Source organism: Suricata suricatta, chromosome 6 (assembly GCF_006229205.1).
Source record: "Suricata suricatta isolate VVHF042 chromosome 6, meerkat_22Aug2017_6uvM2_HiC, whole genome shotgun sequence".
NCBI lineage: Eukaryota > Metazoa > Chordata > Mammalia > Carnivora > Herpestidae > Suricata > Suricata suricatta.
In genome coordinates this window covers 120,017,914-120,162,092 of record NC_043705.1, presented here as the reverse complement: position 1 = coordinate 120,162,092, position 144,179 = coordinate 120,017,914, and the positions used below count along the sequence as shown (strand labels likewise).

Here is a 144,179-nt window from a genome sequence, read left to right as displayed (position 1 = left end):
TGTCTCAGATAGGAGATGCTCTAGTTTGAATTTCCCCCCAAAGCAGACTATAGTACAAGTAATTGTATACAGGTGGTTTAACTAGAAAATGATCTCAGGAAGCACAAAGGAGACAACTGGGATTTGAGAAAAGGGAAAGAAAAAGGACCAACAAAGGAGGAGATGGTATTGATCAGGTTACTGCTTTAGGCAATTGAGGCTTAAACATTTGGGACTTCCTGAGAAATAGTGTTGAATGAATGCACCTCAGAATTGTCCCACTGGAGAACAAGAAGACGAGGGCATCAAGGGTATCAATTCCCCTCAACGCCCCCACAGTAGTAGGTGAACTGGGGCGGTCAAAGGGATACAGGGAATGCTATTAGCAGTATCTGCCAGTCAGGCTTAGCAGTTCCCACACCTGCTCATGCCCCACCCTGATTCCACTCTTTTAATGATGCTTAGGGGTAAAAGTTGAAATCCCTGCCTCTGTAGCTAAGACGGTTAATGGGAAACCTGAAGTTCTTTTGGCTTCAGCCAGACCCAAAGCAACGGATTTTATTTTCTCCATCCCCTTGCATCCATTCTAGTTTCATCTCACACTGTCAGAACTTTTGCCATCCTAGCTCACTTTTCCTGGAGACAATGCAGACTTGCATCTTTGATATGTCTGAATTGCTGGTATCCTTGACCTCATCAATCTTTAGAGGTTGCTGAAACTACCCTTCCCTCAGGCACAGAATTATCAGAGGATCCCCAATGGATCTACTGAATTTCAGACCATGCCCACTGTTACAACAAAAACGTTAGATTCTCATGATTATCAGTATTGATTACCACCACCAGCTTGTTAACAATTTTTAGCCTGTTGCTGTATTGACATGAGAGCAACAGTCATAACTTTAGATTCAGTGGATCCCTAATGGTGTCCCCTAGTGGAAGTGCTATTTCCTTGAAGACCTAACCCTAAAGTTGTAGAATAGGAAATAAAAACTCCCTAGTTGGGACAGAGATGGTGAGAGTGAGGGGAGTCAGTTCAACTTCCACTCCTTGGTTCCACCCTTGTATTTAAGCTACCAAAGACAAAGCACCATATGATAGCCTACTGGGGACAAAGAACCATGTAACATACTTTGACCCTTAAAAGTGTTATACTCTAAGCTGGAACCTCATCTGTGTCTTTAAGAGGACATTCTAATTTTTTATCATGGCGGCAGCTTCCAGGTGGTGCAATATATGGTAGGACCAATGGATTCCATGGTTATGCCCACTGTCCCACCACTTTATGGCAAAGCAAATGTCTGGGTCCCTTGAGCCAAGGCAATATTAGGCAGGATCCTACATCAGTAAATCAGAAATTTTACCTTCAGTTAGTGGTGCTGGCTAAGATCTTGTGGGCAGAGATGACAAAACTGTACCTGGAATACTTATCAATCTCAAGTAGAAAGAATTACTTTTCTTCTAGGGTGAAAGGGGTCCAATGTAAACAACTTGCCACCAACTTGCTAATTAGTGTCCTTGAACGACAGTATCAGATCAAGTGCTCAACATTATTTTCTGTGCTAACATGTTGGACATTGAACAATGGTAACTACTAGGTGAGCCTTAGTGTGAGAGAGCCCAACAACAGTTGGACCCATACAGAGTATCTACACTTGACATCCTTGCTAACTTCTTCACGGGCCCATTGTGTAAGCAGTATGGTGGCAGAGGACAACTGGCTGATCTCTAATGACTGAGTTATCATGTCCACTTGTTCAGTATGTTTCTTGTGATTGATACTCTCGATGACCAGTTATTCATTGACTCCCATACCCTATCAGTTAAGTTTCCCCTAGAAGTCAAATTCCACCCACACTTCTGGAGTGTGCTTGTACACAATCAAGCAAACTCCCATGTTATCAAAGAAGACCTTCAGGCAGTAAAGAGAAGATAGGTAGGTGCTTGAGAAGAGAAGCTGTCAGCCTGCCAGGAACTGTCTGCAGTGGCAGGTAACTCAGATGAGAGAAGGCGATGTGGAGTGGGATGTTAAAAGCATCTTCTGTAAATGAAATATGTGTCAAGTCCCAGGCTATATTATAGATAATAGACATTTGGACAAAAACTTCCCAGGCCCAAATAAGATTAAAAGAAATGAAGTAGAAATTATATAGAGATACAACAAAAAGAAGATAAAGAAATATTAAAAAAAAAAGTGCCAAAAAACAAATGAATTACTAAAAGTGGGATAGAGTTCAATAAATAGAAGCAGATTCTCTTAGAATGTATACTATAGAAGAATTTAATAAGAGTATTGCTTCAGTAAAATAAGAGTGCAAAGACGAGTTGATACATGTCATGGCATGGAAAAGGAGATGAAGAATGATTAAAGCATATTAAAAATACTCAAAAAACCCTCACTATTTATATCAGATAAATAACCTAGAACCAGCAAAGGATGGAATAGATATGCCTGAATTTTAAATTAACGATAGGAAGGAACATCTTAAGATAAAAAGAGTGAATATATAAGAAAAAGAAAAGAAATGAAATGAATTAAGACAATATGATAGAAAGGACATATATGTTCATGTCCTTGAAGAAAAAAGAAACAATATATGTATTGTTCAGAGAACAATGTAAAATGCATTCGGAGATGTATAATCATAAAAAATTTCCCTAAAATGAGGAAAGAACAGAATCAGTAAACTTGAAAGAGTCTACTAAATACCAGGTAAAATTGATACTATATGACATCATGACATACTTTGGTTAAACTATTAAATTTCAGGAATAAATGTATTTCTGTGACTGTATACCATATTTTGTAATAAAATATATAAATTGAAAAATAAAGGAAGACTACCAGACAGGAAAAAAATATCACAATAAGGGCAAACATTGAGGATGCTCAGACTTTACCTGGAAAGTTTAATTCCAGAAGACATTGGAATAATGTGTACCAAGTTCACAGGTACACTCAGACAAAAAACACAGATAGGAATTTTCAAACATGTAAAATCTTAGATTTATTTAAAACACCTCTTCCAAAAACCTACATGATGAAATCTAGTCATGCAAGTAAGAGATCAAGACAATTAAGAGCTTAGGAATCTGAAATGGCAAAAATAAATGTAAAAAAGATTAGTGATATGCTTCAAATCTATTTAAAGTAGCTCTAAGCAACCAGATAAATACATTTGTTTCAGAGAAAAGCATAAATATTGATTGAGCAATTAAACAAAAGTCAGTAAGGACACAATGGAGCTTAAAACACTACAAACCAACTAGACCTAATATTTATAGAACACTATACTCTATAATTTCAGAATATGTACTCTTTTCAGCCCATATGGAATGTTTATGATGACCACATATGAGGCTATAAAATAAATTTCAATAAAGTGAAATGTACTAAGATCATACAGAGTAATAATCTGTGACCATAATGGAAATAAACACCATTAAAAGATATCTGAAAAATACTCAAACGTTTGGAATTAACAATACATTTCTAAACCCAAAGGTAAAAGAATAAATCACAAAAGAAATTAGAAAATATTTTTAGCTGAATTAAAATGAAGAATACCACAAAATTTATTAGTTGAAGCTAAAACAGTGTTACAAGATAATTTAAACAATATTAGTTATTTAAATAATTATTTTTTTTAAAAAGCTTCTAAAGTCAAAGAGCAAAGCTTTAACTAAGGTAAGAAAAAGAAGAAGAAATTAAATCCAAAGTAGAAGGAAAGGAATATTAAAGTTAAAAGCAGAAATTAGTGACACTGCCAATAGAAAAATAACAGGAAAAAAAAAAACCAATAAAAACAAAGTCTGTTTCTTTGAAAGAGTAAAGTTGATAACCCTCTAGTTAGAGACATTACAGCCATTGAAAAGTTAAGAAGAAAATATTATAAATATTTTGGATTTCATCAATTTGACAGGTTAAATGAACAAATTCATTGAAATACACAAGTCTTAGTAATTATTAATAATTATTAAGTACTAAGTAGTTACTAATTACTAAGATTTAGTCAAGAAAAAGTACAGGAATGTAAATTGGTATGGCCACATGGCAAATAGTATAGAATTTCCTCAAAAAATTAAAAATAGAACTACCTTATGATCCAACATTCACTTCTGGCTATTTATCTGAAGGAAATGAAAACACCAACCGGAAAAGGTATCTGTACTTCCATGTTTATTGCAGCATCATTTACAATAGCCAAACTTGGAAACGACCTAAATGTCCAATGATAGATGAATAAAGAAAATGTGGCATAGACATACATACATATACACAATGGAATATTATTTAGTAATTTAAAAAAAGGAAATCTTGTCCTTTGTGACAACATGAGTGTAACTTGAGGGCATTATGCTAAGTGAAATAAGTCAGAAGAGAAAGACAAATACTATGATCTTTATATGTGGGATCTAAAAAAAAACCTAACTCGTAGACACAGAGAATGGATTGTTGGTCGCCAGAGGCAGAGGATAGTGGGGTGGACAAACTGGGTAGAGGTGGTCAAAAGCTACAAATTTCCAGCTATAAAATAAATAAGTCCTGGGGATGTAATGTATAGCATTACATAGTTAGTAGTACTGTAGTATATATTTGAAAGTTGCTATATTGTATTACATATTTGAAAGATTCAATCTTAAAAGTTCTCATCACAAGAAAAAAATTATTAACTATATGTGGTGATGGATGTTAATGAGACTTACTGGGCTGATTATTTCTCAATATGTACAAATATCAAATCACCATGTTGTACATTTGAAACTAGTAAAACATTATACCTCAGTTATACTTTGATATTAAATAAATAAACAAATACAAGAATAGATATCATGCAAGGTATCTTCTCTGACCACAACAGGATGAAGTCAGAAATAAAGGAATAGTAGAAGGAAAACTGGCAAATTCACAAATTTATGAAAATTAAAGAGCACTCTCTTAACCAATAGATCAAAGAAAACATCATGAGAGAAATTAGGAAATGCTTAGAAATGAATGAAAACAAATATACAATACACCAAAATTTATGAGACACAGGAAGAGCACTGCTAAGGTGAAATGTATAGCTATAACTACTTGTATTAAAAAACAAGAGGGGTGCCTGGGTGGCTGAGTATGTTAAGCAGCTGACTTCAGCTCAGGTCATGATCTCACAGTCCATGGGTTCAAGCCCCACATTAGGCTCTGTGCCTCCTTCGAATTCTGTGTCTCCCTCTCTCTCTGACCCTCCCCCACTCACACTGTGTGTGTCTCTCTCTCAAATATAAACACACATTTTTAAAATTTTTTAAAAATAATAAAAAATTAAGAAAGTAAAAAACAAGATCTCAAATCAACAACCTAACTTTATAATTCAAGGAAATAGAAAATAACAAATGTAGAGCAAAAGCTCCACAACATTAGATTTGACAATATCAAGGCACAGATAACAGAAGAAAAAATAAACAAATTGGATTTCATGAAATTAAAAACATTTTACATTAAAAGATATTATCAACAGAGTAAAAAGACAACCCACAGACTGGAAGAAAATATTTATAAATCAAATCTAACAAGGGTAATATCCAGAATATATAGAGAACTTACAAACCTTAACACAAACCAAGCATCTTGATTCAAAGACAGGCAAAGGACTTGACTAGTAAGCACATGGAAAGAAATTCAATATCACTCACCATCAAGCAAATGCAAATCAAAACCACAATGAGATATGACCTTATGCCTGTCAGAATAAATAGAATGAAAAAGACAAGAAACAACAAGTGCTGGTGAGGATGTGAGAAAAAGGAACCCTTGAGCACTGTTGGTAGGAATGCAAACTGGTGCAACCACTGTGGAAAACAGTATGGAGGCTCCTCAAAAAGTTAAAGAAAGAACTACCCTGTGATCCAGTAATCACACTGTTGAGTATTTACTCAGAGAATACAAAAACGCTAATTCAAAGGGATACATGCACCCCTCTGTTTATTGCAGCATTATTTACAATAGCCAAATTACGGAAGCAGCTCAGGTGTCCATCGACAGACGAATGGATAAAGAAGATGTCATCTATATACAATGAAATATTATTCAGTCATAAAACAAATGAAATCTTGCCATAAGCAACAACATCAAAGGAGCTAGAGAGTATAATGCTAGGTGAAATAAGTCATTTAGAGAAAGACAAATGCCACATGATTTCCCTCATATGTGAAATTTAAGAAACAAAACAAACGAACAAAGGAAAACAAAGAGATGAACTAAAAACTGACTCTCAAGTATAGAAAACAAACAGATGGTTACCAGAGAGGAGGTGGGAAGGGAGATGAGTGAATAGGTGAAGGGGATTAAGAATGCACTTGTCTTGATGAGCACTGAATAATGTACAGATTGTTGAATCACTATATTGTATGCCTGAAACTAATATAACTATCTATGGGTTTAAAGGTTTTTTTTAATCTTTATTTTTGAGAGAGAGTCAGGGTGCATGTGGGGGAGAAGCAGAGAGGGAGGGAGACACAGAATCTGAAGAAGGCTCCAGGCTCCGAGTTATTAGCACAGAGACCGATGTGGGTTTGAACTCACAAACTGTGAGATCATGACCTGAGTCAAAGTTGGAAGCTTAACTGACTGAGCCACCCAGACACCCTAACACTGTATGTTAATTCTATTGTGTTTAAATAAATAAATAAATAAATAAATAAAGTGTTGAAGAGTTCATTTCTCCTTTTTCATTCTTTCCACCTTTTCCTTTAAGCCCTTTTCCAATAATAACTTGGATATAACTACTCCTAGATATTTCACGTGACACTGTTAGTGCTTGGCATGTTTTTTCCTCCAGGTGCTAAATGAGTGACGTCTTGCAAGCTAGACAACCTGGTGCCTGCCTAAAATAAGCACAGACCTAGAGAAACCCGTGTGTGCCCTCAAAAGTTAAATTCTGGAATAAGGACACCTTTTTTATGACTTGAGTCATGCAGTTTTTTCTGCTTACCTAGAAATATGAAGCAAATATTGTGTAATGTGGCATGAACATAAAAAGGTTTTTGGAAGAATTACAGCTTCTGTTGGCAGATACCTGAAATCCCAGTATCTGATTAAAAGCTCCTCGGTTTCTTCCAGGTTGCATGTCTCTGTTTCTCGTCTGTGAAATCACTAGAAGTTTCTGTTTCTTTATTAGTTATGTCAAAATAAGAACTATACTTTTTAGCATCTCTGTACCCTGAGCATAGATAGCTTCTTCTCATAGCTTTCTTCTCTCAACTTTTTCTTTTTTTATGTTCATTCATTTTTGAGAGAGATTGAGAGAGAGAGAGAGCATGAACAGGGAAGGGGCAGAGAGAGGGGGACAGATGATCAGAGGTGGGCTCTGCGCTGACAGCAGAGAGCCCAACATGGGGCTTGAACTCACAGACTGTGAAATCATGACCTTAACTGAAGCTGGACACTTAGCCGACTGAGCCACCCAGGTGCTTCTCTTGACTTTTTCTTTTTTTGTTTTTGATTGAAGGAAATTTCCAATATAGATGTGCATAAAGACTTTTTTTTTTTAATATTTATTTTTGAGCGATAGAGAGAGAGGCAGAGCACAAGCAGGGGAGGGACAGAGAGAAAAGAAGACACAGAATCAAAAGCAGGCTCCAGGCTCTGAGCTGTCAGCACAGAGCATGACGCGGGGCTTGAACCCACAGACTGCGAGATCATGACCTGAGCCAAAGTAAGACATTCAACTGACTAAGCCGCTCGGTGCCCCAAGATGTGCAAAAAGACTCTTAACGAGGTAGAAGATTCTCCTCCTCACAAGGCTGGGCCAACCTTTGACAATTCTTATTACCCTTGTCAAAGAAAAGTGGTAGATTTTCTAAGGATTCGAAGAAAGAAAATGAAAGTGCCATGACATGCTAACACCTCAGTGCTCAGCACTATTTGGAAATAAACTAGTTCACGTAAGGAAACTTCCTGGATAACTGACCATTGTCACGTGTCTGTGCAATTATTATGCCTTAGTATAACATAGAGATGATCTCCATGCTTGTGAAGTGTGCAGAGGGGAGTCCCCTTCAATCAGTAGCCTCACACTCCACTCTGCTAAAATTAGGCCTGCTTTTTATGGTCTGCTCCCTCCTTTTCTATTAGAGTCACCTCTCTCTAGCAGTACCTACCTCCCTATTCCAATCTGCTTCTATTTCTACTGTAGCCTCAAATGAAAGCCCAGTGAAATTCTGGGACACGTTCCTTAGTTGTCCCCCAGTTACTGCTTTATGAGGTCTAAGGCCTCTTAAAATATTTTTATCCTTGGGAGGGCTGCATAGGCAAAACACATCAGTTTTTCATTCATTCATTCAACAAACAATTCTCATGTGTCTCCACGCTCCATTTACTATTCCAGCTCCTGGCCATACAGTAGCATACAAAGCAGACACCAGTCTTTGGCATGCATGGAGTTTAAAATCTAGTCAGGCAAAGGGAGACTGTGAAGAAAGCTTCAAAAAACACTGTGAGACCATGAAACAGGGTAATTAATCTATTACACATAACTCAGAATTCAAATTTCAAAAAGAAAAAAAAATCCTACATTTTGAAAGGACAACTTTACAGCCAGGAAACCATAATAGTCCTATTAGAGGCATGAGTCAGAGGCTCTTCAGGGAATGAGTTGTTTCTGGCAGCAGGGGCCTGTTCTGGAAGAAGGTCTGGTCCCATGCACAGCTTGCTCTCTAGAGACCTGCCCCCTGCCCCTCCCACCCCTCCCAGCCTCCCCCTCAGCTGTTAGTCACACAATCTGCACAAGCCATGGAGTTATGGGGGAAGGATGTGAACAACTGAGGATTTGCACCCACAGCTGGCAGGAGAAAGGTGCTCTGATGGGTGGCTTCTCCTCCAAGGAGTTATGGGAGTCGGCCAAAGAGCCTTTTTTTTTTCAAAAATAAATAACATAGGGGAATATAAAGCCCCCTCAGAACAGTTTCAAATTTGAAGAGACATTTAAGAAAGAGAAGTGTGGACATTTCCATGAGATGAGCATTATGATCGCTGGTAGAAACATCAAGTTCGCAATTTAGGAAAATCTGAACTGGAACTTCTATTCTTTCTCTACAGTTCTAAATTTTGTGCCAGCAAAGTAAAAAGCTCCATTCTCCCCACCCTGCACCTCCCCAAACCTCCCACTTTGTGTGTGTTTGTGAAAAGAATATAAGCAGTTGGCTGTCTTTAATGACTCTTGACAATAAGCAGGGCAATGGGCTAGATTATTTAAAAATGAAAAAAAAATCTGGAAAAACATTTAACAAGCTAACGGGTGGTTTCTGTTGTGTTCCAAAATGAGAGGCACTAGAAAGAAAGGCCTCTCTGCTTCCCATTCAAGCAGGAACTCAAGATATCAAGTCCCAAACAAGGGAGCCTGAAGCAGTAAGATGAGGTCACAGCTGACCACATGAGTGGATTTATCCAAGAAAACTCTTTGAAGGTATCCCTTATGGTGACTGAATAGATTGTCCCCTGAGGCTGAAGCAAACACGGATTAAAAAACAACACTTGGAAAAGCCACTGCACATGGCATAGGGCTGATAAATGCCTGCTAGTTTCAGCTACTGACTGCAGGCTTTGGGCTAGTTTTCCTCAACTCATTCCTAAACGTATCCAAAACTCCAGAACCTTCCATTGTGAAGAAGAGTCTGATGGGTATCAAATGAGTTTGCTTACCAGGAAAATGGTATGAAGTCTTCTCACTTCATAAGAACCCAGGAGTTGAAAATGTACATATAATCAGAGACTCCCAGCTCTCCATCCATCAGAATAATCTCCCCGAGAGGTTTAGTCCACTACCCAATGATAAGAAGCCTGCAATGTTTCCCTACCTCTCACATCAGATGTAAGAACTTTATAAAGAGCCTTACTGACTACTGACATGAGCCTTGTTCCGGACATAATACTGTGCTCACTGGAGGCCAGTTTCACACACTCCTTCAACATGTATATTGTTGACCTCCATGGCCTATCTACTCTGCTAGGTGGACCCTTTCATCCTATTTCCACCTCAAGGTGAACTTGAATCCTGTCTTTTTCATACAGCCCTCTCTCCCAGAATTGATAAATATTTGATTTCTAACTTTTTCATAGATATCTTTACTGCAGGGAGCTAAGAACCTTTGAGTCCCAAATAACACCAAGGTCATGATGTCTGACCTAACAACCTGTAGAAAACTAGTTGCCTGAGACCTTGCCTATGCTCCAAGGTAAAGAGAAGGGAAGAGTATCCTCCACCAACTTGTCACTCATGGCCAATCTTCTCACCCCTCCTAGGATCTGTGGACATAAGAGATCATTTAAAAATCTAGAATACAGTGTCAGTAATCCGGCTGATTCTTCCACTGAAAGAGGTGGTCTCTGGGTCCCCTCCCTCACCTATCCTGCCTTTGAAAAGTTTCCACAGCGTAGTCGTAATATGGCCGCCTTTCCACATGGGTGTCCTTCCATGAGGGTCTCTACCCTAGGTAATACCTTTGATCCAAACTATATCCACCCCCATATACAGCTATACGTCCCAGGTTTGCCCTCATTCTTCCTGGGGCCTAGAACTCCCTTGCCCTCCTCTCCAATCTGGTAGACCTTTCTCCAGCAAGTTTTGATTCAAATATAACTCCTTTCTTCATTTTCCTTTCCTGAACTCTTAGACAACATTAACTACTTTCTCTTCCCTTATTGCTCTATTTTAGAACTTAGCAGTTGTATATAGTCAACTGTTTATACATAGGTCACTTTTAGCCCATGGAGGGGAAGGAATGTCTTATTTAATTGTTATATCCCCAGTTCCTAACCTTGTTCCAATCACATAGATGTTCCATTAATATGTGAGATCAAATGCAAATGCCTAGAGGTTCTTGAAATGGACCCAGGTGCTACACTTCACCCAGGGAGAAGCCCAGCCTAGGGCATTATTCTGCTGCTTCTAATGCTAGCTAGTGACCCCTCCAATTCTCCCATACCAGCATACTATTTCTTCTTATTGCAGCTCTGACACTCACGTCTGGTTATTCTTCCTCTGCAGACCTACAGCAGGCCCACTTCTCTGGCTTTATTTTTGTGAACTCTCTGCACAAGCCAAGCACTTGCCTGCCACCTCTGAGTCACAGTTTCCTTATCTGATAAACCTACCTGTAGCTCTGTAGCATAGAGGAAAATAAAATGTATATATAAAAGTGCTCTGGGGGCACCTGGGTAGCTCAGTTGGTTAAGCATTCAACTTTGGTTCAGGTCATGATCTCAGGATTCATGGGTTTGAGCCCCTCATGAAGCTCTGTGCTGACAGCTCGGAGCCTGCTTGGGATTCTGTGCCTCCCTCTCTCTGCAACCCCCCCACTTGGTCTCTCTCTCTCTCTCTCTCAAAAATAAATAAAAATCATTTAAAAAAGTGATTTGAACTGAAATATCAAATAATACAAAAAAAAGAAACTTTAAGTGCATATTTCATTGTAAAATATAGTTCTAATAAAAAATAGCCATCATACAGAACTAACTCACAGAATATAAATGCAAAGGAGCCAGGAATATATCTATGAGTGGCCCCCCAAAAAAAAGAATCAAGAAAATTACAATACAAGTATGATTCAAAAAATACACTAGACTGAAAAGTTACTGAATATTACAAAATGTCAGAACAAAGAACAAAAACTTTTCTCCTTTATTTGATGCTTATAATCTATTATTATCTCCCCATAGATACCTCAAATCCAATGTGTTCAAAACTAAACTAGAATCTCTTACCCAAACACCCCCTGAGTAATTTGTTTCTATTCTTACATTCCTTCTCTTGGCCAGTGCCACTCCTATCCATCAGTCTTTCAAGCTGGGGAGACCTCATCCTAACTCCTCCCAAGCCGTATTCCATCTGCCTACCTTCCATCCAAGCCAGTCCCAAGTCCTGTGGAGTCTAAGTTCTAAAATGGCTACTGTATTTCTCTCCTCTTAAACAAATTCATTGCCCCCACTTTCAGGCCCTTACAATTTGCTTCAGTTGTGTCCCATTAGATCTTCTGTCTACAATTCATCCTCCACAAAGCTACTAGAGAGAGCTTTCAAAGACATGAACCTTCTGTGCCACTTAAAAATACTCTATGGCTCTTCATAATTCACATTAAAGATTGAATTCCTTAACACGTCATTCAAATTATTTTATGACTTAGCTCCTATTTGTCTTTCAAATTATACTGCTGTTCTCTTTTACATGCCTTCTAATATAGAAAAGCTTCTCAGACCTTCTCAAGGCGAGCTTCCTCCTGTACGTACCACAAGAGCATGTGCTCACCTTAATTAGAGCATCAGGCTCACACATTGTCATCTCTATTTAGGCATCTTCCCTGTCAGACTGTACACTCTTTGCTTGTCACCGAAAACTTTTACAAGAAGATAGTGGAATTCTTCCCTTGCTTCCTCATGCAGGAAGGCAGCCCATGAATGGAGTGTTAAACAGAGAACAAGAATGGGGATGGAGGAATGAAGAGGTTAGTCCTGACTTTGGAGGGAGAAAAGGAGAGAGCCTTGCAGCCTCTATTAGTAGGTAAAGAAAGTAAAATACCATACCCACCGTAAGTTTGACAACATGACCCCAACAAGGATCAAGGAATTTAACCCTTGAAATGAGTCATTATAAACAATATAGACAGCAAGCAAGTCTCCCCATCAGGACCTTTGGGAAAGGCAACTGACCAAGCAAGCTTTTGCCTGATGGATATGGACTAATCCCACAACACAAATGTTTTACCGTGAATTACATCTTGACCATATGCCAACAGGTGATTACATTTAATGAACTACAGAATTTTTCAAAGAGTTCTTAAAATGTTCTCATCATTGAAATCTCCAAGGGCTGATAAACATTTCAAAATCAATACAATGGTCCAAACAGAGTAAAAACAGATCACAAAAATAATGCTTGGTAAATTAAACCACTTAAATTTAGTTCTCTGTATTTCTCTCTCCACACAAACATCCTCATCACTGGTCTCAATATCTAACCTGGCCCAAATTTATACCAAAAAATAGGACATTGTAAAATTCTGCTTCTTTAGGAAAAAGATTTATACAAATAAAATGAGGATTTTGTCCACTTAAAGCATTCTCAACCAAACTTTCTGCCCTAAAAGTACCAATATTTATAAAGAACATAACACAGACTATAGTTCTAGTGTTATTGTTGACTCTGCTGTCTGCAGTTTTAGATGTACCTCTTTGATTATATGTTTTTGTGACTGATATGCCCCTTTTCTCAAATATGGGATATAAAATAAGGCTGCCTTTTTTTAACATTCAAATTAAATAACTGTGCATTCCACTCCTCTATTGTGAAAAAGTATGCCTGCTTCTTCAGCTTGTCTCACCTCCCACTCCAAAGAAAAAACCCAAGGAGTCTTACTTGGCCCAGTCGTTACTATCTTCATGACTGAAGAAAACTGGAAACCATGAGGAGTCCATCCACTGACAGGTGCCATGATCTGCCACAGTTGCTGCTGCTGAAGTGTCTATAGAAAGCAGGTGATTTGATAGTGAGATACAATACTCGGTTATTGCTGCAAGAACAGTGTTGGGTCATGGTATCTGTGTTGGCCATCCATCCTCTGAAGAAAGAGACCTTCATTCCAATACACATCTATGCCACTAGTCTGGAAATAGTTTGTCAAGGTAGAATATAGAAAAATAGATGGGTTAAGGTCAGCAGTATTCACTACACGACAAGGGTACGCTTACTCGTTACCTAGCTGTTTCTCAGAGGTATGTCCACAGTGCCAAGAAGAATGACGTGTGTATCAGCATTCCTCATGTGTTTTACAGACTTGTGCCAATCTGTGAATATTTGTGGCTGAACCACCATGAGACAAGGACATATTGGAGTATGCATTTAGAAAGCTTGAGAGCAATTTGATGCAACCATAACACTCAAGTACATAATTGTAGACTCAGTTCATTAAATAGCAAATGGAGCAGTGCAGGGGCTGTTGACTCAGGTGAACTGCAAAGTGGCATGAGCTGCATTCTAGTGATGATTTAATAGGCTCAGGTTAACACAGCAGATATTTTAAGGTTAAGTTTGCCAAGTGCAACCCAAATATTTATACAAGGCTTTTTAAATCTTTTATAAAGTTTATTATAACTTAACTGTCCTATTTCAATTGTTATATATATTTATATGACATATATAACATTATATTTATATATTTATATTTTTCCTTTACTAGGTGAATTAGGGAATAATTGTATTACTACCTTCATATCTAATATTGGCAAAGTAGCTTGTGTTTTCTGCAGATAATTCTGAAAAAAATATTTAAAAACAACCATTTGAAGGCTCTGGAGATCAATCAAAAGCACTAGAAACTGGATGGTAGTCAATCTCTAAAAGAGAACTGAATTCAATAAAATGTATGTTTATACAGTGTTTGCCTGAGACTGCTCCCCAGTCCACACAAGCCTAAAGCAGTCACAGCATAAGCAGAAAATCCCAGTCAGACTGGTTTGAGGAGTCAGGGTATGAAGTTTGAAGAAAGGGTTACTGAATTTAACAATGGGTCAATAGAAATTATCCAACATAAAAAGAGGGGGAAAAGGATTGAAAGAAGATGAACAAAACATCAGGGACCTACAGACTATGTCAGTCAGACTAGTATACCTGTAATTACAGTGCCTAGAAAAATAAAAAGAAAGGTAAAGAAAAAAAAAACTATTTGAAGAAATAACAGCCAAAAGTTTCCCAAGTTATTTTGAAAAACAGCAAAAAAATCCAAAAAGGTCAGCAACCTCCCAAGGATAAATACAGACACACTCAGACACATCCTAATCAAACAACTGAAAACCAAAGATAAAAAGAAAATCTTGACAGTATTGAGAGAGAAGAGATACTACTAAAAGGAGAACAATTATATGGATAGCAATAGGCTACTCATCAGAAACAACAGAGGTAATAAAAGCGATCTTACACAAATTCAATAAAAGACTATGTGATCATCTAGCCACTGCAATATAGCCAGTATAAGTTGGTGGGGCAGGGGCAAAAGGATTCAAAAAGAAGTAAAATTATTCCCAATCACAGACATCATACATGTTAAGTTGAAAGTTGTTAGGAAGCTACAAAACTATAAAACTAGTAAGTGATTTTATAAGGATAAAAAGTCAATATTTAAAAATCTATTATATAGAATTTCTACTATTAACAGCAAACAATTGAAAAAGAAAATTTAAGAAAACTCAATTTACAGTTGCATCAAAAACCATAAAATACTTAGGAATATATTTAACAAGAATGTGTAAAACCTCTATACTCACAACCACAAAATACTCTGAGATAAAAATTAAAGACCTTAAAAAAAAGGAGAGATGTGCTATGTTCATGGATGGGAAAACTCAATACTGTTAAAATGTCAATTCTCTACAAGTTGATCGATAGATTCACAGCAATCACAATTACAATTCCTGCAGGTATTTTTACAGACATTGACAAGATAATTCTAACTGTATATGGCAAATGAGAAAAACAACTAGTATAATTAAATTAACCTTTTTAAGAAAGCACAAAGTTGGAGTACTCACACTGCCTTATTTTAAGACTTAAGTATAAAACTACAATAATCAAGACAGTGTGATAATAGCATATAGATAAATTTCAATAGGAAACAAAGAGTCCAGAAACACACTTAAACATTCACTTGATTATCAACATGGACACCAAAGCAATGCAATGACAAAAGGAAAGCCTTTTCAACACATGCACTAAAATAACTAGATACACGTATGAGGGAGAAATGACGCTTAACTCCTTTCTATCTTATCATCCACAAAAATTAATTTGATACAGACCATAGACCTGACAATAAAAGCTAAGACTGTTAAGCTTCCAGGAGAATCTAGTATCTAAGTATCTTCATGACCTTGCGTATGAAGTTCTAAAGCAGGTAAAACTAAATTCAGGTAAAACTAAAAATCAGAAAGGAAGAAAAAAATCACCTTTGAATATATGTATTACAGGAAGGACTTATATTCTATGAGGGGCAAGAAGAAACTCACTGGAGTGACAGAAATGTTCTTTATCTTGGTAAGGATTGTGTTACACATATATATCCATTTGAAAAATCTCATCACATTGTACACTTGAGATTCTATACTTCAAAGTATGTATTTTTACCTAATATAACTAATTATATGTTAAATTCTAGCTAGTCAGTTTTCTTTTCACAGTACTATGGTTGAGCAATTCTAAATCTATTTTCTGTATATTCTAGGCATAAACAAATGAGTACTTGGATATTATAGATATAGAGAAGGGGGAAGACTAGAATGTATTCTGTGGCGTTGGATTGAATTGGAAGTATCAGCATAAATTCATGGATCTACACCCATACATACAGAAAGAGAGAGAGAGAAGTTCATATATGTACATGTCAGTGTATACGTGTCTGTGTGTGTGTATCAGCACTACCACTGAGAGGGCTTATAAGCAATGACTCACACGTAACAAGAAGCACAACTAGTTGTCAGATATTGGTTTATAAATACCACTCTTTACTAAAAAGCCAGGGATTCTTGGAGAAAAGGCTGATTCCAGGCCCGATGCAATAAGAATACAGGATGATCCTGTAACACCTCATGCTGAAAATTAAGGAAATGCTTAAGAATAAGAAATCATCCCAAAAGAATAAGGAGTCAGCTAGCTTGAAGGAGTCCCACTAGTCAAATCTAGGATAATTAATAAAATTAACTGATGTTAAATATAATGGGTAAAAATTTTATTTGTATGACCCCCAATTACTTCTTACAAAATATATCTATGCGTTCAGGGGAGAGATCTGCTAGACACCAACTCATCCAAATGATCTAAGTCAGCATCACTAATATTGGGACAAATGGACACCATGTGCCTTCAGATGTGATGCACTGAGGACATATCACATTATCCCTGCCAAAAATGCATGGCCTGAAATTAATCATACCCAAACTGAGGGACAGTCTACAAAACAGCTGCTTGTTCTCTTAAAATATGTCAAGGTTAATTAAGTAAGGCAAAGAAAAACCGAGGAACTATTTCAGATTTAAGGGTACCAAAAAGACCTGACAATGCTGCTGTATGTGGTAACTGGGCTGGATTCTGGGTGGGAAGAAAAGAGCTACAAGGGACATTACTAAGATAAGAGAAGAACTTTGGATATAAACTTTAGATTATACTGTTATAGTGATGTTAAGTTTCCTGAATTCAATATCCTTACTTTCAGTAAAAACCACATGAAGTGAATATGTGGAAAAGGGGCAGGGTATCTTAAACTTGCACTCAAATGGTTCAGAAAAAAATTTTATGTATATAAACACATTGATAGAGAGAAAGAAAAAAGGGAAATGTTAAAGTGAACGGAACACAATGGAAACAGGAAGGAATACTAGAGCTCCTTGTAATGTTATTGCAACTTTTCTGTAAGTTTCAAATTATATTCAAATAAAAACTTAAGACAAATAACTAAAATTACTTAACATTTTAGAATATTAAGTGACCAACAAACTGGTGTTCTTTTGTTGGAGAACTTATAAATTATTTTATTAAAAATTATTCTCAGGGCACCTGGATGACTCAATTGGTTGAGTGTCTGACTTTGGCCCAGGTCATGATCTCGTGGTCACGGGAGTTCAAGCCTTGTGACATGTCAGCTGTGCTGACAGCTCAGAGTCTGGAGCCTTCTTCTGATTCTGTGTCTCCCTCTCTCTCTGCTCCCTCCCTGGTTTGTGCTCTGTCTCTCTCTCACAAATAAATAAACATTAAAAATTATCAAAAATAAAAAAAAATTTTAATGTTTTTTATTTATTTTTGAGAGAAGAAAGAGACAGCGTGAGCAGGGTAGGGTCAGAGAGAGAGGGAGACATAATCCGAAGTGGGCTCCAGGCTCTGAGCTGTCAGCACAGAGCCTGACGTGGGGCTCAAACCCACGAACCATGAGATCATGACCTGAGCCGAAGTCGGATGGTCAACCGACTGAGCCACCCAGGCATCCCCAAAATAAAATTTTCTTAAAATATTAAAATTAGCATATTTAAGTATATTAGGATAAAGGTTAAGTCTTTATGTTAATTATCTGAACATTAAAAATAATAAGTGTGAAATAATCATCCTTGGTACACTTTCATGTTTTTAATAAATCTTTTAGCTTTATCTGTCTTTAAGACCCTGTCACTAGTATTTTTGTAAAGAACATTTAATACAGATTTTTAATTTTCTCATAAATTTGTCTTCAGTATTATTTGCAGTTGAATTTCATGATTAATAAATTCGAAATTCATGACAGCCTTGGTTGACCTCTTTCTTCTGGCCATATTTTTATCAAAGAAACTACTCCTTATACAGGTGCCAAGCACTCTACAGGCAACTCTGAACAAAGTCTGCTAAATAGAGCCTATTCTCAGATTTTAATTTATAAACATTTTAAAAAATTTATTTATTTTGAGAGAGACAGAGACAGCACAAGTGGGGGAGGGGCAGAGAGGGGGAGAGAGAGAGAGAGAATCCCAAACAGGCTCTGCACAGTCAGCTCAGAGCCAGATGTGAGACTCAAACACATCAACGGTGAGATCATGACTTGAGCTGAAACCAAGAGTCAAATGCTTAAGTGACTGAGCCACCCAGGTGCCCCTCAGATTTTAATGCTTATATTAAGACCTGTTCATATTTGAATCCAAATATTTTTATAGGTATTTGTTGTTTGTTTTTTTTACCCAGAGTACCTTCTTTAACAAATATTTTTATAAGATAAAGTTCATTTTAAAAGGTGTTTTTTAAAGATTTTTCTAAATAATTACTCAAACTTAGATTATATAAAATCACAGATCTTCTCAATTCCAATCCATTCCAGAATAGAACATAAACTTACCAAATTAGAAATCAAATCTTGATCAAAAGATTTTATTCTGTTCTTTCCTCATTGGAGTTTTCATTAATTAGTGTGTTTGCTTCTTCCCCTGCTTTTGTATGGATAAATATCAATATCTCCTTGTTTGCAAGCTTTGATTTTTATAATTACAATTACAATTTACTATAAAGTTTAAGAGCTACAGATCTTGGTTGTTCCTTTATTGAATAATTTGATTAATTATTTCCAACTGATTTTGGATAGAATGAAACAAAAATTTAGAGAAATTCTTCCCCATGGTTAACATTTAGTTGATTTTCCAAGTAGTTTTTCAAAAAGCTCAAACATTTATAAGATTCAATTGATGATGCATGACTAAGAAAATACACACTGCTCTGAAGTTGTTGTTTTTTAATGTCAACTTCACTGCACATACACACAAAAATTATAATCCATTACTCTGCGTATACATAAAAATATTTGTAAAATTTAACCATTATCAGTTTCTATTTCAGTTGGTAAAATATTAAAATTTTTTGAATGCAGTTAGGATTTGTGTATGGACCAAAATCAATTCCAATTCTATTTCTGCTCCCCAGATATAATAATTAGAACATAATTTTTATGGTGCTATGCTCTGCCAAAACAGCTATTCATTAATATCACCATAGCAAAAATAATTTAATCTTCAATGTTAACTTTTTTACTAAATTTGTCACAGTATTCACCATTACATCAGATGTTTTGCCTTCAACAGAAAATCTTCTGAAACCTTTGACTTCATGAGTTGTCAGATGGAAAAAGAATTGAATCATTAATAGGAATTAACTTGACTGATTTCCTATTTGAAGTTTCTGATGACCCTTGACAGAAAACTAGAATTATTTAACTGGTTGCAAAATTCTCCCTTTGCTAATTGAGCCAACACTTTAACATTGCTTTGTAAATACATAAGAAATCTTGAAATTGAAAATCATGATTGAAATTAATGTAGAGGAACAGACATTCGATCTAAACGAAAAGTCACACTTCAAAGAGTGAGGTATAAACATACCTTTCCACAACTGCACATCTTAAATTGTTTTCTTTGGACACAATCTTCTTAAAATAACTTCTAACTTTGAAGTAGGTGCTGTTACTTCATCAGCAGATGTGTGTCTTTGCTTTTCATGTGTTTAATTATATCACTAAACCCCTGATGTCAACAAACATTTTTTGCAAGTTTTATATTCATCATCCAAAAACCTTAAAAATGAACATTCAGGACATATTTTTTCCTTAAATATACTCTTTCAGGCTTTGGGGTTTTGTTCTGTTTTGTTGTCACTTTTGTTTTTTAGCTCATTTCTGTTGAAAGTACTTATTGCAAAATTTTTAAATAGAGTTATCAAGTAACAAACGGCAAAATCATGATAGCAAGAGAGTTTATACTATTTTCTGTATATCTGTGTCAGGACAGTTCAGCCTTTATTTACAGCAAGTATTTTGCATGTACCTAACTTGTAATTTTCTATGTTTCCCACTGATGGACAATTTCATGGCTTTGTGAATCTCCCTGGCCAGGACACATTATCTGAAAACACCTGGCTGCTAGACCCTGGCCAGCAGAGGCAGAAGCTTGTCAAAGAATAAAGGAGTTAGCTCACGTGTGGAAGTGTTTCCTTTTAACAGCTAGACCCTCTTATGCTATTCTTGAAAAGGAAGGGTTAATTACATTACATCTGGAAACAGTTGGGAAAGGAGATATGAGTTGTCATTAGTCCTCTGTCAGGTTTAACCATATATTAACGTAAAAATTCTGTCACTTCACTTGCATCTTGCATGTGACCATGGCAGAAGCTAAAAGCACAAGGTGGGAGGAGAAGAAAAAGCACAAGGTACCTGGGGGTGTGGGAGGGAGGGAGGCACAAGGTAGAGAATTACGCCATTAGTTTTCTGTGCTGCGTAACAAATTTTCCTTATCCATAAACTGAAATAATAGATCCACTCACGACATTGTTGTAAGGTATAAAAGAGTTAACACGTAAATATGCCTGACTCAAGGAACCTGTTTTATCAGAATTAGATATTATTATAATAATTATTACTGCTTTCTAGAAAACTACAACAACACTAGGATTCCTTCAACAATTCCTTGTTGTTGACGTTGTTAGAAACATACTTTCCAAACCTTTCATGGACACGAATGCTCTCTCGGTGTTCCATTTGCCCTTTCCTCCCTGTGATGGTTGTGTTTCTGCAGCTGATAAGTCTATTGCTGTTACCACAGCAATTAGCTTTTATGGGCAGCCATGTTATATATTTGTTGGCTCATATTAAAATTAAATCTAAAAATAAAAAGAAAGAGGGGCACCTGGGTGGCTTTGTCAATTAATCATTAAACTCTTGATTTCAGTTCAGGTCATGATCTCATGGTTTGTGGGTTCGAGCCACACACTGGGTTCTGCGCTGACAGTGCGGAGCCTGCTTGGGATTTTCTCTCTCCCTGCCTCTCCTCCAATCTGTCTCTCTCAAAATAAATAAACAAACCTTAAAAAAAGAAAAGAAAAAAGAAAGAAAACCTAAGTGTATATCACATGATCTGTAATTAAGCCATAGTTTCTCCATTTTAAACTCAAACAGCTGGTTTTATGAAGGTACATTCAGAACTTTCCATCTATCCCTGTTTTATCTAGTCTTATTAGTTTTAGTCCATAGCTCTATTTCTGTTGAGATTGTTTTGATCATCTAAATTATTACCTTTGGATTCTTTGTCATTAAGAATATAGATTTGAAGTCAAATGGTTCTAGGTTCTAGGTTTAAATGTCAGCTCTACCCTTCACTAACTATGTGGACTTGACCAATTTCAACCTTCTTATCTGTCAAATGGGAGTAATAATAAATATTTTGAATCACAGGATCCTTCAGATGACATAATAACTGGTATTCTCTCAATATTTTATTATAGAAGAAAAATGTTGCTATAAATATACTTATAACAACGTAACATTAACTATTTTATTATTTATTGTAATAATAAGGTATTATTATGGAAAATGATTCACCAGGATAAGAATGATTTCTGCAATATCCCAATGGAGACCTCCTTACATGTAGCCATATGATTATTTAACAGCTACAAATTGACCTATCAACCTATTTTATCTCATTTCATTTTATTTCATTTTATTTGAGAGAGAAAGGGTGCAATTGAGTGAGAGGCAGGGAGAAAGAGAAAGAGAGAGAGAGAGAGAGAGAGAGAGAGAGAGAGAAGTGGGGCTTGAGCTCAATCAATGTGGGACTCCAGTTCACCCGATGCAGGACTTGAACTCACAAACTACAAGATCATGACCTAAACCAATATCAGATGCCTCGCCAACTGAGTCACCCAGGTGCCTCAACCTATCAACCAATTTAAAAACCCTACCAATCAGAAATGAGATTGTTCTGTTAAGATAGTAAACACAAATTTTGGTTGGCTTTTTATGCTCACATCTTTATTTAATTTATTTATTTGTTTGCTTGTTTATTTATTTATTTATTTATTTATTTAATGGGGGTGGGGGGGGTAGGAGCAGAAGAGAGAAAGGGAGAATATCCCAAGCAGGCTTCATGCTGTCAATATGGAGCCCGATGTGGGGCTCAATTCCATGAATCATGAGATTATAACTTGAGCCAAAATCGAGTTAGACACAACCAAGTGAGCCACCTGGGTGACCCACATCTTTCTTTTTTGATGCATTATTTTTTGTGCCTTATTTCTCATTTTACTCTTCAATTCTTTGTGTCCAAATCAGTGCATCCACCTCAGAAAGTAAGTTATGAGGCAGAAAATATGTCTTCAGTTGAGCACCATAAATAAGCATAGAATATGGACGCATAAGGATTCAGGAACTATTTGATATAAGGATTTTTTTGACAGCAGTTACCATTTATTGAATACCTTCTAAGCACCAGATAATAATAATGATAGCCGACACTTCATGGTTCTTACCATGGCCGGGCCGTCTCCTCACATGTTTAAGCCCGTCTAACCCCATAACAATCAACAAAGTTGATACTGCTATGATTCCATTTTACAAATGAGGAAACTGAGTCCCAGGAAGGTTAAGTTCTTTCCCAAGTGGTAGAACGGGAATTACAAAACCAGACAGTGTGGCACCAGAGTCCGTATTTTTAACTGCTAGCTATGCTGTGATTGTGCCTGCATGAGACAGTGGAGGCCTTACCCAGTGGTCTAACCAGGTGCCTTCCCTGCGCTGGATGGAGCCGGCTGGGAGGCCAGTCTGCTGCCACCGGGAGCAGGCTTAGGAAACACATTCCAAGATAACACAGCCCAAATCCGGCAAACGCTTTTCTGCTCAGAAGAAAGCCGCCTATTTCAACTGCAGGCGCAGAGCAGGCATTCCATGCATGTGGAGATAACAGTCACTGCACTGCTTTGGTTGTGGCTTCTCGCTCCTGTCCTGGTGCCTTGTGAAGGCGCCCTAGGATATCCTACATTTTCCCTTCTCTGAGCTCACTTCCTTTGTCTTCCCTATCGCTTTCAGAGCACTCTACACCAAAATAAATCTCCCCCCTCTCTATCTCCCACCCTCTCCACCTGGCTGGACTTCGGGGAGGGGTGGCGTGGAGGGGGGCTGGGGGAGAGGATCTCATCGCACCTTGCCATTATGTCTGAATTCTGAACCCAGCACAGAGCTGCTCAGGGCATTTCTCCTTCAGTGCACAGCCCCAAACACTCAACCCAGCTGTCTGTTCACTATTGTCCTGGCAACGCCTGCTTGGTTTATCTTTCCCTTGCCCTGCCTTTTTTCTTTAAGCACTTTCTTGATTGCTTTTTACTTTGGAACACCAGGAGAGACAGAAACCGAGGGGTGCTAACGACTATTTGTCACATTCTCTGTAGCGCTAGGTGACCAGCACTTCAGAAGAAGTCACCCCACCCCTAGGACCCGCCCTAAGCACCCCTTTCCTACTGGCCCCTGGGCCAAGTCAGACTAAGATGTGGTCAGCTGGCCGTGTCCTCCTTCCCCTTTGCTCCATGTCCCCTTCCTATGAGCGCTCTCGCCACTGCCACACAGCGTCAGGCTCTGTTCCAGCAGCTGCTCCGGGATGGTGCCCTTCTGCCGGGAACACAACTCTCTGGTGAATGCCAAAATCTTCCTTACAAAGTCTATTGGATAAGTCTGTTCCTTAAGATGCTAGCTCCTGTTCTCCTTCCAGAACCCGAGTAATTTGACATGTGCCAAATGCCCTCTTACTCATTACTTTATCAATATTCCTTCAACGAAAAATACTATTCACACCTTTAGGATATGTAAACAACGCCTAAAAGATTGGTAACCAGAGAAAGGGAGAAAGGATCATCTTCTCCGGTGTCTGATATATACCCCCGCTCTAGGGGCATGATCTCCAGGCAAGTGTTCCCGGGTCTGTTTACTGATACAGCCATCAGGCAACTAGTCCTAGATCCTGAAGCTCCCCGCCCGCTCCACCTCCAAAGCCAGCATGTTTTTCAGCAAGCCAGAAAGAATGCCCCAGATCTCTCAGGAATAAAAATCACACTCCATCCATAGCTGATTCTTATTATTTCTACACCTAACTTTCCATACTGATTACTTCCATAGCTGCCTTTTCCCACCACTATTTAGGAGGTAAAGACAATGTCTTGCTCATTTTTATAGTCAACTTCCTTTCTTTCATCTTGGAGTTTCTAAGCAATATTTCCTTTATGGAGATGTTTTACGATAGACAATTGTTTCATAGCAAGAGAGCTTTCACTGATACTAAGAATCAGGCTCATACATGAAGGAGGTTGGAGACAATTTGCCTGTTTTCCCAGGTGATCCACTCCTACTCTGACCCACCCACTCAGCACCATTAAAGACAGAACAGATATCTGCTCCTTCTGTCCTTCCATGGGGTTCAGTAAGTCTATTATAGCACTTCTCTCAGTGTGTCAATAAAATTTTTCCCTTGTCCTATTTCCCTACTGGACTGGGAGTTCTTCAAAGACTAGAGACCATGTAATTCACTTCTGTGATGATGAATGGAAGGTGTGGGGTAAATGCTTCTTGAAAACATGAATAGACCAAAGATTGCACAATCTAAATTCTCCACTTGAAATAAGAAGTGGGGTCTGTTGATATTAGATATGAGGTTGTCAAGAGTCTTAGATTGTAGGATTGCTGGCATTTAAAAAACTTTAGAAGTGAAACCGACTCCTCATTTTATCCAAGAGGAAGCCCAGAGAAATTGAGTGACTTTCCCAAAGTCACATAGTTGGCCATTGAGCTGTGGACATAGTCCTCAGGTCTTCCCAGGTCAAGGAGTCCCAACCTTCTGAGAATCTGAAACAAAAAGGAGGGAAGGCAGAAATCCCCTAAAGGGTCTTATTTTCTCCTTCAGCCCAGGCTCCTCTAGAAGCCAGCCCAAAGCTGCTATCCTTTCTCAGAGGGGTCTGAGCTGACACTGACGAAGGAAACTCTAACACTGATGTTCTATTCCTTTTCCCCTATTCCTTCCACTTCCAGAGATTACCTTCACATGAAAGGTGGACAGTTTTATATTCAAGAGTCTTTTGTCACAAAATTATTTATAACAGCAAAAATTTTACCTAGTATGCATGTCCAAAATAGGGCAACAGTTAAGTAAGTCATGATACAGTTATACAGTGACATAATATGCACCCTTTGAAAAGTCATACTTTAATAATAAAATGAATTCATGCATGACTGAAAAAGCATTAGCTAACAGTTAATGAGGCCTTGCCATATGTCAGGCACTAGCTAAGAGCTGGATATATACTATCTTATTTAGTCCTGACCGCAATCTTGTGAAAGAGGTGCTACTATAATCTCCATTTTGCAGATGAAGATACTGAGGTTTACAGAGAGTAAGTAACTCATCCAAGCTAACACAAGTAAAAGCAGAGCTAAAAATTTTGGAAAAAATGGTTATAATGCTAGGTTTTAAAACTTGGTTGCATGGGGCGCCTGGTTGGCTCAATCAATTAAGCATTCAACTTCAACTCAGGTCATAATCTCGTGGTCTGGGAGTTCAAGCCCCTCATCAGGCTCTGTGCTGACAGATGAGAGCCTGGAGCCTGCTTCAGATTCTGCGTCTCCCTCTCTCTCCTCCCCTGCTTGCACTCTGTCTCTCTCTCAAAAATAAATAAACATTAAATAAAGTCTTAAAACTTGGAAGCCCAACTTCATGCATTATTCCAACTATTCTAACTACCTGTTTCATTAAAAAGTAATACCATCTACCAAAAGGTGGTTTTCTAAGGATGCTCAGTATTTTTTCGGTGTTTGACAATGAGTGAATATATCTCTTATTTGTTTATCTTATTTATTTTAAGACACAATAAAAGGTTTTTTTTTTATTAAGTATTGCTCTTAGGAAAATGGCAACTACATCACCAGGATTTGGTGGGGACCAGGGGGAGGGAGGAAAAGGAAGAGAGGGGATACCTTAGAAAAAGCAAAAGTCAGAGAGGCTGAGCCACCTTGATGCCTCCACCCTGCTCCCCCCTCTTCTAAGCCTGTTCCCCAAGTCTAGCTCAGATCCTGCCTTTATCAGTGAGACTTTCCCAACTTAGGAAAGATCTAGAGGAGGGAGACAGGAGTTGCTTGCCTCATGTGCCAACCTACCTTAGTGAGCTCAAAGAATTTCCCCAGAAGTGCTCTGAAGGAGAAATGCCGAAGTCTCCTATTCTAAGCTGCATTTTTAATCCGAGAGTAGAAACCCAGCACACACCTCAGATCGCCTAACTCTGTGAACTCATCCAGCCCCTGTACTTAGAATTACACATGATTGCACAAGGGTATTAAGGAAGAGGCCAGCAAGGTCAGAGGTAGACACAAGAGTCCCTTTCTCATTTTTTTTCTCTGAGAAATGTGTGTGAAACAACCGTTTTTAGACAGTGGACAACTAGCATCAGAAAAATGTAACTTGTGAGGTGCCTGAGTGGCTCAGTCAGCTGAGCGTATGACTTTGGATCAGGTCATGATCTCACGGTTTGTGAGTTCAAGCCCTGCTTTGGGCTCTCTGCTGACTGCTGAAAGCCTGGAACCTGCTTCAAATTCTGTCTTCCTTTCTTTCTGCCCCTCTCCCGCTCATGCTTGCACTCTCTCTCTCTCTCTCTCTCTCTCTCAAAAAATAAACAAACATAAAAAATAACAAACAAGAAAATTGTAACTCCCCAGAGAATTTGCAGGGCAATGAAGACAAAACTATGCAGAGATATAGCTTTAAAAATCTGCATAGGGGCCTCTGAGTATTTGGCTGAATACCAACCTTGGTCATGCATAGGGTAATACTACGTAAGACCAATCAAAAACAGAAACATCACTAAACACCTAAGATTTTTTTTCCACTGAAGACTCCACAAAGGGCAGGACATAGAATTAGGGCCAAACTAATCATAGAGGGGAAAAAAAAGTTACTCTATACTTGCCCCTAACAAAAGCTTAAAAACTAGTCTCAGAATGATGAAGCTGATCTATAAGTAAGTTAACTGCACAACAGAACAAATCTATCCACTCTTCTGGTAAAGGAAGATAAAAAGATTCAGACACTTAAATGTACTGTCTAGTATCCAATCAAAAAACACTAGGAGTGCCTGGGTGGCTCAGTAGGTTAAGTGTCTAACTGCTGGTTTCAGCTCAAGTCATGATCTCACCATTCATGGGTTCAAGCCCTGAGTAGGGCTCCATGCGGCAGACAGCATAGCATGAAGTCTGCTTGGGATTCTCTCTCCCCCTTTCTCTCTGCCCCTCCCCTGCTTGCATGCACACACACATGGTCGGTCTCTCTCTCTCTCTCAACATAAGTAAACAAACTTCAAAAAAAAACACCACTAAATATTCAAAGAAACAAGGAAATGTGACCCATAATTAGAAGAAAAATTAACCAGAGAAATATACCCCCCAATGACAGAAATTATGGAATTCACAGGTGATGGATTTAAAACACCTGCTTAAAATATCACAAATATGCTCAAGAATTTAGAGGAAACAAACGGAACTTCTACAGATGAAAAATACAATGTCCAAAATGAAACATTTACAGGACAAGATCAATAGCTGATGAACACCACAGAAGAAAAGACCAGTAAACTTGAAAACAGAGCAACAAAACCTACCCAAATTAAAGCACAAGTTAAAGTGGGCTTAAAAATATTATTAGAGCAGCAGTGATATGTGGCACATATCAATAGTAGTCTAATACATGTGTAATTGGAGTCCTGGAGAGAAATAGAAGAAATATTTAAAGAAATGACAATCAAAATATTATCAATTTTGATGAACAGACTCACAAATCCAAGACACCCAACACAACCCAACAAAATAAACAAGAAGAAAACCATGCCAAGGCACATCATAACAAAATTGTTAAAAATCAGTGATGGGGAGAAAGATTATAAAAGCAGCAGAAGGAGAGAAAATGACCATTATACACAAGGAAATAAAAATAAAAATTATCACTTGTTTCTCATCATGAACAATGCAAGCCAGAATAAAATGGACCAACATTTTTGAAGATTGAACGACGGTGACTGCTGAGGTGAGAGAACCAGCCTAGAAGTCTATATTTTTTTAAAAAATCTTTCAGGTGCGCCTGCGTGGCTCAGTAGGTTAAATGTCTGACTTTAGCTCAGGTCATGCTCTCCAGGTTTGTGAGGGCGAGCCCCGCATCAGGCTCTGTGCTGACAGCTCAGAGCCTGGAGCCTGCTTTATATTCTGTCTCCCTCTCTCTGCCCCTCCCCCACTCGTGCTCAGGAAAGTGCATCCTCTCTCTCACTCACTCTCTAAAAAATAAACATTAGGGGCAACTCAGTGGCTCAGTCAGTTGGGCATCTGACTTCAGCTCAGGTCTGATCTCACTGTTTGTGGGTTCGAGCCCTATTGGGCTCTGTGCTGATAGCTCAGAGCCTGGAGTCCACCTCAGATTCTATGTCTCCCTCTCTCTCTGACCCACCCCTACTCGCACTCAGTGTCTCTCTCTCTCTGTCGCTTGCTCACTCAAAAATGAATAACGTTAAAAAAATTTTTTTAAATAAACATTAAGAGAAATTTTAAAAAAGATTTTTTTAAATTCCTTCAAAATGAAGTCGAAATAAAGATATTTTCAGACAACAAAAGCTGAGAGAATTCATTGCCAGAAGATATGTTTAAAAGTGCTTCAGGCTGAAAGACAATAATACCAGATGGAAATTTAAACCTACATAAAATAATGACTGGTGCCATAAACGTAAATATGCAGATAAATATAAAAGACACTTATTTTTCATTTGTTAAAGTGTTTAGATAATTATTGACCTTTAAAACAAACATGCAAACAAACTACAGTGAGGATTATGCCATACTGAGACGAAAACCCTATTATAATAATAGACCAAAGAAAGGGGTGGGGGAAGGAAATGTATTGTCATAAATGTTTTAAATTGTATGGGAAGTTGCATTAAATCAACTTCTTGCCTCACCCTCTTACTCTTACTCTTTCTTATTGTATCAAATCCGAATGAACCTAATCTTTGTCCTCATCAGCAGGACCCTGTGGCCACAACGTAGAATAAGATGCTACCTTCGAATGGTTGGACATTATCCACTGCAAAACCCTCACCTTGCAGATAAGAATTCAGACCTCCAGCTTCTTCCCCTGCAACATGCTCCTAGCGCTCCCACCACGACCCATGCCCCTTGCCTTGCCAACCCTCATACTGCACACACATCCCCACTCAAGGGCTCCAGCTTTTTTTGTACTCATTGCTGCAGCTGATTGCTTAGGAAGCTAATTAAGAACATCAAAGGCCTCTATTGCTGTTTTCTGCATCCAGCCAACCTCAGCCAGGCTTTCATCGCTGCTCCTCACTCCTTTGTCCAGCTGTAGTTTCTTAGTAGAATTCGTAACTTCAATCTCAGATGCTTACCTTTCAGTTTTCCTATATTTTCATTTGTCCTTTTTCTTCCTGTGGTAGACATTTGTATAATTATTTTTATTTCCAATACTGGAACTGCCTGTATACCTTCCTATGTTCGGGAAATTTCCCATTGCGTTAGTAATTTCTAAAACAACCTCCAAGATTCCTAGTTCCTGTGTACACATACCTCCCAGGTATTCAGACACTAATACTGTGAACTTCTAGTTATTCGAATACTAATTTCAGATGTAATTAAGTCCCCAAATCAATTGACTTTAAAATAGGGAGGTTATCCAGGTAAGCCTGCCCTAATTACACTAGCCCTTCAAATCTGGATCTAGAGATCAGAGACAGGGTAATAGAGAGACTTGAAGCATAAGAGATTCAATGAGAGAGAAATTCTCCATTGCTGGCTTTGAAGACGGAGGAGGTTCCGTGGCAAGCAATGCAGTCCCTTATCTCTGAGAGTGACCGTTAGCTGACAGCCAGCAAGGAAACAGAGACGTTAGTATTACAACCACAAGGAACTGGATTTTTCCACGACCACATGAGTTTGGAGGAGGACCCTAAGCTCTAGATGAGCTTGAAGTCTGCACAACACCTTGATTTGAGCTTACAAGACCCTAAGCAGAGAACCCGAGACTTCTTGCCTACAGAATTATGAGCTAATAAATGAGTGTTGTTTTAAGCCACTAAATATGTGGTAATTTGTGATGTATCAGAAAAAAAAAAAACCCTGACACATTCACCTTTTATATTTGGGTAAAAGCAGAAAATAGTCCCTTGCAGGACAGGCATTTGGTTCAGGTATTGCCTCTGTTAAAAGCAAGACAATAGGCCTAAAGTGGAATAGCTTATGCTAAGCCCCGTGTCACCAAACTGAGACTTAATTGATTACAGTTTGGGCTTTCCCAGAAATGCAATCTAACTCAATCAGGAATCACCTGATCAGCACCAGTTGCGTAATTTGCCTGACAGAGAACCCTGCCATTCCGTAAAGGAAAGTAACTTTGTAATAACCAACCCGCTGTTTTGTTTTGTTTTGTTTGCCTCAGGTAACTCCCCTGTTCCTGCTCCCTTCTGCCTCTAAGGCTTTCATTTTGTACTGCTCCTCGAAACTCCTTTCTATCTGCTGGATTGGATGCTGCCCAATTCAAATCCATTTTTGCTCAAACTCTTAAGATTTTTAATATGCCTCAGTTTACCTTCTAACAGTTTTGGTATCAGAAGAGGGAACCGAGGAGGCCCTAAGGGTCCCCTGGGGCAGCGGACCATTTGGTACCTGACTAAGCTTAGGTACCGGTGGAGCCCCTTTGGGCTGGCTGCTTCCTCACTACCTCTGGAGGTGGGCTGGGTGGGAAACTGGCCAGAGTCAGACTGGGTCCGACTTAGAAACAGGTCTGGGTCAAGCTGGGTCCAATTTAGGAACCAGACCAGGCTTAGGGTGAGACTGGGTCTGACTTAGAAACCAGACTAGAGTAGCTTACATGTCACCAAACTGAGAATTACAGTTGGTGTTAAAAAAATAAAAAACATAAAAAGAAGGGGATTGTAATACTCTCGTTCCCCAGTGGTATTCGTGACAGCTGCTGAAAACTGAGTTCCCCACATAGACATGGTGGCCATACAGGTGGCCAGCTAGTAATAACAAAAGCCAATATTCCCTAGTCTTTATCATGAATAATCTGTGGCACTGAAACATGTTGATTTTTCTTTTCATTCACTTGTTCAAACTTTCATTGACCACACCACATTCTACTTTTTCCTAAGCATCAGTAATATAGTAGTTTAAAAAATGGCAGGGTTAAGGCCCTGACCTCACCGAATGCGGTAGCTTAAAACATGTCCACGAATGTTTGCACATTCCTCCCATCAAGCCCTGAAATACAACTGGCCCAAGTGACTCACTTCTAATGAACTGAATGCAGTTGAAATGACCTGAGTGACTTAGTGATAAACCGTAATACAGCTTTCCCTTGGCTTTCTCGAAGGCATGTGTTCTTAGACCCCACTCACTGTGCTATGAAAAAACCCAGGCCAGTAGTCCCAGCTGAAGTCTCAGCTCAGAGCCACTAACTACCTACTTCCAAACCTGTGAGTGTTTGAGATGATTCCGGCCCCTCCCCTTGTCTGGCTTGACCTGAATGAGAGATCCTGAGTGGTAATCACCTGGCTAGGTCTAGTCAACCCTCAGACCCATGAAAAATAATAATAAATGAGCTTTTTTGCTTGTTTCATGCCACATAATTTGAGATGGTTTGTTACGCAGCTATGGATGAGTTTATAGTCTAGTGGAGGAGCAGACATTAAAGAATTATCCAAAAGTAAAAATAAAAAATAAGTTTAATTATAAGGGTACCATGAAACTCTCTTTCACTGGCTCATAAGATATTACCCCACCCTAGCTTTTCTCTCTCCTCTTCCTGGCTTTCCTGCCTTTTTTTTTTTTTTAACGTTTGTTTATTTATTTATTTTGAAAAGGGGAGGGCAGAGAGGGGGGAGAGAGAGAATCCCAAGAAGGCTCTGGACAGTCAGCATAGAGCCTGTTGTGGGGCTCAAACTCATGAAATGTGAGATCATGACCTGAGCTTAAATCCAGAGTCAGACGCTCAACTGACTGAGCCACCCAGGGACCCCTTCCCTGTCCTTTTTTTCCCTTTCTTTCTTTTTATTTATTTTTTTATTTTTGAGAGACAGAGAGAGAGAGTGTGAGCAGGGGAAGGTCAGAGAGAGAGAGGGAGACTCAGAATCTGAAACAGGCTCCAGGCTCTGAGCTAGCTGTTCAGCACAGAGCCTGACGTGGGGCTTGAACCCATGAACCGTGAGATCATGACCTGAGCCAAAGCCGGACGCTTAACTGACTGAGCCACCCAGGCGCCCCTTCCCTGTCCTTTTTAATGGCATCACTGTCCTGATAAAAACAAAAATTTGAGGTCATTCTTGACACATTTGTTTCACACCCATACTCAGTGGGTTCCCATATCCTGTCCATTCTATTTCCAAAGGTGCTTCTCATGTGATTCTATTTTAGCAATCTCACCACCACTATGACCCTGTTAAGGCCCTCAAAATCTTATCCCTGGTTTATTAAATTACTTTTCTAATTGGTCATTCACTTTCTGCCTATTCTCTGCTGTCAGATATGTTCTTAAAGCACATCACCTATTTTTTCCTCCCTACTAGGGAAATCTGTATTATTTCTTCACTGCTGAAAAATACAGTACAAATGTCTCAGGCCCTTCATGAGCTGCCGTTAACCTACACTCTAGCTTTGCTTCCCCACGCAGTTCTGTTATTGTATGCTACACCCCAGATAATCCAGACTTCTCAATATATTCTAAACAAATTCCCCTTTGATGTCTCTGAGCTCTCTTTCCCTCCGTTGGAATGTTTTAGTTTTTCCTTCCTACCTCTGTGTCCAGGAGCCTATGTCCGACGATCTTCCAAGGCTCTTCCAGCAGTGACTGTCGTGAGCCCTATGAGTAGGTCATAATGATGGCTGTGGCGGGGATGGTTTGTGGCCCACCATCTCACACAAAGGAAGTTATGAGTTATAGCTGAACACATGGCCAGCTAGACACTACATTTCCCACTCTTCTAATGCAGCTTGACACAATCACATGACGAAGTTCTGTCAAATCTAACAAGTATGTGCCACTCCTCGGTTATACAGTTAAAAGCAATAAGCATACTCTCCTCTGACTTTCTCCTTCTCTTGCTGGCAGGGATGCACTAAGAGCCAGGGCAACCATCTTGGTCTTGGAGATGAAGCTACATGTCGAAAGTGATACAGATACCCTTACAGCCCTGCACCTCCCAGCTCTGGACAGAGAAATAAACCTCCATTATGCTATGCTACTGAACTTGGGGTGGGATTTGTTTTCCGCATCAGCTTAATCTATGCCCTATGAGGCAGCTAATCTTTACATTGGAAGTTTGTTATGTGGCAGACTCTGTGTAGCACATCATTTAATCTTCACAATGGGATTATGAGGAAATAAATATTAGAGGTGAGGAAACTGAAGCTCAGAAAGGGTTTGCAACTTGTCCAAGGTCACACAGCTAGTAGGGAATGGTGTTTGAACACAAGCCTAGGTCAGTTAACTTCAGAAACTATACTTTTAATCACTACTTATCCCTTTGCTCTGATCCACAGGCCTAAAGGCACAGACAGACCCCCCTGGAGGTGACCAGGTGTCCCCTTAAACACTTAGAAACATGGTTTGTATGTAGTAGATACTCAATAAATGTTTGCTGGATGGATGATTGATTGGCTTTAGGAAAACAGGCTTTTTGAAGGTTCCTGAGTACAATAATAGGATTCAGTTCACTGTTTCTGGTTACCCAGCATCCCAGCAGCCCTATTTTATACAGAACTCTCTTCCAGGTGCTTAGTACCAATTTTCTCCATGAAGAATATTATATATTGCAGCACGTTTGGTCCATGTCTTTATCCATCTACACAATCAGCAGAGTGGCAGTTGGGGAAGGCACTCAGCTCACTGCAGTCATTTGTGTTTATTTACACAGCTGTTCTCCCCCTTGTTCAAGCAGAAGACTCTGGCCCAGAAATCAGAGATGGAAATAAAATTAGGGGGCTTTTTGAAGACTGCTGTGCAGAATCCTGCGTCCTGAATTCTCAGCAGGGACGAGGGGTCCAGGGACTTTCAAAGTCTTCCTTTGTGCTGGGTTAAGGGTACTAGTACAAAGTGAATAGTGCTGGGAGCTTCAGGCTGTGGGAGAGGTTATTATAAAGTACTGACATCCTGCTGTGAGGCCTGAATATGTTCCCTTCTTCAGGCCTGTTATCTGGAGCCCTTCGATAGAAAAGGAATAGAACAGAATGCCTTGACTGTCCTGCGGTTGCCTCCAGCCCTCCCCTGGGAAAACGTTGAGCAATAAACACAAATCAAGAGGAAACTAAAGAATAATATCTAAGCGTCTTCAAACAGCCAGTCTTTATTTTTTCAAGTGGGGGTATGGTACTAAAAGATGAAATTAGAGCCAACTTCCTTTCTACTTAAGTTCCATGGACTTCCCAAACTTCAACACAGATACTGTGATGAACATTAACAAGCTTTTAAGTGGAGTGTGCTTGAATTCAGTAGCACAAAGATAGAGAATGAATTTTAAAACTAAGAAAGAAAGAGAGAGAGAGAGAGAGAGAGAGAGAGAGAGAGAGAGAGAGAGAGAAAGAAAGAAAGAAAGAAAGAAAGAAAGGCAGAAAGAAAAAAAAGAAAACCACACACACACAGAGAAAGATCATAAAAGCTTGTTGTAATCATAACTTGCATTAGTTCTTTAGGAGGTGATGCAACAAAGCTGAATTCCTTTTCATCAGCACATTCGAAAATAAATTCACTCTCCTGATTCTAGTAATGACGTACATTTAAGATGATCCTTTCTCTTCCTATGGGCACCTACCATACTAACACAGAGTAACACAGAGTAAGCACTGTTTTGTTTCAGAACATATGTTTGGGAAGAAAGCCCCTGCCCTGGGGCTCCACAGAGTCATGTGTCTCAGGATGGGGCACAAGAGTTGGAGGGCTAAGGGGGATCTACCACCTAGAGGAATGTGTGGATTAGGAGGAGCTTGGTGATCCTTGAAGAGACATGTTCCATCCAAAAGACTGGTCAGTGTTAGTGCAGCCAGATCTCATGAGGTTGTAGAACAGATGTAGGATAAATGAATGGTCCTGGATAATTCCAGCTTCCAGTTCAACAAACCAGAAAAGGTGCCAGTCTTCCTCCCCTAGTTTTAGGGTCCACAGCGATAATCCCATAGATACCATCAAAGACAAGAAAAACACACGATGGAGATCCTGTACTGAAGGAGACTCACACAGCTGACATCATTTTCTTGTGACTCTTACAGCCATTTCTCTCTGGGTTCATGGCAACTCCTAAGGAGAAACTGACTGAACCAGTTGCAGAAGAAGAGGCAACTATCCCAAACAATAAAATCACTGCAGTGGGTGTTGGACAAGTTGGTATTGCATGTGCCATCAGCATTCTGGGAAAGCCTCTGAATAATGAACTTGCCCTTGTGGGTGTTTTGGAAGATAAACTCAAATGAGAAATGGATCTGCAACATGGGAGCTTATTTCTTCTGACACCTAAAATTGTGGCAGATAAAAATTTCTCTGTGACCGCCAATTCTAAGATTGTGGCTATACCTGCAGGAGTCCCCCAGCAGGAGGGAGAGAGCCAACTCAACGCGGTGCAGAGGAATGTTAATGTCTACAAACTCACTATTCCTCAGAGAGTCAAGTGCAGTCCTAATTGTATCATGATTGTGGTCTCCAATCCGGTGGATATTCTTACATACGTAGAAGCTAAGTGGCCTACCCAAGCACCCTGCGGTCGGAAACAGGTATAATCTGCTAGATTTCGCTATCTTATGGCTGGAAAAGGTGGCACTCATCCCAGCAGCGGCCAGGGATGTATCTTGGGAGAACCTGGCGACTCAAGTGTGACCGTGTGGAGTGGAGTGAATGTGCCAGACGTTTCTCTCCAGGAACTGAATCCAGAAATAGGAACAGACAATGACAGTGAAAACAGGAAGGAAGTGCACAGGTTGAAAGTGCCTGGGAAGTCATCCAGCCACACTGGATTGAGTGTGGCTGATCTCGTTGAATCCATGTTGAAAAATCTATCCAGTATCCATCCAGTGTCAACAATGGTGAAAGGAATGCATGGCGTTGAGAACGAAGTCTTCCAATCCCCCAGCATTCAGCATGCACGGAGGATTAACCAGTGTCATCAGCCAAAAGCTGAAGGATCATGAGGTTGCTCAGCTCAAGAAAAATGCAAATACTTTGTGGAACATCCAGAAAGACCTAAGAGACCTGTGACTTCTGGCTTCTAAGCAGTAGAAATTTAAAACGACAAAGTGATTAACCGTGAGCCTTTATTTTTTCATCCATATACATGGAACACAGTTTGCTTTTATCCTCCTAAATATATGAATCTGGGCTCACAGAATTGAAGTCCATGCTTGGTTTAGGGCTTGCAATATAAGCCCTTGAACAAATAAAATTAACTACCATAAAAAAGAAAGAAAGGAAAGAAGGAAGGAAGGAAGGAAGGAAGGAAGGAAGGAAGGAAGGAAGGAAGGAAGGAAGGAAAACACAGGATGGAGAGGGAACTATGCATGCAGGTTGGCACCATTTTGGGGTTGGTTAATTTGAGTTGAGGGAGTCAGATGGGCCCAAACTGTGTGACAGCTGCCAAGAAGGACAGATGATGCTGTCCTGAAACAAGTGCCACTGGAAAAAGTTAAACTCGGTGTTGAAATTGCTACTGGAAGCCGCTGAAGCTTGAATTAAGTATTATTCGTAAGATTATATTAAAGATTATTTCTAAATCATTTCAATGAAGGAAAATAAAAACCCAAATCAATGGAGAAATTTATCTTTATAATTTCTCTTATATTTATATTGGCATGAAAGAATATTCCAAAATGTTGGGGATTTGTAGAATTTACTTTAAAAAAATCAGTTAAAAAAATAATATATGTATAAATAAGCATCTCTATAAGAATACAAAAGACATTGATTGCCTCTAGAGAGGGAAATGGGCAATCAAAGCTGGGGTTAGGTATGAGTAATGAAACTTTCTATAATAAAACATTTTATGTCTTGAAATTTTCAGCTCTGTTAATGTGTTAACTACTCAAAAGATAAATAAAATTGAAGATATTAAGAAATAATAACCACTATCTTGGTTGTGGTGATGCCTTCATGGGTCTACACATATGTCAGAATGTATCTAATTGTAATTTTTTAATAATTTTATTGTATATAGATTATTCCTCAGTAAAGCTGCTAAAAAATGGTAAATGAGAAAGAGATTAACTATTCAATAAATGGTTTTGAAATACTTAGCTATCATTATAGGAGAACAAATTAAAAAGTTAGATCCTAATAGGGGCATGTAGGTGGCTCAGTCAGGTAAGTGTCCGACTTTGGCTCAGGTCATTGATACTGCGATTTGTGAGTTTGAGCTCTGAATCAATCCCTGCATCAAGTTCTGTTCTGTGCTGACAGCTCAGAGCTTGGAGCCTGCTTCAGATTCTCTGTCTCCCTCTGTCTCTCTGCTCTATCCCTGCTCACGCTCTGTCTTTCAAAACTGAATAAAAATGTTAAATTTTTTTTTAAAGTTAGATCCTTATATCTATCAACCATAAAAGTACAACAGCCAGTTACTTATCAGCAAAATGGATTTATTTGGGCATAGCAGAGGAATTGCAATTCAAGGCTTTAGGCCATGGCAAACCATAAGTAAGTCCAAAGATCAAAGGAGAAGAAAGTTACTTTAGAGGGAAAAGGAGAACTTTGGGAGGGGCTGCTTTGAATGAAAGTCCATTGGAGGAAAGAGATAGTCCAGGTGATGACAATTTCTCATTGCTGAGTTGTAGTATTTTCTTATTGGCCAAACTTGTTACCAGGCAAGGATAAATTTCCCCCTCCTGCTGGAGCAGGAAAGTAGCCCCCCCCCCCCTGTTGGGGTCTGCATTTGACAAATGGCAGGGCATGAGAGCTCTCTACTCCATTTTCAGTGAGGTTTCCTTTTACTCAGTTTCATACATCACAACAGACATAAAAACCCAAATCAATGGATTCCAACTGGATTAAAGTGCTGGATGAAAAACAAAACAAAACCCTATAAAAACATTGGAAGAAGAGGCACCTGGGTGGCTCAGTCAATTGAATGTTGGACTCTTGCTCTCAGCTCAGGTTCGAGCCTGCATTGGCTTCTGCACTGACAGTGCTGAGCCTGCTTGGGATTCTCTCTCTCCCTCTCTCTCTATCGTTTGCTTGCTCTCTCAGTCTCTCTCTCAAAATAAATAAATAATCCTTTTAAAAAGTGTTGGAAGAAAATGTTGGAGAGAACAGTACTTTTATAACTTTGGAGTGGGGAAAGTGTCTCCAAGAAATACTCAGAACTGGAAAAACTCAAAAGCCACGAAGAAAAAAGTAACAATAGCAGACTTCACCACCTAAAGTGAAGGACTCTGGATTTCAGTTCGGGTCATGATTTCACGGTTGTGAGATTGAGCCCTGCCTCGGCCTCCACACTCAGTGTGGAGCCTGCTTAAATTCTCATTTTCTCCCTCTCTCTTTGCCCCTCTCCCCCACTCACATGCACTCTCTCTCACTCTAAGACAAACATTTTTTAAAAACCTCAGAAGAGAAAAGACACTGTGAACAAAGATAATGTCATCGATCAAATCCCCAAGGTATCCAGTAGCATATGAGGGCACCGTCTTTAAGAACTGTGCGGTGCGCCGAGAAGTGGGAAGTATCAGGAAAGAATACACCACACAGATCCAGACACCAGAGATTCTTCACTTTTCTGCACCATTGTCCCCTTTAGCAGTCCAATAAAGTCTCTCCTCAAAATAAAACAAAAAACAGAAGTACATAAAATAAAAAGCAAAAAAATTCCAAAAGGAGCCAATTATATTGAAACACAATTTACATGTATTTGTGCTTCTTTACTAACAATAAAAACGATATAGTGTCGGGTCTAATAACTACACAATTTTGAAATGGTGAGGAGCATAGATGTCTGCCACTTCTACATCAGACCAAAATCTCTGCTCAGTCGGCAACAACACTAATTAGCTGGAAATGTATAGCCGTGAGTAGTTCCAAAATATTCCTTTGGGAAAGCAACCTTAAAATTATTTAGATAACGTAATGATTTCCAAAGGCAAGTGTCTATAATCCTAGGGAGATTTAGAATTAAATTCAGAGACAATGGAAATCAAACCCATGGGACTCTATACTTGTTTAAGTTTTAAAAGAATTTGTGACTATGTGATGATGCATTAAGTACTTGTAATATTTAAGGTAATTTGGTATACTGGATAACACTTCTGCGTTTTCCTCCCTTACCTTACTGTCTCTCTTCCCATTCCTCCATATGTTTTCCATTTCTAGACATTTCAGACCCACAGGGACAGTCCTCAATCATCTTTTCTTTAGCTACACTCACTCCTTGGGAGACAACATCCACTTATTTACTGCTGAAATGTACAATAGCTTTCTACCTTATCTAGATGTTGATAACACCAAATTTAATCTCAAACCAAGCCTTTCCCCTGAATTCCTTCTTTTTTATCTAACAACCCATTCAACATCTCTATTTGATTATCTGAAGTTTTGATATCTTGCCCTGACCACACCCCACACAAATCTACTCCGGATCTTTCCCCAAATCAGTACGTTACAACTACAGTCTTCCAGTTTCTCTGGCCCAAAACCTTGGTGTCATCCTTTTTGAGCCAAAAAATGCTTATAAAAATTTGTCTAACCATATGAGGGGGAATAATAGAGATTCCTTTAGATATAACTCCAGCCTTTGTAATAATGTTTGGCATGCTAGCATGTATAATGTTAAACAAAATAACCTCAACTATTTAATTTTTAGTTATTCCATTCCGTTTTGGTTATGAATTTTCTGTCTTCACATGCTGTCACGCACTCCCTTGGCATGCTTATGCTGAGCCGCAGCACTTAAGCCCATGTGTGTGACAAGTTCCAAATGTGGAATTCCAGCTTTCATTCTCTTTTGGATGCCATTGCCACCTAGACATCTCCATTTGGAGATCTGAGAGGATCCAAAACAGGACTCTTCATTCACTTACACCTAACCTGAACCTTAGGCTCTCCACCCCATTTCAATTAAACTCCATTCATTTACCTGGTTGTTCAAGACTAAAACCTTAGTTCCATCCTTCACTACGCTCTTTCTTTCATACCTTTGTCCAACTTAACATTATTAAGTCCTGAAATTAAACCTTTCTTTGAAAACACATCACCAAATAAGGCCACTTCTCACTACCTCTCTGGTTAGTGACCTTAATCTAAGCCACCAGTATTTCCAAATGGTCTATTCCAGCAGCTTTCTAACTAGTCTCAGTACAGCTAACCAAGCTCCATGCAGCAGCCAGGGTTAGCCTTTTAGAAGGCCATCACTCTTCTGCATGGAGCTAAGCCCTAAAATACCTTCACATCCCACTCAGAATGAGGTCCAAAGCCCTTTCCAGAAGCAATGAGTATTTACTTGTACAGGGTCTGTCTTCTCCCAACCAGAATGTAAACTCCATGAGCTTCTTTCCTTTTTTTCACGACCTTACAGGGCCAGGCACAGAGCAGGGACTCAACATTTGCTGCATGAAGAGCAAACAAATGGGCGTGAAAATTGAGAGGGTGAAGTAGTGTTGAAAGGCAACACTAGCAGCTGTATATATTTTACTCTTTTGTGAAGAGATTTTTTTGAAGACCCAAGGCTTCAAAAATCTTTAAAGGAAAAAATTACTTAAATGTGTCAAAGCTACCTGGGTGGCTTAGTTAGTTAAGCGCTCAATGCAGAGTCTGCTTAGAATTCTCTCTCTCTCCTTTCTCTGCCCCTCTCCCTGCTCTCTTTCTCTCTCTCTCAAAACAAATAAACATTTAAAAAAATGTATCAACAAGGCTAAGCTCAATATAAAGACTGAAGAGGCACTAGAATAAGAGAAAAACCTGTAGGGCCAATGCTGATGGAGCTGAGGAATCTGAAAATGTTAAGTCAACCTCAAGAGGAAAGATCAGAAAAGAGCCTTCCTGTAGTCTACACCACCTTTATAATGAGAATCAAAGCCCCAGCTTTAGCCATGGCCTGTATCTACCCATGTGAAGATTATCTGTGCCCTTGTTCACTTCTCATTTGTTCTTTTCCTCTTTCTCACCCTAATAACACAAATCACATCATGCAGTCAATGTGCATTTTTAAATCTCCAGGCAGCTCTCAGCAACTCAAGACAAGCCTATAGGAAGGCTCTTCTTTCATAAAGCCCAATATTTCAAAGCCTGAAATCTTATCAGAAGACCCATGAAAAACAGCCTAAAAGACCAGCAAAGAGGCAGTGAATTGGGAGGGGAGCCTGGGTGGCTCAGTTGGTTAAGCATCAGACTTCCAGTCATGATCTCATGGTTTTTGTGTTTGAGTCCCACATCAGGCTCTCTGCTCTCACCATGGAACCTGGAGACTGCTTTGGATCCTCTGCCCCTACCCCACTCATTCTCTCTCTCACTCTCTCTCTGTCTCCCTCTCTCTCAAGAAAAAAAGCAGTCTTCAAAGATCTGCTGATGAAATCACTATGTTAAAATTCTATTACTGGGCATTCCTTCTTTAAAAAAAGAAGTTGGGCAAACCAGATATCCCTGGTGGATAAAAAGAATGCCAGAAGGGTAGCTCCAGGATTGCCAATAAATACCTCATTGAATAGGGCCAGTCCCAAGAGGAGTAGTATTTTCTAGTGCTGGACTATAGTGAGATTGTAATGAAAAGTGCAAAGGGTAGTCAACTGAGGGTAAACATGCCTCCTTTCCTTAATCCCACCTCCACACATTTTAACCATGAGACTAGGCTTAGATTGGGGCCACATTTTAATCACTAAACTATTCCAGAACAATAGGATTTGTGGCTCCAGTGTCCTGGAAGAATTTGAAAATGGAACTAAAATTCTGAGTCCTGTTGTCTTTGGTGGAGGAAAGATGCAAGTATAAGTAGTGCTAGAGGAGGAGAGACTCTACCTACTGTGAGGTCAAGGGCGTAAGGTATGAGTTCTGTCTTAAATATCACATTGGGAAAACATAGCAGACATCTAAAAAAGGATTCCAATAGACCACCTAATAAAATATTCACTTTCTCTACACCTGGTGAAAGCTGCTTTTTTCTAATCTTTTTTTAAATAAAGTTTATTTATTTTTGTGAGAGAGAGAGAGAGCATGCACACGTGCATGAATGGGGAAGGGGCAGAAAGAGAGAGAATCCCCAGCAGGTTCCATGCTGTCAGCACAGAGCCTGACTCAGGGCTCAAACTCACAAACCATGAGATCTTGACCTGAGCTATAACCAAGAATCGGACCTAAGCTAAAACCAACCTGAGTGACCCAGACACCCCTCTAATCTTTTCTGTCTGCCTTGTAGATGTTAGCAATTATTATTTCTTGGTGAATCTATTGCCACTGAGACAGATCTTCCTCTAATGGAATAGAAGAAACCCAAGATTTTAAGCAGAATGTGGACTCGGGTGAGGGTGGTGGGTGAGAAGGCATTGTGAAGGAGATCCTGGAATACAGAAGAGTGTTGGCCACCAGGGAGGTCATTCCCACAGGGCCTTGTTATGTTTGGGTATATTCCTTTTGGCTCATGAAAATTGGGTAGTTCTTGGAAGGTTTTAGGAACTGATTTTGTTGGTGGTGTTGTTATTGCTTGTTATGACAGTTTCTAGGGGGGAAAAGACTGTAACATTCTGCAAAGTGCATTAGTACAAAACTACCTTTGATATTGAACATTGCACCTAAAGACTTTTTCAACCTAAGAAATGCTTTGTCTAGATCATCAAGTTGTTTTCTACTTTCTTCCCACTTTTCTGCTTGTCCAAAACATGGTATTCTCCATCTCTTTGGTCTTTTCTCTGTCCTTTAGCCATGTCTGGAAAGCCCACCTGGAGTCCTCACTCATTCTCCTACACCACTCCATGTCTTTGTTCCTGCCCATTCCTCCACCTGGAATAACTCTCCTGAGCTATTCTTAATTGTGGAAAAAACTTTCTCATTTTTAGAGTTCCTTCTGAAATACTGTCTCTTCCATGAAACTCTTTTTTCCCCATAACTGGAATGAATCTCTCTGATGTCTACAGAAATTTATTTTTAATCTCTCATCAGGTTTCATTTTGTCATATATTTCACTGTGCATTTGTTTTCCCTATTGTATGGTAACATTCTTAAGGACTGCAGCCATTTTGCCCCTTTCTGTATATCCCACTTTCCCCCCCAGTTCCTTAAATATGGTGGGAACTTGTAGAATTCTGAGGGCAGTATTTTCATTGGGAGTGTAAGTTCTGGCAACAAGAATTGTGTGGCCTTTAAGTGCCTAAATTTTGAATGCAAGTGGCCTTAGGGTGAAATCCCAGTTCAACCACTTAACCAGCTCATGACCTTGTCTGGTTGCTAATTCTCTCTGAACCTCGATTCCTTCATTGTTAAAGTGGATATAATAAAACTTAGTAACAATAGTGTTGTTGTGACAAGTAAATGAGGCAAATATAAAGCACATGGCACAGTGCCCGTCACATAGAAAACACTGAACTAATGGTAACTATTTTTACTAGTAGTAGTATTACCACTAGCATTAAACCTTCACGCAGAAACCAATATTCTCACCTTTTTAAAACCTATTTAAATAAATTGGGAGAAAATGAGCTAGAGAAGAGATGCCAGCCAGCCCTGCCAATTCCAAGGACTCCCCCATAAAGAGCAAGGACTCCTCTATAAAGAGAAATCATTTTATAACAGTGCTGTCCAGTAAAAATATAATGTGAGTCCCATATGTAATTTAAAAATTTCTACTAGTCACATTAAAAGAAGCAAAAAGAACAGATAAGTTGATTTTAATATATTTTAATGTTTTATTTAGCCCATACCTAAAATATCATTATAAATCAATATAAATAATTATTAATGAGGCTTTAACATTTTTTGGATCAAGTTTTCGAAGCTCAGTGTGTACTTTACCCTTGCAGCATCCAACTTTGGCTCAGGTCAGATCTCACATTCATGGGTTCGAGCCGCACGTCAGGCTCTGTACTGACAGCTAGCTCAGAGCCTGGAGCCTGCTTCCAGTTCTGTGTCTCCGTCTCTCTGCCCCTCCCCCTCTCATGCTCTGTCTCTCTCTGTAACAAAAATAAATAAAACATTAAAAAAAATTTAAAAAAAAACATTGGTCTTATGAATGAGTCATATGACACAAGGCTTTCACTGAATGTAATTGGTATTATAGGACAAAATGTTTTTCTGAAAATGCTTAGAGCTGAGAGTGAACATTGGGTTCTGGTCTTAACTTTGACATCCACCTGTTTGATTTGGGGCAAACCATTCGTTTTGCTGTGCTTTATTTCTCACCTCTGTCTTGGGGCTTAGCTAGGTCACAGGGCCATAAAAACTGTGACCAGTCCCTCAGTCCACTCTATCTCATCACCACTCAAACCCCTAGACCCCTGAGACCTGAAACACATGCACCTACACATTTTACTTATGGTGGAATTTACTAGAACAAGTCAGCTTCTATAAAATTTATTAACTGAGGCATTACTAAAATTTGGCTTCTTAGGGTTTATGCTTTTGGTCTTTTCCTCAGAGTTTAGGCCAGCTTATTAGAGTGGTATTCTTAGAATTTGAGAGACACCTGATTTAGTCATTTACATATCTTGCCCTGGGAACCAATTCAATGTCCAGATGCTGGCAGTGGGACAAGGAAAGAGGGAGGCAAAGCAAATGGAAGGGCAAATCTAGCAGCTCTGGCTACCCCTGCATTAGGCTTATTCTTGATGTCACATTGCTTTGGTTTCATGGTTGAGATTTTACTTGAACAAAGGGTTAAAGAAAAGTTTGAAACCCAGCTCCTGTCTTGCCTTTCACGGGGAAGGACTACAGTATTTGCCCAAGGTTTCACAACCCAACCCCAGTTTTAGTGTATTTTTCTCCAATATATTATCTCCCCCAATTTCACCTGTTGATGTTGAGGTTTCTTTCTTTTTGGAAGAACTTACTGGATTTATGCAGCTCTAATAGAAACACCATTTTACAACTGAGGCCTATTGACAGGAATGAACTGGTCACCTTGAATTCATTTCACTTGAGCAGCTGTGATCTTGTGAGGGGAAGCAGCTGGGCAAGGTAGGAGGCTTTCCTTTGCCTCTTCTGTGACCCACAGGTGAGTAGAAGTCACCAGGTGACAGCAGTTCCCTGACCAGGCAAGAAAAATGGGATCCATGAACATTCTGGTGGCTTTCTTCCCTGGTCTTTCTACTCAGAATCCATCCATAAACATAGCATTAGCAGAAGATAGATTTTCACTCAGACGCACAGCACCAAGCTTGAATGTATGTTTTAAAGCATAAAATAACTTTATTCTGACCTTACTCCAGATTGCTAGAATAGCATCCAATGACCAAAAATGATTTCAGCAGCTAAGGTTGATTTGTGTTCAAGGCCCAGACAGTTTCCACCATTCACCCTGTTTTCTCAACTCAAAGCTGCATTTTCTCTTGCTTAAAAAATTTGCATATTTTCTCAGTGCCTGTTTCTGACTCACAATAAACAATGCCCAGACCTCCTGCCAAAAAAATGTCCAAATGCGAAATAGTTGCTATAATAGTCGTTTTTGTGATGGCAACTTTGAGCTGTGTGCTTTTAAATTATAATTACTTTTTTCCTTACAAAAGATGTGTATCTCTCTTGATTGCTGTAATTATGATTCTATACTAGCAAACAGTTATAAAAGATTCATGTCATCACTGTGCTTCATAAAACCCGTGCCCTTCAATAAGCTTCCTTTGGCGACTGTTTATGTGTTTGTGTTTAATTTGTGGCAGAGAAATCTAATGAGAAGCCATTAATCACTGAGTGCATATAAAAATCTGTGTCTTTAACTAAATAGGCAGAAGTGAGTAAGGCAAGCCCATTATTGGCATGACATGATTTAGAATCATAGAGTCTTAATGGGGAAAGCAACTTGAGAAAAATAATGCAGTCCAGCCCCATCTTACAGATGACATTCAAAATTGGGAGGGGAGTAGCATGTGATTTAGTGATTGATAACAACAGGAACAGGAATGGGGGACCCAAGTTCTAAACCTGAACCTGGCCCTAAGGAACAATGGCACAAGCCAACCTGACTTCCTCATTCATCCTTGTTTTCAAGGATGATGGATGGAATCCATAGATTGCTGAGGTGCCTCAGGGGCCTACCTAAGGAGGAGAAAAGAAAGACACGGAGATAGACCATGACACCCACCTCCTACCCATTCAAGTAGAGCAGCCCTACTTGGATCTAGTAATGATTTAAAAGGGAATTCATCAGCTTTGTTCCCCTACTTTTTAAAGTTTGATGTTTACTGATATCCTTTCTCCAAGTTTTAGGATTGGAGTAGATTGATGAAATCTCTTCTGTCTGTGGCTTGTTGTGTCCATTCATTCATGCAGCAAGTCTCCACTGAGCACCTTCTGTGCTGGTTGCTGAGTATGCAGTGGGTTTAAACACAGGCTCTGCTCTCAAAGAGACCACAGTCTGTTGCAGAACAGAGTGGTAATCAATCTGGAGCATTAAGCCCAGGAAGCCCAAGGAGCAAATAGGAGGAACAATCAACCTGTCAGGGATTGGAGCAGGAAAAGGAGGTAAGCCTTCCTTTTAATGTTCTTTACTTTCTTTTCTATCTGTCTTTGATAAAAGCTACCAGGAACTTCTTTTAGAAAAAGATGAGAAACTAAAGATTTTTTTTAAATACTTTATCTATTTTTTTTTAAAGTAGGCTCCTCACCCATCATGGGGCTTAAACTCATGACCCCAAGATCAAGAGTCACATGCTCTATCGACTGAGCCAGCTAGGCATCCCAAGAAACTAAAGTTCTCAGAAAACTATTGCAAACTCTTGTCACTCACTGACTGTAACCCTGGGTGAACTGCATAATCCCTATGAAACTCCATACCAGCATCTGGGTATACAGGACTCGTAGTAATAGAATGTACCTCAAAGCATTGTCCCAAAGATTAAACTAGATGATGTATGTAACAGCACTTATAAAACCATAAAGCACCATAAAAATGTTGACTATTATTGTTGCTAGCACTTGGCTGAAGGCTTTAATTCCAATTAACCTACATGATCTTTCTCAACTAAAGAAGAGTCTGGACCTTCAGAGATTTGGCTCATGGTGAGCAACTGGGAAAAATGCTATTTCACAATATGTCACAATTAATAGCAATAACACTTGTAAAATCTTCACTAAAAAGCAGTTTGTCTTGAGTTTTAGTATGAAGAAAATGTGTTTGATTTCTTGAAACCACCGTTATATCCAACTCTTGGCTAACTTGTGATCAAATGGTTGGTATAACTTCTCACTGTTTGTGGGTCTATTTAGAGGGCTTCTCTTGTTCTTCTTTCCTTTTATGTTGGGATTCTGCAGACCTCTGCCCTTGCTCAAATCCCACCAAAGGTCAAAACATTAGAATATGTTAGAGATAACTAAAACAAGTGAAGAGGGCAGGCCGGTGATGGAGAAGTACATACTTCATCTGATGCAGGAGGTCTCACTCAATGCCAGCCTTTCGTTGAAGGGCCTTAGTGTCATGAAATCATCTGTATTTTTCAACAAAGTCTTTTTTTTTTAATGTGGGTAGGAATTATCCCAGTTTGTAAATGTTCCTCCTTTGTTCCACTTCTTAACTCGAGTTTTTTTCACTTAAAGAATTTAGAGCAACTCAAAATTTGAAATCGCTCCTGTGCTTAAATCCTGTGCCTCTCTCTTGCCTAGGAGTAGAGTTTGAGTTCTTTAATTTGACATCTTGGATCCTCTGGTCATACCATGTTAACCAGGCACAGCTCCTTCAAGAAGCTCTCAGTCTCGTTGGGAGACCTGGTAGAAACAGCTCCCAGCACTGAGTTCCCAAAGCTGCCTTTGGGATTCTCCCTTTGCCCACTGCATAATAATTGCAGATGTGTGTGTGTGTGTGTGTGTGTGTGTGTGTGTGTGTGTGTGTGTTGGTGGAGTCTTTGAGGGAAGGGACTGGTGTTTGCAGCACAGTACTTGCTCAAGGCTTGCTGAATGAATGAATATGATAAAGGTTACTTATAAGTACCCCTAGAATTGGGTTTTTCAGGTTTCATTTGGGTTTAAAATAAACCCAGTCATGGGCACCTGAATGGCTCAGTCGGTTAAGCATTTGACTCTTGATTTCAGTTCAGGTCATGATCTCATGGTTCATGGGTTCAAGCCCCACATCAGACGCCACACTGAGAGCACAGAGCCTGCTTGGGATTCTCTCTCTCTTTCTCCCTCTCTCTCTCTCTCTGCCCCCACCCTGCGTTCTGTCTCTCTCTCTCTCTCTCTCTCTCAAAAATAATTAAAATAAACTTTTTAAAATTTCTTTTAAAAAAGTCCAATTAACCAGAATTCACACTAGTTTTTTGTTTGTTTGTTTATTTTGCTTTTTACATTCAAACCTAAGAAAGAAAAAATTCAAGACAAAATAAAGAGCAAATACCACAAGTTCTACCTCTACTCTTATTATACCTTTGGTATTTCTATCAGGGTTAAAGTGGGTCTCATTCATTGTCTTAACATTCTATAACTTCCAAGTTATAGGGAAACTGATACTCCTTATGAGGACCCTTAAAACATAAGCTATTTGAATAAAGAATGACAAAATCTCTTATGAAGCATGAAATTAAAAATAAAAGTGGAAAACATTTGATAGAGGTTGAAAGATTTTCGAATCCATTTTCTTTTTCAAATTCCAGAACACCCTTATCTTGAATGCTGAAATTTAACTGTTCTATACTGTTACAGAACTTACTTGTTAATCTTGATCCTTCATACATCAAACTAATGAACGAAAACAGTCCATTTAAGAATAAGTTAGATTTGGTGGTTGTTACGGTGACGTTTTTATCAATATATATATATATGTACAGCATACTTTGCAATAGTATGTTTAAGGAGGAGTCTTGGAAGATTTTTCAAAAGGAGTGGCATTGCTACATGTGGTTTGTTTATTTGTTTGTTTGTTTCACTCTGGAATACCAAAATTAATGATTCCCTGGTTCTGTGTTTCCTACCCAGAGTAGCTTTAAGTGAAATCTGGCAGATAGAGGCTTGTTCATAATCTCTTCGTCTTTCACTTATTTCATATTTCTATGAAGGAAAGGATGTTTTAACACTTAAGGGTTTCATTTATGAAATAAGGAAAAAGGTAGAAACACGTGCTGAGGAAGCCCAGATTGCCCCCAGGGCCTTATTGCTGCGGCAGCGTTCCAAAAGAGAAAGTGGGACTTAAAAAGAAGCAATTCCCAATATTGCCCCCAGACTTAAAACCTTGTAATTCAGATGAACTCTGAACTGAGACTCTTTGCATCTCATTTTCTCATTAGGTTTTATTACAGCCAACAAAACTTTCAATGGTGAATTACTTCCTTCTCAAGGGTACACCAAACTCCCATAAGGTCTGCACAAAGTAAAATAATGAAATGGTTTTTAACCAAGCCTTAGAGATTAGAAGAAAAAAAGAAAGGGCAGTAGGGGCTTCTCATCTCTATGCTAACCAAAGTGTGGTTTTTCTAGTCCTTCTTCTTGCCTATGAAAATACAGAATTAAAAAACGGAAATGCCTCTTGTCTTGAAACGCCATTTAAAATCATTTAAAGAGTTCTCTTTTAAGTTCCCTTAAAATACAAGTCACTTCCACAAGAAATATGGACAAATTAGTCTTTTACCCATGGCTCAGACAAGACTTGGGGTAGTAAATACGTGCTTTCAAACGTAGTCATGTTGTTAAGAAATGTTATATGTTCCACGCACCTAGGTCAGGGGAGCCTACACAAAAACAAATGCTTCTATTTCAATGCAGAAGGTTGAAAAGCATTTGATATTATGCGCACTTATAAGACTATTTAATGTTTACTATGTATCAAGCGTGGGACTGGTTCCTGCCTTCAAAGCACTTATAATTCAGTGAGAAGCCAAAGCTTAACATGATTTTAAAAAGAAAGGATTAGCAGAAGACAGTGTAAATAAGTGTTAAGCAATGTGGTACAGATGCTAAGTGACCTAGGAGAGCAGAGGAAGAGAAAGATGGCCATGGGCTGGGACTGTCAAGAGTATATATTTTCCATAAACTCTTAAAATTATGCCCAATTTAAAAGTTGTTATGATGGCTGCTCATTTGTAATTTTAAATCATTTACATGATTCACCATTGCTTTCCAACCAGTAGCTGTTTGGAAGGGCTTACATGAAACAGTTGATGCTGGCAGGAGGTGTATCTTTAGCAAATCTCCTGGATTTGCCAATGAGGAAAAAACATACCTTCCTGTTGGGTAACAGACGCAAGAACTAAGCAGATTTTGCATGCAGAATATGTGATTTAATGAGCAGGAATACAGAACTCTGGCTGCAATCTTTGGTATGTGTTTTTGTCTCTATTAAAATTTTTTTCTTCATGCTAAACAAGTTCTACGTTTTGGAGCTGAATGAGACTTACCATTTTTTTTCATTTTTTAGATCTATTTCCACAATATATCTTCCTTTCTAAGAAAAATAGACTAAAAGTGCAGTGAGAATTTTCCAATTTCTAAAAATAATGTGGGGGTGGTGTTTAGCTTCCTTTAAAACTGAAGCATCGATCTGGACAAGCTTCTCTTTTGAAATCACAAACCTTCAAGTGTGCGTTTACACTCTTGGTCTTAAAATGCTTTTTACCTTACAGTTCAGTAAAGATCCTGGTCTCTGTGTGTTTCTTCCTTTTAAGTCTTTGCGGTGCAAAGTTTGAGCTAAATTAGATTTATTATAACAGAATTTAAACTGCTAACATAGAGGCATGTCTCATTTGTGTTTTGAGTAACTTTAGGCAAGTTTAGAGAATTGTAGTAAGAATTTTTTTTCCTCCATACTTGTTGCATTCTGGGTCTTCCCAAGAAATGTCGGTTATTTCCCCAATTTTAAAAAGAGGGACTCTTTCATAACAGTGTGCAACCAGGCAAAAGAGCACTCTCGTGTTTCCTTCGGAGGAGGAAACCTGTAATAATGCGAGATAATTAAATTTCGTCTTAGAAAAGTCTTCTTTGAAACTTTCTAATCAAGACTTCCAGCTCTCTGAGTGTGTGTGAGCTTTATTTTGCAATTCTTCCTGGTCCCGGTTTTGCATTCCTAATGAAAGTGAACTGACAAAGCGTGAAAGTGGTCTAAGGAGCAAAACAGAGCCAGCAAGCATGCTTCTGGTGAGCCAAGATTAATCAATATTCCAGAAACCTCGGGTGTGCGCCCTCCTTCCCGGTGGTGTTTTCATTTTGCCCCACTCCCCCTTTCCCGGGCGCAGACTCCTCCCCTTTTCTTAAGTTGCCCTGATAGTAACTTGCAGTTTCAGAGCGCATGCATGCCTGGCTCGTGGTGTTCCTCACTCTTCCGTACCTGCTGCGGAATTCACCTTGTCATTGCCTGGGGTACCTTCCACCCGTTACAAAATCAGAAAAGGTAAGTCTGACGTCCTGTCTTCCTGCTGGGCTTCACTTCTCCATGCACTTCTCTGCCGTTGGATTTTTTTTTCCCCCGCGAGCAGAGGAGTAGCAGTAGCGAGAGTGAAAAGCTAGCCATTTTGGTAGATAAAGTCCACGTTAGTAATTTAATGTAATGAGCGCATGGCGTCTATTTATGCCGTGTCCATTCTTAACTTGGAGTTGAGTCATTCAGGGTGGACGGGGAGTAGACTGTGGTTCGGAAGCTAGAAAGAATCAAGGCTGAGCTGGTCCGTTTAAAAGTGACTGGAAAGGGAACCAGAGATTAGTTTAACACACACACACACACACACACACACACACACACACACACACACACACACCAAAAAACTGGTCTCTCGTGTCTCCCCTTCCTTCCTTCTCCCTAAACTTCTAATCGGCAGTGTAGTCTTCAATAAGCTGTAGGTCTTATTATCAGTGACCCCAATCTGCAATTTTATTTAAAAGTCTAAACTGTTAAGACGAGTCTCTTTTTCCACACTTGGATTTCCCAGTTACCTCCCCGACAGACGCACACGCTGGCTGCTTGCGTTACCGAATACACACGTCCACAGGCACCACTGATTTTTACTTGGACTGATCTTGGGAAAGATTGTGGATTACAAATCTTATACAACAGGAGGAATCCTTTTTTTTCCCCCCCCAAAACAACCGATTCCCACCAAGGAGAGACTGACTTAGATATTTGAATAACCTAGGAGCACTTTAAAGAAACTAGAAACCACACTCTGTAATGTTTGGAATGAAAATTGGATTCGCCTCATCTGTTCTAGAAATCCTAAAATTTTGAAATACTCAGTAGTCGGTGATGGTTTCCTCAGAAGACGCCAATAAGATTGCCACAAAGACAAATGCTACTTTTTATTTATACTTGTGATAAAAATGGAAATGAGTTATGATTTCAGATAATGCATAGGTAGGCTCGGAGAACTTTGCTTATTTAAGAGAAAAAATTAAAAAGTTACCCTGCAAAATGTCAAATATATTTCCCAAGTCCTGTGCATATGTTCTTTTCATTACATTCTTTTCATGACTGTATTTATTAGCTAATATTATCCTGTTTTTTCCTTAATGAAGAAAATCTTTATTATATGTAACAGAAAGCCCTGAGGATGAATATCAATACCTTAATTCATTTTATTGACTTGATTACGCCTTCACCGGGCACACAACATAAGCCAGCAAGTAATTATTGAGCGCTTCCTGTGCGTTCAATTCAATTAGACATTTATTGAGGGTGAACACTGTGCAAAAAGCACTTGGCTGGGTTCTAGGGGAGACCAAGGTGGTGGGGGCTGCTCAGTCACATTCGGCTCTGACGAACCCTTTTACAGTCTCATTGGAATAGGAAGGGCAAATTTTTAAAAATAAAGCACACATTTCTGCCGGTAGATTTGTGCACATTTCTCACACATGGTCCGGTAAAATATGCACATCCCAGCCTTGAAACCTGGCATTGCGGCTCTCTAGCTCTTGATTCCCACTGAGATTATGCAGTGTGCCAACAGCTTGCCCTGCTGTGGGGCAGTACTGATTTCTCACCCTGCAGGCTGTAACTCTTGTCTCTCCTCTCCTTGTTCCAGTGTGTTCTCTAACACCAAAGAGGTCTGGCTTTCCGGGGTTGATTCTGAGACGCTGAAGTGCAAAGAAAAGGCAGTCCTAGAGAAGTAAAATATGACCAAAACCAATGGAGAAGAGCCCAAGATGGGGGGCAGGATGGAGCGATTCCAGCGAGGCGTTCGGAAGCGCACACTCTTGGCCAAGAGGAAAGTGCAGAGCATCACAAAGGAGGATGTTAAAAGTTACCTCTTTCGGAATGCTTTCGTCCTGCTCACTGTCACCGCCGTTATTGTGGGTAAGTCATTTGATAACAACCAGAAAATAAAAAGAAGGATCTTGTTTCTCTAGGGCATCTGGCTCCCGGGGCATATTATCAGATGGACTGATTGTAGGTATTCAAAATAATAGTCTAGGCTTTTGTCTGAATTGGAAGATGTTTTTCCTCCCACTAAATGACAGCCTGTTGGCATGTTTGAAGGAATATATGGTAAACACACGAAACTCTGAAAGGAGCATCATTAGGCATTATGCAAATCAATTGATTGTGTGGAGAAGGGTAACAGATGAAATGCTTTCCCATCGCAAAGAAGGGTAAAAGAGTGACAATTTAATCATTAGGCCTGAGTAGTTAAATAACAGTAAAAACAAGCAAGCGTGCCAGATTTGGCCAAAATGTAATCATACAATGTCACTTTCACTTAAAGCTAATTTATACAATTAGTACATGAGATATAGGTTCCTAATAGTAATTATATTCTAACCATTTTAACGGATGCTGACTTGAAGCTGGGTATCATGCCTAGCGGTAGAGACGGAGTCTTTTATGTGTTTGCATCTCCCATCCAGTGACTGAAAGAGGTAAATTGAGACAAACGTTGACACGGATCTTTTTCATTCATTTCTTGCCATAAAGAACTATCCCTTTCTGAAAGGTTTCAGCATCTTACAAATTTAGCATTGTTAACAGCAATCTATACTAATAAAACATTGTTTGGTTTGGTTTATTGGAATCTGAAATTATTGTTTATTATTTATGGTTGGCAAAGAGCTGAAAAAACTACCTACTGGGAGATTTTGACTGAACCAATACAGAAACCTGTAGGCTGGTAAACATGTAAGCTAATGCCATGTTATAAAAAGTTAAATTTCTATTTATCTGACCCAAAAGGGGGAGGATAATTTGTGTACAATTTTAATCTTTCTCTTGGAGTTTGCCAAGATCTCTATCAAATATAAAGAGGTACTGACATAAAAACTAAGAAAATTTTGTGGCATGTAAATATAATTATAACTTTGTCCCAAAAAAGTAGGATTCTTAAATTGCAGAGAAATAGGAATACAGCAGGAGAATAGTTTTCCATTTCAACATCTTTTGCTCCATTTAGTAATTGTTGGTGATTAATGACTGTTTAATTAATTTTAGAGACATTTAAAATGTCCTGATTGACTCAGAGACATAATGGCTTTCTTTGGTAGGTTCCCAGGTTTAAATACATTCCTGAAAGAAGCATTTCAGTGCTGTGTCATTGTCTTGGAAGGTGATGTAAAATGTGGCAAGCTCATTTCATTTTTTTGCTTTGAATTACAGTTGTTGCCAAACCAAACAATAGCTACCAGATAATAATAATAGTGAACATTTACAGAGTACTATTTGCAGCTACTTCGTGTTTTGCCTATATTCCCTTACTTAATCCTCAAACAAGCCTATGAGTGAATGAACAGGAATGATTAGTACGTTCCTTATCTTATAGATGAGAATACTAAGCATGGAGAGATCAAGTAACTTGCCCAAAGTCACGCAGATAGTAAATGCCAGCACTAAAGTCAGACTCAGGCTCTCTAGGCCAGAGGCCATTCTCTTAACCACTTTGCCATCCTTCCTTTCTGCTCTGCAAACTAGTTGGCATCTTGTAAGAGATGCCAGGAAGAGAAATGCTGCTATGTCTTGGTAGAGGCCAATTAGCAAGCAGTGCTAGATGCATTCACATAGCATTGTCATTTGACTATATGATTTACCCAGTTAGACCCACAGAAAACTTAATAATTCTCCTACAAATGATTAAGCCACATCCCTATCATTCATTTAACAAATACTCATTTATTCTGCAATCCTATACACCTAATAATAGAGCTCAGTATAATGGAGTATGGGAAAGAGGCAGAAACACTTATTCAAACTGCTCTAAACATAAGAGTTCAATTTCTAGGACAGAAATGTTTCAGTTAAGGAATAAAGGAATGGAAAGTAATAAAACCTGCACATGGAAAGCAGATTGGTGGAGAAGCAAGTTCCTAAGTGATTACAAACACATATCTCTAATAGAAGAAAGATAATGCCAGGATTTCATAGTCCGTTTTCTCTGTGAGTTTTGGGATCATTTCCTAGCCCAGTGAGGACTTTCCTAAGATTTGTGAGAATTGCAGTGAGTTGGCTGAGCTGGGTAGATAACTTGGCAGGATGTCCTCATGGTTGGCTTTACTAATGGAAACTGAAGAGGTAGAAGTAACAAGAAGGCACTAACAAAGAAACAAATTAAAATAGCTCATTGACAGTCAGAGAGACCACTGAGTCTACACCACAGACTTGGAATGGCCAATAGACAACTTAGTAGCAAACAGACTTAGGAGAGAAGGAAGAACCCTTCAGTTATCTCTTGGTGTGTCTTCCATTGAGCACCCAGTGGAAACAAAGCGTCCATTTAGCTTGTCACTGGGTACCATGTCTACATCAGCCCTAAAAGAAAAATAAGAACATGTCTGGACTTCAACTCTCTAATTCATTTCCTGCATTTCCTGCATTTTTCATAGGAAAAATGCTAGCAAGGAATCAGAAAAGTTCTTTTCCCCAAAAAGGAGATGAGAAGAAAGAAATTCTTAGGTTTTAATAATTTTAAATATCAAAAAAAGCCCTATATATTGGGTAAATTTTTTGTTCGGTCTGTTTTATTTTGTCTTCTTGGGAAAAAACGAATGTGCATTTAGCATGTGGAAGTGGAAACTAGAAGAGTACAACAGGGGAGGAGTAAAGACGTGAATCCATATAGTCAGATTAAAGTGGAGACTTGTAAATATTTCAGTACTAATTCCTGTACAGGTCCTAGAACCACTTGTACAGTTTGATGTCAGTTCTAAGAAGTGACATCCCTAATGCCATTTCTAAGCGATGTCACAGTCTGAATGTGCCATGCACGTAATGAAAGCAAATTAGCAACCTGAGAGAAGGCAACGCCAAGTTAAGTCCCTTTAAGGGGGTTCATTATTAAAGCATTAGATAAAGTGTCTCCCAGGGCTGTTGCAGACATCTGTCTGACAAAAACCACACTGAGGAGAGTGGTTACTATCTCTCTTCCCCCAGGAAGCACTTTCTTGTTTCAAACTGCGGTAAGTGGTATGAGAGTGACCTCAGACATCTCACTGAAAGAAAGGGAAAGTCTTTTGTCATGTTCCAGTCATAACGCCCATCTTTCCACATCCAGGGAGCAAAAAGCACAATTAAAATGAAATCTCAGGCTAAAACTTTTTGAAGAAATGTGTCATAACATCAGCTGTAAGGGGAAGGAAATGAAATAGAATTGTATAGAATTGGTTGCTGGTTTTATTTCAAGGAGTTCACAAACACAGCAACTAGCACCTTTCTCTGCACACACACACACACACACACACACACACACACAACTTTTATGTTTGGGTTATCCGCTGTATGGGTTTGAGAAAAATTTGTAACAGATTACATGCGTATAAAGCATTTCTCATCATTACCTAATACTCTTTGACAATGAATGTAAATTATACTACAATTCAATGCAATTCGATAATATCTCTGAAGCATATACAAGAAAGGGTCATTGTGACTGCCTCTGGGATGAGAGCTGGGTGTCTGGTAATGGGATGGAAGGAATATTACTTTCCTCTAAGCTTTTGTACGATTTGAATGCTTTTTACCACATTCCTACATTATCTACTCTTATCTATTATCTGCTGAATAACTGTTTAAAAAAAGATTCAGTGCTATTCAGCAAGTTAACACATACTCCGTGTTGGGTATCTATCCGGTCTGTGCTGTGCAATGGAGAATCTTTGCCCTTGGTAGTTTAGCAGAAGAGATAAAGATGTGGGATGACAAAGGAATAGACGAGTTTCAGAGGTAGTCGTAAGGAGGTTTTTGTTTGGGGTATTGTTTTGGTGAGGTGCTTAATTATCTCTCCACATTTTTAAGCGAGATCAGATCATCCATACTGTTGTATATTATATATGATTTTTGTGTTGATACTTTAGAGATTGTACTTTCTTATTAACAACCTAGATGTACCATGTGGGAGAAAAAGAATGTAGCTTTTGATGAAGCATTGACCTGGATTTCTATGACCACTGTATTATGTAATACCTGTATGATCCTAGAGAAGGTGTTTAACTGTTCTGAGCCTCGGTTTCCTCCTCTGTTGTTACACATATAATAGACATTGCAAACACTAGCGCTGTGTGCCAAGCACTGTTGTATTTGCTGTTAATACATTGGCTTTACTTAATTCTCAGAACAAACCAGGCAGGAAGGTATTCTTATTCTCATTTCACAGATAAGGAAACAGCTCAGAAACTATCCCACAGTTGATGCATACCAACTGAGATGCAAATCAATTGTTCTGGCTGGAAGTTTATACTCTTATCCACCACTTTCTTCTGAGCCCTGGTCCCTGCCTTTGGGGCATATCCATTCTTATTTTATGACATCAGTTAGCTAAGGGTGTGCACTGACCCAACAACAGGAGTGATGGAAAGGACACATGGAATTGACACCTCAGTCCCAGAGGCACCCTGCTTCCTGATGATTGATTGCATGTGACCATTGACAGAAGAGCCAGACTGCAGGCCATTGGTCCAGTTGCTGACCTGGGTGACTGTGCTGGTGCTCTCAGTAAAGGTAGAATACGGGAAGAAGATTAGGGGAGAGTGGGAGGGATGATTTCAGTTTTTCGGACATGTTGATTTTGAGATGCAAACGTTACAATGGGGATACAGTGCAAGAGGCTCAGGGTACATAGAGATTTTGAAGGTATTCTTTTGATGTCGAGACTGAACAAGGACAGTTCTGTCTCTGAATGTTAAATGGACAGTGATCCATGAATCAGGTTTTCCTCCTGCATAAGCTACTCTGTAAGTAAGACTTCGCAGAATACTGTGAACTCTTCTTTATGAGTAAAGCAGTGACCTCCCAGCAGTGCCAGATATTTTGTGTCTTCTACAGGTACGCAGTATCGAACTAAGTCAGTCAGTTCAGTCAGACATGTTTACCAATGTGGTTAGCCATTCACCGCTGCACTCAAGTGATCGGTGATGGGACCACACGAGTCAAGGGCTTGAGCTGGTGGTGCAGGGACAGTGTGGCACCCACACACCCATACGGGCAGCTCTCAGCTCACCAAGAGAAGGGAGTGTCCACACAATTGAACAACAGGAACCCAAAGAATGGTGAATGATTTCCGGGCTGGGATTTATGGTTCCTTCAACACTTACTGGAAGTGAGAAGAGAGAGAAAGGGCTTCAGGAAGCTGCTAGAAAGGGTGGCCCCTGAGGCAGGTGCTCCCCTGGTGCTGAGCTCCTTGCAGAGGCTCTTGGGGATAGAGGGCTAGGAGGGAAGCCTTAGGCTGAAGGAGCTTAGAAGCAGTGGATTCACTACGCTCTGCTCTGGAGAAGGCACCCAAGGATCGGGTGTAGAGACTCGAGATGTTCCTCTACTTTGTCTTCTCCCCCAGGGAGCAGAAATACAGAAAAATTGTCAGGGGCAGCTGTAACAACTACCTGACATGTGCTCACAGCTCACTTGGATCCCAGCCCTCAATTTCATTCTCAAAATGCGTTCCAAGGAGCTGCCTCCTGTCTTGGGGGTTTAGTCTGGCACAGTATCGGGGAGTAGGTCCGAGCTATGGACTCTGGAGTCAGACACTTCTAGGTTCATGTCCCAGTTCTGGAACCGAGCCTCCATTCCTTCATGTCTAAAATAGAATAATTATAACCCCCCTCTGCCAGGATTTATATCCCAATTCTGCCACTTACAACCATGTAACTTTTAATAATTTCCTTAAGGGCTTGGCAGGTAGAGTATCCACAGAAACTGTAAACCCTACATCTTTTGCTTGTACCTTTGCTCAGGTACCAAGTGAAAATGCACAGGGACTTGCTGATGCTTTCTGCCAGAGGACTGAGACCCAGGGATGGGGGGAGGGCCGGGGGAGAAGATGGTCACCTGGTTTATGTGTGGAAGTGACTTCTATTTCCTTGCTAGAGAAGAGAGCCAAGCAGAGTTGTAGGAAGAGATTTAGCAGTTGTAAAGGGCTTTGAGAGGCAGAGATGAAAGCCTCACAGTAAGTGATACTGTCATTATCTGTCCCTCACCCACCTGGGCTCCGAGCAGAAGCAGAAAGTAATCCCCTGGCACAGCCCTTATCATAATACCGACTGCTCAATGGAGGGAGTACCTGGCAGTGATGACTTTCTCAGGAAAGGAGACTTGCTGAGAAAATGTTTTCAGTCCATGTTTTAACCTACTCAGTAGTGTGATTTTGTTCATGCCACTTGGGACCAATCTGAGAGTCCGCCGCCACCCTGGTTTCTCCTTCTCTCCAGCATTTTGGTGTCTCCTGCTCCTTAACTGCCACCCCGGTGAGAGCTGGGCAGGCTAGACTTCTGGAACCCTGGAAGGAGAGTTGCTGGTTCCTAACAGCGTTAGCCAACATTCTTTTTGACGTATGGGGAAGAGGGCTTGGTTTGCTCTAAGGTTACCTCTGGATTTTATTTTGCCATTTTCTTCCTGTTCATTCAGATCATGAGAAAACTGAGCAGGCATTTTCAAGTTTGTTTCTCTTTCAAATAGGTGATCAAACCAGCAGGTGTGTTCAGAACAATTGCCTGCAGTAATAACACTTCCGCAGTGTTACAGTTTACAAAGCGCTTCCCAGTGCTCTCCCTAGCAGCACAAGTCCAGGGCCAGACCATCCTTCCTCTGAGTAGTCCTGCACAGGTGTGCAACGCAGCTGAGAAAGCACTGAGGGTCTAAAGGTCCTGGTGACAGACCCAGCTCTGCCATCAACTCACTCACTTTGTGATTTAGGACAAATCTCTGGGCCTCCCGTTTCCTCATCAGCAAATTACATTTCGACTAATGTCTGCTTCCAACTCCAAAATTCTTTCGTTTAAAGTCTGATTTGCCTTCCTCTAAAGCAGAATTAATGGAATAAGATACGTGTTTCCTTTCTACTCGTTGATGCTGTACAATGGCAGAGACCTTTTCCCTTTACCGTTGATCTCCCAACCCATCCACGCCAGTCTTTCCCATCAAACAAGCAGCTAAATTCTTGAGGCTCATGGAGTTCCTGAACTCTGGGTGTGATACACCGGGGTTGGAGTACACCAATGAGGCAGTCTTCTGCCATTCTCTCATAAATCAGAGGAGGAAAGCTGTGGGTCTCTGTTCTTGCTATAGAGACAACAGAGCTATGAAGAGCCTGCAGTATCTGGAAAAGGCAACTGGAATGTAAGCACTGTCTTTTCCAAGCTGTGCATTCCAGGTATTAGAGTACTTGATATTTATGGAACACTGGGGCGCTATCATTCATCAACTATTTGGTCTGGCAGCTAGGTGAGCTGTATCATTGCTATCAGATGAGAAAACACACAGAGCACTTCAGGGCACAGAGTTTAGCCTTTGTGATCACTGAGTATAAAAATTAAGAGTTTTAGGTCAAGCTTCAGCGCTATCAAAGTTGCCCAGAGCTTGCTCCCTGACCCAAGAATATTTACATCACTATGCCCAACCAAGAGAGGTTCTCACTGGTTTTGAAAACAAAAAGAGAAGAATAAAACCCCCCAAACTAGATAAAGGAAGATACTCCCTTTGAATTAAGACAAGAGAAAGAAAGGCACTCCTTTTTCACTCTGCATCATATCAAAGATTCCAAGGTAAATTTAGGAGCAGCTAGTTAAAAAGCACACTTAAGTTTTGAATTTCAAGACTGAGTTTCTGTCTCCAGAAGGAGTAACTCCATTCTTCTTGTCCCCAAAGAGATGTCTCCAGTTCTCCAACAATGATTCTAGGCCATAAACTGCTTCTGCTTCCCAGAGAGAAAACAATGGGCTATTAGCAAAAGATTTTTCTATTCAGAATCTTGTAGATGAAGCTCATTTGTCCCTAATGAGAGTAGACTGCTACCCTTCACATACTGAAAAGAAGTCCTCTGCTTTTAGACACATTGTATCTCTTGAAATTTCATCTTTAAAGCAACTAAGGCAAAACCCAGAGATACGCATGCTTGCTGGTACCTTCAGTTTGTTGATGAATGTGAAGGTAAAGGCATCAAAAAGATCATCGTCTTTTAACACACTGCCTATGGCCAAAGTTATCTTCTTGTTTATTTACTTTTGTCTCCTTGAATTTGCTTTCTTAAGGCAAATTAAATAGTCATATGAAAAAGCTGAGATTCAGCGAGCTTTGTAAATTCTGGCATTACGATGCTTTACACAGGATGGTGGATGATGAAGGAACATGTTATTTTGCCTGGTAGTTTACAATGTGACTTTGCCTCTTTGGTGTACTTGTAACTCCAAGGGCTAATGCATTAAAGCAGACATGATCCTATAATGATGGAGTTCAAAGTTTTTTCAGATTCACTTCCTTGTCTCCAGAAAAAAATAGAACCGTTTGGTCAGAACAGTGATCCACTCACTAGAAATCTGAGCACAACTAGCGACCTTTCTCTCCATGGCCCAAATGAAGTACCCCACTGTCAAAGAAAATTAAAGCAAGATTGAGGAGAAAGCAACCCAGTCCCAAAGTGACTTTTTAGAAATATCCAGGCATCTAGCAGAAATGATATAGATTAGAATACAGTCAAAAAAATTTTTCAAGTCTTATTTATTTAAGTAATCTGTATGCCCAACATGGGTCTTGAACTCATGACCACAAGTTCAAGAGTCCCATGTCCATCCAACTGAGCCAGCAAGATGCCCTGAATTCAGTCAGATTTAAAGATAAAAAATGTGAGCCAACTTTTTTTGCTTATTTATTTTGTTATTTTACTTATGAAACACATTTACATTGCCCAAAATAAAAAAATTACAAAAGGATGTAAATGCCTTGCTATGTTTCTTGTGTGCCTTTAGAATTATTTATGAGTATAAAAATAAATGCATATCTATCCTTTTAATTTACCTTTTGTATACAACTGCTGGCATAGGATATATAGCCTGTTTTACACCTTACTGTTTTGACTTTATGCCTTGGGCATCATTCCTTATTAGCATATAAAGAACCTCCTAGTTCTCTCTTGGGGATGCATTATATGAAAGTATCCTCATTTATTGAAGCAATTCCCAATTGATGGACACTTAGACTATTTCCAACTTTTATATATTATTTGTTAAATGGTAGAGTGAATAATCCTGTACAAAAGTTATCTCCCTCAGGTATAGCTGGTCTGTGGGATATATTCCCAGAATTGAAATTGCATTCACAGTTTCTACTAACTCATAACAATGTTTTCTTTTTCACCAGAAAGGAAGGCAACAGGTGCTGATGATTTTAGTGGGATATTTTTTCAATGGCAATGGGTTGGACATTTAAAAGATTTGTAGGATTATTTGTAAATTTTATTAGCATTTCACATAGTCTATGTCTGTGGACTTTTGGGAAGAAAGCACCAGGCTTTCCAGAGCTCCTAAGGTTCTTCTGATACAGCTGTCTCTCAGAGTTGCATGCCATGTGGACTTGAGTCCGCATCAGTTACCCAGGGCTGGTGCATCGGGGCTCCGCTGGTGGAACAAGACTGGAGCAGGTATTTCCCACCTCCAGCAACAGGAAATACCAGAGGACAAAAGACTGAACCAAGCAGGAGCCCAGCTCTCAGAAAGATGTGGAAACAGAGCAGTGGGAGAGGGTTGAAAGGTTGCCTCAAACTGAGTAGCTTCTCACCAAGAAATGCCTGGAAGTTTGGGGTGAAACAAAAGAACAAGATCAACAGACCTCTTGGGCAGGTAAATTCACCATTATACCCTTGCCCTTCTTGTTAAAAATAAACTAATGGGACTTTATGTCCACCAGCTTCATCAGGCTTGCATGAGATGAGTCGGCCAAGTTCTAAAATAGAAACTTTTATTTGATCTCTCAAAGAATTATTTATTGTCTACCTGCCTTAATAACTGTAATGGCCAAGTTAACAAAGCATTTTTTGATGTATTAAAAAATGCTTTCATATGCATTATCCAGGACTTTAGAATTCATAATAAAGCAGCTAAGATTTATAATGCTTTTGGCTTACATGGTTCTGGTAAAATCAGAACTTTTAGGCAAGATTATTAAAGGTCAAGAGGATTTTAGATACTGCTTTTTCTGATCTATCCCTCCCATTGTGTGGAGGAAAAATGAGAGGTTCAAAGAGATTATAGGATTTGAAGGTGTGGGATGTGGAAAAGGCAGATCTAAGTTTGAAACCCCATTCGGCCAACACCAATTATTGGTCATGTTGCCCAGAACAAGTGGCTTACTCTTTCTGGGGTTCATTCTCCTCATCTGTAAGATGGTGATATTAAATCCTGTAGATTTGATATGAAAAGTAAATCTTTTGAGTAAAGTACTGACTAACATAATTTGCTGGCAGTGTCAAGTCCGGAACCTCATCCCTGATTCTTAGTCCATGAACTTTTACAGCGTCACATCCACTGTCTTTCATATTAAAAAAATCAAGCATTGTGAGAGAAACAGGAATAGGAGCTATCACTCCTAGTCTGAAAATCTAAAAGCCTAAGCCATATGAGAAATCATAGTTCTGTTGAGATCTAGTTCCACAGAACACGACAGACTAATCACACTTTGGAAGAGGGGATGTTCCTGAGGGTAGGCTACTATGCTCACAGAATACAGTGGCATTTGTTTCGAAGCACAGAGCGAAGCGATTCCTCTATTCAGGAAATGTGTTCAACACGATCTGGGCCCAGCGGGTCATCTGAAAGAGAACTAGGTCATACTCTTTGTTTATTCACTCAGCAATATACCAAGCACCTACTGTGTGCCAGGAACTGTTTTAGGGGCTTAATAATTATAGGTGAACAAAAATACATCAGGAAAAATACCTTATATTTTAGAAGGCAGAGGCAACAATGAACAACAAGCATAAGTCAGAAAATTATATTGTGTTTTGGAAGGTAATAACTACTGAAACAAATGAAGCCAGTTAAGGGAGAAGAAAGTTCAGGGTCAGTTCCAATAAGAAGATGACATTTGCACTAAGTCTGGAAGCAAAGCTGGGAATCTCTGGGAAGAGTATTTCAGTCAGAAAGGAGAGCCAGCACCAGGGTCATAAAGTGGAATCATGTCTGAGGTGGTGGAGTGACAACAGGAGGCAAATGTTGAGACAGTATGTGGTAGACTAGGGTGTGAGTTCTGAATATGGCGGAGCTGGGGAAGCAGGCTGGGTGTGGCCATGACATGGCCTTGGGCTTTTACTCCATGTGACATGGGGAGTCATGAGGGACAAAGAAGAGCAATATTCTGACTTGGGTTTCAGAAGTGCTCCCCTGGGCATTATGTTGGGAGTAGACCTGTAGGATGACCAAGTGGAAACAGGGAAACCAGTTAGAAGGCTATGCAGTAGGCCCAGGCATGAAGGAGGGTGATGTTTGAATTTTGGAGCATTCTTTATTTATAAATTAGGGGGAAAAAATGGAGGCATAGGAAAGGTCACATGAAGAGTTAAAGGCAGGGCTGTAATCCCAATATCATTCATTCACCAAACATCTATAGAGCATTTTCTCTCTGAGTGTGTCTATACCACGCTAGAAGCAGGTTAATAAAGAGGCCCAAAACGTTGGCACATTAAACAGACCCTAACTGTTCAGTGCAGCTAACGTGCTGAATGTAGGTGGGACCTGTGGCTTGTTTCTATATGAGACTTTTTCTTCTTGCCACAATATTGTGGCAAAGGTGACAGACGTCATTCCTGTGATTTTGGTGCTTCATACATTGGATCACTGTAGCCTTAAGATAAAGTAGTCCTCATCCATTATTGTTGTTGCAAATGAATGAGAAGATCCTACCTGGGAAATAGTAGTATTTTGTCACATAAAACCACTGTGTGCTATCAACAAAAATTTTGATATCATTATTTTCCTTGAGCCATTTTACATGCAAATGTACAGCATGGTACCCATTCTGGTTAAAGACCTGAAGGCCAAGCTTATTCTGGGTAGGAGTTTGAATGGCCTCTGACTGGTTTGCAGTGTCAATGTTGGAAGAGCTGGTTGGCGCATCCTGGATAGGCATTTGGTAGAATTCATCTGGTGGCCTCAGAATATAAAGTCTTCCTTTAAGGTCAGTGCCACTCTTACTTTTAGATCCTTTTTGACATCTGAGCTCTTTGGGGGCATCATCTCTTTTTCTGGACAATTTTTTATTGAGTAATAATTCTAAAAAGCTTTGGTCTGCCGACCTGTTCATGACAGTTTGGAAATAGGGTAGAAACTTTACTAAAATTTTTCTATTTCAGATGGCAACATTTACCGAAAATTAAATTGGGTGAATTGGTCCAAATTCTCCTTCAAATTATGTCACCTTTTTCTATTCTTAAATATTTTCTGGCTTCTTAATATTTTCTGTAACTTTAGAAGATTAAATATGGACCAAATTCTTAAAAATAGGCCTTTAGCTTTTAACTTGGTGTGCGTGTTTAGCCTTCAAAAGGAAGCCTGTGGCGGTGTGTTCTTTCTGAGGCTCCAACGTGGACATTGTGTCTTAGTTTAGAAAAACGAAGTGATATTTAATCTTCCAAAGAAGTGTTTGTTGTATAGGCTCTCTAAGGGAAACAGTGATCCCCTGAAGGACTCACTTCTTGAGCTTTCTGTATTAGAAGAAAGTATTTAAACAAAAATGCATCTTGGTTTATAGCATTCAACCAGAACCATTTTGAACACCTTAAACATTCCAGCTAACATATTTCCTAGATTCCAGAAATCCTATAAAATACCAAAACCGGAATGATAGAAGACTCATGACTGAGAATGAGCAATCTGAACCGAATTCTGACATCTGTGTGTTATTTAATGTCACCAAGTTGCAGACTGCAAAGTTTGCTTCAGCTGTAACAAACCCATTGGGAAGTTATTCTAATTTTTACGGTTATTTTTGCAGAGTAATCAATAGTAAAGGATCTAGTCTTTTGCATTAAAGATCTGGAAGCCATGAAGGTTTTTATTAGCTCAGGGAACGTCAACCAATGGGCTTCAAGTAAGGCAGAGTCCTCAGCTCTGCAAAGGCAGAGCTCTACCAGAGTGAAGAAAACCACCCCTGCCCTGATCCCTCTAATTGGTTAGAAGGACAGAGAGTAGAGGGCTCTGAGAAGCCTGTGCATCAGGATGTGAGGATGTTTCAGGAAAGGCATTTATCAATGCTGGGTTGTGTAATCAGAAACCTGAACTGCTTACCCAAAAAAGCAGTCTTCACATTCAGAGCACTTCCTCTGTATTTGACACTGACAGCTGGCTGACCTTACCACACTGGCCTCCCCTCTAACATTGCCTGGCAGAACAAAAGCTGAAGAAAAATGTCTTCTGTTTATTTATTTAACAAATGAATTACCAAAAGCTAGATGTTGACTTCGTTAAGTAAAATCAACAAAACCTTTGCCCAACTTGGGCTCTATATCAGTTAAACTAACTCAAAATGGAACAAAAAGGTAGGCAAAATATTGTACACTAACTTAGGCTCTTTACTAGTACCATGACTGTTGAGAGGCCGTGAGTACAGCATAGTAGGTAAGAGTCTGGGCTTGGAGCCGAACAGCCTGGGTATGAAGTCCACCTCAGCCATTTCCCTGGCATTGGGGAAGCAGCTTGACTGCTCCCTGCATTGACCATGGCCCCAACCTCTACTAGCTGTGAGGTTCTGGCAGTTTACCTATCCTCTCAATGACTCCAGTTCTTCATTTGTGAGGTGTAGGCAGTACTAATCCTGACTTCCATGGTCCTCTGAGGCAGTGTGCTTGGAGGGCTTGGCCTCTTGCACGAACTCAATGACTGCTGGCTGTCATCATTAAACACGGGAACCTGAAGCATGTTTTCATTTCATTTCCTTTCCAGCTTTGTTACTGATGGTTTCCAAGGATTAACATGTGTGCAATGGGGCAAGAGAGACAAGCAATTTTAATTAATAAGTTTTATGTAAGTTTAGTTAAATCATTCCAAAGAAAGTGGTTCAATGTAAGCATTTTAAACAGCGACTTAGTACTATGATAACCATATTGTAAAGAGATCTGTGAAGGGTTCCAACATGTACTGGGTACCTCTGGGACATGTCTAGCAGATCCAAGATTATTATTCAAGTGCTTTTAGAGTTTAGGGATTAGAGATGCAGAAGACCCAGGAGCCGGGGGTATCTTCAGGCCTTGGGTACAAGGGTATATCTGTATTTGAGAGGCAGTAGAAAGGGAATTGGGTTTTCTTTAGAATTCCCAAAATCAATCACTTACTAACTCTGTAAACTTGAGCAGGTTAACTAGCTTTGAGCTTCAGTGTATTCATTTTTGAAAACAGACTTGATCATATGTACCTCATAAAGTTGTGATGAGAATCATGCCATCATTGAGTCCATTAAGGGTTCAATGAGTATTCCCCCACCCAACATAATCTCCTCTTTCCTAGGAGTAGAAATGGCTCCCTTGGTAAACCCAGAGATAGTAAACAAACCAAAACATAGTCAGGGACAACACTGATTCAAAGAGTATTTGCAGTGTGCTATCACTCTAAACAACTCTTCAAAGCTTTTGATCTGAAACTATCCATTTTGAACATATAAATGGTGTCTCCTGTGTGTTGTTCCTACTATAAAGAAGAGCTTTTAGAAAATGTGGGTGAGGTTCTGTATTGGAAAATGGAAAGAAACTGAGACATTATAGAGTAGCTGATGCCAGGACTATGCTTCCAAGCAAGATCAGCTTGTTGACTAGAAAAGCTTGAGACTTTGCCCCCTGGCTGTTTTCCTGCTGCTCTGTTGGGCATCTGTCTCCTTTGTGGACTGAAGTTAAGAGATGTCAGGGGCCCTGGGTGGCTCAGCCGGCTGAGCATCCGACTTTGGCTCAGGTCATGATCTCACAGTTCATGGATTTGAGCCCTGCAACAGGCTCTGTGCTGACAGCTCAGAGACTGGAGCTTGCTTTGGATTCTGTGTCTCCCTCTCTCTCTGCCCCTCCCCAGCTGGTGCTCTGTCTCGGTCTCTCTCGAAAATAAATAAACATTTAAAAAAAAAATTTTTTTAATGATGTCATTCACCCACTGCCCAGGACTCATTCACTGAGCTGGCTGACTTGCCCTCCTAGCACCTAGATGAACACTGGTGGCACTGAGTAAATGTGGGATTCGATGGGGGAAAGGAGGAGGAGGTACATGGAGCTCCCAAGGAGGGAGAGTCTGGATACAGCCGGTGTAGCTGTAAGAGAGAAGAGCATAGTCAATGTTGGCAAGAGTTAGACTTGGGAAATAGGATTGAATGCGTGTAGGTTTAGAAAGAATAATCCCTTCCTTCATTTAACTGGCTTGTCTCTACCTATATTACTGGTAGAGCAGCTGTTTTACAGTTTTTTCCCTAAATGACAACTTAAATAATATAAATTTCTTAAACAACTTAAATAATTTAATTAATGAATAACTTCTGGACTATTCAGGATCCTACCCATATTTGGAAATATTGTGTATTTGAGTGATTACATGTCTAATGGCAAACACCCAACTTAGAAGTGAACTTGTAAAACCAAGTCTGGTCTTAACTTGTCATTTGGGAGATGTCTAAAATTCCTAATAGCCTAATATGGTCAAATTCCAGGTGACCAAAATGAGTATGTTGTGTTTATTGGACCCATTTTATGTTATAATTGAATGACAGATGTTTAAATGCATTTGAAAAAAGATCAGAAAACAATAAATTCCAGTGAAATTCCATTTGATAGGAAGTAAAGTAAGATTTATAAATATTTATTTATTTACTTATTATAAGATGAAGCACTTATTTCAGTGTGACCTGGCCTTTATATGAGCAAGCAGGAAAGAACCAGATATTACCAGAGTCTTTTATAATTTTCATGTGCCAGTGAGGATGCTGTGTTGAATAATGCACACTGAAAATTGGAATTAAATGCCTTACCTCAAACCACGTTCCAGGAAGATTAAAGGTTCAATATTTTCAAACAAAGCAAGCAAACAGTCAAAGAAGGAATTAAATATTTATCAAATTTGGAAGGAGGGAAATTCAAGTTTATAACTCTTGAAGAAATCACCTAGTAAAAAAAGGTATGCAAGACCATATTTTATAAAAATGCAAAACACTTGTATATTTTAGAGGATTTAGAGTTTTAGAGAAATTGTTCTAGCAAATATGTTACACATAGGCAAATGGTAATTATTATGTAAAGAATTTATACCAAATACATACACACACATAAATTCTTAAACTATTAGAATTTAGTAAATGCTTGGAGAAAACACAATTAGGAGAAATGGTCAACATCATTAGATATTATGTAAATTGAAAGGAAATAAAAAATACATACTATATAATCACATTCACAAATGTTTGTTTTAACAATTTTTATGGTAATTCTCTCTGTATACATAATATTAAAGCCTTTTCATTCACTAATGGAACATTAAACTGTTGGGCCAACCCACTGGGAAAACAATTTGATAACATGAATCAAGGTAGTCATATTCTTTAATACACTGGTTTCCTTTCTCTAAACTACACTAAAAATATTGCTAGTTATAAAGTAGCCTTCATATATTCATCATAGTGTTCTTCATAAAAGTGAAAAAAATGCTAACCGACGTAACTATTCAACACAAAGAAGGTATTAAGTAAATCTTGGTACAACCATTGGATCTGGTATCACGAAGCCTAAAAGTGATACTTATGGTAACTACATGTGGAAAAGTATATTCTGTGTGATTTCCATGTATTTAACTCTGTGCGAGAACATTCTGGAAAGAAACTCACAGACGCATCAACAGTGGTTGTCTTTGCTCTATTGGAGAGGTAAGAAGTACATGTGGTGGTCAAGAATGTAAGCTCTGAGTCCAAACTCCTGGGTTTAAATCCCAGCTCTTTCAGTTGGGTAGTTTTTTTTTACTTTGATATTGAGTGGCTATTGGAATCCAGCAAGTTTGACAGATTTCTCCATCAGTACACTGTTGGTAAAATAGTACCTACCTCCAGGGGTTTTTGTGAGGATTAAATATAGCAACTCAAGGAAAGCACTGACAATGGCTGGCAAGTGGGTAAGAGCCCAGTAAGCGTTAGCTATTTGCTATTTAAGTGAGAGAACCAATATAGGCAGGCTTCTGCCTTCTCTTTTCCGTGTTTTCCAGCTTACCTTTTTCTCTCTCAAACATATTACTGTTACATTGGGCAAAAGCAATAAATGTTTTCCTAAAGGTCCTGAAAACTGGATCAGCCAGATTTTCTAGTCACATAGATTCAGATTCTTAATTGCAGTTATCACAGTATATAATCAAAGCATGGATGCTTCACAGTTGCTGAGACCCAAGAAATGAAATTGGGATTGCTATAATACTTGAAATGAACTTTGTGTCTCATTTCCTAAGACAAGGAGCCCATTTCATAAGAAGTTAGGATAATCCCATTTCCTTAATGGACTGCTTGCTTCCTTTGGAAAAACTTACGTCCACCCAGTTTCTCTCCCTCTACCCCAACCTCTAGCTTCTAGATAACTCAGTACTTCTCTATAAGGCACATGTTTTAGTAGTAGGGCAAAAATTTTGAAAATATTTACAATAATGGAATAAGTAAATTTTCCTGGCGAAGGAAACTAAATTCAGGAGATGGGGGAGGGAGTACATTTATTCAATAGATTTGTTGATTTCCAAACACTTTGAAAGCTACCATGTGTAATTCAATTTATATATAAAGCTACTTTTAAAATATATTTTAAAGTTCCAGGAGCAGAAGGAAAATGAAGGGGGAAATTGCTTTCTCTTTCTCTTATTCCCCCCTAAGTGTTCAGGGAAAATTTTTGGGAAATGGTCTCTGCTCATTTTGGAGTCTTCTCTTGCCAGAAAGTAACAAGTCTGTACAATACAGTTGCCAAGGCAATATCAAAACCATGTAGACAGAAAGCATGGTGTACATACAGGGAGGTGATGGAAATGGATTAACAATGCGAACAAGAGGAATTTTTTTTAATTGGAAGAAATAAAATCATACTGCCCTTTAATAAGTGGTTGTGCTAGCAGTCCTAACATCTGTTGTTACAAAGGAAATTCATTATAATAATGGGTTTTTTTCTACATCGCCTTGTTCATGGATACATGACTTGTCTCTCAGTTATGTCCCTATCTTTGTAACTCTGTACTGAGCCACGTCAAAATTGGTTCTACTGCATTTAAGTTAGACAAAGAAATTTTTCATTTGCTAAAGCCAGTCACATTTTTTCTCTAAGTCCTACTTGAAGCCATGGATTCAGCCAGACCCTTCCAGACGGAAGAGACAGGCATGCCCCTTGCTCCTAAAGCAGCACCAATATTTGCTGCTTAAATAATGTACTCTGGTCAGACAGGAGTGACCACTTCTTCATTTTCCCAGGACTGTTACTTGAGGTTTTAAAAGGGCTCATTTTTTTTCCCATCTTTTCTTTCCCCCTTCAGGTACAATCCTGGGATTTACCCTCCGACCATACAAAATGAGCTACCGGGAAGTCAAGTACTTCTCTTTTCCTGGGGAACTTCTGATGAGGATGTTACAGATGCTGGTGTTACCACTTATAATCTCCAGTCTTGTTACAGGTACCATATGCAGTGTTGTTTGTTTGTTTGTTTGTTTAAGTGTGCTTACTGTAAAAGATCGCATAGAAAAGCAAATGCTTTATTTAGGTTTCTGCTGGATGCATGCTCTGTTCTAGAAAAAAAAGTCCCTTCAAAAATGATGGAAAGGAGGCTTTAGTAATGCATGAATGATTATAACTCTCGTATTTTACCAATCACAAGAGGAAACGGATTTAAACAACCACGTAATCTAGTCTGCCTCACTACGAAAGAGGCACCCTGCTAAACACTACACAACCAGCCTTCTCTGACCACAGCGATATAGTTGACAACAGCGTACAACAGGTCTGTTTTCTCACCCTCTTATCCCACCCAGATAACATCTGGTTGGACAGCCTATTAGCTATTGATGCAAGAATGCTTGTTCTCAGAGCCACCAGGACTTGAGCGGGAGCCTTCCTGGAAGCCTCATCAAGAGGTAATGCCCACAACACACTCACCAATTCTGCTGCCACCAACACTTTATCTTTTCCTGGTGAACCCGCATGATTTCATTTCCTTCTCGAGTTGTCCCCCACCCCTGTTACCTTGGAGGCTGGTGGGAGAATGGGGAGGGGGCGGGCGATTTCCCCATCTGGATATTTTTGTCAGCTGACACTTGGATTTTCCACCAGTGGAAGCTTTGCAGGGTAGGATCTATTTTCTGTGACAGTAAGATAACAGTTGACTCCTGCATGGGAAGTACTTGAAGAGTCATTGTACACGTGACTGGCGAATACAAATGGAGCCAAGAGGTTGGAAAAAAAAGATTACTCTACGCTCCTTCCTGCCCACTCTTCTCTTTCCCCAGCGCACACCTCTGACAGGAAGAAAGAATGTCCATAGAAACTGTCCCAGCAGGATGGTTTCTAGGTTTGTAGCTAAAGCCTTGAACTCAGGTATTACGGACCTTGTTCTCTTTTCCACCGTTGGCGCAATGTCCCTCCATGGGTACCTCACTCCACCTCTCTGTGAGCTGGCTTCAAGCATCTTCTCACCTCCCAAGAAGTCCTCAAGGATATTTATAATCTCTTCTCAAGATCTCTGTGTAGTAAGAATTTCATAGCACAACTCAAAAGTCATGGGGCAAGATTCTGAATGCTGCATGCCTGCAGGGGCTGGCCTAACTTGGACAGGAAATATGTCAGCTCTTCGCCCAGTGCCTTGTGAATCTCTCCTGGCTTCCACTTGTTCAGGTCTTTAAACAAGTGATTGCACGTACACGAGTCTCCCGTTGGAGAGTGAACTGCCCATAAAGCAAGCGTGTAGGCGGGATGATTAGGATGCTTGTTTTTGAAATGACCTGGCCCATTGCTGACCGGGGGTAATCCTAGCAGTACCAATTCTTATCACAAAAGCTAGATTCATGCTGACAGGAGCAGACATTCTCATTTTATTATCCACGTGTTGATACTTTTCTGGGAAGCATGTTCTCGCAGTAGCTCTTAGAAGACAGAACTCACATGTGCCATTTTATTTGGTGGAGCAAGTGCCCCTCTTTGCATCCCTACTGGCTAGTGTCTGACTTGAGTCACTGCAGTCTTCCTGGACGCAAACTTCAGGGGTTCTGGATTCCTTTGTACTGTCTTTCAAGGGTGGGACCAGTATTTAGAGTTTCTGCTTTCTGGTATTTGTGCTGAAAACCCACATGTTACTCTTTCTAAGAGGAAAGCCCTTATTTGGTACAATTAGAAAAAATATTATTTCCCCTTAATAGCAATCTTTGTCAACAATTACCTCCAAGTGGAATTTCCTGATATTTTCTAATACTTAGTACATCAAGCTTATTGAAGGAATACAAGCTTTTCGCAGAAAATAAACCATGATGCAATCTCTTTGCATGGTTAAAAAGAAATTTGTGGGCAAACCTTGGAAAAACTAGCAACATTTGTAATATTGAAAGGAATTATAAGCTGCAAGCAACCAATATGAAATAAACTTTTAACGTGTAACCTACTTCTAAGTTGGGAATGCTGCCACTTGGGACCAGTAAGCGAGTCTTAGCCCTTTTCCAGGACTGTGTTAAGACAAGGGATATATGGGTGCCTGGGTGGCTCAGTTGGTTGAGCATCCAAGTCTTGATTTTGGTTCAAATCATGGTCCCAGGGTTTGGGATCAAGCCCCGCATCAGGCTTCACATTGAGTGTGGAGCTTGCTTGAGATTTTTTTTTCTCTCTCTCTCTGCCCTTCTCCCAAATGTGTGCACTCTCTCTCTCCAAAAAGAAATAAAAGGGGATATAATTTAGTTTGCCTAAGATCTTTGTAAGGTATTAATCTCAAAGGATTAATTTCCAAGCTACATAATATTTTGGATATTTATGATCAATTAGCAGTGAACGATTGATACAATAAGACTTTCCTTTAGGGTTTTAAATACAGTGATTCCAAACCAAAATGGGGGCAGAGGGTGTGACCCAATGGGAATGAGGAGGAGGGGGAGACTCTACAAATTACATACATCCCTAGAGGATCCCTGTGTGTGTTGAGAGATGCTACTGGAGAATGTGTTGTCTAGAGAGGGAACAAAGTCAGGTCCATTACTTTAGAATGGAAAGGCATACTCAAATGCCTCCCATGGCCAAGCAGGTGATGATTATATATGAAGCTGCCCTTTCAGGGTACTTTTTATTTTCTTTCTTTGATAGAGTCATGATACAGAGAAATATTTTGTGTGTGTGACAGGAGAAGTAACAGGGACAAGTGTGATGATGAGTAAAAAGTGACCTAGCTGCACAATCATGTAGACAATAAGAGGCAAGGAGAGGAGCACCTGGGTGGCTCAGTCAGTTAAGCATTTGACTTCAGCTCAGGTCATGATCTCACCACTTGTGGGTTCAAGCCCTGTGTCGGGCTCAGTGCTGACAGCTCAGAGCCTGGAGCCTGCTTTAGATTCTGTGTCTCCCTCTCTACCCCTCCGCCACTTGCACGCCATCTCTCTCAAAATAAAAAATGGTAAAAAAAAATTTTTTTAGAAAAAAAAAGGAGGCAAGGAGACTATGGCGACCTGAAAAGTATCTGCTTCAACCAATTGTTGCAGTGTGTCAACAAGGGCCAAATCTTCCAATTTTTTTAAGAGAGTTCAGAAATCCAAACATTTTTAAGAACCTCCTAGTTTTTCAATGTTGATACAATTTACAGAACAAAACATTGCAAGCCAGACAAAGTTCATCTGCAGGCCAAGTCCAACTCTTGGGCTACAATATAAGGACTCAGGTGTGCATGTCAGTGGTATTAATCCTAAAAAATGCGCTGCTGGGCTGGCGCACCCATAGAGCTCTCGCTGGGTTTCCTTATGGCCTGAATCACGTGTTGACAGTTCACGCCAGAGCTCAAGTCAGCATGTGCTACTAAACACCATATTTATCGCTACTTAAACAAGTAGCTATTGGAAAACCTCTCCTCTCCATCTTCTGTGTCACAGTTGTGTTGGTCTTTCCTGCTCCCAATAGGAAGACCAGAGTAAGAACTCAGGGGTGATGCTCCCACAGAAAGTATTTCCCAGTACAAAAAATGTTTGACAGACTTAATGCTTTTAAGTCAAAAAGTCCCAGAGTTTCGACAGAAATGGAAATGCATGAAGCCCTTACTGTTGGATTATGTATTTTGCTTTAGAAGTTTCTGTACATTTCATTGTACTAAAGTCACATTTAAACTAAGAAATCTAGGGGCACCTGGGTGGTTCAATCGGTTAAATGTCCGACTTTGGCTCAGGTCATGATCTCATAGCTTGTGAGTTTGAGCCCCACATCGGGCTCTGTGCTGACAGTTGGAGCCTGGAGCCTGCTTTGGATTCTGCATCTCCCTCTCTCTCTGCCCCTTCCCACTCATGCTCTGTCTGTCTCTCTCAAAAATAAATAAACATTAAAAAAACAATTTAAACTCAGAAATCTAAGTTAGGTTCCATACTTGAAACATTCATGTTTGTGAATTGTGGCCCTAAAGGTCCCATAAGCCGTGTTCTCCTTTTCCCAAATTTGAAATTCCAGTCATTCCAAATATCCTTGATGTGTATTAGCAATTCCAGAAGCTGCCAGAGAGAAGCTGTGAGCAATGGCTAGATGTGTACTCAAGTACCTGTGTTTTTGAAGAGGAAGAATAAGTCTGTGCCAACACACCACACACTTAAAATGGAGGTTTGGCGCCAATCTCTATTGATTTGGTCAGCAGAGGCTGCCAGACTAGATATTTCATGCCAGAAATATGAGTCGGTTTGGCTGCCTTCGCCTGATTAAATTCACTAGATAATAATTAAGCCCCACTTCAGGTTGTACTTTGTGGACACAGCTATCAGAAAACTAGCTTTCTTCTCTTCTCATCTCTTCCTTTCCTCCTCAGTCTCCTACCTCAGAGGGAATCGTTTGTGTCTCCCATTTTCTGGAAGCCAGGAGCACCACTTGACAAACCACCTCTGGGAGCTGGGTAATGGTGTAAGTAAGAGGAAGCAGTAGGGGATGTCCACAACAGTAGCAGCAGTGTCTGGGACTGTGGTAGGACTCCCTGACGCTGAGATTATAAGACAGATGAAGTTTCTCTTCTAACATTCATTCATTCATTCATGGCTGTTTTTTGAGTTCTTACTATGCCAGACACTGAGCTAGGCACAAGAGATACATGAATAAGAAGATATGGTCCCCAAGAGGAGGCATGTTGGGTGGAGAGGGAGAGCTTCCCTGCATCTCTTAAATCACACGATATACGTAAGCAAACCCTAATTCCAACTCTGAGGGGGTAAGGCTGGTCCTCTGTTAGGTGACCTCTTGTTAGGGACCACAGGCTAAACCCGGAGCCACCAGTTTGTTGCAGCTGATTAACGGCTGACCCAAACCCAGCCCGTATTAGCAGAGGGTTGGATCCGGGTCACTGTCCCTACTCAGGCATGTGACATCTGGAGCACTGAGTGCAGTTCTGGGAGTGGGGTAACGAGGGAGGGCAGTCAGGGCAACGAGAAATACATCTGACTGATTTTAGGAACATGGTTCCAAATCTGATTTTTCAAGTCATGCCATCTCCATCCCAAAGTTATACGGGTACCACCCCTATTCTCATGTACTTAGAATGTTCTTGAAATCCACATGTTTTGAATCATTACAGAGAGTGGAAACCTCCTGTTACTGGTCTAGTGAAGGTGATAATAAATTACAATGTAATAAAATTCAGGATTGCTTCCATTGCCTGCCAAAGGTTTTGAGAGCCTGAGACCTGTGCTCTCATTGTTTAAAAAGGTGTGTGTTTTGGAAGGGAGGGTGTTAATGAGGTGTTAAATGCATTTTAGCACCACAATAAGACTTGTCTTTCCTGTAACACAAGGAGTAAGAGAGAATTGAAAGAACTTTCTCACTGTGTGATTTAATGTTAATTAAGGAACATTAAATTATCCCACCAGAACAATAAATACCAGTGTTTACCCCACATTGGAGAACACTGCTTGGGACCACCTAGCCTCACAGTATCTCCTCCAAATCATTGTCCAGCTTCTGCCTAAACATTCCCAAGGACAAAAGATCTTTGGAACCCACTTGTCCTTGGGAAACTAACAATTCTTTCTGTATCCAAAATCAAACTTTTTTTTTTTTTGAGAAAGAGAGACAGCACAAACTGGGGAGGGGGGCAGAGGGAGAGAGAGAGAAATAGAGAGAGAGAGAGAGAAAATGAGAATCCTAAACAGACTCAATCCCACGACCCTGGAATCATGACCTGATCCAAAATCAAGAGTAAGAATCGGACACTCAACCGACTGAGCTACCCAGGCACCCTCAAACAAATATTTTTAAATCCAGAAAAACAAAACATCACCTGCCTCCCTGTAATTCCTCATCCGTGTGACAAGCTCTGTGACATACCTCTGTCACATATTCCTTAGGCAGCATCCTTCCAAATCTGTTGACCAATGTACCTGGTGGAACATAGAACTTCACTATAGTTAAGGCCAAGAAGTTGCTGTCACCAGCAAAGGACTCTTTTGCCGAGAAAATAAATGAATGATAAATGTACCTCAAAGTATATCCCTTCGGTTTCCGAGAACTGGGAGGTACAATAAGAATAGCCTAAAGTTTTATCATTTCTTTGAACATGAGAGGGCAAAAACTGAGCAAGACAATTCCTAATCAATTACTTGGGCATGGGAAGGATTTGTTAAGGGCTTGCAAAAATTAAAGCCAAAATCACTTAAAAATTCAACATTTTAAACTATTGATTGTCATGGCCCTGGGTATAGATAAGGCCTGTTTGAAATACTCCAGGCATTAATGTATGAGAAACGGGACTGTAGATGTCTCCATATTTTCCCCACATGTACACTTTATAGAAGAAACAAAAGTGTCTGTCATGGGCAGGGAGGAGATTCTTGGGGCCTCCCCTTCATTCTCTGTAAAATGAAGGTGGTAACAGTACCTATGTCATGGGTACCTGCGTTGTGAGGATTCATGTCCGGCACATAGCATGTGCTCACTTAGTGGAACTTTTGGGCAGTAATGGTAGCATCAGTGAGAGCTGTCCCGGTGGTCTGCTTTGTATAAATCAAAATTCTAGAGCGAAAAGAGACAACTTCAGTTCAGAGGCATGTAACTAAGCCTCTAGACTGCATATCCCTCATCTGTGATCCTTGCAGCCATCACTTTCCTATTAATGGTAAATTAAAGAGGGGCACTTGGGTGGCTCAGTCGGTTAGGTGTCTGACTTTGGCACAGGTCCTGATCTCATGTCTCTTGAGTTCAAGCCCCGCATCGGGCTCTGTGCTGACAGAGCCTGCTTCAGATTCTGTGTCTCCCCCTTTCTCTGATCCTCCCCTACTCACACTCTGTCTCACTCTCTCTCTCTCAAAAATAAATAAACATTAAAAAGGTATTTTAAAAAAAATAAATAAAGGTAAATTGAAGAAACCATGAAGTTAATAGAATAACAACATGGGAGCCAGGGAGAATTCCTTCTTCACCGCTGGAGGGGATTACTTTCTGCCCTGCAGCATGGGGTGTGATTACCTTATCACAGCTGCATAATTCTAAATATTTTCATTGGTTATACAACTCCCCGTCCCAGTCTTTCCTGAGAAACTCGGGCCCAGTGTGTGGCACCCTGCAGCCCACAGGGCAGCAAATTCCATACGCGGTGAGCTGCGCCTTTCCTGCAAACCAGGCCTTTGGGCAAACTGAGTCTCTGTCTCAACATTCGAAGCCTTCGTGGTGGCCTGAAAACAAGCCAGCCAGAAAGAAGCTTGAGCCCAGCTCACGTGACGCCAATGGGCTGGTTCTGCTTTATTTTGTCTCTAGAGCTGCTTAGAAACATTGGAAAGGAGGCAAGTAATGTTCGTCTAGAAAAGGAAGTTGTAGAATATAATGGGAAGACCCATCCGAGGGGTAGAGATCTCCTGGGGTTTTTTGTTTGTTTGTTTGTTTGTTTGTTTGTTTTGCATCATACTGAAAGGAAACCTGAGTAATTATTTTTAAAAATGTTAGTGGATTTGGGGTTTTGTTGAGATGTAGACCAAACCATTTAAGTCTGGCAACCTCAGAAAAAGTCTACCTTTCTATTACAGACAACTGCATTCAGTAACCGTTTGTAGAGGTTTTTTTATGTGCCAGCCACTTTTCCAGGACCTAAAGTTACCAAAATGAAGAAGACAAGGCCCCTGACTTCAAGGAGTTCAAAGTTTGGTTGGGAGATAGACCTGTGACAGCAATATGACAAGGCATTGGTGACTGAGGCAGGGTGAGTCCAAAGTACACAGGGAGCAATGGGAGCATCCCTGTTCTAGACTCTTCTGGGGTTCCAGAAACTAGGGCTCCCTAGCAGGAAATCACTGCTCCCTAGCAGGAAACAACTCTGTCAGCCGGAAAGTAGGAGCATTGTTTTTGTTGTTCCTCATTGTTTTCCTCACGCCTGACTCTTGCACCATTAAAGGCAGTAAGAGCCAGGAGTGGGGCCCTGTGGGTTTCCCAGTAAAAATCACCCTCTGGGAATGTGGCCTCAGAAATGAAGTCTGAGAGAAGAGTCTCCTGACATCTTTCCCTTTCAGAAGGGAGCCATTCGGCTTACAGGAGGGGAGCCAGGAGACCTGACGCTGTCTTAGCTGGAAGGCAGGCAGAGGTGACACCATGCAGCCTGACACCCAGTGCGGGTGTCACCCCCAGAAGGTGGCTGTCAGCTGCTGCCTGAACATTCCACTCTCAGATGGTCCAAACTGTTGAGCTGAAATCTGTCTCCTGAAAGGTCTGTGCCACATGGAACAATGAAGGATGAGAGTTCTTCCAAGGACTCAGAGGACACCTAAACACAGGCTAAGTGTCCTAATTCTTCACCACCTGGTTGCCCTCCCTTGGACCCCACCCACTCCCAGAATTGAACTCAGTGCTCCACATGTCACATGATGGAGTAGGGACAGGGACCTGGACTTAAGTCTCTGATAATACTGGCTGGTTTGGGTCCACTCTTGTATGAGCTGCAATGAACCACTGGCCCAGAAGAGTTGAGTCTATGATCACCTAGCCCCTCAGAAGTGAATATTTGTGGAAACATGTTTGTGGTAAAAATGGAACAGTTCCTGAGTTGAAAGATCAGAGGCCAAAGGCTCAAGGCTCTGTGTCAGATGTGACATTCCAGAAGGTTGAGTCTGCATGAGGTAAGAACTCTTATCTATAAATTGCAGCATTTTCAAGTTAATCAGTGGTTTTGATCAGTTCTGGGTGGTAGGAAATTTTTGAAAGTTTCTTTTAAAAAAATTAAAAAGAAAGAAATTTTAAAAGCTTCCTTTAAAATTAAATCATTCTCTAAGAAAAATAAGATCTTTCTTCCCCATATTACCAACATAACAATTTCCTCAAACCATTGTGGACCTATAGGTCTGTGGGAGGCGTTGGGAATAGATATTTTTCCTCTGTTGATGCAATCGATAATGACTTCCAGGAGAGTAAGTTACCAGACAAACACTGACTGGAGATTTATGCTCAAGGCCTGGACGTCATGGGTGGGGGCTGGAGGTCGGGATGTTTCCACAGTAAGACGCCATCTTATGCACCTCTCACTTGTGCAAGTTCACATTCTGAGAGTCTATACTTTCTCATTCAGGTTAATTACACTACACAGGACATAATGCCCTGGCATCACTTCCCCCTCGCCTCCCCCAAAATTCTTCAATTAATTGGTCTGAAATGGGGCTTGGAAATTGATGTTTCTCTATAGTTCCCTCGGTGATTTTACTGTGCACCCAGGGTTGAGGACCACCAGTTTACAGTGTTTCTAGAATCCTTCTTTGTGGGTATGACTACTTAAGTCATAACCTATTAGTTCATATATCCCATTTTCCAAGAAGCTTTCTCTGGTTTTTCCCTTGCCCCTACTAGTACATGCTCCCAACGGCATAGGTTCATTATTTATTCCATATGATTTTAGTTAAACTCATTTAAGTAAAATGAAAGCTGACCATTTGTATGAACAAAACAATATAGAAATATACAGAGCAAGACATTAAAGTACTCCCAACACACAGAGACAGTCTATTGATTCTCCTTTGAATGGACTTCTGCTAGGAGAACCACTTACCCTGAAAATGTCTGGGTATCTGTGTTCCATTATAAAGAACTTGTCTGTGTCCCAGAAAGCCAAGTAAAAAGATGGTGGAATGTCTACCAACAGAAAGACACACACACACACACACACACACACACACATACACACACAGAATTTCTGTAGCCAGACAAGACTTTCTGTGCAATTCCATGGATTGTATATCTCCAGGGCACACTAAGCACCCTGTCATCCCTCAGTTCAGTGTTTAGAAAGCATCTCCGGATAAGCAGAAAGAAGATTTTGATGGTATTACTACCTGCTGGAGGATTGATCTTCTGGAATTATCCAGCCAATTTTGCATCTGGGTGGAATCTAGGTTTTTACATTTTAAAACCTTTTAAAAACTTTTTAGCTGCCTCACGGAGAAAATGTTTGCAGTAGTCTCGGGGTCCCCAGAATGCAAGCCAGAGCACTACCCATGATGCACTTGTCTAACTAACCCGTCAGTATCTGCAATACCAGTGTAACACTGTTTTCAAATGTTTGTTTCCAGGACTTCCTCATGTGGGGAGATGGGTTTTGCCGTGTGTGTGTGTGTGTGTGTGTGTGTGTGTGTGTGTGTGTGTGTGTATTTATTATTTTAAACAACTGCTTGAGTTTCTACCCGACTTTTCTTCAGAGGAAAGATGACTCCCCTAAATTACCAGGGGGGTTTCCTTTCACAGGATATTGCAGGAGAGGTGGCCAGTGTCTGAATTCTTGGATTGATTCTGGAGACAAGTAGACAAGTCAGAAGGAGCTGTTGGCTGATGTTTTCGGAAGACTTCTATAGGAAGAGCAAAATAGGTCTCCTAGATCCAGCCTCCTAAAACAACATCCATATTACCAGAACTTGTTAGCACCTTCCAGAAAAGACATCTGTATATATATACACACACAATCTTATTTCATCTGTAATATCCCTGTGTCCCACTACTGGATTGTTTTGAAGCAAATGCCAGAAATGTCATTACATTTCTGAAAGCAAAGAAAACATAAGACAGGCATAACATTTTAAGATGATTTTAACATATTTTATGTTTCTTTAATGTCCTGTGCCATCCATCAACATACACACATATACCCCCAAGAGCTGTCCCTCACTTGAAGACAGTTTTGCCAACCAATCCCTTTACTCTCTTTCCATTGGTGGTACATTCTCTACCAATGTTGTACAGAATCACCAAAACTCTTCGGCAGCCAGAGCATGACACATCTTTGGTAGGGGGTGATGCAGTAGATGTTTATGCTATGAAATCTGGAGGCACAATTTTCCCTCAGAGCACAACATGAACACAATATGTGTATGTGCACACATAGCTTCGTATGCTTATTCTTTTTTCCAAAGTTCTTCTAACTCAAAAAAAGTACTGTAGTCTCACAGTGCCTCCACTGTTGGTAACTCTTTTAATTTACTACTTTTCCAGAATCTGTTTCGCTACTAGATTATTTGCAAGTAAGCTGAACATGAACGCGGTGTTTCTTAAAGGTGTTCTTAAAGGGGTTTGTGCTAAGAGGTGAGGTTTCATTATTTTAAAGCTATCTACCTAAAAGTATGTTCCAGAAGCTTCCCAAATTATAATATAGGGATATATAACAAGAAAAAAAATCCTTAATATCATCATACACACTAAGTACTTAAGAAAAAATGGAAACATTAGTAGCTTCCATACTGGAATCTTGCCATGTTTTTTTGTTTGTTTGTTTTGTTTTAGAAGCAACTTTAGGAGTCTTCTCTTGAGACATATGCTTAATGACATATCTGCAGACATTCCTTTTTGGCATGGACTCCAAACATAGTTTTAGAGCCAGACAATGTAGCAGTTCTTAATCATATTTAGAAATAACAAAATGAAAATTCATAACACTTGTATGGGTACATTAAAAAAACATTTACATATTAAATTCCATATGATATGGGAACACATTTACTACGAGACAGCGTGGCTCTTGTGCAGTATAAGGGCAAAACTATAAACATATTTCCATGTTCAGTATTAGCTGCTAATCCTAAGCATGGTTGGCAATTTTAAGTTCTCTAATATCATATATGTAGAATATCTCATGGTTTTCAAGTCCTTTTATCTGCTAGCACTCAGATCAGTAGAAGTTAAGATAGGCTTAAGAAAACTTTTGGTGGAAACTCTTAAAATTGAGAGAATTCAATCTATTGACTTTAATCTGTTCATTGCTTTTCCCTTTGAATTGAGCACCCAGCATCATTTGATTTTAGGAGAAAACATTTGGGTTTAGCTTACAACACAGATATTCATTTTCTTTTTTTTTAATGTTCATTTTTGAGAGAGAAGGGGAGAGAGAGAGAGAGCAAGTGAGGGAGGGCAGAGAGAGAGGGAGACCCAGAATCCAAAGCAAGCTCCATGTTCCGAGTTGTCATCACAGAGCCTAACGCAGGGCTCAAACTCGTGAACTGTGAGATCATGATCTGAGCCAAAGTCGGACACTCAACTGGCTGAACCACCCGGGCACCCCTCAACACAGAGATTCAATGGGAACATGGCTTGAAGTCTATTAAATACACACCGGAACAGTGATTTAACAACTACCAAGTGAGGTCAGGTGATGAGAAGTGCTGCATCCACACATAAGCACACTTTCCTTATGTGAAAGACAGTTACATAACAACATGTTGACAGACTTTCAACTGCTAGAGACTCTTGCTGCAAAACTTTGCCGTCCACCACTAACTTCCCCCTTTTTCCTTAGAATGTCAGTTGGAGGAGCATGTAACTCTTGATCTTCGCGTTGTGAGTTTGAGCCCCATGTTTGGTGAGATTACATGCATACATACATACTTATATACATAAAATGATAGAAGCCATTTTATGAAGGGGAGTTCTTTTTTTTTCTGTGAAGTCTCTAAAATTATTTATTGGTATTGGTAGATTTAAGCTTATCTTATTTCAAGGTGGCACTTACTATTTTTTTTAAGATTTTATTTTATTTTTTAATGTTTTTATTTATTTTTGAGAGAGAGAGAGAGAGAGAGAGACAGCATGAACAGGGAAGGGTCAAAGAGAGAGGGGGATACAGAATCCAAAGACAGGCTCCAGGCTCTGAGCTAGCTGTCAGCACAAAGCCTGATGTGGGGCTCAAAACCACGAATCGGGAGATCATGACCTGAGCCAAAGTTGGACACTTAACCGACTGAGCTACCCAGGTGCCCCAAGATTTTATTTTTAAGTAATCTCTACACCCAACATGGGGCTTGAACTCATGACTCTATGATAAGGAGTTGCGTGCTTTTCTGACTGAACCAGCCCAGTGCCCCTTTTAAGATGGCACTAATTTTTTAAATATTTTTATTGAGATAAAAATTCACATGCATGCAACCTATGTGTGTAATTCAGTGGCTTTTAGTGTATTCCAAGTTGTGTATCCATTACCATAATCCATTTTTAGAACATTTCATCACCCCAAAAAGAAACCCCACACTCCTTAGCTATCCTCCCCTAATTATCCCATTTCCCCAGCCCTAGGAAACACCAATCTATTTTTTTTTCTCTATAGGCCTGTCTATTCAAAACATTTCATATACATGGAATTTTTACAATATATGGTCCTTTGTGACTGGCTTCTTTCACTTAGCATGTCTTCCAGGTTTGTCCATGTTGTCACATGTATAGTATTTCATTCCCTTTTATGGCCACATAATATCCGATTGTATGGACATACCACATTGTATTTATCCATTTATTAGTTGTTGGACATTTGGGTCGTTCACTTTTTTCTATAATGAATAATTTTGCTGTCAACATTTATGGGCACATGTTTTTCTTTCTCTTGGGTCTATACCTTGAAGCAGAATTGCTGAATCATACGGTAACTCTGCTTAATCTTTTGAAGAACTGGCAGACTCTTTTCTGTAGTCGTTGCACTATTTTACATCCCCACCATTGGTATATGAGAGTTCTAATTACTCCACATTCTTGTCAGCATTTGCTATTCCTTGGGGTGGGGGGGAGGGGTTTCTTTTATTTTGTTTTGCTTTTACCTGTAAAGATTCATATTTTAGCTAAAACTTATTAAGTCATAAGATACATAGTCTGGGCATCATTATTGTGCATTTTCAATTCAAAAAGAGCAAAATTCAAATATTAAGTCTTTGGCTATATTAAAATATGCTTGAAAGCCCTTAAAATGTATGTAGACTAATCAGTTATAACTTTTTGCTACATTAAAATATAATGTACTAAAATTTCTTGTTATAGTGAATAAAAAACAAGGTCAATTTTTAAAATGTCAGATGACACAACAATGTGAAAAAATTAAACATAACTGAACTATACATTTTAAAAGAGTTAAGATGGTAAATTTTATATGATTTTTAACAATTTAAATTTCTTTTTTAAATAAGATTGGTATAACATCTTAAAGTCAATTTTTTGGAAGACACTTTCTAAACAGTTGTTTGCTCATTGTTCCAAAACACCACAGCTAGAGTTTTAACACAAAGCTTCCAACAGACATCATACGCTGCTTGGGCCAGAGAGCTTTCTCCCCTTGCCTGGATTTCACTTTTGGAGATGTGTAATATAGATTCTTGGGTGAGCCAGAATGTGAGTCCTCCAGGGCAGTGGTCAGATAATCTCTCTAAATAGATACATTCCTCAGCCACCCCAATGGTTGCCCTAAGGACATGGTTGGGGGTGAGGTTGGGAAAGACACAGACTGAAGCAAGCTCTTGCAGAACTGAAGAGTTGAGCCCCGTCCCCCCACCTCTCCCCACACTGACTCAGGGAGTGTGGATGCCAAGACAGAGGTGCTGATACAAACACCCCTGGTGTGAAGTAGATTTTATGAACTGCATCAGCGGCCTGGTACATCTTGATTTACAGAATGGCCCCCTGCCCCCATGGTGAGAATTCTGTTCAGATCTTTTACAATACTATTGAATTACATATTTCTTATCATTCTTTTGATTATGAGCTATAATTCCAGGTGAATTGTTTTCAATTCAGAAAGTAAATGTCTGCTCTCCTGAGGTGTCTGTACTTGGGGGACACAGCAAGAGCCCCTATAGTTGTGTTTTTAGGGTACTCCCCTTTTTTCAAGCACTAGTAAGACCTCAAATCCAAATCACAACTCTGCATCTTTGAAGAAGGATTTCTACTTCCTGTTGACCTGGAAGAGCCAAAATGAAAGTTTGAATTGGTCATTCTCAGTTACTTGGAGGATTGTTTCATTCAGCTCCCACCTAATTTCTTGAATTCCCAGGAGTGAGTTTTACTTTTACTTGATGAGCTAATTTGTCATGATCCTTATTATTGCTAACCTCTATGTTTCAATAGGGTGACAAAGCAAGTGACTTCTTGTGTTGATGTTGACATCCTTTTACAAATGTAGACGTAATGTGTGAGCTACTTAGAAGTCATTCCTCTGTGTTTCGTTGTAACATTGGTGCTGCTGCCAGACGCAGGGTGAATTTTTGGTCTGACCAAAGGAACTCTGGAATTGTAAGGAACGCTGATAGAGTATTACATGAACTATCCTTGATAACAGGGGCTGGATTTTTTCACTAACAATTGGTTTCCTCTGTTTATTTTGCTGTTTCAGATTATCCTTTCTGTGTTGAAATCCACACAAAGGGCATAAGATTAAAACCCTCAAAAAATAAACAAAACATCCCACGCTTTTTGGAAATCTAAATGTTAAGACATTGTTCAGTAATGTCTGCCCCCTGCGGTCGGACAAAACCGCACTCTGGTATGTGTGTTGGCTTTATTGTTCAGCCCTGTGATTTGCTTTTGGTGGCTTAGGGCCAGAGTGTCCTCTCAAATGCAAGCTTCATGAAGGCAGACAATGTGTCTCCACCTTGATTAAGCTGTGTGGCCAGCCTCCTCTGTGGGTGTCCCTGGTCCCACTCCCCCTCACGGTGCGGTGGAGCAGTTGTCCACGTTGACAATGACAATGATAATCTAACCTGCCTCCTGGGGAAGGGGAATTGGATATTAGAAGGAAAACAATTTGTGGCATCATATTTGTGGTCTCTTTAAAGAGAAAATACCACTGAGTAGTTCCTAAGTCTTTGAAAACTTTCTTATTTCAATATTTCTTATTTCAAGAAATAGAAATTATTCACGTTACTCACAAATAATGCTCAAAAAAGGAATTTTTGAGGGAAAAAGAAGATTTCTTGAACCGTTGCAGGTACAAATAGTTCCTGCTGTGGGGGGAGTACAGTGTCCTTGAGGGAAGCAGAGCAGCAGGCAAAAGTGTTAGAGAACCGGAGACCCGCCCTGTGTTCATTGGGCTATTGGGCTAGAAGAATAAGGGGTAGAACTGGTCCCATGGGGTGTTTCTCACTGAAATCATCTCTGTCCAGAGCCCCAAATGCATCTGTTTTAATAAAATATACATCCCAGATGACATCACATTATAAAATACATATTTGTGAGAATTGTGATGGAATTAGACTCCACCTACATGGTACTCACACAGGAGATGCAGAGAAAACTTCGCGATTCTGCAGGGCTAAGCTTTAAATTTCACCTGTTTTCTTTAATTACCCTATTGGAAAAGTGTAGTCCTTCCTTGCTCATTTTAAGTAAGAATCTAATTTGATCATTTTCCTCTCAAAATATTTAATGAATCCTGTGAGCAATCCTCAGCAAACACTCTGTTAACCAATTTCCATTTTCAGCCACGTGCTGGTCATGAAACAACTTTTTAAGAGGACCTGAATGAAATAACTTAATTAATTTTAATGTACAAAAGGCAAAATTAGCTGCCATGAATTTCTCTGGAGCAAAGCATACTCAATCCTTCCAAATAAATGTTTTTTCATTTTTGACATTCAATCAAGATACACTCAAGTTCAAATATATCTTTTGTTAAATAAACATTTTCTTTGGCATTCTGAATTCCAGATTTTGCTCAGAAAAGAGAGAGAGAGAAGAGAGAGAGGAACAGAGATCAAATCTATTAAAGCAAATTTAATCAATTTTACTTTGGTACAGTATTCCTGCCCATCTACCCATTGGTCTACTTACACTGGAGAGTACATAAAAGTTAAGATAAAATCAATGGTTCTTTCATGGAAAGAGAATTTTGGCCAGCACCAGAAAAAGGCAGATTGTGGTCAAATTTTGACTGAAAGGCTATTTTCTTAACAAACATCCAGACTCAAATTATCCATTTTATTTTATTTTTACAACTGAAATCAGTTTTTTGAGAAAAGGCAGCAGTCATAACCATTATTATGTTTTCAAGAGAGCAGTTTCTTTTATCACAATTTATACAGTAACTTCATGGCTTTTTTTGTTTCGTGTTTTTAATTTATGTCAACCTTTATGTGGAGGAGGCTAAAATGGGCTTTGAGAGCTGTGAGTTTGTAGTGAACATTTAGAGACCTCCTATTTGAATTATCTATTACTTTCTATAGCATTATAAAGTTGGAATTAATATAAGCTATTCTGCATTTCTGTGTGATCACTTAGAATTTTCTTTCAGTTAAGGCATTAATCAACTTCAAACTTACCATTTTGTTGTATTATCCTTTTTTATTTTGAGGACCAAACACATAGGTATGCAAGAAATCGTATTTTATCCCTCTAAATACCTTTCCGTGATTAAGTTTTTAAAAATTACTGCACTGTCTCCATGTTGAAATTTTAAAAGATCTGTATATTTGATTATTTTATGTATAGATAAGACTAACCACTCTGAGCAAGAAATTTAAGTTTCAAGAATTTAATTTAGAAACTTTTCAAGGAATTTTGAGTTTTGTGTCAATAAGTCATTTTTACTGATGGCTAATATAATTTGGAACACAGTTATTAAAATAATTTGAGCCTGCAAAATCTACCATTTTTGACCCCCATAATTAATTAGATCTTATGACAACCTCCAAATGTATTCTGTACTGTATCTCATATTGTCCCTCTGTGCAGTCTGAGAGTTTGGCCTTTACAACATTTGGTTCCCCTTAGAAGGTATTTATGGTTTCTGTGGGCTTTGTTCACAATCATGGTATTCTTGGAGGATAAACCCCTTGGCCTTCTTGTGACACTGAGCCTCTGATACCAACTTCCCACATGTGCAGATAGTTGAAATCCACATTCAAAAAGTGCAACCTCATCAGGAAAGGGGCTTGAAAAGAACTTCTTTAAGCATGAGCAGGCCCAGTGTGCTGCTGGTCTTTACAGAGGGAGATTCTCTCTCTTCTTCCTTTCCGCATACATTGTCGAAAGACTCAATGTCATAAGTGCAGGGTTTGATCTATTATGACTCCAGCTGCATATATGACCTGTGGTTCAAGGGTTACTAAGATTTCAACAGAAGGAAAAAATATGAAAACAAAAAACCATTAAAAGAAACACCGCAAATACACACTTTTACATACATATAATGAACAGCCCTAATTGTGCAGTTCAGTTATTATAGTCTTTATGTGTGTTTAATTATAAAAGTCACCGTCAATCCTAGCTGAATGAATTTATCTGATGAGCTCATGGGTAAAAGTCTCTCTGTATTTTTTATCTCTATCATGAAAAATGGACAATTGGCTTAAATTCCTATTTTAAGGATTCTTGAAGAAAAAAACAATCCTATCTTCTGTTAATTCCTAAGATCAAGATTGAGAAGTGTCACAAAGAACAGGGCTCTAGTCTTTCTGTAGCTCATTATTTGCTAAAAAAAAAAAAAAAAAAAAAAAAGATATTCCTCCTAAGTCTTTCAGGAACTTTATTCCAATAGATTTGTTCTAAAACAATTTCTGACTGTTCAAAGATCAAGGTAGAGTTCACTTTGAGAAAATATCCTAAAGGAAAGTCCAGACCAGTGGTTCTCAAAATCTGTCTAGTCCCAATGTACTTGAGGTATAAAATTCACTCTTCTTAGTGATTAATAGTAGCTAATAAAAACTTTTGTGTTTGTTCTTGGTTTTTGTTTGTTCGTTGTGTTTGGTTTTGGTGTGGGGGGAGCAGAAAGAGCTAGGTAAACTTGTAAAGAGCCCTAAAGATTTTTCTGATACCATGATATTCATTTCCCCCTCTTCCCAACCCTTGAGAAAGATGTGCCTTCCCAATTGAGAATAACTGTGCATTTTTCAAAACTAATGAATTATAAAACGCTCCATGGTGGATTACTTTAGTGCATTTAAATTTTGCTTCAAAACCTTTAGGATTTTTTATTTCACTTTCAGTTTCTTTCCAGGAATAAACTACTGGCCAAACTGAAAGTCAAGTCTGGGAATGTCAGCCTACCTCACAGTTTTTATATGGGGTGTGCAGCTCTTATGCAGAAGCAGGTGGGGAAATAATATTAGATGTTAGATGAACATGTTCACTTTTTCTACTTTGACCTCTATCTCTGAGATGAGAGCCAAAAAGCCTTTTCTCCTTGATACAGGACCGGGACTTTCTATAGCATGAGGGAAAATCTGGTTTCTGGTAGAATCATTTATGTCTAAGTAGAGAATGCTTTTCCTTAAACATAATAAGGCCCCTATCATTTGTTTAAAAATTAACAATAATCTCTTAATAGTGTTATCCAGTCCATTTTCAAATAGCCCCATTTCTTTTCTCCCTTTCGTTTTATAGTTTGTTCGTTTGAATCAAGCCACATCTTATGTTGGATTTGTCTTATATCTTTTAAATTTGTCTTTTATGTTTATTTATTCTTGAGAGAGAGAGAAAGGGAGAGAAAGAGAGAGAACGTGCCCACATGAGTACGTGTGAGTGGGGGAGGGGAAAAAAGGGGGGGCGGATCCAAAGTGGGCTCTGTGCTGACAACAGAGAGCCCAATGCAGGCCCTGAACCCAGGAGGGGGCTGGGAGATCGTGACCTGAGCTGAAGTTGAACATTTAACTGATTGAGCCTCCCAGACACCCCTGTTTTGTATCTTTTCTTTTTTCTTTTTATTTTTTTCATATAGTTTATTGTCAAGTTGGTTTCCATATAACGCCCAGTGCTCTTCCCCACAAGTGCTCTCCTCCATGCTCATCACCCACCTTCCTCTTTCCCCCTTCCCCTTCAGCCCTCAGTTCGTTTTCAGTATTCAAGAGTCTCTCATGATTTGCCTCCCTCCCTCTTCCTAACTCTTTCTCCCCCTTCCCCTCCCTATGGTCCTCTGTTAGGTTTCTCCTGTTAGACCTATGAGTGAAAACATATGGTATCTGTCCTTATCCGCCTGACTTATTTCGCTTAGCATGACACCCTCGAGGTCCATCCACTTTGCTACAAATGGCCAAATTTCATTCTTTCTCATTGCCATGTAGTACTCCATTGTATATATAAACCACATCTTGAGCCATTCATCAGTTGATGGACATTTAGGTTCTTTCCATGATTTGGCTATCATTAAATCTCTTAATCTATCGTTTCTCTCTCTCTTTACCTCTCTCTCTCTCCTACCCTTTTCTTTTGCAGTTTGTTGAAGAGACCAGATTGTTTGTCATGTAATATTAGCTTTCCACAATCTGAATTTTGCTGATCATATCTGTCTAGTGTTTTTTAACATCTTTCTCTGTCTCTCAGACCATGATTTCAGGTCAAGAGATTCACAAACAGGTACAAGTACTAGAAGCCTATAACAGAAAGATGCCCTGAAGAGTCTTAGTGACCACAGCTCTTAGGAGCTGGTAAAACTCAGTTGGCCAGAGAATATTGAGTTAGGCAAGGCTACCCTCTGAGGATGTGATTCTTTCATTTGTTTCAAAGTGTCCATGAGATGGGGCTCACCCCCTGGGTGGCTCAGGTCATGGTCTCACATTTGTGAGGTTGAGCCCTGCATGGGGGCTCTACTTGGGGTTTTCTCTCTCTCTGCCTCTCTCTGCCCCTTCTCTGCTTGCATGCAAATGTGTGCATGTACATGTGCTCTCTTTCTTTCTCTCAAAAATAAATAAATAAAACTTTTTAAAAATGGGCACAGGCTACAGAATGAGTCACCAGGTATATGCATAACTAGAATTGTATACAAAATAAATTGCTTAAAGGCTCAATAAAGACTTTATAATTCTAAGCTCTCCTCCATGCCTAAGAAAGACCACGAGTCCCTTCCAAGTTACTAAGATTTTAAAGAGCTGATTCATTATTATGAAGATGGTGAGTTCATGGAGAATAAATTTATTCTTGGGGAAAGAATGTAAATATGGAGGGGAATTCAGCAATTTTCAACATAGAAAGAACAGGAAAACTATTAAAAAAGGGTTTTGTTATTGTTGTTTTATCAAAGTGAAATTTGGAAACCAGAAGCTAAGCCAGAAATTTAGTCTCCTCCTGCGGCTCCTCCCCATCCCCAGTCTTGTGGATTCTAACCTCCTTAACTCTGCCTTTGCCTCCGGCCTCTGTCCCCTACCCTAGTCCAGACAACACAGGCTCAATCCTAATCTACAGGAACAATTCCCCTGCCCTTACCCCCGCCTGCTTTTTCAGAAGACTGTACGGTCTAACTAAAACTCAGCTCTGAGCCTACCCCTCACATTGCTTTTGGAATAAAGGTCCGTTGTATGCATGGCTTCTATGGGTCCTGCCTGTCCCTTTCCATCACATTTCTCACCTCCTGGCTCTACTCTTCTCCAGCCTCTTCATCAGAAAGCTCTCCTTACCCTCAGGACTTAGCTGCGATGGCACTTCCTCTGGGAAGCCTTTACTACCCTGGCAGTGTGACCAGCTGCCCCCCCCCCCCCGTCATTCCCCACTTCCTCCAGCCAACTGTAAGTTTTATGAAAGGAAGGAACCATTTTGTTTGGTCCTCCATCCCCTGGGGGGCTGGCAACAATCATTTTCGAAGATCCCAGAGTTTTTTCAGTTGTGTTAGAAAGTGTCATGAAAGTCTCCGTTTTTATGTGAAAAAAAGGGTTATACATCGTATGTTTTTTGGAGATGTCAACATAGAAGGGCAGAAGGGTCAAAATTCACAGGTGACCTAGCTGTTCCAGAAACTCATTACGCTGCTTCCTTCAGTAGTGTCAGAACAGAAAAGCCAACATTTGGATGCTTGACAGGGAAATATTGCACCCAACTGCCAACTTAATGCAATTGGCTTTCTTTCTTTCTCTTTCTTCCTTCCTTCCTTCCTTCCTTCCTTCCTTCCTTCCTTCCCTCCTTTCTTTCCTTCTTTCCTTCTTTCTTTCTCTTTCTTTCTTTCCGTTTCTTTCTTTCTTTCTTTCTTTCTTTCTTTCTTTCTTTCTTTCTTTCTTTCTTTCTTTCTTTCTTTCTTTCTTTCTTTCTAAAGAGGCAGAGTGCTTTGCCATGCTATTCCTGGAAAGATTTACTGATTCAATCTTTCAGTCAACATTTGGTGGAGTGCCTGCTAACCCATGGCGTGCAGTTCTGCCCTAGAACATGAGACTGTGTGCCGGCTGAAACAGTGAGCATTACATGAGACTGTTCTGGTTGCCAGCTAGTTCGCTCCCCTGATAGGCATTTCCGGATGTGAGGAAAGATTTATTTTGGCACCCCTGGCTCCCACTGGTATGGACACACGTGTGCATACTCCTTCTCTCTCATCTGTCTTGAAAGTTGGGAAATAGAGTTTACACTAGCAAGATACTCTCTGCATACTCCTGCATACTCCTTCTCTCTCATCTGTCTTGAAAGTTGGGAAATAGAGTTTACACTAGCAAGATAGTTGGCTCTTGGTAACTTTCAAGGGGAGAAAGGGCACCTTTCCCTCTCCTGGAACTGAGTACAAGAGCTTAAAAATAGAACAATGTGTGTTTGGTGTTTTCTTTTCATCCTCTGCATCAATAACAGGTGTACGGTTACAGACACAAAGAGCTAGATTCACATCTTCTGCACGCCCCCGGAGAATTCCCAGAGTTACCCAGGGAGCAAAACTGGGCCTAAAACATTCAGTAAAAAGAAAGTAACCCAATATAGCTATGTGTTACTAACACTGCTGCATCACGTGGCTTTATTATTCTCCTCCTATAGTGACTCTACGAGTAGATGCACAGTGGAAGAGAATGTCACAAAAACGACTCTTAGGAACCAGCAAACAAAGTTAAAACCTCTAAAAGCTGAATTAGGGAAAAGGACACAGTTACCATAAATTACAGGCTTTGAAATGGATAGGGAGAGGGTACTGAAAATTGAGCAAACGTTCAGCGTCATAAACCAAATGTGACAAGTCAGACTGATGTGCTAGTTTGCTTTTTAGTGCATTCAGTGAATTTTGTAAGTTGTACTTGTTACATTGCTTTATGACCTCTTAGGAACACTGGCCTCACGTGTGCTTTGTGAATGACAGTGTCGTCCTATTTGTGGCATGTCGGTGGTCAGCAGTGGTGTTACTTAATGAAGAAGGTCACACGTAAATTTACAGCACAAACGTGGCATCCCTTGCAAGTACACTTCTTGGCAGCTTCTTGAAATTCTTTCACATTCCCTCCCTGAGGAAATGGCTCATAATAGATTTGAACAGATGCTAGGTGTTTGGCAGCCTGGTGGGGGTACTCGTTCGCAAAATTCGGGTTGTTTCATGTCTCATAATTAGAATTTCAACAGCCTTTATGCCTTCGATGTGTTCCAGTGTTCACATAAATACCTAACCTCTGACTCCACGTTTACCCCTGACGAGTTCTCCTAACCCATTTATTGGCTCTGACAACATCACTACTAAATCCTTGGCTCTCAAAGTCTGATCTGGTAAACGTGCATGGGCAGATTTGATTTGGCACTAAAATTGCTCCTTCTCCCTGAATGTGCTTTTCAGGTTGTCCCTGACAGCAAAGTGAAGTGTTGCCAGAACTCTGACTTATAGGTTATTACCATTCCCCAAATCCCCTCCTCCAGAGCCCCTCCCTCCTTCTGCCTCACACCCATCCCTTCGTTCCCAGCCCCCAGTCTGAAACTCACCCCACACTGCCCTGCCTGCCCCATGCTCACTGAGAGCAAGCATGAGGCTGTATTTCCATCTGTGGTTCTGTGTCTGGCCTATGTCCGTGTTCAATAAATTTATCTCCAGTCAGCCAAGCATGGTTAGCTAAGAGAAAGGAAAATGTTCGTTATTTTCTTATTAATCTGCTTTCATGTCAGCCTCCACCTCTGAGGGGGTTCTTACGGGCCTACAGGGGCTGCTAGGGAGCACACAGGAAATTGTGCATATAGGAAATCCACAATGAGCTGGATAAGCCAGGGGATTGTTCTCATGTCTCAGAACACTCAGGGGTAGATGAAGGGGTGCGTTTGTGTTTCTTCTGTACCGATTCCCCGTGGGTGGTTCTCCCATGCACCTCATGGCTTTGCAGAGTTAATCTCCCTACTTGAAACATTTTATACCTGTCCACATTGGAGTTATTCCACAAGCATTCACGAAGCATTTCCGTGTGCTGTGGCTTCTGTAAGACCATCAGGGACATAGACTGCACCGTGTCCTTTCTTTCCCTTGTCAAGCCTTGTACAGCTCTGTGCTTTCACTGCATACACATTAAATAGTCCTGCCATATGTTTTCATGCTTCATTCCCTTCCTTGTCCACATGGCATTTGTGCTCCAAGTCATGCACAGCCTCTGTTGTCGAGTTGAGGTGGTTGATTCATTCAGTGTTTGGCTCCCTCAGTCAGCCAGGCTAGGTACCAACGAAGGAAATCACAGAGCTGTTACACACAGACCCAGACCCTGGGTCTCCTCCTCCACAAAGATGAAATGTTTACACTGAGACGTTGAAGAGGAGCAATCTGAGTAGTGCAGAGCCTTGCTCTGCCTCCATGTATTTGTGGCCATCCCTGTGTGGTTCTTAAGAACGCAAACCTTGGGGCAAGCAGACTCGTTTCCATACCAATCTCGGTACTGAGGAGCTGTGGGGAAGTTGCTTTGGCATTAACGGCCCACTTATGGAGTGCAAATCAGAGTAGTGATAGTAATAGAAATGTTTGCTGTCTGTGCCATCCAGGGGACCCCAGGAGACCTCAGCTGAGATGGTGGCTATGAGCTTGCTTTACATGGATTATAGGAACTAGGCTCTTGTTAGTGAGTACCGCCACTCAGATTTGGCTTCAAGGTCAACTTTGAAGGCCCTTTTGGCATCTTTGCTGGGGAGTGTCAGGTGCAGAACCCTTCCTTGCTTGTATATGTAGGGTCTGTCCAGAGAGGATCATTTCCTCAGTGTTGGCCCAGGTCATCTGAGGCATCCTCATCTGCCGCACCTTGGCTTTGTCACTAAATGGTGACAGGTTTGGGAGCTCCTGTGGCATGTGACCTCACCTCTCTTCAGCTGACTTGCTGCTTCCTACATCATGCCCACTGAAGCTTATCTGTGTTTCTCAATGAGAAAACTGCCTGTGGGTGAGCCTGAGTAAGCAGTTGAAATACCTCTGTTTTCTATGTTAGAATAAAAGACCCACTTGCCAAGAAAGTTCACAACCTTCCAAGATGGGGAAAATGTGACTTGTTACAAACGGAGTTTCAAGTTGGTGTGCTGTAGAGCAAAGCTTTAAACTGTGTTGCATTAACAGAAGGCCTGGTGAAGCTTTCATTCTGTGCTAGCCTCACCACTAATCCGTGGTGTCGTTTTATATATCACATGTACAAATCTTGGTTTCTTGGCCTCACGCTCCAAACCTGGAGGTCCTCAGCTATGACTTAAGCCCTAGTTTTAGGCATTTAATTTTGGCTTTTTGGTAACAGACTTGGTTTCCAAGGTTGTTTGAAGATTCCCTGTGGGATCACATTCTCTACAATCAAGTTTCCGTAGCATTAAGATGTGTGTCAATTAGAGGCAATGCTACATGGTTTACTTAGCCTGGGACAGAGCCTGGCACATGGTAACTCCTCAATAATTAGGTAAATAATGTGTGGTTTACATCCGAAGCTGATATATGAGAACACTGGCATCTTCATTCAAATTGTGTTTACTCTCACCTTAAAGTGATAAAATGATCATCTGGATTGGAGATTTATCCTTTGATTCATCAGTGACATTTTTTATTATACCTGCCATAATCACAGCTAGCAGTTACTGATTATGAAAGACACACCAAGCATTGAGCACACGTACTGGTTATCCCTTCTGCAAGGCCATTACTACTATCTCCATTAGACAGACGAGGAAGCTTCCCAAGATTTCCCTAGCACGCAGCTGAACATGTGTTCAAACTCAGATCCGTTTGTCACTAAAGCCCCCTCTCTGTGGTGACATGTGGCCCCTCATGAAGGGTGGCCTCTAGATTTCTACAGCATCAATTTATAATGCTAACATGTTTCTGTTGCCTTAATTTTACTGCTTATGACAAAATCTTTTCTCCACATGAACTGAACATTTTCCACAATTTTCCCATTCTTGTGCATTTAACTCTTTATGTATGGTTGAACATTTGATTATTTGGTTAGAATATGACTTATTTATTCAACAAGAGATCTCCTTGGGCTTAGGAACTACTGTTTATACACCTGCATCCCAGGACTGGTTGCAGTAATAAGCTCCTATTATTGTAGATGTTACATAAATAACTTCTTGGTTTGTGGGTTGATTACAGTTGTTTATTCTCACGTACTGAATTTGCAGACTATGTCATTTGTCATTCATTCAACAAATATCTATCTTCTCTGGTAGCCACAGGGCATATAGCAATAAATATGGGCTGTTGTATATATTTATAATTGAAAGATTATAACCTGGAAAATCACAAGCTGATATGTTATCACAGAAGAAGTAAAAGTAAAGATGAAATAAAGGCATATACACTCAGATACTGAACCTTTCAATGGTCAGTAGAGCTCATCCAGACTTTTTTTTTCCAAATAACTATCCAATAAACTTTCCTGAAGCTTAAACTAATTACTATGTTATTTCTTTCTCATATGAAACATTGAGGTTTGTATTAATTCTTGATGTGTTTGTATCTCTAACCAAATGATACTACATTCCCATTTAGTAAAGAAAGATATTTATCAGTGTATATCTTTCTAGGTTGATACCACTGACCCTTTTAGGAAAAGAGAGTTATTTCTTAAAGTTACATAGTCAGAATTACTGGATTCCCACAAAATAACTTGTAATAGTCCCATGTTCTACAAGGGATCTTTATATTGTGAAAATATTTCCTTCCTATAATAATGCTTAGTGTGGAATTCCTATTACAATTTGAGTTATTCTCAGAATTTTTGAATCTTCTGGACTACTTTTGACAATAAAATAGGACCCAATAAAACAGTGAAGTCAATTTGAAACTGGCTGACCATTTACACCTAAAGAGTGTTTAGGACCCCCATATCAAGCTGGAAAAACCTAGTGAAGTACAGTGTTGTACTTTTTAAAAGCCTTCTCCTGTCCACATTTTTATTAACAATTTAAGACCTAGAAGGCACCTACACTGGGTTTTCAGATGACATAAGCCCCAAAAGAATGGCTTCTACCACATATGCCTAAGATCATGATTCAAAATGACTTCAATTGGCTGCAATGCTGGATGGAAACCAACAAAATGAAGTTGAGCAGGGGATAAATGTATATTTCTGCTTTCAGATTCAAAAGGTGATTGTGCAATTACAGGATGGGGAGAGATTGAGCTTTGGCACCAGTTCATGTGACTAAAAGCTTAATATGAACCAACGGTAGGATGTGGTGGCTAAAAAAGAATGAATATAGTTGTGTGTTTACTCAGTTATAATTATTAACAGTTCACTGTACTCGGCACTCACTGGTCACACTGCATCAGGACTAATTTGTAAATTCTGAGCACATTCAAGAGTGACTTTGACGAAGCAAAGTAGCTACTAAGAGAGTGTTTAATCCAATCCAAGACATATTTATTGGGCTCTTGTTTGGGGCAGACAATGTGCTAACCAATGTGGGGAATAAAGATATGAAGAGATATTGCCAGTCTCTAGCTTTGAAAAGTTGAGCATTTAAATGGAGAGCCTAGGGGCGCCTGGGTGGCTCAATCGGTTGGGCATCCGACTTCGGCTCAGGTCATGATCTTATGGTTCGTGGGTTCAAGCCTCACATTGGGCTTTGTGCTGACAGCTCAGGGCCTGGAGCCTGTCTTCAGATTCTGTGTCTCCCTCTCTCTCTGACCCTCTCCTGCTCACGCTGTCTCTCTCTCTCTCTTTCTCTCAAAAATAAATAAAAACATTTTTAAATGTTTTTAATTAAAAATAAATAAAATAAATTAATTTTTTTTCATTTAAAAATTCTAAAAAAATTAAAAAATAAATAAAATAAATGGAAAGCCTAGGAGCACCTGGGTGGCTCAGTTGATCCAACTCTTGATCTCAGTTCAGGTCTTGATCTCTGTGTCATGTATTCAGGCCCTGTGCATGACTTAAAACAAAGCAGGCTATGAAGCCAAGAAGCACAAAGAAAGTGCTGTGGGAATTCACGATTCAGGGGCTGGACCAAGGGTAGGATTTCCACAGGAAAGGCTTCCAGAGGAAGCCTTAAAAGCAAAGATGTAGTGACAGGAAAACTCAAGGCTCAGCTAGGGAATACTGAGAATTCTAAATTGCCTGGGAGAATGGGGTAGGCCTTGCCAGGCAACAAAGCTGGGCAAAGAAGGTTTGGACCAGAGCATGAAGGCACTGAGTGGTAAGCAGTGAGAGGATTACAGGTTGGCGAGCATCTGGAAATAATGATACATGAGGATCAGTTGGAGAAATTATGAGTATTTAGTCTGGAGAAAAGAAGCCCAAAGGGTTATAAGGAACCAGATTTTGCTTCTTCCTAAGCACCATTTTTTAAATGTCCAATAGTATCAACTTCTCAATAAAACCTGCACATTAGGACTCCCTAGCTCAATGAGATCTCAGACTAATTCTAGTGAAGGCTGCTCAGTGCTTAGACAGTAGCCATTTATCACCATTGCTTGACTTTTCAACACATGCATGAACCTTTTTTGCTGTGATGTATAGCATCCTTTCAAATATGAACTTGACAGATTTTTGTCAGATTTCCCCATTTAGATGAATCGGATGCAAGTCAACAATTGATACAAGTCCAGTGCAAAGACTTTATCTCACAAAGAATCTCCAGGGCTGTCAATGTAGGGATTAAACAAGGGGGGTCTGGAGGCAGGGAAACACAGTTCAGATGCCAGCAATGCCACTTTTACTGACTGTGATCCTGAGCAAGAGATTTAACCTCCCTGTGTCCTAATCTGTAAATGGGGTTGGCCATTGTTATCCCAACCTCACAGGTTGTTTGGGAGGATTTAATGAGATAAAGTACCTAGCAGGTGCCTACCAGGGTGGGGTCTGATTTTACTGATTGAGTTCTCACATATTAGAGTCATATTCCAAGGAACCCTTCAGAGTTAAAGATATTCTTATAAAACAAAAACAAATACATCATCATCATTGTGGCTAACTTGTAGGTATCAGACATCTCTCTCCCATCCAAGTACTAACCAGGCCCGACCCTGCTTAGCTTCCGAGATCAGACGAGATTGGGCGCGTTCAGGGTGGTATGGCCGTAGATGGTATCAGACATCTTTCTAAGGAATCACACATTAAACTCATTTATTCTTCAGAATGATCCATGGAAGTAAATACCATGAGTATCCTTCATTTACTGAGACACTGAGAGGTTAAATATCTTGACCAGTCACAAGTGAGGGAGCCAGGATTTAAAGCAAAGTATGGAGTTCCTTACAACTGTTTCCTTCTAATACATACCAACAAATTTCCCCCATTTTCCTCCCAATTCCATTCCAAATCACTCTGCTGAATAATTTATGCATTTTACTTGTTCAGGGTGGTTTCACAAAAATATATTTTAAAATCTTACTTATACTAAATGCATGAGGACCCTATCAATCATGTCTTTGGCCAGAGCATTGAGATGGTCCTTCATAAAAGTTGAATAAATGCATGAATAGTGAAAAAAATTTAATTGTAGAAGCAGTGACTATAGCCACTTTTAAAAGAAGCAAGATGGGGGCACATGGGTCACTTAGTCGGTTAAGCATCCAACTTTTGACCTCAGCTCAGGTCTTGATCTCACAGTCATGATCATTGTGGTCCTGGTCATGAGATCAAGCCCCAAGCTGGGCCCCATGCTGAATATGGGGTCTGCTTGGGATTCTCTCTCTCCTCTTCATTTTCCCCCTCCCCCTCTCATGCACACTCACCCTCTCTCTCCCCAAAAATAAATAAATAAAACTTTTTAAAAAGTAATATATAAAAGAATCAAGTTATCCTTACTATAACTTCACTACCACCATTATGACAGGGCCATGGTAGCTATTTGAATCATTCATTTGAAATCATTCATTTGAATTCAGCTTTCTTTTTTAAGTTTATTTTAAGATGAAGAGATGGATAGAGGCAGAGGGGGAGAGAGAGACAGAGAGAGACAGAGAGAGACAGAGAGAGAGAGAGAATCCCAAGCAGTCTCCACACTGTCCAAGCAGAGCCCAGCACAGGGCTCGAACTCATGAACTGTGAGATCATGACCTGAGCCGAAATCAAGAGATGGGTGCTTAACCAACTGAGCCACCCAAGTGCCCCAATTTGAATCCAGTTTTGCACCCTGCTTTCACTTACCTTATTTAGAAATCTTTTATCTCTTATCCCTTTTTAACAATGTCACCAATTCCCTCTCCTCTGTTTTTGTTGTTGCTGCTGTTGTTATTGTTTTGCCATCTAATATTACCAGATTTTACTCATGACCCATCCTGTAGTTGTTTTTCCCAAACACTGGTCACTGCACTGTTACCCACCCCATCCTCATTTTCCAAGTTAAAGAATAATTTTTACAATCCAGTCCATGCAACATCAGTCTTAATCAACCACACAGCATTTCCACTCCTTTCTCTGTACCCTCCTGGGTCCCTGAAGTCTATTCAGGATAAGTGGAGTTAGATGAAAGGGCTACCCCTAATCTTTCGAGAACATGGGGGAATTTCTAAATACCTCTTTAAAAATATCAAAATACGAAACTGAGGAGCACACAGGAACTATGTACAAAGGTGTTGCCAGACTAAGGTAGAATATGCAGAAATAACTCCCTTTCGTAGAAGGGAAAGACTGCAGAAGTCTTGCACCACTACTGCTGGAATTTATTGGGAATAATTTAGTTCCATTGTCGCCCTTGGCCCTGGGGGCAAAAATGCAGCTTTTCCTGTTTCAAGGAGAGACTGTTCTCTTACTACACTTAAGGCAGAGTTAAGGGAAGCCAACCCATTCTAGAGTTTGCCACAGTCTTTTTCACTGGGTGAAATGATACTGCTTTATTGTTTAGGTCAGGGAGCTGGGAGCACAATCTCTCACTCCCTGGGTGCGACTGGTCCTTTATAGATTAGATAAGAACAGCTGATGAAGTTTTAAATGCTGAGAAAATTAATCAGAAGTGAAAAGGGGTGGGTTGGTCACTGCCCAAGAAATATGCTGACTGAGATAAAAGCACCTACTGAACTTTTTCTCCATCCCATGCTTCTGTGCCTTGTAGTCTCCCTTCTTATCTTTCCGTCTTCTCTCTTCTCTTCTGTCATTCTCTCAACCCCATTTTCTCCATAATTTTCTCTTCCTTCTCTCCTCAACTCCCCAGCTCTGTCCCCAGAGACTTAACTGTCACATTCTTTTAACTGGCCAGAATATGGACTGAAATTTTAAAAATTTATTCTTGTATATAGCATAGAAGATCCTACATCTTGGATTCACTTTCGGGAATAGCTGAAGTGAACACATTTTATTCTCAATTATTTCCTTTTTTATATGTAAGAAAAATATCTTTTTAGTTCACTTCAGTTTCAAGCAACAAATTTAAAATTTAACCTCAGTCCATTTCCAAGTTCTCAGAGTGGCTGATGGCTCCAGAATCTTTGGATGGCAAGGCATGGGACGGATGTCGAGTTGCAACCCTGGGTATGACTCCCTTGGCCCCAGGAATCTCTGCTGCTTCCCAGACTTATTTCAGGGGGTTGGAGACACACTCCTGCCTCAACTGTTCTTCTGGCAATCCAGGCCAGGTCAAATTGGTTTTTAATGTTCATATGTTGCTTTCCATTTCTATGAGGCTTTCAATTCCTTTTCTTCTGTGAGGGACAGACCTTCCATGGGAAGAAAGGGAACCCCTTGAGTCTGACATGTTCTGTAGTCAGTTTGAGATGCCTTTTGATTAACTTTGGACAGGTCTGGCCCAGTTGTGGAATTCAGTCCCACTCAGCATTCTGCCAGCAGGGAAACATGCTGTCTTGACCATCATCTCCCTAAGAAAGTCGCATGGGACCCAGAACATAGAGGTCTTTTCCACAGCCAGCAATTCAATCCAAAGTAAAGACGGCTGCTTTGGAAATTGTGAACTGCTCATCCAGTGATTGGTTGTAAATCATAATTCTTTTGGGGAAAAGGCAGAAGGGGCTGGAGCTCTGGCCCTCAAAGAACTTCCTCTCATTAAGCTGAAGTAATTTGCTGCTCTTCACACACTCTTTCCACTGTGAGGGAAGTCACCTACTTTCCCCAGGCACATCGGTGGTCCCGGTGGGTGCTGTTGATGGCTGACTGCATGTTGGCACATATTTGCACATGATAGAGGTTTCTTTTCAAAGCCAAGCTTCACAGGTATAACCAGGAGCTGGTCCGATCAGCCCCTTGGCTTCGTGGCCCAACCCACGCTTTTTCTTTTAGCCGCTGTTTTCTGCGGTCCTGGGTTTCTAAATCTTGGCGAGAAGACAGTCATTCCTTTGTGCTCGGCTGTTACAATGAGGTAACCAAAGAAAGGGTCTTGGTCTGAGGCTGTCAGCTGTTACTAATCACTACTCCCCAGCTCATCATGGGTCCCGCTCGCCTCTCTCTCTTGCTCTGCTTAGCACACATAAAGAAGATGAATTACTCCCTGGTTCCTCTTCAGAAAAGCATATTGTGCAGCACATTCCAATATCGTGAGCAAAAGATGGGCTAATGTGAAGGGTAAATGGGTATCTAAATCACCTCTCAGTGGGTCTTGTGCCGGCAGCTGTGGGCCTGTGGGAAGTGAATCTCAGAGCTGGCTCTTCCGAGTTTTCTTGAGACCTTGCTGAGAGAGAGGAAGTCCCGATGGCAGGTTTCCTGGCAGACCGCATCACTGGAACCCCCGCAGGGCTGTGCCAGGCTGTAATGAGAGTCTGTTGGATGGCTAAGACTTGTGTAGAGAAGAGCAAACTTGACCACTCAGAGCACCTCACCAGCTGGGAACCCAGGGGAAGCATTCTCAACCAGAGGTCAAGGAGGCTGGCCCCTGGAAGGCCTTTGATATTGGAGGTAGCAGCAGTTAAAGTTGGGCCTCAATTTCCCCTCACTGCTTCCCCATATGAACGTTCATTTTCAGAGGACAACCATAGCCAGAGGAAAGGGATTGTCTGCTTAGTCCTAGCAGATTGGGGATCAAAGGTGATTTGTGTGACTTTTTTTGCCACTCAATAATATTGTCTGTTCCCCTGATTTTACTATTTAACAATCTTTCAGAGTAGAATGTTTCCCTTTTGCCTTTCCACACTTCATTTTATTGGTGAACTGTAGAACTGGAAGAAAAACTTTTGTTGACAGTTTTAAGGATCGAATTAAAAATCAATTTGCCTAGCAGATTATATGCTATCAGAAGCAATAAGTTTGTAAAGAAGCTTCCTTGTCATTCTCATGCAATATAACCGTAATAAAACGAAGTGGTATTATAGGGGAATGAAATATCAAGTTTTGTGATATTATGAACAGCTACATGGGAAGGAAACTTTGGCCAGGGTGAAGACCCCTGGGAAGATATTTGGGATTTAGTTGACTGCGAATTCCACAAAATTGTTCTCAGCTGCTTGTAGAGGTGGTTTAACTCTTCTTCACTAAGAATCACTGATTAAAGTGAATGCCTCTGCTCAAAATTGCATGAAGCGAATCTATTCTCAAAAATTTTCCCCATGTTAACAATGTCTGCAGAATTTCTGTTCAGTTCAACTGACCGTATGTTAGAGATCAGCACCCTCATGTCCTTGGTCTCCACTAGCGAGATGAAATAAGTTTTTGGGTGCTGTGAGCAGCCCAAGGGCATAGGAAGTGAAGAAGACACGAAGGAGAGGCTGTATGCAGCTCATGGTTCCTTTTTAAGGCCTCTACTATTAACCGAATGGGGATATCTGCCAGTGTTTGCAAGCCACTTTTTTTTTACTAAAACCTACAAATAAAATACAAATCTATTCTTATCTGGGTGCCCTCTCCAAAAAACATGAAAAAAAATACAAATGTGTTTTACATTGTGACCTGCACATACATACACACAACTGAGAAAAGTTTTACAAAATAATACTTAACTTTATCACAGGTTACACCCTTTAATATTTTCTATTCTTTTCTCTTTCATTATTGGAAATACATACAGTCATAACCCAGTGAGTTGATTTCATGACCTGCATCATAGCACTTGTCAGACCCCAACTGTCTCTTCCATTCCCTTCTCTGTTTATGTTTTCTCTTATTCACTCGATGTTCTGTTAACATGTGGACAGATAGGACTTCAGCAGTTACTTATATAGGCTCATCTGCAAGAGTGCATCATGTTAGTAAAAGATGGAAAATTATATAGAAGTGGGAGAGAGAGGAGGAAAGGAAAGAGGGAGGGTGCTCCTGGTGGTGAATAGTAGAGGTGTGCCAACCTTCCGCCTTCCTGACCTTCCCAGGGACACCTTGCTGTGACTGATGCCCCCAGCTCTGGTAAGGAAGCTCCAGGTGACACTCAGTCACTCTTTCCCCACCAGGTCTGTCTCTCCCTCTTCAAGATAGAATGAACCTCACTATTTTGGATTAGTTGGGGGAAGAGAAACTAAAATTGGTGAATCAGAATTGCAGAGTATTTTAAACAAAAAGCAACTTCAGTACTTGTAAGTCACAGTAACCTTAATGTTAAAAAAAAAAAAAAAAGTGCATGTGGCCTCTACCCAGCATAACAATGACTATTCAAGTATTTACTGGGTACCTTCCAGTGCAGGCACTGTTCTAGTCACTGAGGCTACATCAGTGACTAGAACAGATGGCTTTGCTCTCTTCGTACTAAAATTCTTGTAGAGAAAGACATATAATGATCATAACTAGCATTTATCAAGAAGCTGCTTTGTCTGGATTCTTTACATAAGTTTTCCCTAAACTCGAAGTATAATTATTAGTTTCTTGTCTAGATGAAATAGAGCTTAGAGGGGGAAAATAATACTTAGTGAATAGATTGTTAATGACTTATCTGCTGAATCAATAACAGCAGCTAACATCTGTTGAGTCCTTACTGTGTGCCAAGTACTATGCTAAGTGCTTTCTATATGGAAGTCCCTTTAATGCTAATGAAAACCTAGTAAGGGAGATTTCATTATTCCCACACTACAGATGAGGAAACTGAGGCTTACAGAGGCTTACAGAGGTCATATGGTACCAGAGCCAGAAGTGGAATTCAGCTCTTCTCATGTCAAAGCCTAAACTCCTAATCACTGAGCTAAAATTTTTTTAAAAAAGAATATGCTTCCAAAATACCTGAGGTTGGCTTGAGTAGTTTTAACTATTGTTTAGATTAAGTTCAATATCCTGCTTACTGATTGTGATTCAAAAATTGTGATATAATCATTACCAACCTTTTCTAACGTAACTTTTAAAGATTCTTCTGTTCCAGAATCTAGAGAATTATAGAACTTTATACATTTTCTTTTTACTAACTTGTCTGTAAAGGGGCCAGAAGAAAATATTTTAGGGAAGAAAAATTTAACATCATTTTAGATTTAAAATGATTTACTTTATCCTCAGTCCCCACCCCCATTACCCACCTCCTGTAGCTTTTTGACCCTTTTGCTCCTTCTCCTTTCGGAGGGTTCCAGCATGCCCTTGCTCAAGCAGGAGGTGGTTACTTTATGACACAAGAGATCATTTTTCAATCTATAAATATGAAGTATATTGTATTTTTGGAATTTAACTGTCTTATTAACAATTCATCACCTTATAGTCTAATAAATATGGTACATCCTTGGTTTCCTTGTTGTAAGTGTGCCCATTTTGAAATTCTAGGAGGACGGAGAACAGGTGGCTTTCATTAGATGAGCATTTGAGAAGCCCATTGTGACGAAGGAGTGTATCTAAAATAAAATAAAAACTGAAACAGACAATATTCTTGAATCAGCGTTTGCCATCCCTCCGCCTTTTTCGTTGTTTCTGGGCCTGGTCCTGCAGGCCTGAAAGAACAATGGAACACCGTAAGAAGGAGGAGTAACACAATTCATCACAGAAGTCTTCTTTAAATTTTAGTTTCTAAAGCCAGAGACAGGAGTTATGGGGGTAGTATAAAAAGACACATGAATAGATAAGACATAGATATTTAGCAGATGGGAGAATAAAATCCATGCAAATAATAGAGCCTTGAGAACTTGACATTATTTATATGTAATCCTTTGTAATTGGCTGAATACATACTTCATTTATCCAAGAATCATACCAAATTATATACCAAAAGAAATCTAATTTACAACACAGACATATAGAGTTCCACATACATATTTATGAAACACTTCCTCCCCACTCCATCCCCAAAAATCCATGAATTTGGTGCATATTTGTTAATGTTAACTGATTACCAAAAGACTGTCTTTATAAATAAAGAGGTAAATGCATATTTATCTATTTGCATTAAGAAACTCTCTTCCTTCCTCTCTGTTCAAAGTGATTGCTGCCTAAAATACTCAGGTATCTGAAGCAAAGTCTTAATCTTTAACATTCTAAAAAACATTTTGTTTGATCTCTTTTTTTAATGTTTATTTATTTATTTTGAGAAAGAGAGAGCTCAAGCAGGAAGAGGGGCAGAGAGAGAGGTGAGAAAGAATCCCTGTGCCATCAGTGCAGACTGTGAGGCAGAGCTCGAACTCACGAACTGAACCATGAGATCACAACCAGAGCAGAAATCAAGAGTAGGACCCTCAACTGACTGAGCCACCCAGGTGCCCCCCACCATTTGATCTCGTTTAGATGCTTAACTCATTGGTGAACATGTAATAGATTTGCAGAAATGATCAATGGATTGCTTTCTTGATGAGTGATTCTTGATGGGTTGGTTTTTAGAAAGGAAAATAAGAATCCATGTACCCACAGCCAGCAAGTATCCATGACCATTTACACTCCATTAGAACATGCTCTTGGCTGTTTTTCTAAAAATGGTGAGAAATGTGTACTAATTGATTAATTCTCTAGCTGGTCCTTCCATGTAGGGAATACTGAGTAATGTGCCAGAGTTTTTCCACAATTATCTTACCGCCACAGAATATTCCTCCTGTTAGTTGACTCATTTCAACATTGAACCCAAATGCAAGAGAGTTAGATAAAGCTAGCATGGATAACAAGCAAATGAAATGTGGGTGACTCCTAGCTAGTCCATAAGAAGAGAGGTATAGTAGAAAGGGTGATCCCTTGGGAGTGTGGGTTCGAATTCTGCCCTTGTCATTTACTAGCTATGCAACACTGGACAAGTTACTTAACTTTTCTGACCTCCTGTATCTTTACCTTTTAAATGATATCAACGACATCTATAACGTACAGTTGACATGAAATTAGATGAATATCTACCATTGATTGGGGGTGGGGTTTTGGAGTGAGTTCGTGAACTAGCACCAAAGTTAACTCAAAATATATGAAACATGTAAACATAAAAAACATGTCATTATCACTGGAAGACCAGTCATGGTACTTGTAGCAATTGTACAATATACTATTTCTTGAGTTCCAAGAGGGTCTCAATTCTGATGGCAGATTGTTTTCGTAATAACAATGTCTGTCTTGAATGGGTCTGATTTAGCTAAACCCAGCTCTAATGAAGAAAAAGAGACCAGTTGAGATCATTATCTTTACTACTTGCTCAGGAATGTGTTTCTTAAATGTATGTTTAGACAAACCCATAGTTGTAACACACTCCCTTCGGTACCTGCATACCCAAGGGACTTCCCGTCTCCCTTGCCCTGGTGCTCTTTTCTTCCATGTATTTTGAAGTGACAAGGATCAATTAAAACTTTCCCTTTTCAAACATGTAGGGCACTTGCTGGCAATATTCCCTCGTCTACAAAGTGATTTAGTACTTTACCCAGATGCTCTGACATGTGTGTATCGTCTCTGATATAGAGCTTCATCTCAGATTTCATGAGGCTGGGGAACAGAGATGGTCACAGAGTTTGGGTAAGGGAGAGGAAAAGTGACACTGCCCACATTAAGTTTTGTCTTCCAGAGCTCATCCTCTGTTTTCCTGGTTCCACCAGTATCAGGGGCATTCTCTTTCAAGCCCTATGTATGGTGGACTGTCCACACCCGTCATGCTCTTGCCCTCCTGACAGTGTGTGGCCTGATTCTCAGTGGTCCCTTTAGTTTTGCAAGCCTGTCTCAGGGAATAGGGGAGTGGTCAGAGTTGGTAGGTAGTGAGGAGGAGATGGAAGACCAGGAGAAGAGGTGGGCAGGCCAGGCCCCCTTTTGGAAAAGGACCTGCCTGGAGAATTGGTTAATGAAGATTAACTCCCCTTGCCCCAACACATACACATCGCTCCTGCCTTGGCTGAAATAATAGCCACTGTTGCCTTATCCTCATTCAAAGGAAAAGGGCCAATATACAGAGGTTGGTGAGGCCTCTCATTTGGCTATTGATTCTCCTTCTGGGCTCACTGCTAAAAAAAAAAATGCCTTGGTGGTTGTCTTCAGCTATTTCAGAATTTAAAAGTACGGAGAAAATACTTTCCTATTGGTTTTCATTTTTTAAATTAAAAACAATCCTGTAACTAAGAATATTCTTTTCTTTGGGTTGATAGCCTGGTAGCTGTGGATTCTGGGATAACCTCCCCCATCCCTATCCCATGGTGGGAGGGAGGGAGATTTAAACCCTTTCCTTTGTTTGCCACTTTGGTTTCCAGTGCTCTGCCATGACCACTTAGCACTCTCCCTGAATAGCTATAGGTCAGGAATAGTGGGCAGGAGCGTCAGAGACCGTTGGCATGAGAACGGAACAGCACCACAGAATAGAAGGCGAGAGGGAGAGAAAGCATCTCGGAGGAAGAAAATACTGCTGTCTGGTACCCCCTAGCAGAAATATCCGGCCTATTGTGCCCACACCACTCTCTGCCGAAGAATTTCAGGCTTCAGTGGTGACAAGCTCAGGCAATAATGGGCAAGAGAGCAGGCCCCTTCTGAGAGAAATTATTTCAGGCACAGGAAGCCAAAATATTTGAGAGGTGATTCAGATCTGAGGATGAAAATGGTGGGATAGGACACTTTGAGAATGGATTAGCCCATTTTTAAGATTGGCAAAGTGTTGAAGTGGCTAGCATCATCTCAATAAATGGATATTTAAGACCTCGGTTTCTTGAAATGCAAGGGGATGAGAAGCTAAATTCGTGCATTAAAGCCAAAGTTGGCCTCATTCTTCACGGGAGCTGCAACTGGTTTTCTCAGAGGCAGAAAGTACAGGAAAATTATTCACATAAAAGCAAAGTTCAAGTTCCCACTCCGTTTTATGTGTTGTTAACTAAGACCTGAAACAATCACTTAAGTGTTTTTAAATCTGTGTTACAAGTTGTTGTTAAAAATAAGAACATATCATAAGCATAATAGTAAGTACTTATTATGAACAATAAGGTTCAAATACAAATGAAATTATAAATTGAAAACTTTGGCCTCAATTCCCATATAAGTTAATTACCATTCTCTCATGTTTTTTGGGCAAACCCAGCCAGTTATCTGGCAACTGTGGATACTATTTTTTCCAATACTTTACCTTACTCTAAATATGTTGATAGGTTGGGTCAGTACCTAATGATTGAACCACTATTAGAATCTGATTTTGATGATTGGACTATGGTATTACCTTTTAATACAATTTATAAAAACACAATTTTAAATACTAAGGAAAATAGTCCCAATTCATTATAATTGGATTATACTGTAATTGGATTTTAGAATTTTAGTGGGATTTGGGAGGGGAAAGAAAGAAGAAAAGTGGGGAGATAACTAATGAAACAGAAGAGCCCATATTATTATAATCTGACCTTTGAGGGTTTTGTATCATTTCCAATTTTTTTCCATCCCAAGAGGCATTAAGATGTGTTCCATTTGCTAGAGCAGTAAGGGAAATCTTGAAAGTCACGCCTCCTTTTTTACCTAGGATAACACCTCGCCTGAGGTAGACTTTGAAGAGTGTCCTGAAAACGAGGGGGCGAAGATGTTTAACATGAGATGAGGTACTCCATGCCCAGGGGATGAGGTGGAAACATGAGATGAACCCGACCAAAAAAATGTTTTTTTTATTTTGATGAGATGAAATGAAATGAAACCGCAGAGAAACTGTTTGAGAACTTTGGCTTTATAATATAATGTCCAATTTAAATGCAAGTTGAAGCTAAGTTATTAGGCGATAAGTATAATGGCTTCAATTTTGCATAAAGACATCAGAAAAGGACTCCCAGGTACATATATAAAATAGTAATTTTTGGAAGAATATTTAGTGCCAGTTAATCCTTGTGAGACACCACAGTGACTTGAAATATACTTAAGTTATCCTGCCAGAAAATTGTTTTAGGTAACTCTTCATCTACAGATACACACACATTACTCACTATGTACACTCATAGCTTCCCCAACCAGTAATAATGTAAGAGAGAATTTAACGGCCTTTTCATATCATTAGAGAGCCGTGTAATCAACTCTTGAGGCAAGAAACGGGTGATCAGGTGTTTGCTGACGCAGCTGATGACTAGCTAGTCTTTGGCTTTTCTCCTTCAGCTTTTATGATGACTTGATTAAAAATGATGCCAAGTTCTCATAACTTGTGTAAAATCCCATTGCTGGGTGGAATGAGGGCAGGGGGGTGTAGAAGGAAATACTGTTCCCATTACCTTCCACTGGAGAATTCCTTGGACTGACTTCCTGAAAATCTCCTTCTGTTTGCCTTCACCAGGAATGGCGGCCCTAGATAGTAAGGCATCAGGGAAGATGGGAATGCGCGCTGTAGTCTATTACATGACTACGACCATCATTGCTGTGGTGATTGGCATAATCATTGTCATCATCATCCATCCCGGGAAGGGCACAAAGGAAAACATGCACAGAGAAGGCAAAATTGTACAAGTGACAGCTGCAGACGCCTTCCTGGACTTGATCAGGTATGTCCTTGTAAGCCCATCCCTTCATTTTGGGGAGCTAATCACACCACAAAGCAGGTGTCTGTCTAACTGAACCAGACTTGCTGGACTTTGAAATGAAGGTTACATCTTTACTTCTTTCTAACAGAAATTAAAGTAAGGTTCTGATCTAATGGGGAAGAGGTGAGAAGAGCAGAGAGGATACAGATTTTGAGTGCCCTGCTCTTAGGATACAGTCTGATCACTTGGTTCTCCTTCAGCTGTGCTGCTTACTTTGTCTTACCCTACTTGTTTCCAGTCTTGCTGCTTAAAGCTAGCTTGTATTCAAGTATAGGCTGTAGATTGGACTCTTCTAATTTAGAACTTACCATCTATATCATAATCCATTATACACAATAATTTCTGTCCAGAAGGGACTTTAAAGATCATCTGGTCATACCTGTTCTAGGGGTTTCCTTTTATACCATTTATGAAGAAAGGATTTGGCAGACCAGCAATAAGAGATTAAAGGGTGGTTTCTTTGGCATTGTTTGTATACAAACCATACACCTATTACAAATGAGTCTTACCTAATTCTTCAAATGGACTTGGTGGCAGAGTCATCTCACACAGAACTGTGAAATAAACCAAAATTTGATCCTTGCACCATTTTGCTTGCTCTCTTCACACACCTTCCCTTCCATCAGTCAGCTCCTAACAGGAAGCATATTGCATATGCAAAAGGATCCCTGAGAGGGGTTTGCAAAGGTACAGACAGGGTTAAGGGAACCTACAAGGGGTGGTAAGGCACCAGGGGATTAATGGCAACAGGAAGCTGTTTTGTTGCCACCCCAACTCTGAGGGGCAAAGGAAGGAATTCAGGAAGAGCTGTGGTCTTAGGAAAAGGCCCTACGACAATAATAGCTCTAGTTTAGAGGGATGGCGCTGCTGCCCAGCCTGTCAAAGAGAGAGCTGAAGATTATACATATCCACTTCCATGTCCCAGTACTCTGTCATCTGTCAAACATCCCACTGTACAAACCCAAAAAGAAGCCAGAAGGCAAGAGAGTCCACAAGTTACAACCCAAGAGGCCAGGCTCCCAGGGCACAGAGCAGGATGGAGAGTGGGTCTAGAAGGACAAATGGAAGATCCCCCAGCAGAGGCCCCTCGATTTCCCACCTGCTTGCCATTCCTCTACCATGTAGCCTTCCCAGCCTGTCCTCCCCAAACCTGGCCCTTTCCTCCCTTCCATACAACTTCCTTACAAAGTTACTGGTTTGCCAATCCTAGATGCCTACCCTAAAGGGTCCCCCAGTGATCATCTGAAAGAAACTCTTCCTAGGGACTTGACTTCACATGCCACCCCAAGGGATGGGTCTATGGCATGTAGATTTAGGAGAGATTTGAGTGACAAAGGCTCTCTTCAGAGCACTTCTGAATTTCTACCATGAATGACTTTGTACCATCTGTAGATAAAGACGACCCAGACCCATAGAGCCTCTTCTTGAAAGCCCTTTTTAGGGAGTCAATCACAATTATCTGAAAGTAAGGAGCCACCCTATATAACATTGTTTTATACCAAGTTGTTACCTGATAGCTATGATTTTCTTTAATTCATAAAATTAATTAAGGGTTTTTACCATTTTTTCATGAACTTTACCATCAGGTAGGTTAGGTTAGGAGTATTTTATTATATTCTCTTTCTGTGTAATTTCTGCTCCTTATTTAAAGAATTGGGGTCTTGTCACCCCAGTTCTGGTTGATCCATCCGAATGCTGTGTGTTTCTGTCTCTCCTTGTCCCATTGACAGGCAGGTGTATGACTAACCCATCCCCACCCAGTCACTTGGTTTGAGCATAGATAAGAAGGAAAAGGAAACAGGATGGTCTGGGCAAGTAAGAAGAAAGGAACTAGAGTTTTTAATCTTAAAATATGACTTTGATAGCACACAACTTCTGGGATCTTGGGCTCTGCAACTGCCTGGGCCATGTCTCCTCCCACAGTCTTCAACTTGGAGCCCTGATGATAGTTTAATCCAGTCTCTTCTTCAACAGATAAATCAACTGAAACCTGATTGGGTGCAGTGACTTGAGCAAGGTCACACAGCTGTTTAGAGACTCTCCAGCTAGATTGTTGTCTCTTGAACTCTACCGTGAATTCAAACACTGCTCTGAGAAAGTGACAAACCTTGCCACATGGACCCCAAGTTTAAGTTTTGTGGGCCTTCTCCCTGTTGGTTACCAAGGAGCCTCAGAACCTCCAGCAATTCAGAGTTAATATCCCACCCCCCAGAGGCCTCTGGGGGGACTCTGTAGAGAACAAAATTCCATATTCTGACAGTGGCATGTAATTCAGAACATTCGGTCCATGGACACATGGCACAAAACCAAAATAGCCACCACTAAATAATACCTCAGTTTACCAGAACATTTATAGCCAAAGCTGTTTCTGTTCTCACTTTGGGTCTTCCTTGGAGCAGGATTGGAAGACATAATGGCCAAATGAAATATCCCATTGTCTGACAAAAGGACAGATGAGTTGAATTTGACACTTCCCTGAAAAATATGAACTACATGGCCACACTTAGGGATGACCGTATCTCCCATTACAAGACATAAAATCCACCAACAACTTTCTTTTTTTTTTTCATTTTCTGCTTAGTTCAATATAATCTTTACCTTAGACACAATGAAAATCTGTTTAAGAAGCAAATTTATTATTTGAGAACTTTTTCAAGTGACCATTATTTTCTTTGCAGGAATATGTTCCCTCCAAATCTGGTGGAAGCCTGCTTTAAACAGGTAAACACTCTATAGCCACTAATTCACTTTTGAAATTTCTCTTTGGCATACCAAACAGAGTGGGACCTTATTGTCCATTTTATTTTATTTTTTTCCCATCTCTCTGCAATAAGAAACACTCTTTTGCCAACCAGATGGAAAGCACTAGGGTTTTCTGGGGAATTTGCAGGGTGTGGGGAGGTCTTATCTTGTAATGAAGGCTTATTAGTTACCACATACTATCTGTGTCACATATAAATAGCTTATTGAGTCTCTGGTAATTGTTAAAAAAGCCAATCAAGAGACTCCCTCCCTCTTCCTGCCCCCACATTCCGCACACATAAGCCCACCAAGGGAATAAACTCCAGTAGAAGATAACATTTACAACTTGCTTTAAACATTAGGGAGATTATTCAAGTTTCTGAGTTTGATTTAAAAAATGAATGGGTTGTTTTTAAAAAGTCCCCTAAAGGTCTTATGGATTCTAAAGGAGGAATCATATCAGAAACAGCAGCATCATTTATTGACTGCTGCTATGTGCCAAGCACTAATGTCATATTTAGTCCTCACATGAATATGATGGGTATCATTGTCTTCATTTCGTTGATGAGGAAACTCGTCTATGATGATTCAGAAGGATTGTTTAATAGGCACAAGATCTCACAAATAACAAGTGGTAGATTCAAATCCATTGTGTTGACTCCAAATTCTATCCTCTTTCTGCTCCTATATTCTGCTTCCTGGAAAGGTTTGAGACTCCTCCCTGAAGGCTATAATGAGGTCCAGTTCATTTTAGCCCATATCCAAGCAGTTCGTGGCTCTCTGTGTTGTGGATACAAATACTCTTTGCTGTTAGGGGGGTAAAGTTCATTCTAACTTCACCTGAATAAAAAAGCTTTGTGGCCCAAAATGTTGAAAGGAATACACTTAGACATTCCGGGTTAAATAATAAGTTCCCAAACATTTCTCCAGATGGTGTTACTTGACCCTAGTTGTAATTCCCTAACCCTATCTGTAAAACAAACAAAATAAAATCCCAACCTCGTGGAGGACTAAGTTTTACACATACATGTCACCCTTTGTACCCCTCCCCTGCTTTTTAAAATCTTTGTTGACTATTTTTAATAGGTAATGCATGCACACACTGCAAAATTCAAACAGAATCCTTTAAAAAAAAAAAAAAGTTTAAGAAGCCAAAATCAAACTTTCTTTATTCAAAAGCAGCAATAACCATAAATAATAAACCCCTTTCAACCCAACGAGCCAACCCTAGCACCATGGGGCCGACTATTCCAGTTAGTCAGCTGGCAATGGACAACATCAAAAATGCTGATTTCTAGAAGCACTGGAAAAAGTGCAGACTCAAGCAGATTTATTGTATTTGGTTTGGGATTGCATTTACAGGATTTTGAAAGGGAAGCAAATCTATCTTCCCAGATCTATTTGTCTTAGACTAGAATGCAAACGAGGTTGCTATTTCTGTCAACTACAGACTGTGTCTAAGGGAACAAGTTGGAGGCTTAAGAAAGGCTAACCAAGATTGGAAATCTACTCTGGACAATCGATAGAATGCATAAGCATCCTGATGAAATAGAGATTTGAGAGTTGACTGGAATAAGAGACCAAAAAGGGTCATTTTCTTTGTTACTTAGAATTATAAGCAGCATCACTGATTGTTCAAGGATGTGTCCACAGTACTGACAGCTGGCCATGTCCTTGTTTGAGAATAGTGGCTTCCCATTGGACAAAAAAGTTTCCCATTTATTCTTGGTAGAGAAATGGCCCAGCACTTCATGTACAGCTGTGCTTTCTTCCTCTAGACTGGAGATCCAGTCAACATCCATACATTATTACTCTCTCTGATCCTTGACTACCATCAACACAAAGACCAGAAATTCTGCCTCGTTAAAATCATAGATGCATGGGCTTAATTGTTTTATATGGTCACAATCATATGCTTGCTTCTTCTGTCTGGGGTTTCTATGCAGAAGCTATTGGGAAAACACGTATCTTGAATAAGAAGAGAAATCCCTTTATTGACCTGAGAATTAGGTTGTCATCCTCAACTATTTAATCAAACATCTATTCTTAAGAATAATATTATCAGAAGTGCCTTAAAGACCGTTGGTGGGGGATTTTTAAAATTTTTTTAGTTTTATGTTTTTATATTAATTCCAGTTTAGTTAACATACAGTGTTATATTAGTTTCAGGTATACAATATAGTGACTTCAACAATTCTGTTATTCAGTGCTCATCATGACAGATGAGATCTCTTTAATGCCCATCACCCATTTAATCCATCCTCCTACCCACCTCCCCTCTAGTAACCATCAGTTTGTTCTCCATAGTTAAAAGTGTGTCTCTCAGTTTCTCTCTCTCTTTCCCCTTTGTTCATTTATTTTGCTTCTTAAATTCCACATATGAATAAAGTCATATGGTATTTGTCTTTGACTGACTTATTTCACCTAGCATTATACCCTCTATCTCCATCCATGTTGTTGCAAATAGCAAGATTTCATTATTTTTATGGCTGAGTAATATTCCATTGTGTGTGTGTGTATATATATACACACACACACATACATATGCCATATATATATATATATACACATATATATATGCCACATCTTCTTTATCCATTCATCAGTCAATAGTCACATAGGCTCCTTCTATAATTTGGCTATTGTAAATAATGCTGCTATAAACATTGGGGTGCATATGGGATTTAAAATTTTTACTTGATTCACTGAAATCCTCAGCTAAGTCTAGTCCCTGAAGGACTTTGTTATTGAGCACCATTAGCCAACAGGAGTGTAGTACTTTCACATTTACAAGATGTTCTCATATATTCTGCTTAATATGATCATCACAACAACCCTGTGAGGCAAAACCACCACAGTTCTTTCTATTTCACAGCTGCAGAATATGAGATAAAAAATGTTCGGTGATTTGTCCATGATCCCATAGCATGGTCCTACAGACAGTAAAGGGACTATTGTGAATATTTGGATTTATAGTTTTTTAAAAGCCCATTATAATTTATTAGGGTTTCAGAAAAAAGCAAAAGCACATGTACATGTTTAGTTCCACATCTTCAGCCAAATATCTCTTTCCTGTTATGATTTGCTATGTATATGAATGCATGTGTGTCTGTCTGTGCTGAGAAAGTGTAAAGGTTTGTCACAGACGAGATGGATAGATGATAGATACCTTCTATAATACTATTCTCTGAATGCAAGGTAATGTATATAATTATAGAAAATTTGGGCAACAGAAAAGTTAAAAAAAAAGAAAAGAAAAGAAAAATCACCTTTCATCCCTGTTGTGCCTTTTCTCTTTAAGTTTAAAACCAACTATGAGAAGAGAAGCTTTAGAGTGCCCATCCAGTCCAATGAAACGCTCGTGAGTGCTGTGATCAACAATGTGTCCGAGGCCATGGAGACTCTTACAAGGATCACAGAGGAGCTGGTCCCAGTTCCAGGGTCTGTGAACGGGATCAATGCCCTCGGACTAGTTGTCTTCTCCATGTGCTTTGGATTTGTGATTGGAAACATGAAAGAGCAGGGGCAAGCCCTCAGGGATTTCTTTGATTCTTTGAATGAAGCCATCATGAGATTGGTAGCAGTGATAATGTGGTACGTATTTCCACTGGCTACACACGCTGTATCCAGGTGCTTATTACCATCAACAGGTGTTCTGTACTGAGGAAGATGCCACCAGGCAGGATAGCCAATTGCTACAATCCCACGTGGTAAACACTAGAAGATCAATGAGTATCTGAGCTTGTAGTGGCCTTGAACCTGTCTGCAAGCCTCTCTTAATAATCCTTGTTTTTGAAAGGTGTCTGCTTCTTTACTCCAGTGCTGATGGGATCCCATTCCTCATCCCTTCATTTTGTATCTATCTAGCCATTCATTCAGCATATATTTATTAAATGTCTACTATACACCAAGCATATAATGCCAGGCATTCTGGACATAGCAATGAATAAAACAGACAAGGGTGTCCTGGAGCTTATTCTTTTAAGGGACATAGAAAATAAACATACAAATCTACCCCATGCTTTAGTAACAAGTGCTGTGAAAAAAAATAAACAAAACAGCAAATTTTCTTTTATGTGATGCAATATGATAAAAAGCAACTGGGGGAGAAGCATAAAACTTGCCTTGGATGGTGCACAAAGGCCTCTGAGGAGGTGACTTTGTTGCTGAGATCTGACTAGGAGAAGCTAGCCATACAAAGTGCCAAGGAAGAGCATTCCCAGTGGATGGAAAAGCAAACGTAGAGGCCCCTTGACCTTCAGAAAAAGTGAGATCTCCTCTCCTCTGTTTCAGCCTTAAGAAAGAGACATAAAATGGCAATTCTGTGGCTTGCCTGGAGGACTCATGAGACGTATTCTAGAATGCCAATCCACAATTCATAACAAAACTTCCTTCAAATAAAGTTGAGATAGGATACAAAGGAAAAGACTAAATCCACAAAGGAACATTGACCTTGGAAATTAAATTCTCGCCAGCTGGGAGAGAACCCTTTGATTGGTTTAGGCCTCATGTGGGAGTTGCTTTCCCTTTAGCCTTTATTTTTAATCCAGACTCCTTCTTGGCACTGGAGGGACAGAGGCATCCATTTCTAAGAAAAGCCCTCGCCAACATGATTAAAAATATCCTTTGTCTTCATTGCCACCAAAGCCCAGAGAAATCCATTTTTCAGGAGCTTGTACGAGGTGGATATGAACTTAGGCACGAAGACTGATCAGAATGTGATCTCCACAGGAGCCCTCGATTGAAATGCTGGGTCTCCTCCTTTGAAATCCTGGCAGAGCTGAAAGTAGACATTTATCTTCACATTATGAAAATGCCTCCACCTTTCACCTCTTTTATGAAAGAAGCCCATTCAAGGCTGCTGAATGAACCTCACATGTAGCTTTTCTAGCCGTACATTTGCCTGCACATTCATCTTGACTAATTGCACTTCTGAAAACAGGTACTCTTATAATTTCCTGGCCTGTGTTTTTAAAGGACATTTAAAAGAAGCTTTGTATTTTTCAACTTGAAATAAGACCTCCACAGTTCCCAGCAGACCTTTCTCCTTAAGGGTGATTGGTCCCTCTGTTTTTGGTAACATGAGTTTGGGCATAGTGCACTGCACGCATCACTCAAAGGGACTTGAAAGCAGAGCAGAGGGGACCTTGATGCAACAGGGGTTGCTATACGCACAAGTTGTTTTGTGTCTCAGTTGTTCGCTCTTGCCAAGCTACAGGGAAAATCACAAATGTCAGCAGCGCCTGTGGGTGATAATTACTTAACTAGACCATCTGTAATCTGATCATGGTACTCCATACATACACATTGTTCATTTTAATAGCTGTGAATTGATTATATGGTTACCTTCGATCTGTGGGAAATGGTACTAGTTTTCCATTGCCACTACAACGTGAAATTTACTCAGAGTAAATTTCTTTAAAAGTTGATTTGAGGGGCACCTGGGTAGCTTAGTTGGTTAAGCATCTGGCTTCGGCTCAAGTCATGATCTCACGGGTCGTGGCCCCACATCGGGCTCTGTGCTGATAGTTCAGAGCCTGGAGCCTGCTTTGGATTCTGTGTCTCTCTCTGTCCCTCCCCTGTTCACACTCTGTCTCTCTCTGTCTCTCAAAAATAAATAAATGTAAAAAAAATTTTTTTAAGTTGATTTGAAGACTGAGTAATAGTATAAGTGGTATGTAATACAGGAAAAAAAATAATAAAAACGGACTTTGATTAAGAGGGATGACTGCAAATCTAAAACACTGAAATGGCATTATGTGTGTGTCTTGCTTTAACTTGGAAAGCAGGCTCTATTGTGGGAAACCCTCCCAAAAGTCTGGATGTTGATTCGATGGATTCTGGCTATGCAGGGTACTTAGATGGAGAACAAAAGGCAGGGGGAGTTGGGTGGTATCTGAGGACCACAAAACTGACTCAGATGAGGTGAAAGGAGAATGATCTAGAAAAAGAGGTCAAGAGGTGAGTTAAAAAAAACAAAAAAACAAAAAACAAAAAACAAACTTCTATACCTGTCTCTTATCATAGGCTCAGGGGGAATCAAATTGCGTCCCAGAGAAATTCTGAGAGGAAAGCCTTATTATGCGCTATTTATATTTAAATTTGTATTTAAAAAAGAAGAGAAAAGGGGCGTCTGGATGGCTCAGTCAGTTGAGCTTCTGAATTCAGTTCAGATCATGATCTCAAGGTCCATGAGTTCGAGCCCTGCATCCAGCTCTGAGCTGACATCTCAGAGCCTGGAGCCTGCTTTAGATTCTGTGTCTCCCTCTCTCTTTGCCTGTGGCCCTCCCCCACTTACACTCTGTCTCTCTCTCAAAAATAAATAAATTTTAAAGAAAAGAAGTTCACAGTTTCTGCAAGTTCTAGTAGTGTCCTGGGCACAAAAGATATGGAAATCACGCATTGCGTTTCCTTGTCACATGGTAGTTTCTGTGGAATAGCTCATTGGAAATCAGGCTTCCGACTGTGCGTGTGTTGCTTCTACATAGGTACGCCCCTCTGGGCATCCTCTTCCTGATTGCAGGGAAAATTGTTGAGATGGAAGACATGGGAGTTATTGGGGGGCAGCTTGCCATGTACACAGTGACGGTCATCGTCGGCCTGCTCATTCACGCGGTCATTGTCCTGCCCCTCCTCTACTTCTTGGTGACACGGAAAAATCCTTGGGTTTTTATCGGAGGGTTGCTGCAAGCACTCATCACAGCTCTAGGAACCTCATCCAGGTATGTATGGATATACGTGTGGCTTATCCTATTAGGAAATGTAGCTCAGACTTAACTTTGATACAGAGCCCTGGTCGGGGGTTGGGAGGACCAGTTCTGGGTCCCAGGCATATGAATTGACCTTTTCACTTGGGTGCTAATCAGTTGGGATTGACAGAATGGTTGGCTATATACCCTTTGGGGAGACAAAGAGATATCAGCTCTTCCCTTCCTGCCCACTGTCATCTCTCTCTTCCAGTTGACCTTTGCCTGAGGGAAAGATGGCAGAGTCACTCGGCACAGCCACGGGGCCAGGGGCATATCACAAGTCATGCCTCACAGAAGATCGCAGGGGCAGGAGAGCTTCCAAATAACCCATTGAGGGGACGCACACTGTTGCTAGCCTTAATCCCCTATTTATACAAGTGCTGACTTAGTTCCCTCTAAGTCGGGACATGGGAGAGGAAGGAACTCTGTCCAAATTACCAAACACACAGTCATGGTCTCAACCATCTGGACGATCAGCTGACACACCTTTTTTTTTTTTTTTTTTTTTTACTATTCTCAGTTCTGCTACCCTACCCATCACCTTCAAGTGCTTGGAAGAGAACAATGGTGTGGACAAACGTGTCACCAGATTTGTGCTCCCAGTGGGGGCAACCATTAACATGGATGGAACTGCACTCTATGAGGCTTTGGCTGCCATTTTCATCGCTCAAGTTAACAATTTTGAGCTGAACTTTGGACAGATCATTACAATCAGGTAAAAGGAAAGTTCTATACAAAACTCGCTTAAGAATGACTTTACATGGGGGCGCCTGGGTGGCTCAGTTGGTTAAGCACCTGGCTTCGGCTCAGGTCATGATCTCACAGTTCGTGGGTTGGAGCCCCCGCATCGGACTCTGTGCTGACAGCTAGCTCAGAGCCTGGAGGCTGCTTCAGATTCTGTATCTCCCTCTCTTTCTGACCCTTCCCTGCTCGCACTGTCTCTCTGTCTCTCAAAAATAAATTAAAAAACATAAAAAAAATTTAAAAGAATGACTTTATATGATGAGACAGTGATCACGGATTGGATAAAGGAACTTGTTGGGAAGCAGATCATGCATAAACAGGAGGTTGAGGTTTGTGGCAATAGCTTTACTTTTGATATTCAGATATTTTTATTAGTGTTTTAAATTACAGATGTATACATTTATTAATAATGAAATTCTAATGATATAGAAATGTAGACAGTAAAAAATGTAACTTACTTGCCACTATCACCCCCCATCTTTCTATAGGTGACCACTGTTAATATTTGGAGTACAAAAACCTTTTCTAGTGTCCGCACACACACACACACACACACACACACACACATTTTTTTGTAATTAATGAGATCATACCATATATACTGCTTGCCGCTAGACTGATTGATTTACCAGTGTACCATCGATAAAACATCTAGCTCTTTTAAAATCTACAGCATACATAGTATGGATATTTCTTTTTTTTTTAATGTTAGATTATACTTCAGTTTTAAACAGCATTAAAATGTGTTAGCTTTTATTGACAGTATTTAAAAATTACACTTGGAAAACTGGATTAACATTTTTCTCTTCATTTAATTTTTAGGCACTATAAAATAGAGGAGAGGCCATGTTGACAAATAGGTTGAGAATTTTATTTCCGCGGACTACTTTTTTAAACTATTATGCTAGAGGTGTCTAGTGAAAGGTAATTTACCTTTCCACACCTTCCCCTAATTGTTTAGTTTCCTTCTCCAGATGCAACCACTGTTGCTTGCTAATTTCTTTTACATTCTTCTGGCGCTAGACCATGCATATCCACGTGCATATGTGATTGTAATCCTGTACTTTTACTTACTGAAAGTCTGTTATGCACAACAAACCAATAAGTAACTGTAAGAGAGACTCAAAATCCAGATCAGACCCTGCTCTTCAGTGAGTGTGTGTGTGTGTGTGTGTGTTAATGATTATCGGCAACTTATTTTGGATATCAAAATAAATCAGATTTTTTCACAACTTTTTATTATAAAAACTATCTTACAAATGGGAAAGTTGAAAGAAAATGATGACAGACGTCTACCCAGATCCAACAATTGTTAACATTTTACCATTTTTTGCTTCTTTCTTTCTCTGCCTTCATTACATTTCACATATACAGAGTCCAACATGGATTCTAAGAGTAAGAAATCTTTCCTACATAACCACAATAGTAAGAATCTTTAAAATACTTCCAGAATACCCACTCTGTATCCAAATTTCCCCAGTTGCCCCCAAAATATCTTTTATAGCTTTTTCCCCTAGACCACAGTATAATCCATATCTAGGCTTGCATTTGGTTATGTCATTTTAGTCTGTTTTCAATCTCTCAATTTCCCCAACTTTTGTGTGTGTCTACACCTATGTTTATTTAGAAATAAGTTATATTAGACTCCATATATATGTTTTAAGTTACTGGAAAATAATAATAGTTGTAGGATGCATGAGAATAAAAAATAATGAGGCTGATCATGGCCAGAAGTGAGTGGCCCAGGGGTTCTGGGAGCCTGGGCATGGTCTGACTACACTGAAACTGGGAGGTCTGTATCTCAGCTCACCATAACCTATTGTTGGGCATACTGTGGTATACTGGTTGAAAAGCCCTGAGTTATTAAAAAAAAAAAAAAAAGTTCAGTTGCATGTGACAGAGTAAAAAAAATAATACCAAGAGTGACTTCAAGACAGACCTGCATTTCTTTCTCATGTGGAGCAGCTCCGTTCCACAAAGCCCTCAAGGCTGGTAGGTGTTTTACAGTGTAAGGGACTGAAGCTGGGGTGTTACCCTCATCCAAGTGGTCCACGATGGCTCATCACCACCTCCAAATCTTAGCCACTGGGCAGAGAAGGAGGGCATAGCGTGCAAGGTACTTGATCACTTTTATCCAATTTCATTGGCCAGAACTTAGTCTAAGCTCCAAAGGAGGCTGGGAAATGTAGTCTTTGTTCTGAACAGCCATTTACCAAATAACCATTCTAGTACCACAGAAGAGGAACAATATGGGGGACCACTTTATGTCTAAGTGATACTTTACTATTTATAAAACATTTTCCGCGTTCTCACATCAGCCTAAATCAAATAGGTATATAACAGAGTCGTAGACAGCCCGTATGCCTTACAAATCAGGCCTACACATCCTCCATAAAAAATATTTATAGTCATGTGGAACTTTATTCATAAATCATTTTTGCTTTTGCACTATAACATTGATTTGTTTTTCTGACCACAATAACCATACAAATTCAGTATCTTTACAATCCTCTACTTGGACAGAATTATTGGAAAAAAACTGTTATTCTAACCATCTGGTATTTTAGACCTTATAAAATGTTTTCAGGTATATGAAAAAGTATGTAGCTACCAATGTCTTCGTTTAAGAATGGCTGTAACAATTGGACCAACTTCCTAAGTGTTGTTGTAGGATCAAATGAGATAAGCCACACTTAGCTTATTAGATGGCACATGATAGCCCTCTGAGAAATACTAGTTAACATTACTGGTAGCTCAGCGGGTTTTTTACACTCTCATTTAAAGTTTTCTAAAGCATGTTGTCTTCTGTTCACTTGGCAATCAGACACTGCCGCTGTGCACAGTTCCTAGGGTCTATTATTTGGGGAGATGTATACAAATGTTTGACGTTCGGGGCCTTCTTTCAACAGCATCACAGCCACAGCTGCCAGTATCGGTGCAGCTGGGATTCCTCAGGCGGGCCTGGTCACCATGGTCATTGTCCTGACATCCGTGGGCTTGCCCACGGATGACATCACGCTCATCATCGCCGTGGACTGGTTTCTGTGAGTATGCTCTGCTGCCTTGCGGCTTGCTGTCGCAGGGACCCCCTCTGTCTTTCTAAGGAACCAGGCAGCTTGGCACACCTGCCCCAAGGGCTCCACCAACAGGGGCAGCGTGGCGTGTAATTAAATTCCTCACCGCCTGGTCCCTGCCCTTATCTGGAGACCACATCCCCTTATCAGCCCAGGGGGCACATCTGGCAACTACACTTCTCACTCCATAAAGCCATCCGGCGGCGATTGGGAAACCGGCTGTCTGCAAAGCCGACATAAATCAGCGAGGCATTTGCTGAATTGCACAACACATCCCCGTGGTGGCGAGAACAGAACTACAGGCCCCACACGCTGGCTCAGGCCCTTGTCCTTGTGCTTCCCATTCCAATGGCGTAATGCAGCCCAGATGTGTGCCTCCGGACCCAGCAGGGAGAGGGGCAGCCGTGCAGGGGGAGGAGACGAGTGTCATGGAGGAGCGACGACTTTGAGCTCTGGGGAAAGTTCCAAGAAAGGCAACCCCCCTCCCTTCACACCCTAATTTTGGGGGCGAGCCCTCTTCCATGTCCCCCTTACCCTACCAGCTGACATTATCTGCCTCTTTTCTCTCATAAATTCCCTTTCACTTGTCCAAACATTTTTTCACAGGCTGCCCAAAGTGAATGCCTAGAAGGACCCAGTAGATGCTGGAGTCAACTGTATGTTTCCTTCACTAGAAGGGTCAGGAGGAGCTAACGGGTGTGCTCAAGGCACAATGAGTGAGAGGAGGGTAATCAGTTGAGAGCATAAGTCCCACAGTCACTTGGATATGTGTTTGCATCCTAGCCCCGTGTGACTTTGGGCAACCTCGTCAGCCACCTCAGTTTCCTCCTCTCTAAAATGGAGATGATAATGCCATCCACCTCCTGATGGTGCTTCAAGGATTATCTGAGATGATGCATGGAAAGCATTCAGCCCACTGTTGGCCCCACGGTCAGCACTCAACTACCGGGAGGACTTCTATAGTGCAAAGCTATGGTTCTCGAAGCTTTTAGCCACAGGATCCCTTTACACTTAAAAACTACTGAGGACCCAAAAAGCTTTTATCTATATGGATTATATTTCTCAATATTTATCATATTGGGAAAACAGTGTTTTAAATTTTTTTATATTTTATTTTTGAGAGAGAGAGAGAGAGAGAGCGAGCAAGAGCACAAGCAGGGGAGGGGCAGAGAGAAAGGGAGACACAGAATCCAAAGCAGGCTCCAGGCTCTGAGCTGTCAGCACAGAGCCTGCATGGGGCTTGAACTCAGACTGTGTGATCATGACCCGAGCCGAAGTTGGACACTTAACCGGCTGAGCCATCCAGATGCCCCCAAAACAGACATTTTTTTAAATGCTAAATTCATTTAAAGGTTACAATAATAAATTCATTACATCTTAACATTTTTGCCCAAAAAAATATCATTTACCAAACCAAAAATTTCGGGGGAAGAATGATACCCTTTCATTTTATTTTATTTTGGAAATCTCCTAAGTGTCTGGCTTAATACAAGTCAGCTGGGGTCTCCTAACTGCTTCTGCACTGATCTGTTGTGGTATCTTTTGTGTTATGCTGTAGTCCTTGTAAAACCCCACTAGGCTTTCATGAGAAAATGAGAACAAAAAGGGCAAATAACATCTTAGCATTATCATGAAAATAGTTTTGGAGTGCCGGGGTGGCTCAGTCGGTTAAGCATCAGACTTCAGCTCAAATCTGATTTCGTGGTGTGTGAGTTTGAGCCCCACATCAGGCTCACTGCTGTCAGCACAGAGCCTGCTTCAGATCCTCTGTCCCCCTCTCTCTGCCCCTCCCCCACTCATGCTCTCCCCTCTCTCTGTCTCTCTCAAAAATAAACATTTAAAAAAAATAATAAAATAGTTTTGACCTCAGGCACCCCCAGGGTCGCTGGATCACATTTTGAGAACCACTGATGTAAAGCAAGGTGAATTGTAGCAAAGAGAAGCAAAGAGAAATTTTAAATAAAAGGAGAAAGGGAAGGGTCACTATCCACTGTTGGTACTAGAACTGGGAACCGAACATTGGTAATCTATATATCCTTATAAAGTTTAGTAACCACTATTATAAGCATTATGTGTGTATTATGTGATGTTGCAGTTGGTGGATACACCAAGCAGAATTTTAAAAGATGTCTCTAAAGACTTAGTCGCGGGGTTCACAGTCTGAGCTGAAATCACGTGGTGCTCACATGAACCCCATTTTTCCTCCCCGCACCCAACACCCCCCAGGGACCGCCTCCGCACCACCACCAACGTGCTGGGAGACTCTCTCGGAGCCGGCATTGTGGAGCACTTGTCACGACATGAACTGAAGAACCGAGATGTAGAAATGGGTAACTCTGTCATTGAAGAGAATGAAATGAAGAAACCCTATCAGCTGATTGCCCAGGAAAGCGAAACTGAGAAACCCATGGACAGTGAAACCAAGATGTAGACTAACACAGAATGCTTTCTGAGCGGCAGGTGTTTGCAAACCATTATAAAATGTTTCTATCTTGTTACAACTCATTCTCTCCAGTGAGCCACTTACCGCCCTTAGGATTGGGACGGATTCATCCAAAAACAAGGGAGGATTTTGCGAGTCAGATCAGATCTTACAAATTTATGTGGCACACAAAACTGTAAATGTGATTTCTTTTATAAGGTAAAAGTCAAACAAATAGTAAGCTAAAACATGCTTTTAAATCAACTTGCAAAGTTTAAAAATCCTTCAGAATACAATTCAGTTTTAGAATCAAAACAAAACAGCTTGATAAACTACAATCAGTTATCAAATGGGACAGTGGAAGGGTTTTTTCCCCTTTCTCTGCCGATTTGTGTTCTGATTTTATTAATAGCAAGACAATATGAATACTCACCTAGCACACCTGTGAGGGGGCACATAAAAGTGAAATTTCCATGTGGCCATGGGCAAGTTACATCTCCTCTCTAGGCCTCAGTGTTCTCATCCATAAAATGAGTGAGTTCCCTGGATGCCTTTCCGGTCTCTTCCAGCCCAAACATCCTGTGACATCATGGAAGAGCCTACCCCCTATTTTCCTTGGAACATCCTGTTCCAAGCAAGTATAATTCCATGGAGCATGGGACTTTCAGAAAGGACATTTATTAGGAATGAACCTTTCTAAGTGGGGGAAGGATGGCTGTATGGTTTACCAGGTCCTGTGTCCAGAATATCAGTTATGCAAGTCACCAGGCTGGAGGCCATTTCAGGAGTGGAATTATTTACGAAGCGCTGCTCAGCTCTTCCCAATGGGGGAAATATTCCCTTCTTACCTATTCTTCCCAAACCCAAGGGACTTCTCTGGGCAGGATGTCTCCCACCACTCCTCAACTGACTATAGACTTTTGGAAGGTAAAATGTAAGACTAGCAACGAGCAAGCGTGCTCATAGTCTTACTACGGAACACTAAAGAGCCCAGTAGGCAAGAATGGAGCATGGTTCACATTATACAGAGGATTTTAAAACACCAAGATTTATAGATCATCTCCTAGGAAGAATTTTAAAAGGAGAAGTTCGGTTTTGGTTTTTTTTTAACCTGAAACACTTTTTCTCTTCAGTTCAAAATCATCCCCCAAGGAAGTCTGCATATGAAAATATAAGTCATTTCTTCTACATATTTTAAAGAAGTCAAATGAATGAGCTCTCTCTGATAGAGGTCCATGCGCTGGGTGGGTGGTCTCTTATTTGAAAAGGTTTGTGACTGTAATCAGAAGTTCTTAGAACAAGAGAAACAAGATATGTCTTTGTGTTGGAATTCCACTTACCAAATCGTTCAAAACCTTCAGCCGGAGTGGGGTTTGGTTTTATTTTGTTTGTGTCCCTGAGAGAAATGGTAGAAGTGAATCAGTATAAAGACATGGTCAATGTGGTTCCAAGAAAAAAACAGCAGGGCACTAGTCTTGGGCAAGGCAGCTCCCAGGTTCATAGGAGATTAATTTTTTACCCCCTTCGGAGTATTCATTCAGTCAAAGACCTGAAGCGGGAGCTGTCAGGCAATACCAGCTGTGTTTGAGTTTCTGACTAAAAATGGTGAAGAATGGGCTTAATTATGCTAACAGATTGGAAATCTAGACATACACCTTCTGATATACAATTAGAGATATTTTTTATAGAGATCATGAGCATTGCGTGTGCACAAAAGTTAACGGTAGGCCGTGGTGGAGTAACCCTTTAATGCCGAGGCTCTATTTGGGAGCTACACTACGTGAGTTCATGTACCTGGCTGGCGTGTGCACCAGTAGAGCAAGAATTAATCATGTCAAATTAATGTGTGTGATCCTTTTTTATACTAACCGTTTCTTATGGAAAGTTAAGTCCACTAGGATGAACCTCTCGCCAGCCCATCACAGGCGCTGCATATAACGTGCACCCCGTATGGACTGAGAAGCATTACTTTGTAGATGTATTTCCAATAAAGAAAAAAAATAGTTTTACATTATAATTTTGTACATTGTTGTTATTCCCATAAAGTTCCCGTTCGTGGAAATATTGTAGGAAGCTCAGGGCAATGCTGGGAAGAGACACCCTGCAGACCTTTGTAGATTTTTAGTAGGCAAAAGCTTGGGCGGACCAGCTGGGGTGGGGGTGGGGTTGGAAGGACAGGCAGTCCAAGAAAATGAGGAAGGACGTGCACGCTCTCGGCCCACGTCTTAGAACTACACTTGGTGAGGGAAGCACTTTGCCGTAACAGCCTGCACTTACTTGTCCACATAAATTTTTCAGAGAAATTGAATCATTTCCACGCAGGGATTAGAAAAGTGTAATGCCACCGTCGAGTCTCCCAAAAAAGTAATTTCCTGCCTGACCTTCAAATTAGGTAGATTTATCTATGTGATTACTGCTGCCGTTTGTGCAAAGAGCTGAATAAGATCTCAAGGGATGTTTCAAAAGCTGCTTCTGAAACATCCCCTGTGCTAGTAAACCCTTCTTTTCATAAAGAACAACTTGTGGACTACTGCTTTTTCCCCCTCAGGCTTTTTAATTTTAAAAAAAATGGGCAGACCGTATTATAGAATGCCCAGGTTGGGGTTGTGGCTGAAGACTCTTTAATCTGACCCTCTACCTGTAACAGTCGGAGGAGAGGCTCCTAAGGGGGGTCTGGAAACCCTTAGGTCATGGATGTGAAGACTTCAGTGAGTCTGCATAGCCCTTGAAATTATAGGAAAGGCTTTGTGCATTTTCTTTTTTCTGGGGTAGAAATTTTAATTTCCATCTGTTTCTCTGAAGGATCTTTTGACCAAAAAATTTACAGATCAGCGTTTGGTCAATACATCCTAACTTATATCAAGACCTCTGTGGTATTCAAAGAGCTGACTGGGGAAGTGAAAGGAGACCGTTCACAGCCTGAGGGAACCAAACCAGTGCTGGCCGCTTTGAGGGGACCCGTATCTGGACATATGTTAGGACGTTCTGGACACAGAAGCATTCGGGGAAGTGCCACAAAAAATCAGTCCAGTGCCAGGAAATGCTTCCTCCTGTAATCACCAGGCTTTTTTCTCACTTCTGCAGCTGAAGCTGGGTTTTGCACCCTTTCCAGAGCGCAAGCCTCAGAAACTGGTCCTCAGCTTGTGGGAGGTCTGTGGAGACATAACAGCTCTGTCAAGGTGTGACTCTATGGCCTGGGGTTTTGGGGGTGAGGGGAAGTGCAGAAGATGATGGGGAAGGAGAACAGAGATTCCCTAGGTGTGGTTGTCACAGATCTGTTCGCAAATGTAACAACACTTTTAACTTCTTAAAAATGTTTCTGATAAGCAAATACCTTTCTAACAAAGTTTTTAAATCCTACACTTTGAGAAGCTGGGGATCTGTACATTCTCTTTCTCCTATTTATCCTTTCAGCACCACTGGCTCGCCCCAGGCAGGCTTGCCCCAAGCAGGATTCTCTTTCCGAGTTAGAGAGTCTCACTCTCCAAGTAAAATCCTTTTTTGTAATTCATTATTTATACCCACCACATCGAAAACAGATTTTAGTGCTAATTGCGTGGGTCTGAAGGGAGCTTAGAGGAAGGGTTCATTTCCCGCTGGATGGGAGCAGAGTGAGGAGCATGCTGGAGGGTGGGGGGGGCTGCTGATGAGGGGGGCCGGGAGCCCTCTTTCCGGGACGCTGCTGGGCACTTGACCCCAGGCTGCTGTCAATCATTTGTCCTGCTCCCACCAGGGTGGTCCCCTGAACTGGGGCAACAATGACCAGCTCTGTGTGGTCTGTTCCCGGGAGCCAGAACAGTTGGGAGGTGTCACACAGAAGGCAGGCTCCGAATGAATAAGCCAAAGGAAAAAGAGCAAGGCAGGAAGAGTGAAGGAAGTTGATGGGCAGCTTCTAAGAGGGAAAATGGGGACGAGAAATCTCTGGGTTAAAGGAGGCCAGAGCTGGGGGAGCGATACCCCAGACAGCCACCAGGGGGAGCCCTGAGCTCTCTGCGGGGTGGTGGGGGTGGGGCCCAAGGCCTGAACTTCCTCTTAAAGAGAACTCGCTTGGAAAAGAACGTAAGGAATTCCAATGTCTGCAAAGCAGAGGGAGGATAAGTATGAGAAAGTCATCCAGCTGTTTACAATTTTTCAACGCCCCCATTTCCCTTTGCGTTCTAGTCGTCCTGCTTCTCCAATAGTCTCTCCCCCCAGAACCCCTTCCTTTCTGGGGCCCCAGAACCCCGTCCTTTCTGGGTATTCTCTGTTTGGTCTCCTTGTCCCTGCCTCTCTCCCTTCCCAACGCCTTTTTTGCCATCCTGCTTTTAATTCTCATCTTCCTTTTCCACCACTTATGCTTCCCAGGAACAGAGAGGAACTCAGAAAGCGTGACGGTAACCTTTTCCAGCTGGTCGTCCCTCATCATGACCGCAGAATTCTTTGTCTCAGCCTTCAAATTGGAAAGTCACATTTTACTGAATTTTCACACACAAGTAGGGTGGTTGTATAAAATTCAAGACGCCCAGTTAAATTTGAATTTCAGATAAGGAACACTGTTTTAGTGTAAGTATTAAATAACAATGTGTTAGTGTGGTTATATCACAAAATACTGCATGCGGCAACCTGTAGTTTTATTTGTGAATCTAATGACCCAACATAGAAACGAAATGAAGAATTTAAGACAATTTGTGCTCGCCTCAATGCAGTGATACTACTGTAAGGCCCAAGATTTCACTATCACCCCAAAATCAGAAACCGCCAGGGAGACTGAGTCACGCCTGTGAAAGCAAAGGGCATTTATTATTACGGCCTAGGCTCGCCGGGCCTGAGCTCAGGCGTCACAGACTTTACCAGCACAGTGGATCCGTACTGAGAACCCCGAACAAGGGCTCAGTAGGGTTTTTATGGGGTTTAGGAAGGGGGAGTTCAAAGAAATTGTGACATCCAATCATTATTGTATAATAGCATTGGCATTAACTCTAACCATACACATTGTCCAGGGTGTTCGTTACTTTTGGCGGGACCCAATCACAACATCGAGAGTACCTTTAAAATCAACCAATTACAGAGCGAGCCTAGGGTCTTGTTCGGAGACTATCAGGTTAACTTTCCATTAGGTCACAGGGTCCTATCTAAAGTTCCCATCTGCAGGCCTCACCCTCAGGAATGTGGAGAGTGGTAGCTGGCCTTCCCTGATTGGGTGTTGCGAAGGTGGTCTCTCTTGCTCTAGGCAATGTGTAACTGGCTGTTAGTTTCGGGGAACTGAAACCTAGGCCTTCTAGATCAGAGGGGAAACTTAAAGCCTGTCATGGCGTCTGTTTGGTTTAGACTCGTGTTCTTACACTACAGATAAAAGTTTGTGTGATTACCAAAAATAATCAGCCTAATTTTTTATTTCTCTCTACAAACAAAAATATGCTTTAAAAGGCAGTCCAGATCCGGGACATTTCCTACTATTTATTTGCTTTGGGGACATTATCACTCATTATGTGATTGTAAATCTTGTGGCTGCATTTTAAAAGCCTGATGAATCACCTTTAAGACTTCACAGAACACTCTTAAATAAATTAAACAGTATTTCTGATATCCATGCTTGAAAAATTTTAAGATTCACATCTGTTTTTCTTTTCTTCTCATTCCTTTTTTTCCCTCTCCTTTCTTTTTTTCACTCCTTCCTCCTGACCATGACCCCCCCCTCCCCAAACAAAATATTTTCTGTAATCCTTTTCAGGGCTGAAAATTTTGGCATCCACATACTGTTTTCCAATGGTGAACACGTTTTTTTCATTTGGGGTGCTCCTTTTAGAAAAGCGCCCATATTTTTTTCATATTGAGCTATTCAAAGGCCATCACTTTGCAGTCATTGTAAAGTTGGGAATGAGGCATTTTTCAATGGATCTTCAGGAAACTCCCCCCTCCGTGGATGGGTATCCTTCCCTCAAAAACCCCTTCTTTAAACCCAGGCTGAAACATAGGTAAAGCAGGACCCAACTGATACTATACAAGGACAAAATATGCCCCTAGAAACCAGAAACTCTTTCCCAATAATTGCATATGCGCGTGTTAAAGACAGCAGTAAGTCTCACAGAAGATGGTGTCAGATGACTTTTTCAACTCTGTAGGTTCAGGGGATCCTAAGAAGGCCTGAAGGCAGCTGGCCTGGAGCTTGAGGACAAAGACAGGAGAAAATAAAGACCATTCAGGAAGTCAGCTAAACTATGAAAGGAGCTGGTGATGGGTCTGCCCTGGGGAGAACTTATCACTTAAAGATCCTGTCAGCAACACAAGTAGGAGAGGGTCACCAAATCCCACTGCCTTGGCACCATAGGGTCTCTCTGAGGCATTGTTTCATTTAAGTTGATGATGAACTATGAGCCAAAGAAGCAGAAAACAAACTGGAGAAAGTCCACGTGTGATTAGAGAATGAACACAAGTAGGTTAAAAAGAGCTGCATGCAGCCTCAAACCTAAAGGCCGTCCGCTTCAGGGTAGTGGTTGAATCCAACTTGTCCGCAGAACTGGGCTGAGCCCACACTTGTCACACCTGAATCCTTGAGCAGTTTCCCCGGGGTCCCTGGATCATCTACGTCAACCCCAGAACATCGCGTCTATTGACTTCGTGGTAATGACAGTTCTAGAACAGCCTCACTGGGCAGGTCGAGTGGAAAGCAGACTTAGACAAGGAGAGAGGAGGTTTAGTCTCTCACTGGCTTTTAATCACCTGTGGTTCCTTGACCCGAGATCCAGATCGTCCAGCGCCCTCCTCTGTAGGGGCGGGCGGGGAGGCTGGGTGAAACCCGCAGTCTTCAAAGCAATGTTGGATCATTGGATCGAGTTCCCTTGGTGGGGGTATCGAAGGGGTCTTCTGAGGTCAGCGAAGTTTGATGACCAAGAGATTAAACTTCGACTTCCTCATAAATGACTCTAAGAACCCGGTCTCCATGAGGATGTAAGGAGAATAAAACAGATGATAATAGAAAAGCCCACGCACGGTTTCTGACCTTTGGAAAGATCCTTAAGATGTGGAGAACAAAACCCGCGCAGTGAAGGAGGAAGAGAGTGGGGTTGACGCTGCAGAAGTGGGGAGCATTTCCCTCCGCCTGTGAGCAGGACAGAGGCCAGGAGGCCAGGAGGCCGCAGACCTACATCTTCTGGGAGGGGGGCTGTCACCCCTGGAAACCGGCCCCCTGAGAACCCGCAGGCCTCCTCTCGCAGGGGCCGGGCCTCTGCGCCCGGGCGGACCAGCAGCCCTGCCAGTCTCCTCCGAGAGCTTTTGTTGGGCCCGGCTCCCCGGCAGCGCCGCACTGCATGGAGGTTTTGTGCGGGGCACAATTCGACACTCTGAGGGGACCACCCAGCTTCCTCCTGAGTGTCTCAGAGAACAAAACTGCCCCTCGGCGTGCCAATGCCTCCGCTTCTGCTAGGCCCCCTTCCATCCCCGCCTCCTTGCCAAGGGGAACCGGCGAGGCGGTCCAGCCCTGGCTCGGTGGGAACCCAGGGAATGCTGTGCTGACGGGCGGTCCGCAAGGACAGACACGGTACCTGGGGTGCTGCTGCCACCCTGTGGCAAAGGTCTTTCTCCGGGCCACCCCAGACCAGGCTACATGGAAACGGCACTTCCCTGAAAACTCCTTACTGATGAAGTAAAGCGAAGGCCACAGAGACAGAAAATAGTTCGGAAGCCTGAAGCAAAAAGGAAATTGATGCATTCTGTGCCTAGGGCAGTGATCCCCATGGTGTGGTCCCCAGACCAGAAGTATCAATGTCCCCTGGGAACTTATGAGAAATTCTCAGATTCCCACCCTAGACCTACCTAATCAGAAACTTGGAAGGTAAAGCTGGGCCATCGGTCTTAATAAGCCGTCCAGGTGGTTCTGATGCACCCCAAATTTGAGGACCACTAGTCTGGAGTCCAAAAAGAAACAGACTTTGGCATTGACAGACTGTCCTAATCCTGGCTTTGCCTATAAGCTGTGTGACCTTGGGCGAGTTACTTAACCTCTCTGTGCTTCAATTTGCTCAATAATCATTCCTATTTTCTAGGATTGTTGAAGGTTAGGTAAGAAACAAAGATAAGGTCACTCACATATACACATGCTTGATAAATGGTGTTAGTTTGGGGTGTTATTATCATGGAGTCATAAATTTATTCACAGCACCACTAGAATACACAAAAAAAATGAAGCTCTTTTCTCTATTTAACATATATTTATAGAGTGCCAGCCATAGTAATGGGTAATATAGTCATAGGATGTACAAATAAAGTCCCTCCATTCAGAGTTCTAGTCCAATAAGCATGCACTACGGACTCAAGAGTGTGCCCTCCAAAATTCATGTGTTGAAACTCTAACTTCCAATATGATTGTATTTGGAGATTGTATTCCTCTGAGTCAGGAGGAAAGCCCACCATGTGGGCACCGTGCGCTTGACCTGCCAGGCTCCAGAACTGGGATCAAATAAATCTCTGCTGTTTAGACTGCTCAGTCTGTGGTATTTTGTTACAGTGGCCCAAGCTGACGAAGACATAGGGTCAAGTTGGGAGGCCTTGGTGGCTCCGTGGGTTAAGCTTCCAATACTTGGTTTCAGTTCAGGTCATGATCTCGTGGTTCATGAGTTCAAGCTCTACATCGGGCTCCATGCTGACAGCGCTGAGCCTGCTTGGGAATCTCTCTCTGCCTCTCTCTCTCCGTCTCTCCCCAGCTCACATGCTCTCTCTCTTTCTCTCTGTCTCTCTCTTACAATGAATAAACTGGGTCACGTTGCAATCACTGGTATGAAGAATGAGAAGGCTGGGAAGAGCCTGGAGCACTACTTAAATGGGACGGCCAGGGAAGGCTTCCTGAGGAGGCCCTTTTAGGAAAGGCACGGATGGAGTGAGAGATCAAGCCCGGGGATCTCCAAAGACCTCCAGGGTGTGGTGCAAGCCTGTAGCAGGAACAGCCGAGGCCAGGAGGGCCGGACACAGGGGAGGGGTCGGAGAGGGCTGAGGGCGAGCCCTCTGCTCTAGTCTTGCAGCCATGCCAGGACTGTAGATTTTATTCTAAGCAGGACAGGATGCGCTGGGGGATTCAGAGGCAGGAGATCCTTCATTTTCTCTGTGACTTCTCTTTGTCCTCCAGGACCTATAGGGTTAACAGTCGGAGCGCTTGCCCCTCTAAATAGTCGCCTTGGGGTAACTCAGCTACCTTCAATTTAAATGCTTGGCATCTTTCGGGGCAGTCCTTTAGACTCCCATTCTCTCCCCTCTTCTCCACATTTTTCACCCTATTCTGGAACTCCCACTAAGGCAGGGTCCCTGTCAGACCTGCTGGCTCTCGATCTGACATCCACACCACACAGGAAAGGAGAGAGGTCTGCGGTGCAGGCCACACCCTCCGTTGGTGCCGAGCAGCCCCCCACGAGGAGGGAGAGGGCTCCGAGCTCTCTGCCCACGGTGTTCCTGTCAGCTTATGGAATGCCTGCCGTCGTGGCCTCCTTCCCTGGATGGACGGCCTGGGTTTTCTGTAACCCACTTCTCTTCCTGCATGAACCCCCCAAATGAAAACCCTATGGACCTGTTCACTGGCCTTGGGCTCGACAAGCTGAGGAAGGAAATGAGGGAATTTAGAAAATCTCTCTTCACAGTGCCCGTTCTCAAGTCTATTACCTTGCAATAAGACGCTGTTTTGAAAATTGGAATCTGAATACTATCAGTTTCTTTCTGCAGTAATTTCCCTAATTTCTTGAGGCAGACAAGGGCCCTTGGACGGGTTGACAGGAATATATTTAGAAAAACAAAAGAGAAAACCATGTCAGTTTTTCCCATCAAAATATTGTCATCATCATCATCATCATCATTATTATTATAGAAAAATAAGGCCTGGGGGTGGGGGCAGGGAAATCTTCTCTGTGGTTCTTTATCATTTGATGAATTTTTCCACTACCTTTTCAAAGACTGATTTTTTTTTTACTCTACTTAAGAAGTCTTTATTTTTCCCTCTGAGATTTATGAAATTAAAACTATTCTGTGCCTTTATATCTTGCTTTGGCATTTCTTTCATTTTCTCTGCATTTCCTCCATTTGTCTCTCTCAGAGAGACACAGGTCACACTGCCAGGTCACCCTGCACCTCTTTACTGCACGTTAGAGGCCCCCTGCGGTCCCATGGGAAAAAGACTAAGGACCCACACTTGGAGAAAAGCTCAGGATTGTAGGGCTCCTACACTGTGAAGGAACCCACCTTATGCCTTCTAGCCCGCACAGGGTCAGCCTGGATCAAGTCCAGACTTTCCCTCAGGCAAGAGCCCTCCTGAGATGGAGGGAACTTGAAGTATAATGGAAAGGTTTTTCAAATCTAATCCCCCCCAAAAATCAAAGAAAACCTTGACATAGGAAATAAGTCACCATTAACTATGTGTTTCCTGCCCTAATGGGAATCAGAGACCAAGATGGCAATCCCACCTCTCAGAGGCCCTCGGTGGAAGTCGAGGAGTTATTCCAAGAACAGAAGAGGCTCCCTTCCCCACTCATCTCAAACTCTCAGAGTCCAAGCAGATGCCCCCTTGCTCCTCCCTTGTCCCAGCTCTGTTCTTACGAGATGGCAAGCCACCCCAGGGCGGCTGGGCTTGACCATGAGCTGCCAGTGCCAACCAGACTCCTCCACTCAAGTGTCATGTACCCTTGGGACAGTGATGTCACTTCTCTCAGCCTAACTTCTCTTCCTCTAGTGAAGTATTGATGGGGTTGGGGTGCTGGTGAGGTCCGGAGCCGACGGCCAAGAAAGAATTCTTAAAGACATCTTCAGTGAAAAAAGGTGATTAAAAATTTTTTTTAATGTTTATTCATTTTTTGAGAGACAAGGAGAGAACACGAGTAGGGGAGGGGTCAAGAGAGGGAGACACAATCTGAAGCAGGCTCCAGGCTCTGAGCTATCAGCACAGAGGCTAATGCAGGGCTCAAACTCATGAACCGTGAGATCATGACCTGAGCCAAAGTTGGATGCTCAGCTGATTGAGCCAGCCAGGCCCCCCAGAAAGGTGATCTTTATTTTTTAATGTTTCTTATTTATTTTTGAGAGACAGAGACAGTGTGAGCAGGGGAGGGTCAGAGAGAGAGGGAGACACAGAATCTAAAGCAAGCTCCAGGCTCTGAGCAAGCTGTCAGCACAGAGACTGATGCGGGGCTCAAACCCATGAACCGTGAGATCATGACCTGAGCTGAAGCCAGATGCTTAACTGGCTGAGCCACCCAGGCACCCCCAGAAAGGTGATTTTTATTAAAACATGGGGAAAGGCCCCATGGACAGAAAGAGCTGTGCTGAGGTTGTGACAGGTAACTGATTATATACCCTCAGGATGGGAGGGGGTCAGGGACAGTTTAAGTCTCTAAGGAATTTTATAAACAAGGTTCCAGAATATCGAGGGGCTCACTGCTGTTAGGAAAATGCCATTTTTTACCGTTTAGTAAAACCTCAGTCATGAGATCCTTCAGATGTGTAACAAGGAGCCATAAGCTTGGAGTATGATGGCCAGCATATACCTTGGGGAAGCTGAGATAAAGGAAGTTTCCAAAGGAATTCTTATATGTTCAAGTAGACAGGATCCCAGAGGTTGGCATAATGCTAAGATTCCCTTTTGCCCCTAGCAAAGTATCATCGAGGAAGCTGAGCTCCTAGAGGAAGGTCACTCTACCTATTTCAAGGACTTGTCAATGGGCTGTAGGCAGTAAGGGAATTTAATTTTTCATTTGCCTTTGTTTCCCACATCACCATGGCAAGCACTTAAACCCCCCTTACAACCTTAAAAAAAATTTTTTAATGTTTATTTACTTTTGAGAGAGACAGAGTGTGAGCAGCAGAGGGGTAGAGACACACACACACACACACACACACACACACATACACAGAATTCAAAGCAGGCTCCAGGCTCCAAGCTGTCAGCACAGAGCCCGACCTGGGGCTCAAACTCACGAGCTGTGAGATCAGGAACTGAGCCAAAGTCAGATGCTTAACTGACTGAGCCACCCAGGCGCCCCTTAAGCCCCCTTACATCTTGATGAGGGTGATATTAGGGCTCCAGGAAGCAGAGTCTATAGGTTTCTAGAGATTAGACTGTGGATAAGATTGCATTTTTCTTGCAGTTTACTAAGTTATCTGCAAACTGAAGGAGACTCCTGTCCTGCATGACTGTGATCTCTATCTGCCAACCATTGGCTTTCTTTCCTTTCCCTTAGTCTTGGGCAGCCAGGAGTGTCCGAGGAATAGCAGGCATATCCCACCCGGTGGGGGATTAGGGGGTGCTGTTAGCCTGTACTTTGCCCTCAGCTTGTCCCAGGCTCCCTCATCAGTATTGTTATGCCCAGATTTCAACTTGGACTCACAAACTTTACCAGCACAGTGGATCCTTGCTGAGAGCCCCGAACAAGGGCTGAGCAGGGTTTTCATGGGGTTTGGGAGGGGCAGTTACAAGAAATTGTGACATAGGTACAGTGATCCAATCATAATTGTACAATATTATTGACAGCAGGTTTAACCATTCACATTGTCTAGAGTATTCGTTACTTTTGGCGGGACCCAATCACAACATCTAGAGTACCTTTAAAATCAACCAAATACCGGGAGAGCCTAGGGTCTTGTTCAGCGACTATCGGGTTAACTTTAACATTAGGTCACAGGGTCCTATCTAAAGTTCCCATCTGCAGGCCTCACCCTCAGGAATGTGGAGAGTGGTAGCTGGCCTTCCTGATTGGGTGTTGTGAAGGTGGTCTCTCTTGCTCTAGGCAATGTGTAACTGGCTGTTAGTTTCGGGGAACTGAAACCTAGGCCTTCTAGATCAGAGGGGCCTGATTAAAACCTGTCATGGCGTCTATTTGGTTGAGACTTGTGTCCTTACAGGATCATCAGCATCATGGAGTTTTATGGGTATTTAATTAAGTAATACTTAGCTGATGCCCAGCACGTACATGTGCTTACTACACTATAGCAATTTCTGGGGCTGAGCTATACCTGAAAATCAGTGCACCAGGACAGCTATGCTGGCTATTTACTGCTGTTTTTACTTCTGATTAGTCAACATCCTTGCTTTAGCAACTGTAAAGTATTTTTACTATCACCTTTGGCTACTGAGGTGATACTGTTAGCACTGATGTTATTATTGCGTTTGTTTCACACAGTGTGTGTAGGGTGGTTTCATCTGGAGAGAGAGACAGAGAGTGACAGAGAGAGAGAGAGATCTTGCCACACGATGGCAGCAAATAATCTCCAAAGTCTTTGGTGTCTTTTCCGGCTTAAAGTTTTGTGGGTCTGTGAAAATGATCTCTATAGCTGGAATGGAGTCAGGCCAAAGAGGATTGGGTTGTAACACAAACTGTTCTCGGAGCCAGAAGCATCGTTCTCTGCTCCTTCCCCTCCAGGCAGGAATCCACAGGTGTCTTTGAGTGAGTCTGGGGCTCTGTTCTTGAGGCTCAGAGGGTTTCTCCGCCTCCCTGTCTTCTTTCTCTTTCATCCTCTGCTCCCCCTTCGATGAGGGAGCATAAGGCAGGCTGAGGGCAAAGTCCAAGCTAGCACAGCCCCCCTCACGGGGTACGTGTCATATTCCTCAGGCACTCCTGGCTGCCCAAAAACAAAGGAAAGGAAGGAAAACAAATGGTTGACTGATAGGGATAATAGTCATTCAGGAGAGGAGTCTCCATCAGCTTGCAAGTATCTTAGTAAATAAAGAAAAAGGCCATCTTATCAATAGGCTAATCTCCAGAAACTGAATAGACTCCTTTTCCTGGACTCCAACATCACCTTCCCCTCCGTTGTGATGTGGGGAACAAAGGCAAGAAGAAAATGTTGGATAAAATTAAATTTCCTTATAACCTGCAGCCCACTGACAAGTACTTGAGGCTGGCAGAGTAAAATGTTTCTCCAGGAATGCCCTCCGGTCTCCATGTCTTCATGTTAATGCTTTGCTAGAGGGAAAAACCACCTAAGCTTGACAGTAGCCAGATCTCCTGGATCCTGTGAGTCTAGCATATGAAAATCCCTTTGGAAACTTCCCCTTGACTTTATCTTCCCCAACCCCCAAGTATATAACAAGTCTCTCCTCAGGGTCCCGAGGCAGCTCTTTCTGCCCCCGGGTCTTGTCCCTGTGCTTTAATAAAATCACCTTTTTTGCACCAAAGATGTCTTCAAGGATTCTTTCTTGGCCCTCAGCTCCAAACACCATCATCAACCCAACACCTCATCACCTTGTCTGCATGTAATTGCTGTCTTTCTCTTCCTCTCTCTCTCACCCTCTCTCCCTCTGCCTAGACCTCTCACTGAGGACTCAAACAGCTTCCTGGTTTTCCATTTCTATTCCCCCTAAGGCATCGTCTCTTACGCCACCATTCCTCAAGCTCAATGCTCCGAAGCAGTGCCCCCACAGACCGGGCTCAGGATCCCGGAATGCTTTATTCCAACTCGGACTTGGCAAGTTAGGCTCTCACTTGTCTGCAAGGAATCAGATCACAAAGTCCTGGGCCTACCAACTAACCAACCATGAATTTGTATTTATTGAGGTCAAGCATGTCGAGGCCACGAAGAAGGGAGGTGCCGTGAATGCTGTGGGTATGTGCCCCAGCTCTGGCCTTACAAAGGTGACTTCGAATCCTGGTTCTGCTATTTCCTAACTGTGTGACATTGAGGAAGTGTTATACCTTCTTCGTGCATCAGTCCTGTCGTCTGTAAAATGGAGATAGAACATCTACCTCACTATGACAGCTTTGAAGGTAGGTGATTGTGCATACATAGAGCAGGTAGTCACAAAACAACAGGCATCATCATAAAACAGATTCAAGGAAGTCACAGTCTAATGGGGGAGGAGAGACAGAAACACATCACAGGAAAATAATGTCAGTGGTGTTAGGGATTCTTATGCCAGAGTTCTGGGTCTCTTCCTTAGTGACATAACTAGGAGGCTCTCACAGACTAAAAACAAGCAAACAAACAAATGTATCTAAGTAGCTCCGTTATAAAACAAATCACAGTACCCTAGTGGTTAGTATTTATTACTTTGAAAATTAAAAATTCAGTCTTTCCAGCTCATCCCTCAATACCTCACAGGAATTCTTGGCTAAATTCCCCAAATAAGAAGTCTGACCCATAATTGTGCATTAATTCAGCAATATTTTGGACACCTACTGTTGACTAGGCAAGCACAGTTCCTAGCAGGGAAAATCATTAAATGAGTAATAACATCCATGTAATAAGCACTGGGAGAGGGTCAGACAGAGGAATTCCAGTGAAAGCATCACTGCAAACTGGACATGTCTTCCTCTCCCCAAGCCTCCGGGAGGTTTCCTGCACCACGCCTCTGAATGCAGTTGTGCCTGAACTCCACGTGCAGGGTTACTCTGTTCCTAAATCAGTGCTCTTAGCATTAATCCCGTTCCCCATTAGAATGCCCTCATTTAGTTTAACAGTAAGGTACTCTAACCACGGAGAAGATAAAAGCCTTCCAGTACAGAGAGGAAGGCCTATGTTGAAAACCTGTTAGGTACCAGGCAGCTCACAATAGTCAGTCCTGTGAGGCGGCATTATTACATCCATTTTATATATGAGAAAGGTGAGCTTCAGTGAATATGTAATTTTTATTC

General features: G+C 40.7%; 1 protein-coding gene and 1 pseudogene across 1 annotated transcript; both read left to right on the top strand.

Moving 5' to 3' along the window:
* The first annotated feature begins 35,640 nt into the window (after positions 1-35,640).
* Positions 35,641-36,601, top strand: LOC115293851 (annotated as a pseudogene).
* Positions 36,602-51,712: 15,111 nt separating this feature from the next.
* On the top strand, positions 51,713-130,615 carry SLC1A3 (solute carrier family 1 member 3). The gene is made up of 10 exons (XM_029940990.1): positions 51,713-51,827; positions 53,452-53,723; positions 72,119-72,256; positions 112,627-112,831; positions 115,549-115,591; positions 118,914-119,206; positions 122,101-122,334; positions 122,882-123,076; positions 126,015-126,149; positions 128,406-130,615. Exons 2-10 carry the CDS (start codon positions 53,543-53,545, stop codon positions 128,608-128,610), a joined length of 1,629 nt encoding a protein of 542 aa, XP_029796850.1. The 5' UTR covers positions 51,713-51,827; positions 53,452-53,542; the 3' UTR covers positions 128,611-130,615.
* The last annotated feature ends 13,564 nt before the right edge of the window (positions 130,616-144,179 follow it).

Excerpts from the sequence above, each read along its gene's own strand:
- SLC1A3 (XM_029940990.1), top strand. The coding sequence starts at position 53,543 with ATGACCAAAACCAATGGAGAAGAGCCCAAGATGGGGGGCAGGATGGAG. Across the intron at positions 112,832-115,548 it reads GCCTTCCTGGACTTGATCAG|GAATATGTTCCCTCCAAATC; the intron begins GTATGTCCTTGT and ends TTTTCTTTGCAG. Across the intron at positions 126,150-128,405 it reads ATCGCCGTGGACTGGTTTCT|GGACCGCCTCCGCACCACCA; the intron begins GTGAGTATGCTC and ends AACACCCCCCAG.